Source organism: Tinamus guttatus, unplaced genomic scaffold (assembly GCF_059628265.1).
Source record: "Tinamus guttatus ecotype Peru unplaced genomic scaffold, ASM5962826v1 Tinamus_guttatus_pri_ptg000116l, whole genome shotgun sequence".
In the NCBI taxonomy this organism is placed as follows: Eukaryota; Metazoa; Chordata; class Aves; order Tinamiformes; family Tinamidae; genus Tinamus; species Tinamus guttatus.
Window position 1 is genome coordinate 1250787 of NW_028288650.1, and position 141668 is coordinate 1392454.

Sequence of the window (141668 nt, forward strand, 5' to 3'; positions counted from 1 at the left end):
ACAAGCAGTTCCCAACAACACACCTTTGCACAGGCTGCAGCGAGCGCCACACTGCTCACGTTTAGCAACATAAAAACCAGCAACCAACCACGTGGAGTGGGAGGCAGGGCGAGGAGGACAGGGGAAAAACCAAAATGAACACACACCCCTTAAGGTAGAACAGAAGGATTACTGGATTTTAAGGAAACAACTGAAAATCCACAAAGGAACAATGTAACTTTTTTCCTTTTTTTTTTCTGCAGCAAAAAATGTTTTAATATATGCAAGAAAGAAATAGGCTCGATGCAACCTGAAAACCTTTAAAGGGGACTTCACAGGCTGTGAAGACTGAAGTTTTCATTATGTGTTTCTTAGGATTTTTTTTCTTTTTTTTTAAACTTTTTAAAGTTTTGTAAGAAGGACACCACCAGTGTATTTCACAAAGACAGAAATGTATACACCCCAGCACAACAAAAAGAATAGATCTTCAAAAAGATTCACCCCCAATTATTTACATTTTTCTCTAATATAAATTTAGGACTCCAGTATGTAAATAAATATACATTACTATGTATACCTTTCTAGTGCTGCTTACCAACAAATCAGCTGAACTTGAATTTTTTTTTTTTTTTAAATTAAAGCAAGATTGCTTTTTATGACCCACGGAGGGAAGAAAGAAAGAAATCAATAGAAAATGTCCAATTCGCATCACTTTAGTCTACCTTTTCTTGGCAGCTTGTTGAAGGTGTTAATGTGGCTGGGAACATCAACACCTTGGCATGCATGAAAGTTAAGTCAGGAAGGCTAGAAATCACCTTGGCAGCCTCTTCACTAAGATGTTCTTCCTTTTTAGGCTTCCTGTTGAGAAGAGAAGAAAAAAGTGCATTAATCCCCTGGCTGGTATCCTTTGGATCACCGATGGGAGGAGGACGCTGCCAGTTTAGCTCCCACTGTCAGGCACTTTTGTGTTTGTTATTTGAAGCTGTTCCAACCTTATAGGACCTACCTGCCTACTGACAAAATGTTAGCACAGAAAATCAGCAAACTGCTCCTCAATATTGTTGCAACGAGGGAAAGGAGATTTCCTCAACAATGAGGAAAAGTGATTTCCCATGTTCCTACGCAGATCCCACCCCTCACTCCAGCCTCCCATTCTGGGACTACTCACTCAGAGAGCAAGACAACAGAAGGATTCATTTTAAAATACCCAAGTCCTTTACATTCTTTCCATATAGCATGAAACACCTTCAAAGGACATTAAGTGTCTAATATAATACCTTTAAAATAAAAGACAAGGTACTTCAATTGCATTTCTGACACAACTTACTTAGATTATATATGATACTGCTCTACACCTTCATCGATAAAATCTTCTTTTCCCTTAGGTTTCATCATCAGCAAAAAAAGGGCTCATGATTTGTGGTTATTTGCTCGGAAGTGCAGCATGGGTGGCCAAACACACCTGGAATCCCTGTTTGCTTTTCCTTTAGCATCCTTTATGGGAACTGCTGAACACAACGGCTGCAGACGGCTGCACGGCCTGTCCCTTGCACTGCACGACTAGGCCTAGACTTAAATAAAATGGAGTCTCACCAAAGACCCCCAAATAGCCACACTTTCCACACTCAGAGCTCATCTTGAAGACCACTGGAAAAACTGATTATTCCACCCGTTATCCCAGTTCCAAGGAGGCACCTGCTACTGTCTGCAATGACATTACAAACCTAGCTGAAGCAGCTCCCCATTTTGGGGGCAAAAAGCTGAGACAAAAGGCCATGACCAACTAAACTGCCTCGTTCTAAGACACTTTAGAAACCTCCTCTTTCTTGTCTCGGTCGCAGGCTTTAAAGGGAGCCCACGCCAGGGTAACCACCACCCCGGCCACGTCCGGCAGCACGAAGCTGGGTCAGATTCCACCAGGATTGCTCCCTTAGCTGGGCAGGAACTGGGGCAAAGCAAGGGGCCATGTGCTTGGCTTCAGCAGCAGCCTCAGAATTCCCTGGCTGGGGAGAAAGAAAGAAAGAAAAAGGGGGAAAAAAAAACCATACAGGGAAGATTCCAAGCTCCCTGGTCGTTGTGCTGACACTGAGCTATCCCTTTTTGCTTGCTGCTGCTGAAAGGTCTCTGGACGAGGCGGCCTGCCTTTCTCCACGAGGATGGCGGTATTTTCCTTTCGCCGCTGCAGGGGAATTTCATGAGCCACCGACTAGGCGGATGACCAAATTCTGGCGGATAAACAAAGCCGTGTGCTGGATTCACTGAAGGAAGCAGCAGAGCCAGCGTGTGCCTCCTTCCCCCCAGCTCCAGAGGCAGCGCTGTGTGCTCTCCAAGAGGACTGTCTCCCGACACGCCGTTGTCGCCGCCGCTGCGTGACCGCGACCTGGTGCCACCAAAGCAGCCACTCACCCCGAGCCTCTAAAAAACACAGACTCCTGGTGGCCAAGGACCTGCAGTCCGAGCCCACACAGGAGCAGGCCAAAGGAAAGGGCCGGCTGGGAGACGGCGTTAAAAGGAGTTCCTGCCATTGTCACCAGGCAGCAAGATGGGTTCTGCAGCTCCTCGCTATTTATAGGCCTCTTCCTCCCCGGCTCCGTGCGTCACTGCTCCACGCAGCAGAAATTCTTGAGCTGCGGCCGCGCTGCGGATACGACCGCTTGGGAACGAGCCCCAGAGCTGCGAGAGCAGGGCGAGAGGGGACGGGACCGGCCCAGGCCGCCGCCGCTCCGCACGGAGCCGCAGGATCCCGCGGAAGAAACCAGCGGGACACTGCACGTGTCCGTCCTGGAGAAGGGAACAGCCGGCACCCTTGGCAGCAAGTGCTGCCACGCTGACCCTGAAGAACTGCTCACTGGTCTGGCAAAGCGTTATCGTCACCCCGAGCTGTTTTTACTCTTGAGGTGCCCTCAAGCTGCCTAATGTGTGGGGAGATGAAGGCCATTTTGCTGGAAATGAGAGAAATAACCGTCTGAAATGCATTAATTCCAGTGCCCAATCTTGCTAAAGGTGTTCCCACAGCCTAGAGCATCTCTGGCTGAAGCCTGGTCCAGGAGAGCCCTTGCAGGGTGCCTCCTGCTCATGAACTCTTGTTTTCTACCTCCAGAGGTGACACAAGAGTGGAGTGCAAGCGGCAGCTGAGCCTCCCCTGTCTGGAAACAGGCCTTGAATTCCTGAAACATGCAGGGACCTGCTCCCGGCTCCAAACAGGCTCCTGCCTCCTCCACGTCCTGGCACTGCCTCCCGCAGAAGCCTCGGGCTCCGGGCAGCACTTCTGCCCCGTGATGTTTCCTCCCAGGCTGCTCCAGCATGGGAATATCTTTCCCCCAGCAGCTCTGCCAATCCCTCTAGCTGCTGGCACGGGTGTCCCTTTGGAAAGCACGCGTACACCGACCTGCACGACGGGAGCCAGGCTGACGGGCAGGGACGTTGCTGGGAGAACACCTAGCAAGAAATACAGACTGCCTCGACACCCATCTGCTCCTGTTTATATTCCAGCCTTTTCCTGGGGCACTCAAACTTTCAGGACTTGGGCGATCTCCTAAGTTTGCAAAGGGTACCAAAAAAAAGAGCCAGGCTCTAAAAGCTGTGAGCTGATTACAGATACGCACTCCAAGTTAAAATAAATAAATAACAGAACATACTAATTAAGGGTTAGTCTGCTCCAGCCCAGCCAACACTGCCCACAAGGAATATTTCCAGCTCAAAGCAGGTTTTCAGCAGTATCTTGGAAATGGATCAGCACTCTGCTTTTTCTTCACGGGGGAAGCAGATAAACTTTGATCTCGGCCAGTTCTGAAGAATTAGGCAAGGCTGCAGAGTCGAGTGAGCGCTAGGCTGGACCACTGAGCTGCACCATTCACTGCTGCCTCGAAGGTTTCACACCCAAGCTGGGAAATTTGGTGAGTTTTCTTGCCCTTCTCCCCCAGCCTTTGCCTTTCAGCTGCCACTTAACAGTCTGTGAGCAAAAGACAGAGCTGGTTCACACAGAGAGGGCTCTTCTCATGGCATCCTGCACCGGAACAGCATTTTCATTGGAAACGTCACCCTCAGGGATTCAATCCTGAGTTCAGATGAGTTGCACACAACCAAGGAATCGTCTGAAGGCAATTGCAGCAAAGCCACTAGCTACATGACGCCCTGATCCGTCATTAGGGATGTTAATAATCTGCACTTCCAGGCTGGCACGCCAGTGCCAGCTGAGGAGTTGGCTGTATCGAGTTACTTCTATTTTAAAAGCTCCAGTTCACTACAAAAGAATACATGCATAGTTCTGGTAAAGGTATTTGGCCCTACTGCTGAGTACGGTTTCTATCTAGAAAAACAGAAAAATGGACTTTTTTTTCTCTCTTCACTAAAACACCCATTCAGGAAAAGCGAACACTCTCTTGAGCAAAGCAGACTGCTCATTTGTAAATAAAACACAAGCTAAGACTTCTCAACGGCCAAGGAGGCAGGCACAAAGCTGTGAACTGACATGAAGGAAATCGGTATTTCTATTTTCTATGGCCTCCTGTGAATTTGTAGTTACTCTTTAATTAGACACAGATAGAATAAAAAAAAAAAATCAAGTGCAACTATGCTTTTTGATTAGCAAAAGTCAAACGTCCTCACTGGTGCCTTCTCGGAGAACGTAAGGCTTCAGCAATGCTCCGGATGGCAAAATCCCCGGGGAAAAGCCAAGAAACCAAGACTGCCTTGAGGTGTGGAGTTCCCTCTACTGGTTCTCAGGTGAAATTTCACAGCCTGGCATTTTATTTGGGACTAACTTGGAACATTCGCACTGCTGGAAGGCCGGCCATGGAACTGTCCCGGAGAAAGCCCATGTTTTAAAAGAGCTCCTGCAAATTCTAGTTTTAGCTCTTGAGAGAGCTGAGCAGCCCCGATCACGCGTGCTCTGCAGTTCTCTTCCACCATGCTATGCTGCACAGGAACGTATGCTTCGTTTAAAAGGATCGAATACATTTGGAAACATTCAGCTATCCATGAAGCAGAACCCAGGCCAACCAGACCAACTCCACATTTATTGCTTACGAAATGGCTCGAGTTCTACAGGAATCCTGCCAGGCACCTGGACTACATGGAAAGGGACAAGTGTTGCTTTTCAGAAGTCTCTGCCTGCCATTGGACTCGTGCAACCTCTCGTGCAACCTTTATATCTATAAATTAAGTTCAGGAAATCCAAAGGGTCTTGTGTCAAAGTCTTAGGAGCTTGAGCTGCATTCAGTTTAACTCAAACTTCTACTCTCAAAACCCCTTTTTCCCCCTCTTTTGCCCCTCTCCTCCCCTTTAGAAGGTCTCCAATTCAGCCCTTGCCTCTAGCTTTTAGGCTTGTGTCACACTGGTTTTTATTGTCACCCAAGGAACTGCTTCCCAGCTTATTTTACAGTTGGAGAATAGTTTGAAATCAGAACCAGAGAGCCTTGAACACCCTTCGCAACACGCAACTTGCATACACATATCAAACACAAACATTTTTCAAGAACTTGCAAGCCAAAAGGTGCACCCAGGTGTCCCCCATTTCTTAATGCTCTTTCTAGCATTCAAAGCAAAGCAAGCCCTGTACCTTGCGGATGTGCTCGCCTTCTCCACAGTGGACATGAGTCTCGCAAACGCGTCCGTCACTCGGCTGCTCGTGATGGCAGTTTCCAGTTTTGAGGTGGTCAATTCGTACAGCTCTGGATCCACACCTGGGAGTACAAGGGAACAGTCAGCAATGGCTGGGGACAGACACGCTCATCAGCAGCCACAGACCAACTCGCTACACACTGTTTTCTGTAAACATCTGAATCGTTTTTAAATTTCAAGATAGGTGGGAAGAGAACATGACGGGACAGGTCTGTGTTTGGAAAACAAAGTCCTCTCCCCACCCTTTTCACAGCAGCTTTTAGAGCTGCACCTCAAACAAAACACAGACACTGGGTTAAGACTCGGCCTAAGAGCAAATATTAAAACATTTGGTTACTCCTAAGTGTCAGCTGTGCAAAACTGATCGCTTGAATTAGTTTTGACCCAACTGTTTCTGTTCCAACAGCTGCATGTCAAGAGTGGCTGGCTCTTTAATGGAAAATTATACACTACCCTGGCATGCCTTTTAATGAGTTTAATATCTTGCTTTGTGTAAGATGTTCTCTTAACAGTTTCTCCAAGGTGAGAAACGATCTGTGTTTATAACACATACAGGTGGAAGGGCATTTAAGAAGTTACATAATATTTAAAATGCTACCAAAACGTTTGGTCTCTGCTCCCTTTTCATCTCTCAAATACTTAGAGCACCAGCTATCTGGATGTTTCAGCCTTTAGTTCTTGGTTTCTGGTGTCTTAGGTCAGATACTGAATTCTGACATTGTTTAATTTGCAAATGAATTTCAGATTTTAGCAGCAAAATTATGCCAAAAAATGCAGACAATGGAAACTTCACCAGAAAATCAGAGATATAGGTGAAATGCTGCCTGTTTAAGATCAAGCACTGTATTGCAGTAGGAAGCACATTAGCTCTACAATTTCTAGGTATTTTATCTATTTTTTTAGCATCTAGAAATTAGAAAGTTTAACACATATAACAGAGGAAAGCCACTCAAAACACATCTCGTTCCTCTGCAGCACTTTAAATGGGTGATGTTTCTCTAGCTGCAATTCCAGCTGCTTCATGGCATTAAGTGAAGTTCACGTATACTTCATCCACAATTTCAGATATTCTTCAAAAACACCTTCAAATCTTTGTACCCAAAGATTACAGACTCCTGTAAGACTCCTGCATCCTAAACAAGTTCAACACATCCACATGTGCCGAGACCAGTATATTATATTTTTAGCATTATCAGATGTTTACAGAACTTGGAAATAGGAAAGAAGCCCAGCTATTCCACAGAATATCCGCTTTCAAACAGGGAGAGGAAGACTGGAAGAAGTACACTTTGACTTGCAGAAAGAAGCCTGTGAAATCCCATTAAGGTACATATTGTAAAACTAATTGAAACAAGGAACCCTTTGACATGCAACTCTGCAACAAACCACAAAGTGCAACCTTACAAGTTACATCATTCCAATAGGCATATTTAAGATCCTGAATTCATTTTCACTGGAGTGTGATTTGTGTCACTGCTCAATTTACAGTTCTCTTAGAGATACCCTTAGCTCAGCTACATTTAACTCGGCTAAATTAGCAACACAAAAAATAAAACAAGATGCTAAGTCTGTGAGAACATCTGGGAACTGAGCCACTCCCTGCTAATGGCTTCGAATCCAATCGTTTACAAAGGTTATTTTGGCTCCTGATAAGATCAGACTGTGAAGAATACAGTAGAGATCCAGAACAAGTAAAACTAAGGTCTTCAGAAAAAGAACAAGCTTCTCCTACTGATAACGCATCTTCTTGAAGCCAAAAGATCTCAAAATTTGTCTTTCAATTACAGTAATTAAAAAGTTCACTTTGCTCTAATTAGAGTTGCATAATCTCCATTTTATTCAAATGATCAGAGAATAGCTAAGGAAAGCACTGCAAAACCTTAATGAGATATTTGAGGAAAGTTAGCCAAAAACCAACCCCACACCAAGCTCCTGAACACACACACAGACACACGAGCTGCAAGCCAAGGAACAAATGACTTTCCCAGAAACAAGTCAGAAAGGAAAAAAACCAAAAACTAGGAACATAAAAACAGGCACTATATGGCATACCAGAAAAGGTGGTTATACCTGTGTTTGGTGGCACAAAGAAAAAGAGCAATAAAAGGAAAACAGAGCATCTCTTAGCAATCGCTTTGAGTGTGAGCAGCAGCAGGACACAGGGAAGGGAGGAATTCCTGCCAGGGGGAGAACTTGCACACTTCCCAAAGGATGTTAGGATCCACCTGGAAGACTCCAGCATCCGCCTTCGCTACCCACCGCTTCCGCAGCAAGCTGCAATCTTGCAGCAGACAACGACACTTCTCAAGGGTGAAACAAGGGTACGTTTGGGATGCAATGCCATAAAGTTGCCTTTTGCCATCAAATTCAAAAATTAAGCTTTTTTTTTTTTTTCCCCTCTCTCCTTAAACTAGAATTGCAATAAATAAGATGGTTTCCTATCTTTTAGGAGAGATCTGCTTTCCCCCTTGAATTAAGATCACAACGAGGAGGAAGCTCCCGTGAGGTCCTGTCATTGCTTCCCAATGGTACTCGGGCATCGTTCTGAAAAGGTTCTTCTCTACTTAACCCAAGTACCAGGACTAATCCCGGAGACAGTCCCTGAAATTCCTGCAGAATTTATCCAGAGGGGAGGTTTTCACAAGCTCACACAGAATACGCAAAGCATGTCAAAACCATAGGATAAATGAATTCAATGACTTTCACATTTGACTGCAAGGAGAAAGGGGTATTTTCATCTCCTTTTCAAGAGTAAATTGCAGATAAAAGAGCTTTAGTTTTAAAATTAACATCCATAAACTTCTAATGCTGCACAAACATGCAACTATCCTTGTTTTCTATTATGAATGTTGTTAAAACACTTTTTTCACTGTATCACTAATGTGTGCAGTTCCCCAAAGAATTTGGGCTCCCCTCCTTGTAGCAGCAAATACCAGCTGGACTGTGATAATGTTCAGTCACAGCTTTACATTCACACACAACTCCCAAATAACACAAATGACAGAATTATTAAATAAAAGCAGTGACAATCTCCATTTTTGTCTTTTTCAGAATAGTCACCTCCACATTATCCAGTTATTCTCAAGTACTTAAAAACGTGAACTTCTGAAATTTCTCGTTTGAAACAAGTGTTTTAACATCGTATTTGCAAGAGCGTTGAGAGCCATTCATTCAACATGGGACAATACAGAGCTGACAGTACCTTTTAAATACTTGGCACTTGATACAAAACATCGGAAAACGGAACACAGATTAAAAGAAAAAGGCAGCAGAAAGACATTTTAGGAAACACAATGTAAAAATTCTCCTTGTTTATAGGAAAGTCAAGTGATGTGCTCATGCTTTTAGTAAGTTGTTAGAGTATTACAGTCGTGGTTTGAACACTCTGCTGACCTGGGATTGTGGTGGTGCTGCTAGAGCTACTGTCATCCACGGGCCCAAAGAAATCAAGGTTCAGAAGAGTGGAACCTCCACTAGCTTGAAATTCAGTGACCGTGTTGGTAGGCAGCCATATAGAAGGTAAGCCAAGGGAGGGGTTTATGTGTAAAGAGGGGTAAGACACACACTTGAACATGCAAGTTATCATTAGTACTCAGTACACAATTTAAAAATTGACATGAAAACAATGCTTACAGTATTAGTTTGTACCTTCTAAAATGTTAACAACTTAATCCAGTGCACATTTCCTCATTTACAATGCAGCAAGGAAATCAACACTAGTAACTTGAAAATAGAAATATTTATTTCGATCTAAAAATGAAAGAGAACCAGCAAGACCCAGAGAGAAAGATGTGACCAGTTAAAGGGAAACAATATATAGGTCAGTTGGTAATTATTATGGATTTTTTTCTCCCCTCCTTGAGATAGAAAGTCATTCTTTCACCAGGAAGACTTAGCAGGTCCCCAAATAGAGAAGAACCAAAAAGTTAATGTGTATCATTTATCAGCTTCGAGTGATTCATTACTGATATCTTAAAACAATGTAAACACATGGTAACAAATGCCACTATTACATCCAGTTCCTCACTGGCAGAGTATACTGTTCCCCTTTAGCACTAGAACAGAAATCAAATCAAGATACATTTTTAAAGAAGTTGTTTGTTAAAAAAGAAAGCATGATGATTTGACTGAAGTAATCAGACACCAGACAACAGCAAAAGGGTCCATCCAGGCTTTCCTTCAGCACCAGGATATTGCTGTCCAAACCGGGCCACCCTGCAGGTTCTGAGCATCCCTAAAGCAACACCAGGGAGGAGATTCCCTTTGCTTTTGCCTGCTTCCCACCCCTGGCACCCTATGAATTGTGCTGCCAGCAGCCTCCTCTTACTGGTGTCACTGCCCTTCCGCATCTCAAGGCTGGCAAACAAGTTTCCAAAACTTGTTTTCCTCCCTTTGCATAAGCTAATATTTCTGAGACTGGAGGTGGTGGTAAAACACACTTCTCCATTAAAATAGACATCGGTCAAGATCTTTTATGGGGTAACTATATACACTTACAGGTACAAATAAGCTTGTAGCTACCTCTGAGCTAATACATTAGCTATAACTGAGTTAAGCGAAAGTGGTAACAGATGAAGTTACATTTTGGAAATATAAAATATCTGTAAATCTGAAAACTTTCAGGTCAAGTAGTGTATCTTTTGCAAACAGTTTTTGGTTAAAATATTGTGCTTTGAAGTAGCCACTATACACGAGTTCATCATTCAAAGGGTGACTAAAGAGACAGTTCATGGGTGAAAAACACTTTAAGTAGTAAAATCGATCCATCTAAAATACATATTTAATCAGAAACTTATTATGATCTGCAGTTATATATAATGAAGTGTTAATATTGCAGCTGTGTGACTTTAGCATATGCTAGGAATCTAAAAATAATACTTAGTATTTTTAAGACCACATAATACTTCACACAGGGGCACAGTTAATCAGAAAGAAAGCCTGAATTTCCAAAGTTAGGAGTAAGAAATATTTTTTTTATATTTATATATATATATATATGTGTGTGCGTATATATTTAAAAAAATAATCAGCAGAGAGATGTTTGTCTGAACTTTGTAGCTTTCTTATCTCTAGCTCTGGTGCTAGAGGCTCTACGGAGAGACGTACCATCTAAAGGGTTAGTAAGGCCACTGCTACTCCAGTCAAACTGGACAGGTGGTAGAGATTCCTAGAGTTGAAAAGTCAGAAATCAGATTTTACAGTCAGTTCAAGTTACAACAATGCAAAGCAGTTCAAACAACAGATTCTTAGTAACAAAATACTAAAAAGAAAAAAAAAAAAAAAGACACAAGTGAATGAGCAAGCCCCAAGCCTTTAGGAGGGGAATATTTTTGTAATATGTGCTAAAGACTCAAAGTTGATTTGTTCTATTATATAACGTCACATTAAATTCCAAGCAGTGCATATTAGGTAATCTCTAACTTAAGAATTGCAAATTAACTAAATTAAATGAATTGGATAAAAAAGGCAACAAAAATATCAAGACAGTTGAAAGTTGAAAGCTAGTATTTCTTTCATAGACAATGAGGCATTTTATATACTAAATTGTGTATTTACAATTTAGAGGCCAATCCTAGAATGCTTTTAGTGAAATTTATCTACATATCCATACTCGAAGCTGATTATATGCAGAAGTAGTTGTTTACCACAAAAGAGCTCATAAGTCTTTTTCCTGATTTTAAGAGACAATTCTTACAGGCAAGGGCCAAATTATTACAAACTTGTCTAGAAAATCCTGCAAACCATCAGTAAAATGAATAAAATGGGCATGGAAACACAAACTCCTCGTGGGAGCCCATCCTTGCCTTTTCCCTTCCTCTGGTTCAGCCTTTTGCACACACACAGAAATGAAACAAGCAGCAGGGACCCCATTTTAAAGGAATATATGTTTAAGCACAGAGCAGCTTGCGAGTGCTGTCCTCCTGTATTCTCAGGCCACTGTCCAATTGAATAGTACCAAAAATGTGAAATAAAGACCTGCCTTCAGCTTCCCAAGTTTGATGAAACTAGCAGAACAGTCACACTTCTTACAGCAAAAACCCAACATTCCTGAGAAGCCATCGCTCTGGCTGCCGGGTCTCCAGAGGCCGAGACGTACGTCCTGCTTGCTCATATAGGAAGCCAGGCTATGGACTTCACTTTTAGAAGTTGCAGCTATCAAGCACTGAATAAAATACTCAGCCTCATGATCAAGGCTGCAGAAACCTGGGTTACCTGTTTGGGTTTGGCTTTTGCTAGGTGACAGATGTTTATAGAAAGGAAAATAAAGGCCTAGAGAAATCTTTCCTACTTAAAGAGCAGGAAATATTTCTGCTGCTGAGGAGTACAAGGACACCAGTACTCACTCCATGGGCTTAAGGAGTTGATGGGACATTTTTCATTTGTTTTGGTAATGAAACCATTGGCACTGAAGTGACTTGTGTAGAAAAATAACATTACTGGCATGGAAGCTATATTCAATCAACTAGTGATCAACTACGATCAGCAGGTTGTTTAGAGTTTGTCATACTCAAAATGTATTAAAATCAAGGAGGCTAGTCTGGTAATTTAATAGTTTTCTAGGTGAGCAAAAAGAGCTCAAGGTCAAACCAGCTTCCCATCTATCCTCGGGAATGGGGAACACAATGTTTTTGGCTCAGCAGATTTTTGAGTTAGGACTGATGAGAGCGACAGAGTTGCATGCAAAAGGTGGCAGTAATGACTGGCCAAGATCTTCCCTTTAATGACTGTTCATTCTCAAATTCACCAAGGAGAGGGGCAAAAGATGTGTTCAACTCCTCTTCAAATGGGGAAAATAAAAATAACTCCAAATCAGTAAATGTTTTTTCACCCCGTTGAGTGAGGCCGTTCTGTTGACTTCGAACACTACAAATTATAAAGAGAGGAGATGGCAAGAAATCGTGATCCAATCTATTGCAAGATGTTTGCAAACCCTGGTCTTTACTAAAGCAGATGAAATGAAAGGAAAAGGCAGAGGAAAAAAATGAAATAAAATAAAGGAAGCACTTTCTGCTTCTGGTGACCTAACAGAACTAATTATATGGGGATATTCAAACACAGCCTTGAAGCCTCACACAAGGGAAACATGCACTGGATATGGGCTCGCAACCTTTTATCTTTCAGAGGTTGGGATACTGCATTTATGACCACTATTTTAATAGTGCATTTTAAGGAAAAGGGATTGATCTAGTAGAATCAGAACAAATCTTTCACTGCTCCCTCCATTTTACACTATAGGACATGGCAGGGAAACAAGGAAGGCATTTTTAGCTGCCAGGGTACTACTCAGAACACTGAGGAAGTGAGAAAGAGGGAACTAAAATGCCTGCTCATTTTCCTGCATCATATTTCACTTTCTGACACAAGTGAGAAATGTTTTCACACAATTTTAGAACGCTATTATGTAAGAGCTCCTTTAATCCGAAAGACTAAAATGTTCATCTCCATGCCAATCATTACCCAGAAAAACTAAACTAAGAAAAAAAAAAAAGAAAAAAAAAAAGGAGTATTTCATTTCTTAAGGCTGGAGGAAGAAAAAAGAAAAAAATGGCTTGCAATCCAAATATATTCCATATATATGCCTGAGAAATGAGCACTTTGAGAGGCTTACACAGAAGCAATTCACATATTTCACTGCTTGGCAACATGAGAGGAGTTCTGAAATGTGTTTTTCTCGGGCCCCACCGTTGAGCTACCTTATCACGTTTGCCAGAAGAACTAGTTCTGCAATTCCTACCTGCAATTCTTTCCCTCTCCCTGCCGAGACAGCAACATATCTTCTTGGATCCTTCCCACATGTAAAACTGGAGGGCAATTCCATGATGGAGCCTTTGGCTGGTTGCCAATACTACCGCAGTTTGCATCTGCCATTGTTAGGAGTCCTGATGGCCCCTTATGTAATTAAAGTTGTTTTTAGAAATCCTCACCCCATGAGGTTTAATTAAGGTTCAGTCCCTAACAGCCAGAAAGTGTAAGGTATATATTCTACCATAACCTGATTCCTACATCAGGGGCTTACATGCATCTGGAAGGGGTGTAACAGGCACCTGCAGAAAAAATAAAGTTACTAGTATTTGTCTGCTGGGAAGGTCTGGGTCTCTGGAGACCTCCATCCTCTGTCAAACTTATTGGCAGAGAAGAGAGCCCCGAGTTGTTCTATATACTGGGACAGAGCTGACAGCAAGATCTATAAGGGAAAGACAGTCCTGAATAGGCAGGAGATGCCAGGACCGGAGGAGCAGAAAGCGATCTGGGTAACTGCTCACAACACAGCCACAGAGAGCAGGGTGTGTGCATTGAGGCTACCCTAACCAGAGACCAGCACCAAGTCAAGAGAAATCAATCATTAACTCCCAAGAGCAGCCTCTTTTTTTTTTTTTTTTGACGTGCATTAGACTGCATTTTAATCGCACTTCCTGGAAATTAGGCCACGAACTAGGCGGCCACGGCACGAGATAGAGGGAAACCAAGGAAAAGGGACCCGTCTCCAAGGGCTGGAGCCAAAAGGCCGCCTGTCTGGGTGGTCATTCCCTCTCATATCCCATCCATCCCGCAGGCCCTCGTACTCAGGAGCTGCAAGTCTTCTGGGCACCGTGCTCTTTGGCAAAGCAAACGGCAGTCGGGGCATTATTTTATATTCCGTTTACTGCCTTACCATTAGGAGCACAGAGAAACACAGAAATCCCCTCTCACACTCCTGTCAGGATAATAGAATGGATCAAAGCAGCCTGGAGACACCACCTTCAAGTACAGAACAGAACAAGTCTACAAAAGCCATCCTTGTACTAGCAGCTACTGGGATAGATCTGTCTAACTTAACTTTCTCAAGAGGAAAATCATTATTTCAGGAAAAAAAACCCAAATCTTGTGCTTGCAGCTTAAGTGGCCCAGATAAGAGATTTCTCCACAGCCAATTGATGCAATGAAATCCTTGGCAAGAAAAAAAAAATCCCCGCAAAAAAAAAAAAAAAAAAAAAAAAAAAATCAGAGTTTAGTGGAGAAATCACTACAGATGATGTTTTTCCCCCCTCTTTTGTATTTCTATTACTCAGTATTTTAAATCTCTGCATGTCACCTCCCTTTTCCCTGCGACCAGGAAACTGAGAAGTCATTCCTCATTCCTCAGCCGGGATCCACGTAAGGGCAGCTGTGCTTCTGGGCATTCTTACTGGCTAGTACTCAACACCTCTCTCTACCAAAACTTATTTTAGCATTTGTCTTTTTGGAAAAAAAAGGTAGGCAGGGGCAGCCAGCAGCACAGACTGGCAGCTTGGAAGCTTTCATATGGACAACCATTGAACTGAGATGGCTTTGTCAGACCAGGAAGTTAGGGGCATATCCAGGAAACCAATAGTAGAGGGGCTTCCCAAAAGGTAGTATAGCTTCCTAATAAATTTTAGGGGAAAAAAAAGAAGATGGAAGAACCTCAGGCAAGGGAAGGACAACTCTGAAGTTACACTTTAAACTGGTTTAGAAGCAAACCACTGGGCCACTGTTTTTTACAGCAACTTGCTTTGGAGCAGTAGGGATCATCAGGACTCTTAGCAAGCGCAGGTCTCCAGCGCTCCAGGCTCAGCACGGGCACTGCCCTTCAGTCACACCTGAGGAGCAGGTCCACGAGCAGGGATTCCACCCGACACAGCAAACGCCTCTCCTCTGTGCACAAGCCCATTCTGTACATGGCACCTGTACCTTTGCAATACAACGGAAGGGGCAAGTCATCCTGCTTTCTCTCGTTCTCTTTTTCCCTCTTTCTGTTTGGTTTTTACCTGGAACTGGTCAGGTGTACATGTGCTCATCTCCGGTGATACAGGAGGTGTCTGTCCTATCGAGGCTATTTTTTCTGCTGCAGAGAGGGGTTTCAAAGGTTCCTTGGTAGGCTCTAACATGCCCTAAAAAATAATCATACACACGTGCACACATACATATATAGCATATACACACACAGAGAACTGCAGACACCAGAGAAGAGACAGTACCAGGTAATACAATCCCCAAACAGGGGCTTGGGGGTAATCACTCCTTCCTGGGATATATTCAGTGAGTGGGGGGACAAGACATGGGAGTTGTGGGGGAAAAATAGAATCAAAGGTCTCTCCTGGTTCCTCAGGCTTTCATGAAGCCTTAGAAACACTTTAGTGCCAGTAGCAGAAACCCAAGCTCTTCTCTGGAGCTTGTTTTCAACCCTCGAGAATGTAACTTAAGCTGGAGGAAATGGTTACTTGATAAGGTGATATTTTCCCCTCCCAATTGTGTGCAGGCTGTTGCAGGAGTATCAAGTGGCCCATGAGGAAGGTAAAAGTACATTCACTCCATTGCTACAATTAGGTAATTCAGAAGCGGCAAGTCAAATCATCAGTTTGTAGAATGATACCAAGAACTGTAACCATTGCCATGGAAATAAAGGCATTAAAAAGCATCAGGGAGACTAATAAAGCTATGTTTTAAAATTTAAACAAACTGCTTAAAGCCAAACAGTGTTATCAAATATGTCAGAAATCTTCAGTATTCCTGCACAAAAGCAAGGTTGGAAAGAAGGTAGAGAGAAAAGTCTGCACTGACAACAATGCTCTGAACAGAGGATTTGTTACCAGCATATTCTAAAATAATTTCAGGAAATTAGCCACCAAGATGCACTCTTCTATGCCATGCTTTGGAGTGTGGCATTTAAGTAAATCAGTTCTTTTGGGCAGGAGAAACACATGAAGCAGCATAACAAGAGCAGCAGCACAGCACTCGGGGCAATGGAACAAACTGTCCATGCCACGTTTCTTGCATGCATTAATTGGCTATTACAGCAATATTTTCATTTGATTTGAGGGGCAGGCAGAAACCCTGCAAAACTTGTGTATGTTCACACAGGGACCTGGATATGGACACACAGCCATGTATATGTTGGTCCGTAATAGACCGATAGGCCAGTAACACCCTAAAACATTACCATGCTCCTCTTGATCTAGGGATAACTGGGATATAATCAACAGTCAATAAACAGTCAATCATGGAAAAAGCTGCAGAAAGCTTGGACACTGAGGAAACTCCCCACACTTCCCATGGAAACCTGCAAGTGTCTCACTGGGATTTCCTTCAAGCTTCCTTTGAAGCACCTGGTTTTAATGTGAGGCCTTCCCACAGCTGCTGACATGTCCTGATTCATTCTTAGAGTCTGTGGACATCTTTGACAACTATTCAATCTCCTAATTTAAAAACCTTTAATCAATTTTAGTTGACTTTTAAATTTATACCTTGCATTTAACAGTGAAAAGAAGTTGTGTCCATATACATTACTACTCTGATTCATTTTTCCTTTCAAAAAGGCCTCAAACTAAGACTGGGCTAGCTAGCCTGCTTTATTAAATGAGGGAGTCAATACTTTCTAAAACTGAAAATAAATTAATACCCATTACACAGTTTTCATTATTCTCTTCTAGCACTTCAGCTGTTTCCTGAGCTACAACTAAACTTATACAGACATATTTCAGCATATCTGGTGCTTAACGTCATTTAAGATGTTTCACTATATAATGTCATGGTAATTAAAACAGAAAAAACAAGAAAAGCTTACCAGGCCTGCTGCATACATGGGGACTATAACAGGCTGTTTCTTGTTGCCTGTAAAGAGCTAATTAAAAAAGAAGAAAAATAGGATTTCTTAAGAGGGTCTGCCATATTGTGTAAGAAACAACATTTTTTCAAAGTTTTGTGAAACTTGTGTAAGATTAGTATCAGAGAATAAAAATAATAGACTTAACACAATAGCATGGAAACTAATGCAACTTTCATATTAACATGGCTCGCAAAACATTAAATGATAAAACAGTCTGATAAAACCCATTTTCAGTGCAGCTATGCTTTTAAGAGACAAGCATTCACACGAAGACACACGGCCCCAGTTCTGCATTTAAAGCAGCTCAATTCTATAGCAAACAAGTTTTATTGACAGACTCACGATATTCCTTGTGTCGATTCCCAAGGAGCACAAGAGCTTTTTGTTGCTGTGGGAGCCACCCCACTGGTATCTCAGTCCATAGGCATCGTGGATATCCTGCAGTTCTCTCCACACATCCATCAGTTCCCTATACATTCCATCATAAATCAAATTATTAATAAGAACAACAACTTAGCAGCTTTGAACAAATATTGTAATCATTTTTACTATGAGTGACATACTACGCATTCCAATTAAACTTATGTCCAAATGTAGCACTCAGGGGAGCTAAAACTGCACAGCGTTCTCAGAACAATTATTTTGCAGATTTATAATTGGAAAAGGATGTCCAGAGCAGACATAATAAGGCCCAGTTAGACTTCATCATCACACAAATAGAAACTGCAATTTATAGCAAGAGTAAGCAAGAAGCCACATTCTAATTAACCAATTCATACAGACATCACACTAAAGCAGATGGGAAGCTGCTGACCATGTGAAATACTCGTACATGTTGCTCAGGATACCTGAAGGTCATCTTGAAATTCTGCTATGGAAGTTTTCAACAAAGATACCTTTTTAATTTATCTCAAGTTTGCTGCGTTCGGTGCTTCTTACCCGCTATTTGCTAACGTGTCCTCAGTTTTCATTGGCTTTTCACATGCTTCCAACAAATGATTCAAGGAACTTATTTCTTCTTCCACTTCAAGAACGTTTACGGAAGGAAAACAGACTTCAAATATTCGTTCCAGACGACTTAACAATGTTGTCTATATCAAAGGGAAAAAATATTTTTGTGTGAAAACATGTTAGCTGTTTTAAAGAAAATAGGGAGTCCAAAATAATAAAAAATAAAAGATGGGAAACAGTAGATAGCTCAGACAAAGTTTCTCTTACCACAAGGCATATAAATGTCAGAGCATCAAGAGATTCTTAATAAAAAACAAGTATAAGCTGAGAAACAGTAAGGATCTTTATCCCCTGCAAACTGAGCACTTGCATAAGAGTTCAGAACAATTCCTACCAGATTCCCTCTTTGTTATAGATTAGCAGGAAAGATGCTGTAATTTTGCTGGGGTTAAAAGCCAGCCTTGGGAATCTGTCCTAATGAAATAACAATGACAACAAAACTCCCCACCAACTTCGAGCACCGCCACAGTAGCTGCAACCTCATCTTGATGCCACCATTGCTTCAAAGTCCCCTGGGAGAAGGGAGGCTTTTGTCTGGCACCTCCTGAGAAAGGCAGGTTATCACTTAGATATTCGAGTCTTAGCTGACAGAAGAACAAGCGAAAGGAGGCACGAGCGAGCACAGGAAGGAATTAAGATGCTAGATATAATTTAGGAGAGATGGGAAAATCCCTATGGATGTGATTGGCTAGACAGGGCTCAGGAGATAAGTGAAGGCTCCCAAAAGACGGCAGAGCAACGAAAGAAGGCAGGAAAAGGAGCGACTGGAGGTGCATTGTTTTAAATGGAAGCGACTCCATACGGCGTGAGGCAGCCCAGGCCACGCGGAGCCGCTGCCGTCGGGTCCCAGCCGGCCTCGAGGAACAAAACGCTCCCGTGCGCCAGGCAGGGAACACGAGATTCCGCAGGAGCCGAACGGAAACGCCAGCACAACCACGGAATAACTCACCTATTTTCTGGTGCGAGACTCCTCAGCTGGCCTGCTCCGAAACGCAGCAGTTTTATGGGCTGCTTTTAACCGCCCGTTCGTGTCGGGACCCTGGCAGACGGGTGTATTTACACTGCAAGCTGCTACCCGCCTCTCTGAACTTAATTTAGCCAACACTGTCTTAATTTATCTTAGCGTGCAGGGAGGCTGAAGCCCTTATGGTCATCCTGACCTTTTTCCAAGAGGATGGCACTACGTCCGTGGCACAGGACCACAGCAATTCCGGTTTCTCTTCTTTTTCACATTAATATACTGGTAATCTGCTATGAGGCAGAGTAACTTCCTCCTCCCAGCTGAGCTCGTTGAGCCTCCCGGGACAAGCTCTGCTCCAAGTGTTATGTTCCACACAAACACAACTTACTCTTCACATAACTGGGATTATTGCACATGGCACCAGATGGGCTCACCCAGGACCGACCAGAGAACTGATCCATCCAGCACCACACACAGCCTAAAGCAGCTTTCATGAAAACCTCCATGCAAACCAAACGCAAACCTATAGCTATGCTGAAACAAGTACATACTTTCAGTTAAAGGTTTTAAAGATTACAGTATCACATAGTAATGATGGTATTAATATCTGCATACTCGTGTCCATCAGTCTTTGATACAGAATGCTTTTTAAAGGGATGAGAAACTTCCAGTGATTTTAACTCAATCCTGCACACCCTACCCCTTTTCCCTCCACTCAGCATTGCAAATCCTGCACTTCAAATCACCAGCAGCATCCTGAGAGTCTTTAAGACCCAAACAAACATTGAAATTACACAGTGAACGTTTTGGTATTGTACACTATTACATAAGGGAAAAGACAGGGCACAAGAACAACCTTATTTTTCCATTTTCCGTACTTTGTAAATAAAACTGGATTGATTACTCAAATACACATTTTCTTCAAATTAAGTCTTTGAAGTTTGAAATCATCATTAGAGCAATTCCAGAATCTTGAAAACAATTTGCTTAAGATGCACTTCATGATGAGAACCACATTCAACAAGCACAAAGTGTTGCTGCCTCTTGCGCATCCAAAATGCACAAGCAAAGGAAACAAAAACACAAATACAAAGATCTTGGCAAAGGAACTGCTGCTAAATAACCTCCCTTTCACCACGCATCCAGGGGGATGAAAATTGCTGCACACATCATTTCTGCAATACTTGCACGGAAGCTGCAGTGATAAGAATTACAAACAGGTGATTTTGGTTTCTTGCCATTTTTTCAAACAATTACAGGGACGAGGGCAGTGCCAACGGCACCGAGCAAGCGCACACGGTACCTGCTAAACTGCCCCAGGGCCCTGCTGGCCTGCGCAGAGCTCTCGGCTTTCACCTCTATCAAGTGTCTAATGCAGGGTATATTCCTTTCCTGCACACCCTGCTCCCTTGGAGCTGCTACAGCAAGTGCTTCTCACCTCTTCCCAAGGGATCTACTGCTCCTTATCCCTCCTTGGCCCAAGCAATAAAGACTTTTTGTTCACCTACCTCTCTAGCTCCATTTTGCATGCAAAGATACTTGCTTTTGCCTCAAATAAATCCAGAGCTCAACTTTGATGTATTGGAAATAAAAGAGCAGCAAACACTTTAGAGTGCTGTGTTTCGAATTTTCAGCTCAATGACACCCTCTGAAGTGAAAGTAATAAAAATGATCAAAAGTCAAGTTTAATTTTCCTAAGAAATTGCATTCAAAGCATTAGGACTGCTTCTTGGCTGAGGCTGATTCAACTTATCTCAGCATCTAGAAAATCCAACACAGACAGTGTTCCTAATTGCTGTTTACTAAACTGTGGCTCCGTGGAGTAAACAGAATTACTACTTGAAGAATAAAATGTGGAGCATCAAAAAAGTACATAAATAGATTACAATAGATCCTTTCAAGCTTCTAGCACTTACTGAGTGCAAAATAAGTACTGAAAAAGTGTCATTTACTGTTTTAGGAATTACAATTTTCTTAAAGGAAAAAAAAGTAGCAACTGACCAAGGGTTGCTTGTTACTAAGTGTTGCAAGACGAGGAATTGCAACAGAGAGAACTCAGCCAGCTCCACTTCCTCTGCAGCTAACTGGGGTATGTCCGTGTCCTGCTGCTGTGCTAGGAAGAAGGGCAGGGCCTGGTGCTATATCCGAGCAGTCTCAGCTGCTGGGAGCATTAGTAGAGGGAATAAAGAAATACTGAAGTTTAGTAAGCGCCTTGCAACCCAACCAAAGCACTCTACGACTTCGTAAGAAATCACCGAAGACCTTTCATTGGAATTTGGATTATCTTTTGTTCAAGCAGACTCGAGAAAATGACAAAACAATCTAGGAAGGTTCTGCTTTTATAAGCCAGGCCTTGCACAGGCACACAATATCTAATGATATGATTACAAAGAAGCACTGAAGAGAATTTTAAACTCCATTTTTTGTCCTGGATTTTGAAAGTGTAATATTAAATACATGTATGTATGTATATACACACATTTTTGTATGTGCACACATGCATATACACATATTTTTAAATGTGGATATACACACATCCAAAACAGACACATATCCTGAAGATGACTGGTAAAAATTTCGCCTGGTAAATAGGAATGGTTGTGCACTTAGCTGCTAGGGCAGAAAACTATGGGAATAGGGGAAAGAAGTTACCCTATATCTTACCCTGCTCCAAGCTCCAGTTTGGATACAATAGCAGCTACAAGGAATCTGTTTATTCTGCTTATTTTTACATTTTGGGAAACAGCAACTTCAGCTTCCAATCGCACCATTATTTTACCAAAAGGCAACATCAGATCACAAAGTTGAACGAAGTTATGGCCAAAAGAGCAAGAAAACCTCGATGCAAACCCCAAAACGTTTGGGATGGCTGATCCCTCCTTTCCTTCCATTCACAAGAGAACAAATAATGTCAAACTGAAGCACATGAAGCAAACATGGGCACAGTCTGCCCATTTTCCTGCAGGAAATAACAGTGTAAAAGATGCAAGTACAGCTTGCTATTTCATGCCAGCCCATCTCACTCACCAAATAAAACTCTCCCACAAGGCAAACAAGGATTATCCAAACATTGTTCATACACAAGAGCAGGAAGCAGAAAAAGCTGTACGGGCAGAACAGTACGGAGCGGACAGAGCCAAGAAAACCTTTACCTGGATCGAAGGCTCTTGGGAGTGTCTCCTGGTAGCTCCCTGGGAAGCTGCTGGAGCAGAACTGTCAGCCTCGTGGGCGACCCCACCATCTATCCCCACGGCTGCATCTGTCCTATGCGACTGCCACGTCTCCTTCCTGTGATGGGATTCCCCAGGCTGCTCATCCCCAAAGGCAGCCCAAGAGCAGCTGTCTTGTTGCTCATCTGCAAAAGCATTCCAGCCCGTGGGCTGGTTACAGCCTGCCCAGCTGAAGTCTGCAAAGTCGTCGGAGTCCTGAAGAGCAACGCTCTCCTCCTGAGGTTTTGGCACCGAATCGAAGTCTCCAAATTCACCATCATTACCATTTCCTATCTCAGCAGCATGCTGAAAGCCCAAGTGAGAAACTTCACTGGTAGCATCACATTCTGAAGTGCCAGCAGTCTGATTTAATTCAGCTTGATCCAACTTGGCTGGCTCCTGACAAACAGTACTTGTATCCCTAAAGTCACCAAAATCATCAGGAGGTTCACAGACATGCACAGGTTGTTCAGAAGTTCCTTCTAATGCTGGAGCATTTACTGATTCTTGAGCATTGATAAAAGTGTGAGATGCACCACGAACTGAGCCAAAATCACCAAAATCATCAGCTGCATCATGGGAAGCTGCAAGTTCAGTACCACTCCCACGATCTGTAGCATCTTCAGAATCCCCCAGATTTTCCCCCACAAGGTCATGGCTCTCAATGGTATCAACTTTCTCGTCCTCTGCTTCTGAAAAGCCACTGTGCCTAGAAAAACCTCTGCCATTCTCTAGGTCACACTGTCTTCTCCTTTCGTTGCTTTCCCCGTTTTCAGTAGTGCATATTGAACTTCCAGTTGCTTGAGGTGCACTGGAAATTGTGAATTCATCATCTTCCAGTGCTGCAGGACCCTGCTCACAGCTCATTTCTGAGGTGCCAGCCTCTTCAGTATAAACCTCTTTTTCATATTTGTAATTCCTATTAGACGTGAACCTCATCCTTTCTGTTCTTTCGGTTCCTCTGCTTATTACGCTGTTTTCCTGAATGCTTAAAGAGTCTCTGTCATTAACACTGCCTATTGCAGGCCCTGTTCCTTCCACGTTGATTGTTTTTTTGTTGGAGAATGAAGAAAAATCTGCAAAGTCTTCACCTGAGCTACGCATGGAGTTCAAATTCAGCTCAGTACTGCAGGTGCTAACAGTTTTTAGTCCCTTTGAGTCACCGACACGGTCTAGATCTTCTGTTCCCTGAGGATTTGCAGGGTCCAAGGCTGCAAATCCATTTGTTAGAATCTCTAGACATGGAAGTTCCTCGCCATTACAAGCATCTAGTTGCTCATCTTGGCTCTCAACTGCTGTATCAGTTCTAACAGCATCAGAAAAAAAGCCCTCCAAATTCCCAATGTTCTCTCTTTGTTCCCCTCTTTCCTTTACACCTTCTAAACTATTATCAAAAGCAGTACCTGAAGTTCTCAGCTTAGATTTCTCTTTGCTGGTACTAGTAGCTGACATATCAGAAAGTTCTTTAGGGAGACTCGGAAGCTCTGAGACACAGTCTTTATCTGTAACATTTTTCACAGAGGTGAAAGTCGCAATGCCAGCTACATTGTCAGAATAATCATGAAGGGGGATAAAATGATTTGTGGGTATAAACTCCTCCTTTGCATTGCTGTAGTCTGCTGCATCAAAATCAGCAAAAGCTACACCAGCAGGACTCACACCAGCAAACCCTCCAAATTCTCCAAATTCATCTTCATCATCATCATCAGCTCCGTTGTCTAGTGGTGGAGGGGATGAAGAGTACATTCGAATAATATCTGGTTCCATTGTTCACTTCAAAATCAACATACATCTGCAAAAGGAAAAAAGTATATTAGAATTTTAGAATTGTATCTTTGGTAAATAACGTCAAACTACTTTGCTATTTCACATTTTACTTCAGGAGTTACAAAGAATCTATTAGGAACAGTTCAGGTCTCTTGTTAACTACTACATAATCATATTCTCTGCCCATGCTGAAAGGCCAGAGGAGCACGAAACATGTCTTGACCTGATATAATGCAATCGCCTTGGTTTGTTGCAAGTTTTAAATTGGTAGTTCTCCCTTTGCTGTCATAAAATCCCCTCAGATTAGCCAGGTCCATCTTATCCCACAGCCACCTGTGTGCTCAGATGATGTGCGACAGAAAAGGAGTCACTTGATGACCTACACTTTCAAGTCAGGTACTTTAGCCACCTTCCAACAACAGCTCCAAGGGCTTCTGGAGAAGCTTCTTCAGCTCTGAAACAGGGAAGGAAGGGAGGGAGGAAGGAGGTGCTGTTGTCACTGCTAGCTATGAGCACTGTCCCCCTGTTGAAGTCGCTTTTTTCCAGTTTGCGGCTTCTCTGGGATCGCAGCATCCTCTGGATTTGCTGACTCCCTGCACAGCTGCCGTTAGCAGTTGCCACCGCTTGGGAAATGCTGTTAGGAGCATCATCCACAGAGCAAACATCTCCATGAACACTTATCCTCAAAAGCAGAATGCAGCGAGATTTGACATAAAATATTTAAGTACAAATCGCTAAATCACCAAAAAAAAATTTTGTGGCCTAGATAGAAGCAGAGATTAAGGACTCTATCTTAGCACTGCAAATTATTACAGTAACAGCCAAAGTAGGGGGGATTGAGAACGTTTTCCACAAAAAGTGGCCTTGATTTTTTTCAGTACATAATTTCAGTATATAATTTTTTTCAGTTCATATAATAAATGCAGCCACAACTACTGCTGTTTATATGTTCACAATTGCACGTATCACTTAACCAGCTTGCGCTCCCAACTCGCAGCCTTTTCTTAAAAAGGTAGCAACAGCACAGCTCTATTTCACTTGACATTTGCGTACAAAGATTAATTCTTTTCACCGTGTATTAACTACAGAAAAAAAAAAGAGGAAAACACTTAATGAATAGTAATTCAAATACTTGCTAGGTTTCACTAGAACATGGGAAATTCTTTGGCAATTCCAAAGCCTTTGGCAAACTGCTTTTCCTCCACACCTGAGCAGCCTGCAACAAAGAGCCCGAGAGCAAGGAGGGCGGCGCTGGAGTTCCCTGCAGGGACAACACACCAGGGCCCCGCAGCAGCTGCCAGATTTGGGGATTTTCAAGGCACTAAATCCCAAAGTAGCGTTTCTGCCTCGCAGTGTTTACATCCCGGCTTCCAAGCTCTGCTGTTGTCGAGCCTCGGCACTGGGATTAACCACCAAACACATGCAGACTATGGCTGTGCTTCGAGCATCTTTCTGCAGAGGAAGATCCATGCAGTACACGAGACACCTGGCAGGAGGAAGAGATGCATTGATGGGAGAGACTGAATGGGGGGGAAAAAAAAGGGAGAAAAATCACTTTTCTGCTTTCTGGACTGGTTCTGCAGAAGGGTTTCTTTATTTTTATCTTGGTATATTTGGCTATACCAAATCCTCCCTTGTGACTGAACGAGGGTTCATGAATTGCCCACTGAATCTCAGTAGACTATAGCATAATTTTAGTATTAAACCTCTTGGAAATGAGCAAGAGCAGCTACACCTACTTGGAAATCTCAGCTGACACAAGGCTTAATATCTTATCCCATGTGACAGCAGCTGAGGAGACTGCAAAAGCGAAAGAATAGTTATTGAAACAAAAACCCCACCAGCCTATTTCAAGGGTTGTGCTGATGGGATGCGAACCATCATCCCAAAAGAAAAGCAGGCTTCAACAGAAACTATGAAATGGCTGGAAAGAAAGAAGAAAACGAGTCCTGAAAGAAAATACAGCAGTTTCTTGGGAAGAATGCTGGACGGTTAGATAAGAAGCTCCTTGATCAAGCCCCAGTGCTATAATTCAAGCCACCACAACCTCAACAGTAATTTTCTATCATGCAATTATAAGATTTTAAATTTGAACAGCATATTTCAGCAGCACCAAATTGAACCAACATACTGCTTATATATTCTTTAACAGGTGGAGATGCACAGGCCACCTAAGACATATCTCCCAAGCCATTTTTAAGAAAGAAAAGATTAACACAGCAAGTGACAGTTCTACAGATTGATGATTCATTTTGGAAAGAAATAATAATAGGCAAATACACAGAAATTTGAGGCAGAAGCCCAAATGAAATCCTGTCTAAAAAAACAGTATGTGATTAAAATTCAGGAAATTAACTTCTTGTTTTTAAAACAAAATTTCTTAAGTTTGAGAATCTAGTCTTGAAATCTCAGCACGGCATGAGTAATAAGGACTAACTTTAAATAGCTCCAAATGGATACATACCAGATTTCTTTAGGAGTAGCCAGAGTAATCATCAAGTCACACAAGCAATTATAACCAAGAAATAATAATAAAAAAATCTAGATAGACATGTAATCAGCTTCCCTTCTCCCCAAAACCTTAATGCTGTTGATGAGGAGTCATGCAGAACCAAAAGACTAACTCACTGAATGCAGCTGCATTACTGAGCTCAGCAAACAAATAGCTCCAGATTGGATCGCTGCAGTGACAGGATTTCTAAAATCTTGACAAGGACTTTGCTCAGCTGCAGCTCTTGCTTAGCAAACAGCCACTAGCTCTGTCAGTGTAATGTGGCCTGCCTGATTATCATAACTTCACGGGTAATAATTAGAGAGCACAGGCTGCTGAGGGACCTCCTGGCTTAAGCATGATACAGGCCAAGATTACTCAACAAATTTAGTAAGTCTTGGCCTCAAAAATTTGCAGTCATCACAACTCTGATATAACAGCGAGGCCAGAAGTACTAACAAAAAAAGTTTAACTGCAGTTGAGCGACATATCCTAATAAATACTGCAAATCAAAGGTCTTGAAGAGGTTTTGCACTTTCCCATTGACAAGAAAAAACCATCTGTATTTGTTTCCCCAAAAGATGTGTACGGGTTTGGGGAAAAAACAAAATCATGTTACATCTATTGTAAAACGATTGCTTGTGGGAGCTTCCCGATTCAGCACCTTCCCGTGAACACGCTCCAGTATATCCATACTGGCTCCACACCCGACCTCACGAGAAGGAATGCACCACAAACCTGAACTCCTGGGCACGCTTCCACGTGTGCTCCGACCAGGAGCAAGGAGAGCACCTTTGCTGTTGACCATCTACTGTTTTGCTGCCTATGTCTCAGCAGAGGATAAATCCTATCGAGACTTCTTTTCTTGCCAGTTAAGATCAATAAGGGAGAGAAGAGAGCACGACAGTGAGGGCAAGCACAGAACTGGATTATTTGACAGGCAGGAGGGCTGAAGCAGACAGTCAAAACTCAAACTTGTACAAGAGCTTTCTCAGTACCTAATTTTTTCACTTGTGTAACCACCTGCCACAAAGGAGCAGAAACTTTCTTCAATTTTCATTTCAAGCACTGTGCAAACATCACCGGGATGACTTACACAGGAGCAGTACAGCAGCACAATATCCCACTCCAGATGTTGCCACAACAGGACCAACCGTGACCTATAGCAGCATCAAAGCTGTGACTGAATTCTCCAATCTGCATCTTGTATTAGTTGAATTATTTTAATTGTTGTTTAAAGAGCCCAAAGGGATGCAACACTAAAAGTTTAAGTTTCCTAAGTCTAAGTTTTCCACATGCATATGGTGGAAAAACAGAGGCCTTAGAAAACATCAACTTTGTTCACTAAATCCTCTTGTTAGTCCCTGCTTTGTCTCACAACTGTTATACTCTCCAAGATGCATATATGGCTTCATCTTTTATAACAATATTCTCAGTCACACTGTCAGCTACATAATTTTGTAAACCAGAACTTCAACTGAATGGGCCCAGACCCAAACTGTGCAGGATGCAGTTAAAACTGGTAAAAAATTGAAAACAAACGAACAACAAAACCCAGCTGAAAACACTAGTTAACTTATTGTTTACATGTGCTGTTATACTCGTATTTTGATATGCATTATGAAGGAATTTCATGAACAAATTTCAGTAATGCTGATGTAAGTTAGGCCACTATAAAGTTGTTTTGTAAACCTAATTCATCAACAGCATACATGTCAACGACAATTAAAAAGCATTGCTAAACTGGCTAGATTCTATTCTGCTATAGCAGCTCTTAGGGGGGAAAAAAAAAAGCTGTAAACTAAGTTCAGCAGCAGCTAAGCATGTAGCTCAAGTTAGCTTGGGACATAGACACTCAAAAGAAGACAGAAAACAGAACTTGGTAATGTTGGAAAAGAGGTAGGATATTACATCCTTGAATTGACCTCAAGTTCTGATAGCAAAAGGATTTGGCAACACACAATTTTAGGTCTGTTGTATCTATCAAGCCGCTATCCAGGATTCTAAAACACTTACCATGAAGCCAGGATAATTTATTACTTGCTTGCAGCACTTCCTGGTAGAGCAGCTGCTCTCCTTATACAAGGTTCCCATCCTTGCTCATCATGTTTTTGCAGAAGAGCAGCAATGGGCTGACAAAGATGAGGAGAACAATGCAATTCCAACTCACAAAAGCAGATATTAATAGTTCTCTGCCTGTGCATTTGCTACGGCAAAACTTGAAATAGCAGGTTTGATTCTTACATAAGACCTAAGAAATAGGGAGGCCACGGAAAAGCTATCTCTAAGGAAAGAAGCATCTGAGACATGAAAACTCAAAGGAAGAAACTCTCCACAGAGCAAAATATTTCCTTTAAGACAAATATCAGCCAAACTGTTGCTGTTAGAGCAGAACATTGGCCTGCAGTCAGAAAAGCTGCCTCCTTCTGTTATAACGCTGCCTTTTATTGACGTATTAACAACGGATAACGGATTTATGGTCTTTCTGCAGTGCATCTGGGAACTTATTTCTAGAAGGGCTGCTGGAAGTGAGGAATGTTTATGTTTTAAAACAGCATTCTTGCAATCAAAGCCCATTCTAGAAAGGCTGCCCAAAGTGCAGTTGATACGCTCCTAAGTTTATTAAGCTCACTTTTATTTCCAGAAGAAGTTACCTCTAAACATAACACAGCAAGAAAATGTTTGCTCCATAAAGCCTCACCAAAAATCAGTGCTTTCAATTTTGAATCTAATGCTATTATAGCCAGAATGTCCATTACCCGTAGCAGGAGTTGTAGAACACCTATTTGGACATATATGAATTGAGGAAAAAAATGTTCTTCAGCTCCAGGATGGCTAATGTATCTATCTATATATAAAATATCTCGTCATAAGCCTTAATTCTTACTGCCCAACACTTGGAATCCATCAGCACCACTACACGTTGTCATGGTTTCAGCAAACACAAAATACTCTAAGACACCTCCTTTTAGCAACTGCTGCACTGTAAAACGAACATTAAAGTAAAAACCTCAGAGACATCCCTCAGGATTCAGGCCCTTATCCCGGATACCCAAGTCTTTGCCAAGCTGCCAGGAAAAGGCAAGAATCCACAGACTAATGGTTAGGCTATATGTGAATCAAACCTCTGACAGTGCTTCCTCTCATCACCTCGTTTGTTAGATTACGTCAAGAAACAATTTTAAGTAAAATGTACATTCTCACTAGCTGCGCTGTTTCACTTTTCTCCATTTAGACTAAGCAAAGCAACCCAAGGCAGGCCTGAAAACAATCACAAGTCTAAACACAGTGTTAGCTCATGAAATTCTTCTAAACCAAGAATATTATCACTTCCCTAAAACAAGACCAGGTTATTTTATAAATTTAGTATGACCAAAAGCAGTGGATACTGCGACGCCGAATGAACCGACTCACTCCTTTCATAGCTGCAGATAAAGATGCTGCCAGTATCTAAAACTGCAAACAGACAGTGAGGAAAATGTTATGAGAGCTTTTCTTTAACTCGGGCAGGGTTGGGAAAGCTCATCAGCTTTAAGACTGGGCTTTAAGGAACATTGTATTTCTGTGTCTGACCCACACAACGGATGTGTGGATGTGTACACATCCATAAAACATGTAAAAGAACACAGATGTCATAAATAACGCAAAACTCAATGTCATTTCTTTAATTTTAAAAATATCTTTCAACTCAGTGAAAAAGTATATTTATGTGTCACCTTGAAAAATGACATTTGGGAATGCGTGCCAAATTAAGATGAAAAGATGCTGGATTAGAAAGCATGCGAACTAAATTACCTGAAGTCAACTGTTCCTATGGGTTTATTTACAGAGTAGTATGTTCCACGCTACACACAGACCTGTCAAAGCTTAATGTATCCTACAGTAAAAAGCAGATTACAATGGCCTGGAGGTATATTAATATTTTGAAAGGTTCTCACAGAAGTTGGCAGGATACAGTTACACAGACAGAGAAAGTCTGGATTTACCCTCTACAACTGCAAAACTCTGGCTTATTTTTAAGTGAAAAAACATAATATTCAACGGATAAAGCACAAGCAGGTGAGAAACACACACACACACACAGACTGATTTAAGTTAAACACACTTACCAAGAACAAACTTGCGTTATCCACCATTTATCCCATATTAAAAATGCAATGCACAAGGCACATCTACCATACCAGTAAGAAGACTTGTTTTCCATCCAAAGAAAGCCCACCAGAAATTAAGCTGTCCATTTTAAAGCAAGACACTGTTCTGCTATTTTTTTGCTCACAAGGGCAGCCCGCACAGTCTGCTTTCTGCACAAAGGGAAGCAAAACAAATAAAAATTCTAAAACTTATCGATGAATAGGATCTGAGCAAGACACTCCACCTAGAAGGGCTGCCCAGAAAAGCTGGGTGTTCCTGGTCCCTAGGAAAAGGTCACCCTGTCACCGATGGCACTGAAGGATTCACAGAGACGTGGTTTAACTCGACGGATAGTAGAGCAGTACTGAAAGGAACAAACACTTTATAGAAAAAAAGATAATGAATATTTGAAAGATTGTTATGCTGAGTGCACCGAGAAGCAGCAGGTCTAGGACTGCTCTCTTTAGCACAGCCTTCCCAAACGCTATTGCTACACGCTTGCCATGGCAGGGAGCTCCATGAATATTTCAAAAGGAAAGGGCAGAGTTGACTGAAGTCCATCTAGGCTGGCCTATTATTACCCCTGTGAAAGACCAGCCTTTTGAAAGTACTTCCAGTTTCAGAACACGAATTATTTCAAGAAATTAGGGTGTTAAAAGGCGGACATTAACTTGGTAAATTACTAAAGCAGTTGCTGATACAAACACAAGATCACATGCTTGCCTTAATAGAAAAATAATGTAAACATAAAATCACCTGATTCACTACAAAATTCTGAATTCTCCAGATTTTTGGAAATCTGTGAAGTGAAACCATGATTACCAAAAAATAAATAAATCACAGTCCAAACTGAGCCATTGAAGCCCAGAGCCTTTAACTTCCTACTTAGAAACAAATTACAGATGTCAAAAGCAGAGGTCATCCTATCATAAGACCTTAAAAGGACGCACAATGTATATTTTACGTAAGTATCACGTGGAATGGAAACACCCTATTCATGCTACATGGCGTTTCAATTTACACTTTCATACGCTCGCATTTATACTGCTTATTTTTACCTATGTGAAAGGGATGTTTACTAGGAAGGAGGAGAAAATAAAAAAGGAAGAAAGGCAAGCACAGTTACTTCACCTTCTCCTCGCACCCCCCTGTAGTGTTGTATTCCCCCAGCTACATCCCCAGTTCCAGGATTTGCTACGCTTAGACGCTACGACAAGTTACCTGTACATCAGGTGCACCTGCAGGCTTGTGCATCCGCTGGCAACACAGCCCACCGTAACATTTCCCAGCCTCAAGCAGGCTAATGGAGCAGCCTCCATACCCAGCAGAAAGCGCTCACGGGGAAGTTCAACCACTAAGGACAAGCCCTGCTAAAATAAAAACCCAGCAAATTCACTGCGCCGCAAAGTCCTCAGCTGGAGGAATCGGCTCTGAGGAAACGTCCTGCCGCAAAGCAGGCCCCAAGCAAGTAACTTCTTGCAGGCACCGCGGAGCAGCTCCCGTTAACGCTGCTTCCTCCCCTGGATCGGCCGGTTTAGGGAGAGAAGTTGGTCCCGCAGAGGCCTCTGCCGGCCCGGGGAGCCGGGAGGAAGGGGCAGCGGCTTCCAGGAGGGACGCGGGCGAGCCAAGGATTCACCTTCGGGCGAGGAAAAGGGCTTGGCGAAGAGGAGTTGTTTTGGCCCAGCAGCTGCCGCTCGTAATGGCGAGTGGCGAGCGCGCTGGGCAGTGCAGCAGCCTCGCGCCAGCACAGAAAAGCTTTGTGGTAAACATATATATACATATATATATATATATACTTAAGCGGGGAAGGAAACAGCCTTGGCCACGGTGCCGCCCCAGGGCTGCCGGGGGCCGCACACCGCGAGAGCGGCGCTGGCCGCCCCGAGCAGCGGGCAGGCCCCGGCGGCGGGGCCGCGGCCCCGGGCAGGCCGGGGCGGGCGCGGGCCGCCCCAGCGCGGCTCTTACCTGCGGGCAGCGCGAGGGGCGGCGGCGGGGCCCGGCCCGGCATGGCGGCGGCGAGAAGGGGCGGCGGGCGGTTATCTGAGGCCTTCCGCGGCAACCGCCATCGCGGGGGAACCCATGTCACGGCGGCAGGAACCGCGTCGCTGCGGCCCGGCCCCCTCCCGCCGCCGCCCACTCGGGCCTGCGCCTCCCGGCGGCCCCCGCGACACCGCCCCCGGAGCGGCGTCACTTCCAGCGGCCGCCGGGGCCGGGAGCGGAGCGGGGCCGCAAACGAGCGCGTGAAGGAGCCAGTGAAGCAGCGGCGAGGGCGCTACCGCCGCCCCGGCCGGGAGAGGCCGCCCGTGAGCCCCGCGGCGGCGCCGCGGCCATCTTGAGTGCTGGCAAGCGCCCTCCGCCGCCATCTTGCCTCCAGGGAGGCGGCGCGGCCGCCATGTTGAGTACGGGCAGCTGTTACCGCGGCGGGCGGGAGGGGGCAGCCCCGGTCTCTGAGGAGGTTAATTAAATTAAATTAAATTAATTTAAATCAGAGTGTGTGCCGCAGTTCCGCTTTTTATTCCTCTCTGTGAGATAAACTTCCAAACATCAGCGTTTGCAAATCACTTAATGCGAGTGGATTATCCGGGGCCTGTCTGTGTGAAGCTGAGGAAAAAAAAAAAAATATATATATATATATATATATGTATATGTTTTTTTTTTTCTTACACCTGTTTGCATTGTATAGGTAGATATTGCCACAATTCCAAGCGCATTAGGTATTGAAAAGCGCATAGCCTGGGTTTAAATAAAGTATGAAGGCTGCCAGCTTGTACAGCAGTTAAAACTATGCAAATTATATTAATAAAATAGTAATGGCAGTGTAATATCGAAGCTTTCTACCTACAGAGACTTGAGCAAATATTTAAACACACAGTAGGTCTGCTGAGGAAGGCTTAGAACAGAATTATGCACACACATTTTCACACTCCACATGTGAAATTTTAGATGGGTTTGGGGGTAAAAATGCAGTAACTATTCTGCTTTTTAATAAATAAGCCAAGCCTTTGACAAGGCTGTGGAAATTATGATTGTAGCCCAATGTTTCAATTACATTAGGGATCCCATTACAATAGCTGAAGGTAATCACGGGTGAGTGTTAATGAGGCTGTGGGACATGATGTTTTGCTGCCTGGTGGCTGTTTTCTATTTTCAGCATAATGTCAGAAATTCATCATAAAATTTGCACGGAACTGCCAGGGCAGAAAAAAACAATGGGGAAGCAGGTAGTTAATGGTCATTAGCTATAAGAGTTAATCACACTTGTAACGGCGTTGTTAAAAAATAGAATTAAAGGGGCTATTTCAACAGGTGTTTCTTTTTCCACAGCTGCTACAGGAATTATTCTGTGATTCTGTGAATGATGTGGCTGAATATACATGCTGCCACCTGCACAACTTGGGCAGTTATCTGAACTGCAGTGCCCAACACAAACGTGAAGTGGAAAAGAGCAGTATCACAAGCACGGCGAAGAGAGCCAGAAAGATCGACGTCGTCAGTGATTAGGCCCCAGGTAAAAGCAAATTTGTTGTGATTTGAGGAGGCAAGTCATGTCCTAGACCACAAAGAAAGGCAAATATATATATATATTATATATATATATATATATATATATATATATATATATAAATATCTCCAAATGATCTCTGCCAATCTGACCAGAGGGAAATTCTCTTCCCTTCTTTCTTGGCGGTGTTCAGGAACACGCAGGACCAGCAGCTTTACTCAGTATGTGGTCACGAGTCTGTAAAATTCATGTAACTTGAATGCCAGTTTGGGTAAGAAGTGCATGTTCCGCCTGAAAAATGATCTTCACTCTTTTAAACAACGTGAATGACAAGATATGTGAGGTTTTTAATCCTTCCTGCGTAAGCTTTGCTTATTGAAAGCAATTGCATCTGCTTAATAAGGCAGAATGACTCTTTATAATAGAATTAACCGTATTAAGTATTTGTTCTGTGAAACAGAACAGCCTTGTTTTCAAGGAGCTACTTCCAACACCTGCAGGATTCCTTTTCAGAATGACATGAATTCTGAACACTGTTACCTCAAGATTTCCAGAGCGTTATTCCGTAAACCTTCAAACAAATGTACGTTAATAGCTTTTTTGTTTTTAAAGTACTTTCAAGCGATTTATTTTCTTACAGAGCAGCAGGGTGAAGAAACGGTGCAATCTTAAGACATTTATGTCAATGTAAACTCCAATCTATATAGGATAGTAGAGGTTTTAAGTCATTTGGGGCTGGTAAATCGTAGATTCAGAGCTGACCCGAGTTAGCTGCAGCCCAGCAGCTTTATTAGTCACCAGTGCCAAATCTGAACCTGTCGGGAGAGGGCGCAGCCTTCCTAAAAGTGCCCAAATTGAAGTTTTTTTTTTTTTTAAAAAAAACAAAGGCATCTTGGTGTCTCAGGGTGATTTAGAAAGTCTCTGTCCCCAAATCCATACAGTCTGGTGGTTCACAGACTCCTGGTTTGGGGACTGAGGATGGCAGGGAGTAGTTCTTACCATCTACATCCATGTCTTTCATAAAATTCAGTCATTCATAATTCTCCAGAAACTGAAATGCTTACTGGAAAATGATTCCTATAAATAAAAATAAATATTTCTATAAATAAAAAAATTTCAAGCCTTTCCTGGCTTCCCTGCTCAGTGTGTGGGGAAGAAGCATGTTGTAATCAAAGACTAGACAAATGTTTAAACTTCAGGCAATTTGCTTCCTTCTCTGCTGAGTCTGGCAACACTGTTGATCAGAAACTGGGTATTCACTTTCCTGAGAAATTGTAGTGCTTGGTTGTCGGTGGATTTTTGCTTTTGCAGTTGATTTGGCCATTTGAAGGTCTGAAATAATCTGCTGGATGAATTTAAAATGTTCTTTGAACCTGTCAGATCATTTCATTTCACTAATGCCAAAGCCCCTCATTTGTGCTATTGTCAATATAATATAAACTAGTTTAAACTTCACGTGGAAACCAAATACAAAAAGTAAAAATGCAAATTGAAACAGGAAGTCAAACCAACATATTCTATCTTGACAGAATGTTTTGACTTTCCCCCTCCTAAAATGAAACTGAATTTACATCGTTATGAATTCTATGAAGTTTTTTTTTTTTTTAATTCAGTAAAGCTGTATTTTATCTCGGGCCGTTATGGCTGAAGTGGCCCCTTCTACAGCATTATCTAGCAGAAAGTGTGTGACTGAATTCACTAATGAACACGAAAAGCTTCATGTGAGAATCGCTTTTGGCTGTGGTTTTATAAGGTGAGTATTGTCAAAGCTGGCTGAATAAATCCTATGTACTTTCTTCTGGCTTCTCAACAGGCAACAACAACAACTCCTGAGCATCCGCAGCACTCGCATCTTCTGTATTGCTGCTGCTCTCTGTTCGTGTTGACCTCTGGGCGTGCAGAATGACCAAGCACTTGTTTCTCTCATTTTGGGAAGCCCACAAAAATGCCTTGACTTTTCACAGCCCTTTGGGAAGGCCCTGACTCCATCGGTTTTAGCTGCAAGGGCATAAAATGCTTCATTTGCAACATGCAAAGCTGCTGTTTGAGCTGCAATTTTTTTTTACCGCTTTATACAAATCTTCTTAGTTATTTTTACAAGAGTCATAGCTACAAAAGCTAGAAGATGTAACTGCATCAACGGCCCTATCTCTTGGGATTCTTAATGGCTCCTGAGTCACACAATTGTGCTTAAACAGTTCTGGATGTGTTAGCTGCAAAGAACCTCATTTAGTTGCACACACAGAGATGCACTGCAGCTGTTTTAGGTGGATCTTAGAAACCTCCTGCATCCAAAAGGCCTTCGGGTTGGTTGTTCAGGCTTATTTGTGCAAGGACAGGGTTGCTGGAAGTGAATACTGTTTTTATTTGTTTGTTTTGCCTCGTGAGGAGCTCCTGTCTGAGTCCCAGCTATGCCTGCAGCTGGGTTATAACACTCATTCCTGCTATAGGATGTCTACCCTGTGGATTAACAAGCTCATGAAGGCCAAAACAGTCCCGTTTTTCTGTGGTTTTACCCCATATCCTCGAAGGGGCAGAAGTTACCTCAATGAGGTAACACCATACATCAGGTTTCAACATACTTGTAACTCGTCAGCAGCACCTGCAAACTGTATTTTAGCACGGGTATGTCTGATGAGGAAGGCAAGGCTTGTGAAAAGAGGCAATAAAAATGATAAAAATAAAAAATGGCAAAAAATAATGAGCTCTCGGGGACGCTGGCGCTTCCTCAGGTGTGAGGGAGAAGCAGCAAAGTTTAGCACAAGTGCAGGCTGAAAACTGTGGCTTCAGCTGTAATTTAATGATGTTACTCAGCCAGGCAGCGAGAGAAAAGAGCTGACAAGTGTGGCAGCCACGAAGCTATGAGCAGTTTATTGAGAAATGGGTATCCGAATTGATGTATTGGCCACACTCACCGAATACCCTCGGGTCTGAGAGCGCTTCCTTCTCACAAAACCCCGTCCCCTGGGAGAACCTCCGCTGTCAGCAGGAAAGCAGGAAGGTTTCTAGCTCTCCCCGTGGCAGAGCAAGGCTCGCCAGCGTCGCTGTCTTCTTTTCCTTCAATAAAAGCTCTAAATGCAGAAAGCCAATAAGGAAATAATTCAAAATTACTCGTTTCAAGACACTCCCTTGCCTTGAAGAGGCCTGGCTTGTGAGTTTGGCACGCTTAAAATGAAAAGTGCTAAAATGTTTGAAGACCAGCGTTCCATTTTAATGTCACGGTTCCGAATTCATCTATTGCAGAGCTGATTTCCACAGCCATCCTCCTTGTGCTTCTCCTCCCTTTGTGGAGGCAGGAGGTACCAAACTCCTCTGGACTGGGTGCAAGTAGAAAACTCCGAGGCACAAAGTACTAGTGCTGTGTGATGAGTATTGTTATTGCAGGCTCATAATGGGCTGCTTGAGGTGATAAAACACATGCCCGTAATCTCTATTAATATCTATTTTAAGGCCTTTTCACGTCTTAAGACAGTTGAGCTTACTTTGGAGGCTTAGCAACATTTTTATTTGCCTTTGCGGTTGGTTTTCTTTGTGCATATATGAATGTTCTTACACTTAATAAGCCCTGCAATATTGAGGAACTGCAATAAGGACGTTTCATATCCGCATGTCGAGATGGTCAGGGAAATTCAGATGCCTCCCCAAACTGCCCAGACGAGCAGCTCAGTGCAACACAAGTCCTGAATGCAGGCAGGAAGATCTTGGCTGAAAATCTGTTATACACACACACTTATTTGGGGTAATATGGCTGGAAGTTGAAGCTATGTGGACACTGAGCTTCCAGTGACAGAGACAGGCAGAAACAACGTTATGGGGAAGCCCCAAATAATTAATAGTGAGATATTCATGGAGTTTTCAACAATATCCACTGCTGCCTTCATCAGGCACTTGTTTTTGTGAGCAGATGTTAATAAACAGAGATAATCATATTGATGATGATGATGATGCAACTGCTTTGGACAGGTTTTCCTAGTGAACCAACATTACGCCTAACAGTGATGCATAAGAATTAATAAATTGAGAATATTTTAATAAGAAGATCATGCCCTTTTCTCGCTAAATATCAAAGTGTCCATTGCAAGTGGAGGTGCGATTTAGTTTCAGATTTTAAAATATGAATGCCTGAAATATTTCTGGATTAATGCAAACTCCTGCACCAAAATGCAACTGCTGTTCAAAGAGAGTAGGTCCCTTCCCAGATCTTGGTCAAGATCCCAGGCTTTGCTCAGCACAGGTAAAAGTGAGAGGAACAGCAGGACGAGAGATCAACAGATCGAATCTAAACTAGATCACAGATCAAATCTAACGTATGAAACACAGCCCCAAAGAGCATCAGAAGTGCCAAGACCTGTCTCCCCAGTGGAAGCAGATTGTCAGGAGTTTCCAACGAGTAATTTTGTCTTCATTTTCCTGTGTTTACGGAATAGCCAGGCAATTTGCTCTCTGCTCAGGCAGTGGCGATTTAGTGCATTTAAATGAACAACTGATTGCTGTTTGCAATCTGTTTGCATGCAAATGGCATTGGTCCAATTGCCCAGTTGTGGAATGTTACATGAGCACAGCAGATGTAATTATATCCACATTGGCTGCAATCCATATTTTGTCCATATTTATCCATATTTTGCTGCGCAGGGTCCTGCTGTCCCCTTTGGCAGGAAATCCCCTGGGCAGAGAACATTTCCTCCGTAACTCACTGGTTTAGCCCTGTTTAGTTCCCAGCAAATTCTCTATGCAGAGCCCTGGGCCACAACCCTTCTAGGGCTGCAGCTACCACCAAAAATCAAACGCGCTTAAGAGACGCTGCAGCTCGCGCGGTGGTTCGCACTCCTCCGAGCAGCGCTAATTCCTCATGCAAAATCCCTTGGCAACAGCCTGGCTTTTCTGAGGCGTGCGGGCTCGCTCCCTTGAATGCCGTCGCGCGGGAGGGAATTCCTGGAGTTTTTCTTCCCATACTGGTGGTTGTGGAGCTCAATTTCTCTCAGTTGTCCCTTTGCAGATTCACTTCAGGGATGCGCAAAGTGCAAACCCGCTGCTGCAAACCAACCCGTCCTTCTCCCCTACTTTGTGGCTGCAAAAGTCTCTTTTAGTCTTTTTTTCTATATGAATGTCTTCATATGCAGGACGACTGCAGGTTACACTGAGATTTTTCCTCTCTGTGGTTCTAATGATCAAGAAATGCTGAAATTCCCCTACAAGCTAAGCCTCACGCTGTTGCTTACACCTCTCTGATTCTGACTGTTCATGCGCTGTTCGTAGCTAGGCCACTTCTCTGGAGAGTCCCTCTTTCTCGGTCTGAGTTGCAGACAGAGCTACAACTTTGCGCTACCCAAAAATAAAGAAATAAATGAAAACAGGGCCTGGCAGCCCTCGGCAGAGCGGCACAAAGAGGCCTTGTGCGCCCGGGGCCGCTTTCGCCCCGCTCAGATACTGCTTTGTGCAAGTTACTGTTGGGCCTGTAATTCAGTGTGCGAGTGGATCAGATAACTTTCTTCCCCCTTCACAATTACTACCTTTTTATTGCCCTGTTTGTCACCGTGCCGGTGGCATCGCGCCGCCGCAGGCCTCCCCCAGGGCCCCGAGCAGCGAGCGCCTGCGGTAGGTTTTTCTCTCCTGTTTGCCTGCAAGGAGCCATCCCAGCCTTTTAAGCTGATCTGTAGAGTTTCCCCATGCTTCTTCACGAGCAAGAAGTGTCGTTTCTGCAGCAAGGGGCTGTGCTGCTGCATCCTGAGCTGGGAAATGGCCCGTTCCTCTCCCGCACTGTGACCGCTACCAGGAGGCAGATGAGGAAGGCCCAGGCCCACGGTGGGCCCTAGGAACGCCCTGAAATAGTCCCCGTGTTCCCCTTCAGAGATACAATTTGCTTAAAGAAAATATAATGGTGAATGGGTGAGTTGCACGAAAAGCAAGGGATGATCTCTGCGGCTGTGCTCATTTGTGGAAAACGCGCAGGATTTGTGTGGACGTCTGTTTTCACACACAGTATTTGGGTGATCGTCTGTTTTATTGCAGCGTTTCTAGCTGATGTTGAATTTGACCGTTTTGCATGCCAGAAAGCAAACATTGCCCCCACATGCCCTTTTCCAGTGTGGGAAGATGCTCTTTGCGTTTCTCATTGCGCTCGTGTCACCTGCCTATGAAAAACACACAATCACTTTTACCACAGAAATAGATGCCAGAAAAGAGGGATCGCTCTGGGGATTAAAAGAGCTAATTGGCTTTATTGGCAAAATGCAGCAACGACACTGATACCTACCCAATGCACACAGGTTTCGGGCTCACTAGCATTAAAAACATTTTGACTGTCAAAAATTAAACTGTGTGCATCTGCATGTGTGATTTTACACTTTTCCTGCGAAGGACAGGGAAATGAATGTGACGCCTGCTTTTTGGGTGCTTAATACTGCTTTTCTGCATTAATATTTTCTCTGAGGCTTAAGTGCCTGCTGTTTTGAAGCTAGTGGGCTGCTCCCATGTAAAAGTCCTTTACAGGATATGCCAGAGCAGCCAACTGTGACTAAACCCAGAGGACTGGTCCAAGTCATTCCTCAACCTCTCCTTCGTTGACTTGTTTTATCTTTAAATTACCCCCTTAGAGCTCGCTCTCTGTTGAAATAGGACCACATTTGCCCAGATCTTTGCTCGTAGGAGGTTTAGGTTGATCCTCACCTCAGCAGAGATCAGTGGGTTTTCACCTCCTTTCTACTGGGGTTTATCAAAAGAGACTTTCATGATACGAAGAATATAAAACAGGCACAAATTGGAAAAGATTCAGGCTCTGAATCTCTAAGCTCTGAAGGCCTCGCTGTCCTGCACCCCACAGGCAGCAAATAGATAAATAAATAAATAAATAAACTATAAGCAGGGAGCCTTGTGTGTGATTTTTTCCGGTTTAACAAAATGCGTGAACATATCATAGTCACTCTATTTCATCCCCAAATCTTTACTCAATCTTTAGCCGGACCAAGCAGATACAGAGACTGAAGGGAGCGAGAACACACCAGGACCCCTGCATTTGGCTAAGGCTGCCTATAAAAATAATATTGTCTTTAAAATGAAAGGCCTGGGTCCTGTGTCTGCTGAGCAAGGGTTTTCGTGGCCGCGTTTTCCCCCTCTGCGCCGGCAGATTCACACAGTGGGATGCATCCAGACTGAGGCTAAGCAGTCAGCTGGAAGGCTGTTATCTCTGCACCGAGCCATGGGTCTGTTCCCGCTCTGTTTCCAGGAGAAACTTCCATTCCTCCCTGCTTTGTTGGAGGCTCCGGCGTCACGGGAGGGTGAACGTTTTCACATACATCAGAGCGTTGCTGCTCGCTGGGCCTGAGCCAAACACATTGTCTCCGTCTCATCCCCCAGAGGCCATCATTTAATAATTAATACCTATTATTTATACCTTTTCGTAAAGCGCTGCAAAACGCCTGGCCTGACTCATGGGTTTTGTGTCTCCAGTGAGCTTGCACCCATCCCTGGCGTTCGGCTATTTTGGAGGGATAGAATTTAAAGCCGTGCACGAAACTGAGGACCCAGAACAGCTCGGGGCAGATTTATCTGCTGCCGTAACATCCACAGAGATGGGATGGATCTGGGTTTGTTTACTGTGCATTTGAAAGAGGAGTCTGCCGGGGAAGGAAGGCTGAATATGGAAGAAGTCGGTATCACGAGATCTGTTTTTCAAAGAAACCCAGCAGCCACCGAGTCTGGTAGCTCATTTTCTGAGCAGGTGCTTCTTCCACATGCAAGAGTGAGAGTTCAAAAGGACAGGGAGAAAAATTAGCCTGTTCAGGCTGAGTATAATGACAAATTCCCTCTCCCAGAATACAGCTCTGCTTTATCTGGTTGTATCTGGAAGGGGAGGCAGGCCGTGCTTTCCTATTGCTCCCATCTCTGGCAACTCTGAAAGCCACTGAAGGTTCCCCTAACCCATAATTACTTTGGACCTGGCTCCTAGGAAACTCCGCAGTAAACAGCATTGGAAGTTATTAAAAATAAAGGAAGGCCGCACGTTTATAGAGCCCTTTCCACATCCCTTGGCTGCCGGAGCGTGTTGTGTTCCTCACTCCTACGTGCGCAAGGTGCTTGCGTCACCCATGGGGCGCTGCGGAGGAATGTGGTAGAGTTGCTGTCCCAAGCGTACGTTGCAAATGGCTTTTTTTGTTAGGTGAACGACGCCTCAACCTCCATGTTCAGCAGCAAAAGCCATTGCTGTTCCTTGCCCTCATAGGGTGGTCTTTTCCATGCTTAGAACAGGTGCTTCAGGAAAAGTCTTGCAGTTGTCTATCTTTGGCCTATCATGCCAGGTATTTATCTATCTCTTTAGTTATGAATCTATGTATTTATTTTGCCCCAACTACAGGACGTACATTGGTGTGAAGGATCTCCTGCACGTACATTTAGGCCTTTGTTAGAAGACACGAGCCCTTAAGGTCTCCTTATGGATGTTGGAGTTGGGTCCCCTGGAAGGCCATTCCGGGCATCAAAACTGGCTCTCATAAATCATCCTCTCTCTCCCCTCTGTCTATATAGGGAATCCACGGAGACCAGACTCGATTACCGTAGCTGAAATTAGGTGCTGCTCTCAGCGGTGTGAATAGCCCACAGATTCAGCTACTGCTCACCCACAAAGAGACTTCCCGTTTTCCCATTAAAGCAGGCGCTCAGCTGGCATAAGCAAAAACAAAAAAGCAGCCCTTGTGGAAAATGGTGTCTTCAGCAGCAATCTTTATTGCACCAAACAGCTCTTTGAAATCCTCACCCTGGGAAGCTGTTGACACATGTTCGAGTCACTCTCCCACCTTCTCCCCATAAACGCGTGTGTAATTGTGTTTGTGTACACTAGTTACATGTTGCCGTGGAAGTTCTGGCATGCTGATATATATCTGCACGCCAAACATCACCGCCAGTGGCTCCGTGGCCGTATATGGAAATTCACCTGCGAAGATATCCAGGATTTCCCTTCGGATCTATTCGACGGCTAGAGCGAGCGGCTCAGGAGGAGGCAAGCGGAGCTGCTACGTGCTCCAGACGGGTGGCAACGTCTGGCAGGGAAAACGGCGGCCTCCCATCCCAAAGCCGCTTTGCTTGGGCCTGGAAGCCACGAGGGGCATCTCGTCCCGCCGGCAAACAAGGCCGTAGGAGTCCCTGGCTGCTCTTATCCTGGGAAGCCGGGCGTAGGAAAGCCTGCAAGCAGCAGAAACCCTTTCAGAAAGGAAGATCACGCTTTGTGTGCAACGTTTTCACGCTCAGATTTCACGGCCCACCACTGCGCCCCTTGGAGTAGGCCTCTATCTTGCCGTTCCATCGGGCAGTGAAGCAACATCCCAGCACCTTCAATTTTCTTGGACTCTGGCGACTGCTAATTGCTATCGTGTGGATTGATGCCGCATGCTAATATGTTTTCAGAAAAGCTTCTTGTCTGCTGTTTGGTTATTAGGTTAAAAGCTCTGTGTACCTTGAAGCAGGTGATGATAAACATGATGAAAGAGGAGAAAAAGACAAACGATACCGAGGAGGTAGTTTAGAGTCTTCTCTTTACCTGTCTACCTATTACAACGTTAAAAGATATTTAATAAAATTGATAAGTGGTACACTAACTTTGGACAGAGAGGAACTTTCCTTGCAAAAGCTATTGGTGAAATTGGTGAGCAGTATAAGTGCACATGAATTTAACAGAATTACAGAAAAAAAGATCAGGCACTTAAAAGCTCCCAACAGCAATATGTCATGTTATAACATTAAATATAGAAAGTGCAAGTGTGCTGAATAAACTTCAAACCAATTCTACTCAAAGAGGATTAAAAGAAAACTCTAACCTGGGGCAAGTTATGCTCTAGCTCTTTGCCACAGCACCCCTTGTGCTGTCCTCCCAAACAAGCACAGCAAAGGGCCATACGGAGCTATCTGGGCTGTCGTTTGTGCCGTGTAGTGTTCCTACGATGGGCTGTGATCATCGGCGGGTTTATGTGGAATAAAACTGTGCTCTCCTGACCTGTGGCTGAATGCTAACGGGCGATACCTGGCTGGGAAGCGGACGGTATCCGCGTGGCCTCTCACGCAGACCCCGATGGCCTCTCACGCCAACCCCATGGCCTCTCACACCGACCCCGATGGCCTCTTATGCAGACCCCGATGGCCTCTCACGCCAACCCCAATGGCCTCTCACACCGACCCCGATGGCCTCTCACGCAGACCCCGATGGCCTCTCACGCCGACCCCGATGGCCTCTCACACCGACACCGATGGCCTCTCACGTGGACCCCAATGGCCTCTCACGTGGACCCTGATGGCCTCTCACGTGGACCCTGATGGCCTCTCACACCGACCCCGATGGCCTCTCACACCGACCCCGATGGCCTCTCACGTGGACCCTGATGGCCTCTCACGTGGACCCTGATGGCCTCTCACGTGGACCCTGATGGCCTTTCACGCCAACCCCAATGGCCTTTCACGCCGACCCCGATGGCCTCTCACGCTGACCCCGATGGCCTCTCACGCCAACCCCGATGGCCTCTCACGCCGACCCCGATGGCCTCCAACGCCAACCCCAATGGTTCCTGGATGCTTTGCGTGTTTGGTCTCACCCCAGGTTCTGCTCCATGGCTCTTGGGGAGAAGGTTTCGAGCCGGGGGGTGACGTGTGGCCCCTGAGCCCGACGCCGGGCTGCTGGCCCGATGGCTGCTGCTCCCAGACACCCTCCTCCGCTTTACGGGGCCTGTGAAGGCTTTACGCGACGCTGCCGCAATCTGCTCTGCACAGGCAGCCCTGCTTCGAGGCTGCTGAGGTTTAGCGGGTCTTGGGCCACATCTGGTGTGGACACACTGCTCTGCACAGCATTGTGTCTGCGTCCCGGAAAGGGGGATTCTGCTCGTCACCGGCTTCCCTGCCGCGCTGGAGCAAACCGCACGCGTTTCCGAGGACGCCCTGGGAGGGAGAAGCTCTGCGTCTGCGGGTCGTTGAATTTCCGCGCTGTTCAGTCCAGCCCTCTCCTGCTCCCCCATGTGAAAAGGCTCCTGGCACTGTCCAGGAATTCATCTGTTGCCATTTTAATACGCATGTGTACGATCATCCGATTGCTACGATTACACTGTGGGAATCTGTTTCTAATAATACCCTGATCTCTGCTGCCCTCCGACAGCAGCAGGAGACAGAGTGTCGCGTTCCTGGGCTGCCCATGGCACATGGGGTGAAGCTAATCAATACGGCTGCTGATACACAGAAACGTCACCAGCCTTTGGAATTGCTGCCAATTCCCCTTTCATCTCAAATCATCCTCTCGTAGCCTGCATTGCTGCAGCTGCAGCGGAGCAATCTGCTAAAATGATCCTGGGCTTCCCTTTCTGTGTGCTGATTAGAGCCCCAGTGCTGGGGAGCATCTTCTGAATAACGTAAAGAGGTTCAGTGGGAGGCTGAAAACAAAACAAAACAGAAAAAAACACAACATAGCACCAAATTCAAATTGTGACATTATTCTGAAAGGATTTTGTGTTGCAATAATCCCTCTGAGTCCAAATGAGCTACTCGCTGTGTATGGCATTGCTCAGCCTTATTAATGATGGATATTGTGGTCCAAAATAACATTTGCCTGGTCAGTGGAGGGGTGTTGAGGAGCCTGAGCTTCTGTGTCCTGGCCAGAAGTCACAGTGCTGTGACACTGGATGTATGCAGATAGGTATATTCCGTGTTATAGCCCTGGCTGCTGAGAAACTCTTGTTTGCTCTCTGTGCTTCACATTCCCTGGCCATACACGGACATTGGTTGTGCTAGAAATGTCAAGGAGTGTTTGAGAATTAACATGAATTTCAAAGTGTTTCAGTGCTTCCAAGCTTTTCAGTGAACGGTGCTAGATCAGTGGCCCCTCGGCCTGTGTCCATCAAGGACATCCAAACCCGGGGGACCAGGACCCACCAGTGCGTTCCTCTGGGATCCCCACCGACAGCTCTCGCTTGTGGGAAGGACCCGCCACCCTCCAGAGGTGGCAGTGAGGATGAGGAGGGTGGAGTGGTGAAGCTGCATGCTGCACCCATGCACGAATCCAGGGCTGCTCTCGCTTTGCCCCTCAGCTTCTGTTTTTTAGCATTAGAGCTCATTGTACCTTTCTTCCAAAGTGGGGATGTACAAGGAATCTTGCTGTCCTCTATGAAGCCTTTGTGTTTTTAAGCTCAGTGTTTCGTTTTCCCACGGAGTCTGCGACCGTCTGTTGCTTTGCCAAGAATGTATCATCCACTGAGCCATATTTTCTGACCCGGATCTCTCCCAGCAGTGAATATCTTTCCCATTAAGCAGCAAGTTTCTTAGAGAGCAGCCAAGAACGAGTCCTGTGTATGTCTTGGAGCAGGCAGCGCTCGAGCTGCTACCGCAGCTCGTCCTACATCACATTAGTGTCAGCGCTGGCTCTTCGCCCCGCGCGAGGGCCGTGGTGATGAAGCCACCGGGGTGGAGATGGACCTTTCAAAACCTAACGAGATGAGAAACGTGTAACTTTGGAGAATGCAGGGGCTGGGGGGAAGTTTCAGAGCCAGCTGCTGTTCTTAGGGGAGTTGTGCAAGTCGTCGTGTAAAAATCAGATCCAGGGCACTATTACAGAGTCGTATCCGTGGTATTTCTGTGGGGAAGCCTTGGGCGTTAGCTCGGAAGCGGTTTGTTGGAATGGGATGCAGCGCTGAGGTGCTGGAAGGACGTGCCTGCATCAGGAGCTCCGCACGGGCTGCGCCACCACGTCCCTTCGTCCCCAGAGCTCTCGCCTGTGTCCTACAGGTCGAGACAGGAGCGTTCCGAGCCAGAGGATTGCTGCAAGACGGCAATATTGGCTGTATATAATTGTCCTTTCAAAAATCCCCCCGGGCACCTGCCTGCTGTGGTTGTTTTGCTGTCCGGCAAGGGCCAGATACCGCCTGTGTGCAGGGTGCAGCCTTGTGCAAAGGCATTTCCAGCAAGCCCGTGCCTGAAAGCGCCCGATAGGTGTGGGCTGGCCGAGCAGGAGTGGCTTTTGGGGCTCGCGTTCCCCATATCTGGGTGAGCCGTTTGGGACACGCTGTTCTGTGCTGCTCTGCGTGGTGGGAACGCGCTCCCGAACGTGTAAAACCCACCCAAAGACAAGGCCCACCAAAGGCCCACCAAAGACAAGGAGAAATTCCCACCGGCTCTGAAGCTGGTTAGTGCCATACAAATCTCAGGATGTTGTGTGTATTTTCTCTCTGTCTTCCTTATTTTTGCTTTGCATCCAGGTTATCTAGCTTGGGTTCCCTAGGTGTCTTAACGTGCCCCCTTTCTCTTAGGATTGTGGAGAGTAAATAAAGGGGCAATTCCTTTATTCCCAGGCTGGCTGGGAGCAGGGATGGCCACAGATCCATGCTGAAGGCTTAAAGCTAGAACAAACTGTGTGGGCAGCACCTGACCATTACCATCTCGCTGGGAAAAAAACCAGAACTAACTACACTCAAACCTTGCTCATCTGCTATTTCAGATTCTGAGGTTTGCCGCAGAGACCCAACTCATTTCTGATAACCACAAACACATGTGGAACATTACTCTGCCCTACTTACTTTCTCTGATGCAAAAGAGATCAGGGGTCCGTGTCCAAAAACCCGATGTTTTGGCTCTAATTTCAGAGCAGTGCATGTTAACTCCCGTGGTGATGTCAACGGGAATCTTGCTTGAGGAAGAAAGTTATTCTTTCCTCAAATAAAGTTGTCTGACTGTTCTGCACAATGCATTTAAACCGAGCTTTGACTGTTCTGCATGATGCACTTAAACCAAGGGGTAGTTTTGCACAAGCTGCTATCAAAGCTGTGCATCTCAGTGCCAAATTTCACACCAGTCTCGTGAGCGAAAGAGCTGGCTCCATCTGAAAAACAGCCGGAAGATAAAAGAAACCAGAATTTTATAAAAAAAGAGGGTGTATAATTAGGATTAGCAATTCAGAAGGCACAACCACCTAGGGGGTCCTGGGGCCGCTGCAATCTCCTTCCCTCCCTTCAAACCAGATAAAACCACGATGCTGCTCACGTTAAAATCCGCAGCTTCCCTCTTGGGCTCCCTTCAGGAGAAGGGCAGGAGCGGGAAGGGCAGAGCAGAGCAACAGCCCTCGAGAAAGATGCTGTGCCCCAAGCAGGAGTGACATTCAACCGGTCTGGCAATACTCCGCCTGTTCCTTCTCGAGGAGAATATGGTATAAGTTAGTGCAAGTTCACAGAGACAGTGTGTGAATATTTAGTACAAAGTGTTCTCTCGAGGTGGGGCAGACATTTCTAGTTGTGACACAAAAAGAAGGCATTGCATAATGTTTTTAACAACTTGGCCGTGAAAAAGTGTTTCTGTGAAGTGTGTTTAGACAAAGACTATCTCACACAACACCGAAGCGCTGCAAGGCTCTTTCTGACTAGGCAATACCCTGGTTTTTCAAAAAAAATATCGGCTTTATCACAGCTAATTCTAAACATAACCAAGTAATTTGGGGACAGGGGTTTTTTTTTTGGTTGTTTTGACTTTTTCAGCTTTAGAATAAAGCTAGGGCTCTGCTAAGCAGAGGGATTCCACTCCACGTGGTTTTCACCTTCCTTCACTTCCAGATTCACTTGCTGAGTCAGAGGGAACAACGGAGATATTCAGCTAACAGATCCCAGCAAGAGATTCCCAGAGTTGGTCCATGCACTCCCTTGCTCCTGAAGAATCCTGAAGAACTGTATTCCAAATACAGATCTGAGAAAAATCCAAACAGCTCATGTAGAAGCACCTTTCCCTTGGATTTTTATTATTATTATTATTATTTTTAAATAATATACTTTGTACCAAAACACTGTCAGCACTCTTTATACAATGGAAAATGACGCCGCCATCGTGTATTAGGTAAAAGAATAAAAACAGAGCAAGACAGGAATATTTCATACCAAGATTCCATCTGTAGTGCAGAGTCCAATGTCAATCCTAAAGCCACACACCAAGTGAAAAGATCTGCAAAACAGCAGGCTCTGGCTTAATTTGAATAAAAGGAAGAAATAAGTCAGGGAACTTCCAATGTTAAGGCTGAAACTTTGATTTTAACTTCCCGATTCCCAGCTCATTCCCCCAGCAGCAGCCGCTGCCTTCGCACAGAGGTTGGTGCCTGTGAGCAGGAACCACCAGGCCTCTCTGCTCCGAGGACTCTGGTTGACCTCAGCAGCCTTTGGACTGGAGCCACGGTGGGAATTTCAGCTTGCAGTCTAAGGCTTCTTAACTGCAGGCCAAATTAGCACAAAATGAGGCTTTGCGACCGGCATCCTATCCTTAGCTTTGGATATTCCAGCTCCGGCTGCCTTAAACCACATCTTTATTGCAAGCTTAACAACACAGTTCTGTTTGTGAGACCCTTCTCTGCTCTTTTTTTTTTTGGTTTTTAAACACTGTGCTACAAAAATCGCCTTTGCATTCTGTGTCTGAGAAAGCCCCTATATTACATGTTTTCAAAATTGCCTAAATATACATTTATATCATAACTCCTCAGAAAGACCTGCTAGAGTCTACTGTGAGCAGCCAGGGGAAAATAGTGTAGTCCTAAAGAGTCAAGAAAAGTGGTTGTGTTCACTTCGAGTGTAGCACAATGACTGTGTTTATACAGCTATACCTAGTATTTAAAAAGCTACTTGAAAAGTTATTATTCATGTGCAGTAGCTGATTTTCAAGCGTTAATAACTTGGCTGTCTAGACAAGTTTTAATTGTCATATCAAAGGCCAAATATGTTCTTAAATAAGTGCAGAAAATCGCCCCATCTCCTCGGGAGAGAGGCTGGGTGCCGAACCAAGAGACTGCCAAATTTAATTTTTTTATAAAAGCACAGCTAAGCCTACAAATTTGCTATTTAAGTTTTAAAAACAGACTGACCTTAATTCAAACCTATCCTGCGCAGCAAAGTTAGGAAGCCCTGAAAAACAGTTTCTAGTGAATATGCAAAGAGTTCCCCTCAGCCCCCACCAACCAGCACTCCCACATTTCCCAGGGCCTAGAGGGCTTCATTAAAATGTAACTAAATGCTCAATAGGAAACACGATTTTTCCAGGATGATATGTTAAGTTTAAAAGAACCTAAGACATTTTGTACATTCAAAATGTTTACGCTTTGCTGTTCTTAACCATCAGTAATATTGTTCGTTTTTACTAATAATACATACACTGAGTATAAATAAATAAACTACAGATAAGCTTTAAAAATCGTATTAACAATACATTGTGCAAAACCTCGTAACGATCTACATTCTATGCAAATACCCTGACTAAAATATACAGGCCGTGTCCTGACACCCTCATGCAGTTTTTAACGCAGCCCTTGGGCCGGGTGGGAGCAACCAGCAAAATGCCCCTGCAAGCTGATTTATGCAAGAAGATCCGGCCCCCAGGGATGCGCAAAAACCCCACGGGCATCGGCGGGAATTGTGCTCGGCTAAGGACTAGACAGTTTGATTGTACCCCATTAAAGTGAGCGGGAATTTTGCCCCCGTTTCCTCGGAAGCGGGCTCCCTACAGCCCCGCGTAAGGAGCTCGGCGTGTGACCCCGTGTTGTGCTACGCTACTCCACTTCAGTGCAGAAACAGTATTTGCAAAGGAAAAACTTTGTTGTTTGTTGTCGTTGCTCTTCGGTAGCCGGTTTTAGCCCAGCATTCCAGAAATTGCCTTTCTGCGAGATTAACAAAAAGAAAAAAGACCGCGAGTCTTTCCGGATCCATTCTAATTTGATTATCCAGCACAGGTGAGCTATTTTGATCCAAGAAACATGGCTCGGTGTCTATTAACCAGCAATGTTCTTCCTTGGGACAAGCAGCAGCCCAGTTCAACGGCACGCGAGGAAAGGCAGCCTTCCCCCTGCGGCTGTGTCCGGAGGCAGCTGTCGCTCCTCCAGACCCACGGTGGCACCTGAGCCGCTTTGGATGCTACAGTCCCAACAGGGTCAGCCCAGTTTCGTAAGCTGGAGATCTCCGTTTATCTTTATCGTGTCAATTGCTGACAGTGTTTCAATACGGTGGTAAAAATCAAAGAGTTGATGTCCATCCACAAATATTCTAAAACGGGGGTGCTCGCAAAGTATCTCAACCTGTAAAAAATAAAATGATGAGCCATGTTCACACTGTAACTGGGGAAGTTTCATTTCACAGGACACGAAGAGCACCCGGTTACCGTTTCACTAACTGTCCTTGGTGTTGCTGCATGCTTTGCTACTTACAGACCATGTCACAGAGCGGGCAGCGGCCGACTGGCCCCCCACAGTCCCAGTTACACTAGATGGGTCTGCTCCTGCACGGGGGCATTGGCTCCATCTCACACTGCCATGGCCAGAGCGACCCTGGATCCCAGTCCCGCGGCTCCGCAGACGACAGCCCCGCTGCCAGCGGGGAGTTTGCCTCTTGCAGCAACGCCAGGAGCACACCTAAACTGCTAATTACAGGGGGAAGAAACCCTATCTCCAACCCATACTTTGCATGCTTTGCTTTGCTACAATTTGTTGCTGCAGAAGGGCAGCTCCCTGTGCAAGGCTCTCCAGACTTGGGTAATTTTCCCGAAGGAAGCAAAGACGAGGGCAGGAATAGGTTTGCATTTGTTCTCACACGCTGCTGCTGCACAACCGCGGAGGCAGCCAGGCCTCCCAGTTGGGCCAGACCCTGTCCTGGGGTGATGGAGACGCGGTGCAGGGCGCCCCGAACGCCCTCGGAGCACTGGCAGGAGGCACAGGCAGGGTCGGGGAGGGATGCAGCCCCTCTCTCCTCCCGGAGCCCTGCAGAAATGCTCTGGAAAGGCCACAAAGCCTGAACTGGACCATCTGCTCGGAGAGGGTGCGGGCATTCCCGACACTGCTCTGGCTCCAAAGTCCAGCTCTGCAGGAGCTGCCCCGCCAGGAGCAGGGAGCTGAGGCACAGAGCGTTCGGGAGCCCAGCTCGCTCGTGCCCTTGCAGATGTCTGGGTTTGGACGGGCCCAAAACAAAACCTGCAGGGAATCCGCGTGTAAATCCCGGGTCCCTTCTAGGGACCTTCTAGGTGGCCCCCCACACCACGGCTGAACCGGATCACAGCTCATGGGCAGCAGCGCCGGACTGTCCATCCGCCCACCCAGAGGGAGACCATCCGGGCGACGGAGCCCGCATCCCGCTTGTGCGGCCGGGGAAAAGACAGCAGAAAGCAAAACTCCCCCTCTACAGTATCTCCGCCAAGGATGTGTGGTGTTTCTGTCCTCTAATGTAAACTGTCAGCAGCGGGACGTCCACAAAACACGCTCTAGACGGTGTCTAGCTTGTCTGCGGGCCCCGGCGCCACCCACGCGAGCTCCGAGCGTAACCCTCTCCCAGAACCCCGAGCCCTTTCCGAGCGTTTCCCACGCGCGCCACGGGTGTTGCCAGGCACGGCAGGGGAGTTTGCAGGAGCAAGCGGAGCGCACGCGATTCGCAGCAAAACCGCTCGCAAACTCCCCTGCGAAAAAGCCCAGGCGTCTGGGTGAGCTTTTGGGGCTGGGGGAGATCATCTTGGGGGGGATTAGGACAGTTTGGTAGAGCACTGGCAGTGATTGGAGGGGCCACCGAGGTTTCCTAAGGGAGTGGAAGGAAGAGGAGGATTTTTCTGGGTCAGCCCTTTTCCCAGTGTAGCCAAACAGCTGAGAGAGAAGCAGCCCTCTGCAGCGGCAGACTTTGTTAGTCCTGATTAGCAAAGACATCTTCACGTAACCATAAACACTACGGATGGGAAACGGCTTCTAAGTCAACCAGTCCATCCCTCGCACCGCAGCACTTCCACGCGCACCGTTTTCAAGTGACTACCCCCTAGAGATTTAACCCCCCGGGCTCAGAAAAGGACACCACTATTGCCCAGTTATTTAATCTGCTCACACAGAGGGTCATCCCTAGAGACAAAAGGTGAACGAGATCCTCATTAGCTGCACTCAATTGCAAACAGCGCGTCCATTACAAAAAACCAAAACATGTGGCAGTCCAACCAAGCATTTACATTCTCGGGTAATAACTTAAAGCGCAGTAATAACATAGAGGCACTTGTTAATTTATAGCTATAAAACTAAACTCGGGAAGCGTGCTTCATCCCAGGCATTACCCTCTCCAGCTTGTCATAACACCCGGGCGATGTGTTTACAGCCCCGCGCGGAGCCGCGAGCGGCAGCAGGAGCTGCCCGGCCGCTCCGGCCGCGATCCCGCTACTCACCCTGAAGGGCTGGTCGGGGATGAAGGGGAAGTAGGGGATGGACGACTGCTCTTCGCCCCACTCTCCGGCCACGCAGGAGTTCCTCACGAACTGCCTCTCGGTGAACACGGCCTTCAGCTCGATGGCCACGTCGGCCGGGGGGTCCTCGGACTCGCCGCACGTCAGGCGGATGCCGAAGCTGCAACACCACCAAGGAGCGTGTGCGTGCGTGCGGGTGCACCTACCCGTCCACGTATACACATATATACACATATATACACACATATATACGGTCTACCGTGCGCCCAAGCCAAGCCCCTCACAGCAATGCCCCCTCTGCAGGCCAGAGGAGAGAGCCACATGCTACATGGACAGTGACAAAAATACACGTCCTGGGGAAGGAGGGATGGCCGTGGGGAAGGAGGGACGGTCCAGGGACGCAGGAATGGCTGTAGCGATGCAGGGATGGCCGTGGGGAAGGAGGGATGGGTTCGTTACCTCTCCGGGTTGAGGTCCACGATGCCCATCACCAGGATCTTCTTCCCGGGCCTCATGCCGCCTTTGATGTGCCCGCAGAAGGGGACGATCTGCAGGAGGACATGGGGGAGGCGGGGGGTCACCAGCCGCCGCGCTCGCCGGGTGGGTGCGTGGGTGGGGGGTTACAAAACGGGTCAGAAAGCAAGAAAACGCCAGCAGGGCGGCTCACCAGGCGCGGGAAGTACACGTCGCCCTGCAGCGGCGATCCCAGCGAGTTGTTTAGATGCCCGTCCTCGAGCTTCTGCAGGGAAACAGCAGGCGCTGGGGCCGGGGGCGGCGCGGCCCCGCGCCCCGTTCCAGCCGCCCCCGGCCCCGTTCCAACCCCCCGGCCCCGTTCCAACGCTCCCGGCCCCGTTCCAACGCCCCCGGCCCCGCTGCCCTCCCCGCGGCCCGGCGCTCACCGGCGCGTCCCGCTCGGCCACGGTCCCCGCCATCTTGTGCAGGCGGCGGCGAAGGCGGCGCGGGGACGGGGACGGGGACGGCGCCGGGGCCGGGCGGGCAGCGAGCCCCGGCGGAGCGGGGAGCCGAGCGGCGGCACCGGGGCAGAAGTAGGAAGGAGAGAGGAGGAGGGGGACGAGGAGGAGGAGGAGGAGGAGGAAGGGGAGGCGGCGGGGAGCGCCCAGAGCCCGGCCCCTGGCCTGGGGGGAGCCGCGCGGGGCGGCGGCGCCCTCCGCCGCGCCGGGGAACGGGAGCGGGATGGAGGAGGGATCGGGATGGAGGAGGGAGCGGGATGGAGGAGGGATCGGGATGGAGGAGGGAGCGGGATGGAGGAGGGGACGGGCGGGGGCCGGGGGCGAGCGGGGCCGGGGAAGGATCGGGAAGGGGATGGGCACCAGCAGGGATCAGGGAGGGGACGAGTATGAGAGCTGGGGCCGAGGAGGGATCGGGAAGAGGATGGGGACAAGGAAGGATCGGGAAGAGGGTGAGGGCGAGCTGAGATCGGGGTGGGGATGGGGGTGAGGAGGGATGGGTTCGAGGAAGGATCGGGAAAAGGATGGGGACGAGGAAGGATTGGGGTGGGGATGGGGGCAAGCAGGGCTGGGGTTGAGGAAGGATTGGGAAGAGGATGGGGACAAGCAGGGATGGGTGTGAGGAGGCCTGGCGTTGAGGGGAAATGAGGAAGAGGTTGGAGATGAACAGGGATCAGGAAGAGGATGGGGATGAGCAGGGATGAGGATGAGCAGGAATCAGGATGGGTGGGAATGGGGACAAGCAGGGATTGGGAAAGGGATGGGGACGAGCAGGAATCGGGATGGGGATGGGGACAAACAGCGATCAGGAAGGGGATGGGGACAAGCAGGGATGGGGATGGGGATGGGGACGAGCAGGAATCGGGATGGGGATGGGGACGAGCAGGAATCGGGATGGGGACAAACAGCGATCAGGAAGGGGATGGGGACAAGCAGGGATGGGGATGGGGACGAGCAGGTCAGGGAGGAGACAGGGACAAGCAGGCCAGGGTCCAGGCCAGCTGCGGGTCGCTCTGTGCAGCCCAGGCCATGGCCCTTCTTGGGTCTCCCTCAGGCCTCGGCCGCTGGAGGAAGGGCAAGGATTCCCTCCGAATCCCTCCCCATGGCATTCGTAACAGCTCGAGCTAATTGAGCCAGCTCATTACGGAAGGGTAGCATCTAATTGCCACCCAGCTCCTTCGTTGTGCAATGCAAAGCCGGGAGGAGCAGTGGCTCCCGCGTGCCCTCGCTGTGCAATCCGGCCATGCCTCTGACACCCGTTTGCAGGTAAAATTGCAGCGAGAATTGCCTCTGAGTAAAGCTGCCCGCCCTCGTCGCGGCCGCCTTGCCGCGCTCGGCATCCCTCGCCTTTCCCGCTGCGCGAGCGGCCTGTCCCGGTGCGCACGCGGCAGCGACCCCGTGCACCGTGTCCCTGCAGCGTGTCGGGTTTCGATAAACAGCTGCGTGTCCCCAGGGAAACGCTTCCCAACAGGACATGGTGCCGTTCCAGGCATCAAGAGCTGCTGAGGAAATGTAAAGATTGTGTCAGTGCTTGGGTGTTTGGCGACGTTTTGGTGGTGTGCGCTCAACTGGGAGCGTTTCACGGCAGTTTCCTGGAGTAATTCGAGGAGACCGAATCCATAAACAGGGCAGTAACGTGAAACCGTCGCACACTGAAAGGGCCAGCACTTGAGGCGAGCTCACGAGCTCACCATGAAGGGGATCTGGAGGCATCTCAGTGGGTTTGTTGGCTCCTAGGTGCACTCCCCTCTGCCCTCACCAATGCTGAAACCATATATATATATATATATATAATTCTGACCTAGGAGAGAACAGAAATGGCCCTAAGGTTTTTATTTCTGTTTAGTGGTACAGTGTTATGTGATGCCCAAGGAGCTCTTGCCACAACACGTCATCTTTTCCTCTGCTATAGAAAGAGCCACCTTACTTATTGAATAAAAGTAAATTTGCTGGACACAGAATCAGGCCAGTCAGTCCTCTGAGTCAAAGCAGGGGTTCTTGTGCGGAGACTGGTTATTATTATGTCTTTGTTTTCTTTCTCATTTCTGAATAATTAAAGAGAAGGACTTGGCCCTTTGGCTAGCTGCTTTGCCTTGCGTTCATCCTTCTTGGCTTGCTTTCCAGAATCTGGAATAAAGGCAACGTTTGTTCTGCTGGCCTCGGAGGAGCTGATTGGAACAACCTGCCGCTTGGCGGGGAAGGCATTGCCAGGCTGTTAAGGAACCGACTGCCCGTGCCGTCCTACTGCCATGTCACGTTCTCATCTCGCCCCGCGGTGGCCCGGGAGGACGCTGTGTGGCCTGGTGGCACCGCCAACAAGGTAGAGCCGGACGGGGGGGAGCCAGGGGCTGTCATGCCCATGGGCAGCTACTTGGCGTCTCCTCGGGAGCTTCCCCACGGTCGCCCTCTGCAAAGAGCCCGGACTGAGGAGAAGTCGCAGGGCACGAGCACCGTTTGGGAGCAGCTCATGAGCTGCCCAGCGCCGCCACCAAAGCTGTGCTGAGAACTGGCAAACCCAGAGCTTCATCTTCATCTGAGCGCCTTGTATCTCGCAGCCACTCCCTCGCATGACTTGGCGAGGCGCATCCCGCTGCCCTTCACCGAAAAGGAATGCCGCGCGGTCGCAATTTTGGTGTGGTGCAATTATCCTGCCTCTCTTGCCCCATTACCACTGGCATTGCTCTCCTCACGCCTGGGTGTATAGGCTGACATGTACAACCTCTCTGATTTTTTTTTATTTTGTTGTTTTGGGTTTTTTTTTTTTAATGACTGGGGAGCAGATAGATGGGAGGTGTTGCTGGTTTCGTGGAAGCCTCCTTTGGTTTCTGTGTGGCAAGGCGCTGAAGTCCTGCTCTTTGTAAGACTCTGAAAAAGCTGAGTAATAAGATACAGAAGAAAGTCTGGCAACGAGTTTGATTCACATGAGCAAGCAGTGGCTGGAGCCAAGCGCTCCGTGATGTTTTAATAGAAAAATAGTTTGGGGGATTTCCTGCCTTCCAGAGCTACTGCTGGGCCCTCGCAGGGCTCATAGGCAGTGGGCTCCTCACCTTGTCCTTTGCAGCTTTGCCACTGCAAATGGTCGGGCAGGGGTTTGGCGACCAAGGGCAACCTTGCATGAACTGGCCCTGTGCCCAGGGCACAGTTGGTGGTGGAAGCAGCGCTGGATGGACAGCAGGTGGGAGATGCTCTGGCTCTTGTCGTTGCTCCAGAGCATCCCGCCACTGGGTTCTCCTGGATTCACTCCCAGGAAATCCCAGCGGCCGGTGTCAGCACAGAGAGCTGATAGGATTGACCACTCCGGCACCCGGGGCTCCATTTGCCCTTTCATATTGGCTGTTTTCGCGGGCCATTTCATGGATTAAAAGTCAAAACTCGACATTATTTCCGTCTCCTCGCTGGCTGCCCAAAGGCTCTGGCATGAGCGTTGCCCTTGGGCGCTCACCGCATGAGTGAATAAACTCGTGTGCGGAGCTGCCGAGGGAGTCCCCGGGCGCACGCAGACCCGCTGCGTCTGCTCCGACACGCACGTGGATCACGGATGTTCATCCTGCACGTTGTTTGCTGGACTCTGCCCCGGGAGCCGGGGCACTCGCACAGCAACCCGCAGATAAGGCATTGGCGCTGGCTGGTAGCTGATCAGTTCAGGACCTTTTAGCACTTCCAATCCCTTTCCCAGAGAATCAATGCCCCAGCGCACGCTCTGATGAGAACTAAAGGCATCTGCAAGGGACAGGCTCTTTTTGTGTGTGTTTTGGAGGCTGTTTTTCCCCACTGAGTCTTATGTAGGACCTTGTTCCTGCCTCTTAGCACTTTTAATGTGAATCTCATGCTATTGACTTTTTCCTTTCGGTTTCAGTTCTAGAATCTTTGACATTTCACAAATATCTTGTGCTTGTTTTTGTTTTTGTTTTTGTTTTCAGGCATTTTTTTTTCCTAAAGAGGCAATTTCTAGCTTTTGGGCGGGGAAAGCAGTTTGTGCATATGGCTGTTTTGTAAGAACTGAAATTCCAGCAGCTGACTGCAAAGGGACTGTTACCATAAGTATCAGCATGTCAAAAAGTCTTTCTACATATGTTTTAAATTATTAGTGATTACTCCATCTGGAAGAGGCTTCCTGTTACTTTATATGATCTGAAGGACAGGGTGGGGGCTGTTTACTATTATTAGAAGCTTCAAAGAAAATATTCTCCATTTTTAAGTTGAAAGACCTGTCTTATTATTTCCATTTTTACAATGCTTTTCCGCTGACAATTCCTGTCTCTTTCCAATTCATTCCAGCAAATGAACCCTCGACCATGAGAGGATTGGGACTCTGTATTTTTACTACTAGCCCAGCAGTTAAAGCTCTGTGTGGAGCAGATCCTGCGCTCAGCTGCATGTGGGTAAGTCAGTGTCTCACTGAAAAAGCAGAGATATGGCTGGTCAGTGCAACCACTGTGTTTGTTTTGGTGCATTAGGAGCAGAGTCCAGTAAAATATAGTCAGCATCCGACTGAGTGCCACAAGGCAGCAGGTGCAGCTCTCACTGAGCACCCAAGGCTCTGGGGGCTGCTCTTCCTAGTCCAAAAAGGTCCTCAAAAGACCCAGGCTCGGACACATCTGCAGCGGCCGGAACCAAGGCCAGTCCTGGGAGGATGTGGGTGGATGTGAGCTCTGCTTTGGGCATAGCTGTGGGCCTTTGCGCTTCGGTTTCTCGTGCTGAATTCTCACTGAGGTGCTGTAACAGCCTGGATGCATCTTCCCGTTCGGATCACATGAGGAATCCTCCGTTAGAGACGCTTTGCTCTGACAGGCGTCCTGCTGTGCATTGCGGCGGCTGAGAGAAAGCTAAATAATTCATTTGGGAAGCAAGTTGTGTTGAGTGCACGGCTTAGTAAATGGAAGAGAACAGGACCATTGCAACAGTGACATGGGGTGGATTCCAGGTGTAACCCTGGACAGATGTGTGCTGACCTGTAGTTTCTAAGCATTGCATTTGGTCATTCATTGTTTCAAAATTTCTTTCTGTCCCATAATTATCTTCACAGAGGAAGGTCAATCCAAAGTGTTTTCTTGTTTTTGTTTTCCAGAGTTGCTTATTGATTTCCATTTTTAATAAAAGGCGAATAAACAGAAGATAGGCATGGCAATATACTCCCAAGCACTTAAAACAGAGAGAACACCTGTGTGTGCTGTAGCACGCTTCATCAGTGGACATCAAAGTGTCTTACAGAGGCCATAATCCTCATTTCAAAGATGAGGAAGCAGAGGTGGCAAGAGGGAACACAAGCGGCAAAGCGGGGCTGGAGTCTCCCAAGCCGGTGCTGCAGGCAGAGGATGAGGGAACACAGGAGACCAAACCCATCCTGGCCTAATCAGGACAACTCAGGTCCCAAGTGCAATGAAGGCCCAGTGGCACTGTAGAAAAAGCAGCAAATCATTCCACGAGCTATGGAGCCAGAGAAGCCTGATTTCCTGCAGTTTTGTGTCCGGAGAATGATCCGGGGGTTGTCTGGCACTGGCTTTTGATGGTGCAATCCCGGGGTGCCACTGTGGCCTTTCCCTCAGCGAGGGCACTCATGGGGTCTGGCTCCTCAGCTTTGGGCTCTGCTTTCACAAACATCTGGGGAGCTTGAGAATTTTTGAACATTTTTCCTGTGTGCCAGACGTGGCCAGAATGAGCCAGCTGATTCACAGGCTACACGTGCTTGCACCCACAGAGATATGTGTCTTGATGTCATAAGATTAGATACATATACAGGTGTGCATTTATCATAATTTATCCTACCCCATACAACTTTGAAATCAGTCAGCATTTTAATATTGTAAAATCTGTACTTTTAAACTCTTTTTTTTTCTTTATAGAGTCCTGAAAGCAGATAGAAGGTGGTAGAGTGGTAGCCAGTGTTGTTTAAGCTTACTGGAAAATGCTTTCCAAGAGGAGACACAAAATGCCTCAAAATTGGACTCTGTGTAACTACACTTTTTGAGCCCCCTGAGCTCACTGTGAAGTGAGATTCACTTAAGTTATTCCCCTGTTGAATGAATCCTACCCTTTGGCTACAGGCTGGTGTATGCCTGCAGCCGTACTGCCCTGGGACTTGCTTCTGGTGCATCTCCTAGCCCAGGGAGGGAGAGGGTGAGCGAGGATTTTCATGAGTAAACCCAAAGTCGTGATTTTCAACCCTTCTTGCTTTTGAACTCTGGAAATACTCCGAATTGCTGTCCAGCCTCCTAAATGGAAACCTACTGATAATAGGTACTTCCCGTGGCTTTAATGCCCCCTTTGAAAGTAGGCCATGGACCCCGCAGGTCTGCAGAGCAGAAGTTGGCAGCAGCTGCTCCAAAGAAAACGCACCGTATTTTGGGAGTGCTCCCAGGAGCTCAGCTGCATGTGTGCACAGAGTGCCTGGGCTGGCCCCTCGCAGCCCGTCCTTGCCCAGGACACGGCTGGACATGGTGTCCTTGGGAGGCCAGGCTGTCCCCGGGTTTGGCACAGGCTGTGCCACGCAGCTCCTAGTTATTTGTGATAACTGCTTTGGAGCAGATTGCAGCATAACCCTCTGTTTCTGCAGACGAGCGTTGCAAGCGACAGGTACCAGGGGCAAGTTGTGCTGGCTCTGCCATTCACCCTCTTCGACCTTCAGCTCTTTCTTCTTGATGCAGCCCAGGTTGCCCATCAATTAAAAAGACGCAGGATTGTGTTCTTAGCCCACAGGAGTGAGAGTTTTAATAATAAACTTTCCAAGATCAGCAAGTGAAATGCTCTATATAAATGCAGATTAATGCTACTGGAAGGCCTGCGGGTTCTTTACCTTCTGTGTCTTTCTGTGGTGTCTGCCAGCAGACCTGAATACATTTGCTCCTTAGATTAATAATCTCAGGTGTAATATCAACTGAACATGCTTTTTTTTTCTCTTTATGTTCTAAATATTATGACACGTTGTACTGTGCACCCTATGATAATCACTGTTTAGCATCTCTGTTATTAGTGCATCTCTCCATATTTTTGTTGTTACAGATCCCAGAAGCAGTATTTATGGGCACACCACAAAGACCTAGTAGTACTTCAGTTTCACAGATCGCAAATGGAGACCCATTTTTCAAGCAAATGCTCTGAGCCAGTGGTGTTGAAGCTGGGTCTTGTACCTCTCACATGCGTTCTCTCCAAACCCTGGAAAACCCTGTGTTTTCAAAAACACTGCAGACTATTAATTATAGGACCTCAGCACGGAGTTTGCAAGGGAAAGTAAATTTGCTAAACAAAATTGTTTCTCCACGTTGTGAGTGGAGTGTTTACTAGTGCTTTGGTATTGGGATCCCTGTGTGTCTGGCTACTCTTGCAGAGATGTTTTATCCGGAGGCGAAAGCCCTCGCTCCTACAAGGAGCTCCTACTCTCCTGGCTGCCTACTGAGTCCTTTAGATCTCCTTGTACATAAAGTAATACACATTTTCTCTTAATTCAGTGGTTTTTGCTGGTTACCACTATGTTCCTTGGACCAACAATACTTTATAGAGTTGAGTAATACTTTATATCTTGAGACTGTGGTTCGTAAAGACTCACTTGGAGAAAAAGCACAAATGGTGTCAGAGAAGGGACAGTTAAGGGACCTGCAGGTCCCTTTTCTCCACACCTTACCAGGAGAACAGCCGTGTCACTGGCCTTGACATCATTCTCATCCTTTCTGTTTCATGGACCTTACCTTCCTTTCTATCCCTAGTGTCAAGACAAGTGGAGGAGGATTCCCGTCGCTCCCAGTGCTGAGGATGCTTGGAAAGGAGAGGCCGGTTCAGTCACTGCTGGACTAAGGATGCCATTCCCTGTCCTTCGCCTTTGGTGAGTGTCCTGACCCCCTTGGTTGGCACTGCCAGTGCCAGGGATAAAGCAAAGAGCAAGCCTCTCGTCTCATCATCACCTTGCAGAGGGATTCAAAGGCTGCCTTAGGGAGGCAGAGAGGCCACATTCCTTCCCTATTAATGTTGGTCATGTTAGGTGTCAATTGCAATTACCTGCCCATCGCTGCAAATCCTATTGTTAGGTGCCTGCCTTTCCCTGTGGCTTATACCTGGGGTGCAGGTGAGTAGTTGGGTTTGGGAACTCCACATCTGGAGCCAGGCACCTCAAAGGAAGGTGTGGGAGCTGCTGGCAGCCTGTGGCCTGGACGCCAGCGGCGACTAGTTGTTATTGATGGAGCTGCCTTGGTTGCTTCTATACCACTGAACAAATAAAGCAGGTTTCCCAGCTGTTCCCTGCTCCAAGTGTCTTCCAGCTCCTGCCACTTTCTCCATGGCACTCCCTTTCCCTGTTCACTCCATCTTTCCTCTGTGGCTTCCTCCTGCAGCTTGAGCTCTGGCAGGAGGTCCCAAGAGTGTTAAGGTCCTCTTGGCTGAAGAGGCTTTTTCAAAGGCAATCTTGCTTTGAACTGTTTGAGTGGCTTGAGTGGTTGCAGCCACTTCTGCAGGCTTTTTCCAAAAAAGATATGTAACAAAAAAGGAAGCTTTTGCCCTGTGTTGTAGTGGCCAAGTTTAACAGCTAAATATTGAGGGTGCTTCTTACCAGCATGCCCTATTCCTAAAGAAGCCTCTGAAACTAGGTCTGCTGGAGGGCAAGGGCGTTTACTGGCCAAACCGATCCTTCTGTTTGCCTTTCAAAGCCAACGTTGCAATATTTCCCTCAGGAGCACGTTGGAGTCCTCCTAGGGCAGCTGGCCCAGAAATGGACATGGCCCCTGTTCCTTGTTCCAGCAGCTGGAAAAAATCGTTTGTAAAAAAATCATTCGCACCATCCAATGAGGTATTTCCAAAAGTGGAAACGAAGGGTGATGGGACACGCAAAAACCCATTATGAAAACAGTGCAGTGGTTAAATGGACAGACCCTGCAGATATTCTGTGTCAATATGAATAACGATGGTGCTGTGCTAAGCCTCTATTCTGTTAGAGCAGCTCAACTGCATTATTTATTCTCTTCAGTGTTGTGCCAGAGGAAGATGCATAGCTTTTTATTATTATTATCTTAATGTGTAAATCCACATCCTAATCTGGCAGGCTTTCTGCAGCACCAAAGTATCTACCTTTCTTCATGTGTCTAACAGGGGTATCTATGGTATCTATCTTCCTTGCCTATGGGATGGCTGCTTGGGAATTACTCTTTTTTTGTGTGGAGAAATGCTACTTGGGAAGGTAGTTGCTTAATGGCAGTTGTGTGTCCTGGTATCAGAGACACCTATGACTGCACTGGCATAAAAATGCTTGTGTACTTCTGGGAACTGCTAGAAGCTGTGCTAGCAAAAGCAGATTTTTCCTTTGCGTGTGGGGGAGGCTGGTACTGTAAATGAATATCAGTGTAGTTAAAACAAGCCTGGCACTGCTATTCATTTTCAGGCCCCCAGTTCAGACATATACAGACAGGGACCAGGACCTGTGCAGGGATCGCGTGTGTTGGTGTCCAGCTTATCTCATGACCTTCAGCTCTCCACCAACAGCTGGACCCTGGAGGCTCACTTTACAGAGAAAAAATCATAGGAAGCAAAGGGCCTGATGTATTTTCAACACCTATTTTAGAGAGGGATGAACTATGGCCTAGAAAAATCTATTTCTAGCTGCTGAGGCTAAAAGGAGCCCCGGGGAATGAGATCAATCACGTCCCATGTGCATGTCCACCGTGGCTTAGATGAATCTTCCCCTCCCGATCTGCTGGACTGAGGTCCTGGCTTCCCACCCACTGCTGCAATGTGGGGCATCAATCCCCGCTTAGCTTGTCTTAATTAAGACCAGCTCTATTGCGTGGTGGCTCCTGCCCTGAGGGTGTTTCCCTGTAAACAGATGCTTATTACAAAATACACCGGGAGAGCCCAAAAGCTCCATCCTGGAAGGTCTGGGGGTTCTTTCCGCTTTCAGACATTACTGCTGGCTGATGTGGGCTCCGCTTTCAGAAGATGTCTCCAAGGCCAAGGCAGCCTGGGAAACCTAGGAGGAAAAACCCGTGGAATCGGAGGGAAAGGACAACCCTTTAGCGTTCTGCAGTGGGGATTTGCTTCCCATCCATCCTCTGCCTCTGCACGGATACACCTAGGCAGGGAGCACGTAGAGCCCGCGGGGCAGCATCGGAGCAGCAGCCTCTCGGGCTGTGGTGTTTTTGTTGCAGTGCATTAGCCCATGTCTGTTATTGCACAGCCTTTTCCTTTCTCCCTTGTCTCTTTTGGCCTTATCAGAAAGCGTGAAATCTTTTCAAAGAATTTTAATCTTTTGCAACGTTTGAAGTGAGCCTGGAAAAACACTTCTTAGGGAAAAAAAATATTACGGTGTTAATAAACCCCTTCCTTAATGTGGTTCTTGGCTTGCTATTCTGGCTGACACGCTCTCTTGTAGATGCAGTATTGCAATAGCAGGAGTGCAGTAGCAAATGGTGATTATTGCTGGTAGGAAGAACCACACCACCATATCCTGATGTGCTCATTGCCTGTGCTGAGTGTGAGCTTCTGGTAGACACACTTGCTGTGTGGTTTTCTGCAAAACAGAGGCTTAAAGCTGATAGACATTTTCTACAACCACCCGAATTGCACCTCAAACTGCGGGATGATTAAGATCAGGTTTTACAGTCCATCAGTTGCCTTCTCAGGCAGAACTCCTCATTCAGCCAAAGATAACAGATTAGCATCAGGGAATTCATCAGCTATAAATCTAAGGTGTGAAGTAAAATAAACACATCACAAAATTTCTGCCCTGTTTCTTCCCACCGGATCTTAAGCCGATTCATGTATTTTGGATCCCTGACTGCATATGGGGAGCAAAATGTGATACGTTTTGGTCTTTTGGACACGGAAGAGATTGACGTGCTGGAACAGGGTGGGACAGACAAGGTGTGGGTGTCCTCGGCGAGGGATGAGCACCGGAGCTTTGGGGATCGCTGCCCAAGTTCAAAGCGTTCGCGCAGGAACTTGCCTCTAATTAGGTGCTTGAACCCAGACCCAAAGCAATTAAAATACCTGCACAAACACAAAATTCACTGTCCCCTAAGCATACATCCCTGTGCATTGTTGAGTCAGCCCACAAAATATAAGGTGGGTTGTGGCAGGAGGATTTTTAGTCCTCAGGTTTAAGCTACCTGAGATCATCGGGTCAGAACTGAAGTATTTTGTAGAGATTCAGCCACCAGTGTCAAGGTCTGGGGGAGTGCAGCTTCTGCAAATGTTCCCAATTAACATCTCTAATCTTATTATCTCTAGTCTTTTATCTTCACATTTTCTTAGGTGTTTGTTTGTTTTCTTTACATTTGTTTACATATACAGAACTGAAGGTTTTTCTGGAAATGCTGGTAGGGCTTTTAGCTGTAAGAATGATTCACTGAGAATAATTAATTCAAAGATCTCAGCATCTCTTTTCCTTGTAATCTGGTGGTGGATATTCTGTGATTTTCTTGGAAGTACTTTTCCCCTGAATGTGCATGGGTTCACACCCACACCGACTCGCACACATTTGCAAATGCAGACGCTTCCCTCTTCTTCCTTTGGGACTTCTAAATGTCTCCGTGTTTCTTGAGCAGGACCTATCTGACCTGCAGAATTAACACTTTCTGCTATGTGTCTCCTTTTGTGTATCCAGAAGCGAGACCAAGCTTCTGAGGTTTGCAGGAGCCATCCTGTGACTCCACAGGTCGAGAATTAAGCATTTTTTCATCCATACTATAAAGCTGCCCGAGCTTCCAGAGCAGTGTGGTCACATGCAAACTGCATCCGCGAAAGGTCTGTGTCCTGTGCCAGCTCCTGACGTGTGTCCAGGCTTGGTTTGGGAGATCAAACCACGATCAAACCAGGCTGGGCACTTTCCCAAGGAATTAAACAATATGATTTGCTCCCAGGGCCTGGATCTGTCCCCTGGCACTGTTTAATTTAGTAGCATCTGCACAAGTGTTGTTCCCAGTGCAGAGCTTATCACTTGCTCACATTTTAATATCTATTGGCAGCAAAAGCAGGGAGTTGTGCATGTCTCAGCCTTTCCGAGCCCTCAGGAGTGTTACTTACACACAAGAATTAAGCATGGACCTTGCAGTCTGTGAAACAAGCTCCTACGTAGTGTCTGGGTAAGATATCCCTACCTGGAAGTGAAGTCTCCCATGAAAGGGTGTAACTTGACCTTTTTGCCTCACAGCGTTCCCAGATTTCCTCTGGAATTTAGGCACATGAAGAGAAATCAGGGGGGCTAAATAAGTGTAGTACACACGGGTTTTTTTCTCCTGTTTGGAAAAAGGTCATTTATGGCAACACCAGAGTTTCCCTCGCCTTAGAATTTTGCACTGTTATTTCAGGAGCTAAAATCTACTACAGTGCTTTTTAATTATCATTCTTCCATGACCAGGAAAAGCAGTGGCTTTGCAGTGACGGTCCTGGCATTGCAATACTCTTTTGGATCCTGTGCATGGTAGCCGGCAGGCCAGCTGGGTTTAACGAAACCCAGCTCATGCAAGGAGCCTGCAGCAGGGCATGGAGCTGCTCCATAACTATGCTCCCTGTTTTTCTGCCTTGGATATGAAACAGTCACTGGAACAGGACAATTTTATAAATTCCAGGAGGGCCGACATTATTATAAATAACCATAATGACACTTGACTCTTTGAGGGCTTTTAGTCAAATACCTCCAAGCTCTCGCTCTTCATAAAGAGAGATAAATGTAATTATCACAGTTCTAAAGTGAGGAAGGCTTAATGAACTGCTCATGGATACACAGCAAAGCAGGAGCAGAACTGGGAAGAGAAACTGGCTTTCCTGACTCCCGGAGGGCTGCGCTGCCATTCAGAGAGACCTGGACAGGACGGAGAGATGGGCAGAGAGGAACCTCCTGAGGTCCAACAAGGACAAGTGCAGGGTCCTGTCCCTGGGGAGGAAGGCACCAGCACAGATTAGGGGATGACCTGCTGGAAAGCAGCTCCGCAGCGAGGGATTTGGGAGTCCTGGTTGACAACAGGTTCCCCATGAGGCAGCAACGTGCCCTCGCGGCCAAGAAGGCCCATGGGCTCCTGGCCTGCATGAGGAGGAACGTTGGCAGCAGGGCCAGGGAGGGGATCCTGCCCCTCTGCTCAGCCCTGGGGAGGCACCTGGAGCACTGGGGGCAGCTCTGGGCTCCCCAGGACAAGAGGGACGTGGAGCTGCTAGAGAGGGGCCAGCGCAGGGCCATGAAGATGGTGAAGGGACTGGAGCAGCCATCGTGTGAGGAAAGAGGGAGCGAGCGGGGCCTGGTCAGCCTGGAGAGGAGAAGACTAAGAAGGATCTTATCAGTGTGTACGAATATCTTAAGGAGGGTGTCAAGAGGATGGGGCCAGGCTATTTGCAGTGCTGGTCAGAGGTAGGACAGGAGGCAACGGGCACAAACTGAAACACATGAAGTTCCATGTGAATGAGGAAAAACTTCTTGAGCAGAGGAGAGGATCTTTTTTTTTGTAGCTGTTTTGCTGACTCCAGGCCGGGTGTAATCAACTCTGTTCCTTAAAGCCTGTCCAGGCTGGGTGCAGAACCACACCAAGCCGGTCGCTGCTCTGCACTACAGCCCTTATAAAAACTCTGGAAGTGCAGGTGCTAGTGGCATCTCCACAGGCTTCCTGGAGGCCTCTCCTGACCTTCCATTCTTTTGTGGAGCTGTGGCAGAGGGTGAGTCGAGCTCTTTGCTTCACAAGTGACATCACCTCCTTGCTTGGGGTCAAAATGTAACGCTGATTTTTCCCGTGTCTTGGCCCCCTCTCCCCAGAATACCATGAGCACGTGTCCGCGGCCACGAGCTGACACCGCTGGCCTGTCCCCAGGAACCGAACCGAGTGGAGTGTCTCTACATGAGGTTTTCCAGCATTTGCTGATAGCTCCTCACGTTGCAGCACCAGGAGGCTTTCAAAACAGGGAGGTATTTCTACTCCTGGCAGAAATACGATGCTTTCGCGCAGTCCCTGCCTTTGCCAAGGAGGGAAGTTGGCACTGCCAGGGCAAGGGCTGCCTGGGATGGCCTATGACTACGGGGATTTTGTTTGCAGCCATAAACAGAGCGCCCTGCTTGGCATTTGTTCGGATTACTGCAGAATGCAGTTGTCATTTTTGATTACACTTAAGCTTAAGGGCAAGTGAGGTTGGGGTGCGGGAACACACATGGATCTCCAGTGAAAAACTCCCAGGCTAAGCGCGGCTCTAGAGCCAGGGCCTTCAGCCCAGATGCTGCTTGGAGATACCCTCCCTGAGGCTGTTTTTTGCCTCAGGGCCGAACCTATAGAGAAATACAGAACCTATAGAGAAATGCAGCGCCCAGCTGGCCCTGAGGTGCCCTGAGGGCACCGTGCAAGGAGCTGCACCCGCAGCTCCCACCTCGCTCCCATCTCCTTCCCAGATGTGAGCAGCTGTGCAAGGAAGCCCTGGCGCAGTGCAGGTTTCCCTGGTGTCACTCGTGCCAGAAACTATTCTTGGACACCACCTACTGGCATCTGCTTTATTAACCATCCCCAGCAGCTCCCGGCTGGGCGGCAGGAGACCACCCTGACCACAGCTGGCCATTGCCACCTTGGTGCCGCGTTTTAAAGCGCCGAGGAAGAGCAGTGCGGTGTCTGACCGCTCTGCCTTTCAGCAGCAACACCAAACCCTGCACCGTGGTGCTTACTGTCCCTGAACATTGCAGTGTGGAAAAGGCCTTTGCCTTTGCGCGCCCGGCTCGGGCCCATGCCCAGCCTCGGTGCTGGAGGGGACGGGGATGCCACACGGGGCTGCAGAGATGTCAGCAGGAGGTAGATGTTGGCAGTGCTGTACACAGAGCTCTGCCCAAGCACACAGAGCACCACCAAGGAGGGACTGGCATCCCCATGGAGAGTTCTTGCAGCCCTGCATTTTAAGAAACACACACAAACAAAACCCACCTCCTGCAGCTCCTCAGGACGCTCAAACTGCCCGAGTGGCCTCACCTGGGCCCTTCGCACAGCAGGGCTGCCTCAGCTCAGCCCTGGGCTGCTTGCATAAATGCAGCCTTCGCCCCAGGCTGGGGTAATGCAGCTAGGAAAAGCTGCTGAGCTTTCCAGGGCCTTGTTTGCTTTAAATGGCCATCTCTGAGATATAAGAGTTTGGCAATGGGGGGATGTGGCAGGTGGAACTGTCTCCTGAAGGGGAGCTTGTCCGGGATGTGCGTGGAGGCCGGGAACCCATGGCATGATGACCTCTAATAGTAAGTGTTGCTTAAAGCCACTGTGTTCCTTTCCCCACATGTAACTTAAGCCTTTTTCCTTCAGACTCTGTAGCTTTCTGTTATATCTTGCATTGCAGCAGGCCCAGCGAGGTGAGATGGGTTCTTGGAAGATGCTTGTGTGGCTGGAGAGTGTTTCTGTGGCTCAGTAACTTTCCCAATTGGGCACGCTTTCCCTTTATAAAGAATAAATGGGAGGTGATTTATAGCCTCCATTGGTATAATGTGACCCTGATTACAGGATTACAAGCCTGTAATCATAACAAATGATGGCTCTAGGTGTTATTGCTTTCTTTGCCTCATTACTGCACTGGGTAGTTCTGAACTGCTCTTGCTGCAAAGGGTAAATGTGGTAGGCTGGAAAGAAAATGCTAGAACTCTTGTAGTGGTTCTGATCCACCTAAGGAAGCAAAGGTGTTTTGCATGTCAGGAGTGTGCTGCTTTATTCTGCAGAAAAAAACACTACTAATGGGTTTGCTCTTTTCTTAGCTGTAAAGATAGAAAGTCCCGATTTCCCCTTCTTGCCTTGCAGATAAGGTCTTGCAGAGAAAGCACCTGCAGTCCTTGCAAATGTTTCCATTCCTACGTCCAGCTCTGACTCATCATGACTCCCAGCCCCTTCTTGGTCGCTGTCCAAAGTGACCTTTATCTGCTGGTGTGTTTGCACAGGAGCTTTGCAGGGCCACGCAGTGCACTGCTGGATTACATAGCCTATAAATAACCCGTTCTGCACTAATAATCTTCCTATCTCTGTCCAAATGAAGAGAATACGTGGCAGCAGCAACCCCACACGGGGCAGTAGGCTATGACTCTCCTGTTTCAAAAGACTTGAAAAATAAGTCATACATCCTTAAGTTAGTGTGACAGGCCCAGCTTCTAACGCTGCCCATAGGCATTGGGGCTGAAAGGTCGATCGGGCACCTGCGTTACGTGTCGTGTATGACCTGCGTGCCAAGGCAGCAATGTGCCCTTGATGGCAAGGCCACCACAGCCCTCTGCTCATGGTGCTCTTGGCCAGAAGACGTTGGGAAGCTGTAATGAAACAGGAGGTCATCAGGCTATTGAGGGCTGGCAGCTCAGCCAATTCCCTAGGCACCGGGGTAAACTCGCATTAAGGTTTTGCAAATTTTGGGTGTAGACAAGCCTCAACAAAATAACCTGGCCTGGTCAAAACTGCCAGCACCATAATTATCACTAAAAATTAATTAGTAGGAAGGAAGAAGAGGAGGAAAGGCAGGCTTTGAAGGTTTAGTTGTGGAGGGGACGGGAGCTGGGCAGAAATCTTATAACTCTGAAGGGTATTTGGACTAGTGACCATAGATCCTGGTCCTCAGCAGAAAATATGGCAAGAGGCAGATGGGGTCGATGCCACCTTCCCAATGGGTGCAGTGCTGGAGTTATCTTCTGAAACTCTGGGTTCAGGCCTCATTGGTCTGCTACTAGGGCCCTCAAAAGAAGTGCTGATCTCTGCTGTCCGTTCTGGATGCCCCATCTTGAGGCTCTTTCTGGTGCTGCCCAAGGAAGGAACCAGTCAATCCAGAGACTGAGACTTTCTAAAGCATCTTTAGTGTGTTCCTCAAAGATGCATCCCAAATCCCTGGATGCCCTGGGAATAGATCCTCACCTATACCTGCATGAATAGGCAAGCTTTATACAGTGCCTGGTGGAGCTGGGACCCTGGGCAGGTCAAAAAGACTCCATGAGAAGATGCATTTCCCTTCCATGAGATGGAGAGCACCTTTCTCCATGCTTGGTCTCTAATTGAATGAGAAACAGCCTATTTTTTGAGCTTGGAAAAGCTGCAGACCACTGAATGAGGGTATGGAAAGATATGTGGGTGCACCATATGTCTTCACTGATTAAAATACACTTACTGTAAGCAAAAGCTACAACAGTGTTTGTATTTCTGGCTGCCCAGTGTTCCCTTTCCACATTTAGTCTTTCTTGGGTTGTGGTTTTCCTCGTGGCTGCTATTTTCTATTGCTTGTCTCTGGATTAGGATTTTTTGTCTTTCCTGAAAGTCTCATGATTTTCACAACGTTTAGCAGGAAATTGATGCTTTGTCATAACTCTGGGGGGAATAGCTGCTCGATTACTCTAATACTTGCATGTGCCTGGGTCAACCAGGAGCAAATGGTGTGTTCTTTCTTGCCTTGGTGGAATGTTGAGGTTGTCCCTTGTCCTCGTCCACAGGAAAGTGAACAGCTTCTGATTTCTGTTATCTGTTCCAGGACCTGATTAAGCCATGTGCAGTGAAGACATTTTGAGCAGAAACACTTGCTAGGACCAGAAATCCCTATGTGCAAACAGCAGATTGGGGCTTAAAGCAATGGCCCATGTTAATTGCTGCAGAGTATTGCAGTCAAGTGACCAAGAAGACAAAAACCAAAGCCAAACCTTAGAGATGAGTTAAGATGGTGACAAAAATTCCTGGAGCTGTGAGATAACCAGACAAGGCTATAACAAGGCTCTATAAACTTGCCCGAAACTCTGTGGGATTAAGGCAAGATAAGAAGGCACAAGACCCTCCATGGCACAAGTCTTCTGCTCTGGGGACATCCAAAAATCAGCTTGTAGCTACCAGCCAGGAGGAATCCAAGAGAGGGGAGGGCATGACAATCCTATCCTGGGATGTTTGGATGCACACAAGTGATCCTGGCTGGACCTTTTGGATGCACTTGGCTTGGTCCCTTTGAGGATGCTGCTGGGGGAGTGGGTGGGTAGAGTGAACTTATTGGAGACTCTTTAAAATAAATATATAAGCATCTTCCCCAGCCAGGAGGTCTTACATGGAGTTTTTTAAGACTAACTTCCTACAGTGGTGGAACTGAATGTTCCAGTTCTGCTAATGATTCATGTGGGAGGTGATACATTACCATGCAATAGTGTATATTTATATATATTTCATTAAAAAAAAAGATAATTAAATAGCAACCTGCTATGTTAAAGAACAGTAATGCCAGAATCAGGTACTTGCTCCTGCAAAGTGAAGTTGTTTACGTAAGCTTCATGCTGCCCTCTTGGAGGAAGGCTACTTCAAGTGAAGTGTTGGCCGTGTGCTCCTCATCTTCTGCACGTCCAGCCCAGGATGCCTGGTGCCTACGTGGTGCAGACACATGGACACTTACAGGTGACACCATTGAGTCTGAGTATAAATACCACAAAAATGCTGTAAGGAAAATCAGGCCACTGGGGTGGCATGTAAGACTTTCTGAAATAGGTGGTCTTGACTGTGAAATGGGTGATGTTGCCAGTGGTTAAGCAGTAAGTGAAAACATCTGGGGAAATGGCACTGAAAATGGCTGTGATTTGGCTTGGCAGAGGCAAGGGGAGGGATGCAGGGGCTTTTAAGTTACTTAAATGTTTACCACAATATGCTCAATCCAGGCTTCAAGCAAATGATTTGATGCTGATCTGATGATTTTTGGCATGGCAGCTGCCCTAAGCACTGCTGTGATAGATGCATAGTGGGCTGCTCTTGCTATCCTTGTTCCCTCAAACCTATGGAGACTGCTTGTTGCCAATGGGTGGATCTGTTCTGTAGCAACACAAAGCAGATGATTTTCCATCCTGAAATACCCAGGTGGATTGCCAGAGCCAATCCTCTTCGCTGCAGACCCATCCTACAGCATTCCCTCAAATCCCATCCCATCTAACAGCACGCACAGGCTGATCCCTGGCACTGAAGACACCCGCATTAACCCGCTGCAGGATTAGGGTCCTTGAGCAGTTGTTAAGCGATTAGTGCTCTTGGGTCTTGGCACTTGCTGGACTCATCCTGAGAATGTTTTCCTGTGAGGCTTTCCGCTGCCTTGATGCCTTTGGAAACCCTGGATTTAATGCAAGCAGTAGTGAAGATTAAACTGGAAGAGGCCAGAGCATGTTTTAGGCTCTTGCCATTGCTGCTAATGGGAAGGAAAGTGCTTGCCAGGCCAGTGCTGCTGAGCTGCTGCCTTCCTGGGTGTTTTCCTTGAGGGAAAATTCCCATTAAAGGGCTTTTCTGCCCTGCTTTATGGAGCTTAGCGCTAAGGAGAGTGTGTGCCCATGGAGGAGCTGGTCTTTTTCAAAAGATCCTCTTGTCAATGGGGCAGTAGCTTTATTGCAGATAATCAGTTCTGCCTGTTAAACCTTTATCACAGGCTAGACCCTTCATCAAAGTGTTTTGGTAATGCAAGGGAGTGTGTGTGTGTTTCTGCTTTTGGTGGGACAGCTGCCAGGATGGTTAAATAATTTTTAGCTGGAAACTGCTTTCCTCTATCATGGTCTAGGCCGCACTTATCCTTTCTTTAGAGCTGTGTGTCTTGGTAATACTGGACATGGAGTTGCTTCCAGTGTTTTCCCCCTGCGTTGCTGCTGCCCACTTGCTTTCACGATGGGCCTTTTGCCACATACAGGAGTGTTAGTGGGTGAGGAGCATGCAAGTGCTTCCCTACCTCTCCTCTGACCATCCGTTCTTCTCCAGAGCTTGCCTGGGGTTTCTATCAGCATGGAGCTCGCTGACCTCCACTCATCAGCAGCGCTTAGCAGGCATGTGTCAAGTCAAGGTGACCGTAGGAAATGGGGAATTTTGGCCTGGCCATTCACTGGATGAAAATGTAATATCTGATGTCATACCCAGGTGGCTTGAGCTATCTGAGCTAAAAAATGCAAGTACAAGTGGGCTCCTAAAGGCTGGCCCAGCTGGGGAATGGGTGCCTTGTAGCTGGTGTAGATGGGCCTCAGGCCCACAGTGGTCCTAGGCTCAAGAGCAGGTCTGGCTGGGCACCCTTTCCTTCCCCATGGGTGCTGCCAGGCAGACCCACATCCAGGCAGTTTTTTCCCCCTTCCCAAGACAGTCTCTGGAGGAGTCATTCCCAGCCTGGTGCTTTACGGTTTTAACCAAAAGCCTGTGTTTGTCCTGGGCATTTCTTTGTTCTCTGCTCTCATTTGGCCTTGGGAAGTGCCTAGGTCCCATGTGCTTTGCCCTGTAGTTGCTCAGTTCTGAGGCCCCTGCCTTGCGTTGCACAAAAGGCTGAGGACTTCAGTGCTGAAGAGCATTGGGACTTGGCTAAAACCCCTCACATTTGAGGGAAACAATGCAGAAATATAAAAGCCACGAGTGGTGCAGGCATGAGTGCATCGGAGGACTTGTGCTCCGCACCGTTTCGTGTAGCTTCTTCTGTGTTTGTGAATAAAACTGCTGCTGTTTCTGTCTGTGGTTCTGCCCAGAGTGCTCGATTCCCTCCACACATCTCCACGTGTGGAAGCGCATGGAAAGCAGGCGCTCACCGGGAATGTGCAGCGCTCCGCTGGTTCTAAAATGCCCGCGTTGAGTAATGGCATTTCTCTTGCATAAGTGTTTGGTTTCAGGAGGTTTTAGCCAATCAGTAGCTGCAGCCCACTGAAAAAAGGCATATCCAACTCCTGCGTGTATTGCTATTATTTTTAACAATGCATGATTCTTAATCTGCTGAAAGTTGTGTAAAATCTCTTTAGATAAGTTTGAGCGGCAGAGGCTCTGGTAGCTGCGCTCTGGCTGTGAGATGCTGCTGAAACCCCTGTGCTGGGAGGATCACTGTGAGTAACATTCCTAATTCTAAAGGATGTTTGTGGTGGAGAACTGCAGGCAGGGAAGTGTTCTGGGCACTTCTTGCCAGCAATAAATTGGGGTGAGATGGGAGGTGAAAGGCAGGGAGTAAAAATATTGACTGATTTGGAAATAACGCTTCCCTCCTGGGTTTCGGCAAGGGAGTATGTGTTCCTCTGATGCTGTGTGATCACGTCTCTTCCAAATATGCTAACAAAAAGGGATGCTGAATTCAACTACAGAACTGCCAGAAGAACACTGAAGGGCACAGGTTTGGCTGGACAGTGAGATCCAAGGACCATCTAGTCCCATATACTTCCCTGGAGTGGTCAAGAGCAGGTGTTAAAAGGGGAAAAAAAGTAAGAACAGGGCAAGCACATGGTGGGTAGTTCTACTGCTTTTTCCCAGCTTTCAGAAATCTGTGAAAGAGCCAAAAACTGAGCCAAGAACTGTATCTTTAATAGCCCTAGTATATCTTTCTGTTGAGAACTTACTACTTCCTCATATCTCTGCTGAGGACAGTAAATTGTTTAGGGATTTTACTGACTAATCTAATTAGGATTTGGCGTCTTGAATTAAACAAGCTCTTCCTCAAAGGATTTTCACAAAAACAAGTGTGTATTTTTCAGTTTAGATGGAACTGAAAAGGAGAGGCTTACATGAATTTAAAAGAGAAAATGGAATTTTCCCTCCCACTTCCTTAGGGTGTATCTGGACTCAGCTAAACCCATGAACAAAGCATAGAACTATATAGCAATCCCCTGAAGTGGGAACTGGAGTTTATTTGTTAAAGGCTGAGCAGCTGGGAACAATTTGGTTATTGAATTGAAGGGCAACTGCCCAAAGAAGAGCTCAGTTCTGTGGGGAAAAACTTCAAGATGCAGTTTTTGCCTGCAAAGTGAGTGCCTGTACCTCTACTTATATAGAGGCACAGATCTTTTCCCAGATATAACAAGTACTCAACTAATGGAGTTCCCCTAGGAGAGCTTGAACTGGTGGTTCCAAAACTTGAAAAATGGAGTGTGTGTGTGTATGTATATATTTAAACAATCTATAAAGTTCCTGAGTCCTGCTAAAACATTTAATCCTTGTATGCAGCCAGTCGGTGAGGAGGTAATACTGCTGTGGGAAGATTATTTTGCAGGAGCTACAGCCTTTGCAAGGTAAGTGTGAAAACTGTATTGAACTAAGAGGCCCTCAACTGCAAAGCTGGCTTAAACATTCCCATGTTTCCCTCCCAGAACAGTGTAAATGCAGCAGTGACATAAGTTAAACTCAAATCCTCCTTTTACACTTGCTTGCTACTTAGTTAGAACTTAAACATTGCAAGACCTCCCCAGGTGAATCTGAGCTATAATGACCTTGTCCCTGTGCAGCTAAGGGACAGCTGGTGTCCCATGGGCTGCCCATGGGCTCTGCTGAGCTCTCCTGGCTCCCTGCATCAGGGCTGTCCAGGACAGCCTTTCCCAGCACGGTGTTTGGTGCCTGTGTGGAGGTGCTGGAAGAATAAGTTGTCTGCCCTGTTTTTGGACAGTTCTCTGGGCTGCTGATACTGGCTGCTGTCAGAGGGTGCTGGCTCCATCAAAGGTCCACCTAGTGCAAGCAAGGTCCTTTTTGTACTTAAGTATGTATGCAATTCTGGTATGTGTGTTTTGCTTTTTGATTATTGCATCTTCAAGCTTTCTGCAATCAGAAAGGCAAAGGTTTTCCTCAAGCCCCAAAACACCCTCATTGAAAGCCAGCAACTAAAAGTGAGACTTCTTGTTCCAAAACTCTCAGGCATGGAATAATCCAAGCATAATTTGAGAGCTAAACTCTGATTTCTTTTAGAATAAAATGGACTCTAAGCACAAGAAGCTGAAGGTTTTGTGGTGTTCTTGTCTCTGGCTACGTTCATGGTCATGGTGATACTGAATGCTGGCAATGCCACCGGACTGTTCAAAGGTAACGCAGGCAGGTGGTCCTTGTTGGGAGAGGTGACTGTCATGTACTGTGTCACTTAATGATGTAGTGGTGCCTTGGACAGGAGAGAGCTGCCTGTCACCTGTCACTTCTCCAAGTGCATCTGCGTGAAGGCCAGAAGGAGCTGGCTAGGGCCTTCCTCCTGATGCTGCAAGGATGTGTCCAAGCCCTGTCCAGGACAAAGCAAATGTCTCTTGTGCCACCCTGGGACCTGCTCTCCTGGTTCTGCATCACAGGAACATGCCCAAGGTTCCCTGTAAAGGGCAGTGATTCCATAATCCTTTTTCAAGGCAAGCCCATTGCAGCACAGGGATTGCTTCAACAAGGGCATCCTCTCCCCTGCCTTACACCAGAGGTGAGGACTAAGCCTCGGGGAGGATTGCAGGGCGGGAAGGTCGGCGGTCTTTCCCCGTTCCTGGTGTGCAGTAACACCTTCACCGCAGGTCTGTTCCGGAGCACCCCGGGAAGCATCTGGGAGAAATACAGCACCGGCATCACCCCGGGTGGCTGCACTTTCCTCATTGGGAACGTCATCTACACGTGGCAGCTCGTGTGGCTGCTGTACGCTCTCAGGTATTCGGAGCACAGAGCAAGCGAGGGCTGGGGGGCTTTTCCCTTCTCTAGCTGCATCTGTGATCCCCTTTTCTGAGGCTTCTGCTCAGCATAAACCCCTGCAATTCCTCTTGACTCGACCTGCTGAAGCTCTGCTGCTGAAATGTCCTTTAGCTCCAGCATCCAGGGCTGGGAATGGTGTGAAGTGCTCGTGCTAACTCCTGGACAAGTGACAAAGCTCATGACCAGTTTTCTGAAGTTGACTTCCCCTGCTGTGCGTGGGCTGGCAGCTTATCCAGGAGCTGCTTTCTCCCTGCTGAGAACTGACAGTCCATAGGGCAAAACTCATGGATCCCAAGGCTGACCTGTGAGTTGATGCTCCATTCGGTGTTGGGATCTGCCCTGGGAAATGTCCTGTGTTGTGGAACGAGGCTTAGAGCCTTCCCTGGGGCTACAGGATTGGTAATGTTGCTGCCTCAAGCTGTGTTCTGCAATATCAGTAAGATTCCCTGACAACATCTCGGGGATAAACTTATATTGCAGTTTTTTGGTGAACCCTGGGGGCTGGATACTGCTGAATTCAGTCTCTTGTATTTGCTGTTTTCATGTGTCACAGGTGCTCTCCCTGAGATCACTGAAACCAGCCAATGCTGAAGGAAGAAATCATCTGATTTAAGCCGAAATACTTAACTTCAACATAGACTCCCCATTCTCAGGAAGAAAAGGAGGTCAAAAGGGTTTGTGTGTTGCTTGTTTTCCTTCTCCATCCCCACTTTTCCCTGGCAGGAATGAACTTGGATGCGTCTACCTTGAGCCAGACTTGCTGCCCGTACCTTTTTACATGGCCTGGATACTAAATAATGGCCTGAACGTGGGATGGCTGTTTCTGTGGGACCGTAAGTTATCTTTGTTGCAGTCCTCTGCTCCTAGCCCTGTTGCTGGGGCTGCCCCAGTACTTTGTTGCACCATTTTCCTTTACTATGTGAACACAGTTTGAAAATATGGCAAGCTTTGACAGACTTTTATAAAATGTGAGTGTTTTTATACAGTGGTCCCCACCTCATGGACAAGGAGATGGTTGTTGAAATCTAAGATATCCCCAGAACTGCTGCTCCTTGGCTTTTTTTTTCTATAGGTAGAACAGGAGCCGTGTTGCTCTTCATAAATATGAAGCTCCTTGCCTTGGGACTGTTTTCGTAAACATGGTCATGTGAAGGGCACATAATAGCACCCTGGTTGGTGTAGAAATCAGCTGCAGTCAGGGAAATAATTGCATGATTAGCAGCGGATGTCAAAATAAGGGCTACATGCAGTGATTAGCTTTATTAAAGGCCAAACACTGAAGCTGTGAGTTAAGGCATCGTGCCACGAGTGAGGCGATGCGCTGATGCTGTGTTCTTGGTGCTAGGTACCTGCTCGTGGTCCTGGCAGCCCTCGCTGTTGCTGCGTGTGCTGCTGCCTTGGTCTCGCACGCAGCCCTGCACTCTGTGGTTTGCCAAGGCTCCCAAAGCCGAGCTCCGGCTCATCCGGGTGCTCGTAGGTGGCCTCCGGGACGCTGTGCCCTTGGGGGAAGCTCAAAGGGCCGCGTTCGTGCAGTGCTGGAGGGTGGAAGGTCCAGTGGTGATTGGGTTCTGCCTAATTGCCAGGGATAGGAAAAGTCACTCTGCTCTAAGGAGTGGCTGTTCATGTTCAGCAAACTGCAGGACATAAATGAACACATGCACTGTTCCTGGTACCCTCCTGGGCTCGAGCTCTAACCTGCTGCCTGATCCTCCCTCTCCCCGTGCTGAAAACCCTGTGCTGCAGTTCATCCCCTGGCTGCTGTGTGTGTTTTGACCCCCTTTAGCTCCTTTGCTTGATGCTGCTCAGTGAGAAAGTGGGTCAGCTGAAAAAAGAGCATCCAAGGAGCTAGGAGGGCCCTTGATGGAAGGGGAAGCTGCAAAACTCTCCAAAGGAATTCCTCTGGATAAAGATTCCTGCCAGTTCTGCTGGAAGGGTCTCTGAATGGCTCTCCTGGCCCAAGGGGGTGTCCTCTGCCTTGTCCTGCGTAAGTATAACACGGATGCAGGGGATTTGGTGCAGCTGTGCCTGCATCCTTGTTCAGCAGTAGCTCCAGCCTCTGGGTGTTGCTTGCAGCAGGCTCCATGAGGGAAGCTCTTTCTGGGAGCTAGGGAGATGAGTGCTCCTCTTTCCTGTTTTTTGGCAGGTTGCAGTGACTGGGCTGGACATCCAGGCGGCTTCTGTACGTCTTGGACAAGCATGGGATGTGCTTGCTGAGGCTGGGGGCTTCATGCAGGTAGTTCTGAAGTTGCCACCGGGGTGGATCTGTAGTGTCTTGGACTCCAAGGCTTCAGCCCTTCCTCTTAGCAGCTCTGCTACTTTCCCTGCAGTTAGGTCTGGTTCAACTGTCCCAGGAGCTATGGATGCTCCCTGCCTTTTCCAAGGAAAGGGGAATTCCCTTATCACCTTTTCTGTGCTGCACAGCAGGTCCAGAATGGGCTGGTGTCCTATGCCATGTGGACCACCATAGCCACCCTGCTGAATTTTGCCGTTGTGTTGATCTACAAGTGGGACGTGTCCAACGAGACAGCAACCACTGCCTCTCTGTGCATCCTTGCTCTCGATCTAGTAATATGGTAAGTGGTTTTGTGGATTCCCACAGGTCTCAAAGAAAAGCCCTCGTGCTCCTTCATCTCCCAAGCACCCCAGACTGTCTGCAGCCCATTAAGTTAAGGGGCTCCGTCCCAGTATCGCTGCTGGTTGCGTGGTCCATAAGAGATGAACGCACAGCCTGGGCCAAGCGCTTCCTCTCTGTGGACACACAGGCTGTGGATAGGGAGCAAACCTGGGTGGCTTTCATGAACCTGTCCTAGGCTTGCAGGTGGGGACTTGTGCTGAGGTTGCTCAAATCCTTTCTGCAACCTCTTAGCTACACCAGAGGAGCTGCAGTTCAACTGGAGTCTCCAATAAACTGCTGAATTTATCCTCAGAAAATTGTTTTGTGAATATCTTCTCTTTGTCAAAGTAAGTTTGCTTTTCTACTGAAAGGTTCTTGTTTGTTTTTTTTCCTTGATTGATGCAACTCTCACTCAAAAGCAATTTCATAAATTAATGTTGCTTAACTACCCTGTAGAGCATTATATCAGGCAATGAGCAGCCACTTCCATGGATAAGCCCTTACTTGGAAGAAGCAGGAAGCTTTTTTTTGTTTTGAATTTACTACAGTTCTCTCCTTTCATAGCTTAACCCCCTTCCCCTGCTCTCCCCAGGAAAATGTAAATCAAACTTCCTATAGGTAATCTCTTAAACTCCTTATTTTAGCAAGCGAACAATTTTGTTTAGTCCCAACTGGCCTACAAGAGAAAACATTTGTGTTTCAATCTTTTCTTAAATTTCCTAAGGAAAAACTGTACAGGAAGTGCTTACTCTGGTCCCTTCTCCCCTCAGGTTTTATCTAGAAAATGTGTTTCTTGACATGTCTGTTATAACCTCACGGTCTACCCAGTGGTCATCATGGCACTGACTGGCAGCACGTGCAAGAACTTCTCACTTTCAGCCCCAACAACCAATGGCATTTTTATAGGTAAATCTGGTCTATTATCAGCTTTTACAAAAGAACCAGCAAGCACTTTTACACCTTTCCTGTGGCTTCTGAGCAGGGATAGACTTCCCTTTTCAGAAAGTGTCCTTTTCAGAAAAGCCTGAACTTGGGCTTTATTAGAAGCTATTGGTTTTTGCAAAGGCGCTTCCCTTTTGAAATTGAAATTTGATTGCAATGAGGTTGAAATCATTGCCCTGCTGTTCCTGGGCACGTGCTGTGTGAGCACAAAAATCTCCTGCTTGTGGTTGCCTTCCTCCTCAGAGCTTGGGCTGTCCTGAACCTAAGAGCAAATGGTGCCCCAAAGCACTTGCCACTATTGACCTGAGTTGTCTACCACAGCCAGGAGGCTGCTGAGGACTCCTGTCCCCAGGGTTGTGGCCACAGGGATGTGAAGGTCCGTGCAGCCTGATGGACGTGCTGATGCCATCAGTGCTTCTCCAGCACCTGCCCCAGCAAAGCTTCATTCTTGCTGGTTCAGCTGGTTTGGCTGGTAGGGCAAGAATGTGCTTTATCCACAACCAGTGTGTGTTTCCTTGTATAGCTTTAACTGTTCCTGGGTTGTTTCCTTAATGTAGTGCATCTTTATTTCTGGGTCCCCCGTTAGACCTGCCCTGACCTGGAAGCATTGGACGGGTTTTACTGGATAGCAGTAAAAATATGAACTCCTGCCTTGCCCCATAGCAGCTCCCTATGTACATCCCTGACGAGGGATAAGAGCTCCTGTATGCAGCTCTATCCACTTCCTAAGTGCTTCCAGTACCAGGAGCCAGCACATGGCAGGAGGCCCTGCTGAACCCCTGTGTTTCCTCCCTAGTTGTGCTCCTGGCAGTGACTTGCTCTATTTTTGCTGTCCGACTGGGCCTTGTCATATGGAGACACTGCAAGCGACAACCAGCTCCACTAGAAAACCCAAATCCATTGGGCACAGCAGCCTGAGACATCAGATGTGGTGACATTGTGGCAAGTGTGTTGGATAGACAAGAGCTGGGCAACCTGGAGACCTGCTTGTGTGGTGCCAACCCTGAGGTTTAACATCCCAGGGGATGCTGGTGGTGGGGTGGTTGAATCCCTTGATGCACTTACCACAGTCTGCAACGTATTTCAGCCTGTGCTAGCTCTCCTGACCCTAGAAAGGGAAGATGTGTTTGCTTTTCACCATGAGACAATACAATCTCTGAGTTTCTTTTCTTTTCCCCAACTCTTTTCAGTGAAGCTCATTGCTGCATCAGTGCCTGCACTTATGGGCCACAGCGGGTAACAGCAGGTCTGTGCAATTCCCAATCTACCCCCAAGCCAGCTGTGATCCAGCTCTGGATAGAATCCTAGCAATTGTGCAACAGGATGCAATTGATATCTAAATTATTTGTGGAGAGTCTCTGGGGCAAAGCAGTGCTTCTCACACCTCTCTCTGTTCTCTGAAGGACTTTTTGTCCCCTGAAGATAGGGATGAGATGCTTTCTATCCCTCCTGGCTTCAGACGGCATCCAGCAGCTAGGACATGAAGGGCAAGGCCCTTCCCTAGGCAGCTGGGAGACAGAGGAACCAGGTGCTGGTCAGGCCCCTTCCAGAAAGGAGGTGACTCCTCATATTTTGTGGGTCCTGGTCAACAAGGACGATCCAGGGAAGGACAAGGAGATAGTTAGTGTGGATGGTCCCCTAGGAGAGCAGGGGGGAAGGCTGACTGAGGAATGTGGTGGAAAAGTCCTGAATCCTTTGCAGACCTCAAGCCCCCGGCAGCTCCTCCAGCACAGCCTGGCCAAGCCAGTGCCTGTCCCTGTGTTTGCAGCCTAAAATATTGGCAGTCTCCCTCTTCTTGCTGGGGAAAATGGGAATGAAAAAAGTGGAGTGTGAACTCTCCCCTTCTAGTTCATGATGCACTATTTTTAAATAGCTCTCTCTCTCTCCAGGCAGAATTGCCTCATTTCTGTTTATTTTGGAAAATCCAAAATAGATGTTGTATTTCCCTTCCATAACAGATCCTTCTCTTGACAAAGCTGTTTTATGAAGCCAAAACCTGCCAACATTTTTAGGAGCACTGGGGGGAAAAAAAAAAACTGCCTGAGGGCCTTTGTTTCCATGACTGATTATAGGATTTGGGTGAATTTTAAGGGATTTAAAGTTTCTTGGAAAGCGGTGGGGATTTCAAATCCTAAGCCTCAAGTGTCCGTTCTGCTTGTGGAAATGCAGTTCTGTGTCCTGACAACTGCTTATGTGTCTCTAATGGCCTAGCCCAAGATGCTGCCACCCTGGATTGTGGGGACAGTGACAACCCAAGATACATGGTGTGCCCTGCAGTGCTCAGGGATGCACCATGGCAGTTCTGCTTGCTGAGACCTGTTGTGCTGAGTGGCCCAAGTGGCCTCTCCTCCCAGGGCTGGTGCTGGCAAAGCTAGACATGAAATGGTTCCTGGGACCATGCTGGCCAGGGGTGTCCTGCACTGGGGCTGGAATTGAGCATGGAATAGTGTTTGGTGTCTTCCTATGAAACACAGGGCCTGGAAAGTGCTTGAGAAATGTCCCCCAGTGCTGGATAGGCAGGGCCGTTCCTGGTTGCCCAAGGGGAGAACGTCCACGTGGACATCTTGGCCACAGGCAAGTCTCGTGTATCAGAGGAGAGGTTCTGGTGACCTTTTTGGTGTCTCTGTTCAGCTGTGGAATGGCGATGGACCTCAAGCTGTGTTGAGACCCTTCTCAGGGACCTTTCTCCCTACCTCCAGCTGGGTATTTTCTATGTCTACATTTCAATGAGTGAATCTGAGCTGGGAAGACTCAGCTGCCTCCTGCTTGGCTACCCCAAGAGCCAAGGAGCTCCTGGACGAGGGCAGGTTTCTCCTGGACACTGTGCCCCAGCCGAGTGCTCCTGGAGCCCAGTCTGCAGCCCTGGCACACGTTGCTCCCGCTCGTGATGCTCCTTGCCAGGCAGGTTGGGCACCAAGGCCAAGGAGAGCACGTGCATCTCCTGACAGGCTCCGCAAGGCAGAGCACCCAGGAGAAGGAGACGTCGTGTTGTAACCTCATTTGTTCTTAGCTTGATGTTACCCTCGCTACTAATTATATTATATTAAACCACCACTGAAGACAAAAAGGGACTGCCAGAGAGGAGAAATGTTACAATGTGATGCAAAGCATTAAAGCATAAAGCAGCTTTGCCTTTAATCTGAAATTCAGCACAGCAAGACCATTGCAGCACCCCAGCCAGAGGCCCTGGGCGTAGCAAGTGGGTTCAAGGGCAATGCAGCCTGGGGGTGAGATGCTGAGATGAGGTGCTCAGGTGGGTGAGTGGCACCATCAGGTTCCCAACAGTGATGCAAACAAGTCCCCCCAGTGCCTTGTCCCTTCCCAGGGCATTGCACTGGGGCAACACCGGCCTCGTGGCTCAAATGCGCTTCCAACACTGTTTTTTTGGTGTTTGGAGCAAATCCATTTCTTCCCTCTGTGCTGCCATGTTTTTATCTGTAAAACAGAGATGAACAGGAATAGCACCTTCTTGGAGGGCTGTAAAGATCTTCAGATAAAAGCATAAAATACATAGGCGATGATTAAAGGGCTCTGCAGCCTTTGCTATGCACAGAATCTAAACATGTTTAAGCCACCACCAGGCCATTCCTTCTGAAAACTGTTAGATGTTTTGCAGCTAAATATTTATTTTATCTGCACAGAGCCAGGACAGCCTTGTGTTGGGAGATTAGCTCAATGTGCTGGCAACAGCATCTCAGCAAAGAGTCACAGGCTGGGGCATGACTCATGCATGGGCTGAACATATGGGAAAAAATGCTGAAATAACCCGGGATCTTGACCCTATTCCTGGCAGAGCCAGAATCCCAGCAAGAGCAGGCATGAACCTCAGGACTCTAGAATGGGCTTCCCCACTGGAAACTTTGCCTCAAAGAAGGATCTTCTCCTGGGCATCAGATAAAATGCAGTATTGAAGCCCTGGGGAAAGACTAGGGCTTGCTTTGGATAGGACTGGCTGGGCTTGAGGACCACTGGAAGTGCTGGTGATGTTACCTAGTAATGTGGTCTGTCTCGTTCTAATAAAAGCGCAGCCTTAAAAGGCCAAGCAATCCTGGAAAGAAATCCAGACTCTGGGATTTATAGATTAAAATCTGTAAGTTTAAAACAAACTGCTGTGGTGGTGGTGTGGGGGGAAAGCCCTTTAATTAAACCATTTTAAAAGAGCAGGAATGATGAGGAAGCCTCCACTGCGTGACTGATAACAAGAGCAGCAGCAAAGCCAAGGTCTGCTTTTGATGCGCCCTGATACTTTCCACTCTCTAACCCGGGAGTGTGAGAAGAGGCCAGTGTGACGGGATCTTGATGGCATCTTCTTTGCAGAAAGCTGAAGCTCTTGCTTTGAGCAGTGACATTGGGTGCTGCTGGTTCTGCTTTGGCATTGCTGATGGCCAGGGCTGGTTAGAAGCTCGTGTGCGTAATGATTTCTATCCTCCACTTCTCCAGGCCTCTTATTGAGTTTCCTTCTGTCTGAGCTTGTTGTGTTGACTCCTGGGACACTCGGGCATGAAGTAACAAGGTGCTCATGCATCAGTTAAATGGGCGCACGTGCATAAATTCATCATGTGCTCACACATGCACGACGTGGGCAGCAGCTCCTGACTGCTTGTCAGGGGCAGGGACACTGCTGGGGTGTCAGACGGCTTCGCTTTCTCCAAGAAATGTCACCTAATCGGCTTTGGGATGCTGCGTTTGTGCGTCTCCTCGTGCTGCTGTGCCAGCAAGCAGTGTCCCTTTGATGTGAAGAACTGGGCTTGCCTTGCGCCAAGGTGACGCAGAACAAGGAGCACGTTCTCCTCGTATGTAATATCAGCCAGGAAAACACAGCCTACCCAGAACGGTTGGAAGTGGAGCTGTCCTCCTCACTCGACTGGTGTGGTTTATGAGGATGGGTGGAAAACCATGAAAAATACTGTTGAGCTTCCTCGAACAAGAACGTCTTGTTCAGTCAAATGCAAAGACAGTCCTCGAGGGCACTCCCAAAGAGCCATGGAGACTGGGGAACGGTAATAATGCCTGTGTCTCGCTGGGAAAATGGAAATAATTGATAATTATCACAGAATTACCACAAAACTCATGCATAATGATGTCTCTGTCAGGACTTTGGTGGCGCCTGATCCTTCTTCCTCTTCAACTCCCTTCTAGCGACACTAGTCTAGTGTTGACTTTTACTACAGGAAGCAAATGGCCATTAAAGGAGGGAGCCTTAAAAAAGGTGCCACCCAGGGGGTTCTCCAAGGGACATGGATGGCTGCTGGGTGGGAAAATGGAGATGTCCTTGTGTGCAGCCTCTGGGCAGAGATAAATACCCAACAGGAGGGCTCAAGTCACCAGGCTCTGTGCAAGGGCTACGAGGGCATCAGCCTCCTTCCCAGTGGAGGCCCTGCCATCAAACCAGCTCTCCTGTCTGGGAGATCTGACTGGCAAAATTGCCCACCCAGAGATGCTGAGATCCTGCTGAGCATCAAGTGCAGCCACATGCGATTGAATTTAAAATTAATGATTCTCATGTGTTTCACTTCAATGGGAGGAGGCAGAGAGCAAGCTGTGTCCAAGGGCTCCACTTCTGTTATGTGCAGCTCAAGCTCTGTTTGGAAGAATCTTACTTTTTTCTAAAATGTAAGTGAAAAAGTGCTTTCCTCCTATGCACCTGGCTGACCGCCGAGGCCGGGTTGCCCATGGCATGTGGAGTAGCAGTGCTCTGTGTTACCAGATGGTTACACCGAGTAACTCGAGCCAGCAATTAGCTGAAACCACAAATTAAGACCACAGCATGTGAGCCAGCATTTCTCAAAGAGAGAGGGGGTGGGAAATGGAGGCTTCTCGGGGCTCTTCAACCCAACCTGGGCTCCTCAGCCCACCCTGGGCCCTGCTTTGCCCGTTGTGGCCTTCGGCTGCACAGGAGTGTGGGTCACATCCGCCCGGTCCCCAAAATGAGGGGACCGGCTCATCCCGCTACCTCGTGGCCACTCTCAGCTAATTAGCAGCGTTGTGGCTGTGTCATTATCTTGAAAGACCCAAGCGTGCAGCCAGGACGCTCAGGAGGACGCTTGAGCCCAGCTAACGAACGGCTCCTCGGGTGGAGAAGAGCGGCCGTGCTCCAAGCAAGACACCTCTGGCCAGGACCGAGCTCTTTGGAGGTGACCGCAGCCGAGAGAAGGGCCAGGAGGGCAGTCGAAGGGTGCAGAGCCAAGAGGGAGGATGGTGACGATGGAGTCTGGGCTGGGACAAGGGGAGCTCCCAGCGGGAAAGCTCCGGACAATCGGGATACGGAGCTCGGATGAGTGACGGCCTCGCGGGCTTTCCCGTGGCACTGTCTTTGACAGGTAGTGCGGAGGAGCTGGTCAGGCAAAACGGGCTCCTACTTCTCGCCCCTCCCCAGTTCTGTCCTTTGGCATAAAACGGCCAGATACAGGGGTTGCTGAGTCTTTTGGAAAATGTAATAATTGGCTTAAAGTATTAAATAGCTTCCTCAACAGCCTCAGCAGGCTTCTGAGGGCTGTTTCCTTATTACTCATCTCCTCACACCCCTCTATAATCCCCTTGATCTTTAAACTTCTCTAGAAAGGCAATGAGCAAGTAAACATGGTGTCAAGGCAGACTGGACTGGCTGCCAACAATCTTCCTTCCAAGGGGCTGGAAGCTGTTCAGGGCGATGACTCCTACTTAGTGGGTGAAATTGTCTCTTTTTTTTTTTCTCCTCACTTTGTTTGCAAATTGCTGCTGCTCTGTGTTCTTGGAAAATGACTTTCAGGAGGCCTGGAGGACACCAGCGCTGGAGGGAAGTGAAGGAGAGACCCCGGTCAACCCCAGGGAAAACTGGGGACATTTTGTCTTAGAAGAAAGAAGCCCGATGGAAACAACCTACTGCCTGGGGCAGCACAGAGCTACTGAGAAAAATAATTTTGCTTTTTCTCCCTCCCCGCCTCCTCCAGATTAAACCGGCCCCATCTGAACCTGTGTCCTCTCGCACCCAGTTGCAGGCTTAGCCACGAGGTTTGGTTCCTCACCCTGCAACTGAGGCTGCTCTTCAGTGTGTGGGGCTAGGAGGCCCCAGGAAATGCCTGGTTAAGATGCCTTGAAAGCTGGGCCCTATTCTTTCATTCCACTAAAATTACACTAAGGTTATGATTGTGTCTGAGCATAGGATGGCTTTTGACCCTTGCAAAGCCAATCCGCTTGCTCAAGCTTTCCTTGGCAGGGTATGTAAAGCAGTAATAAGTCTCCTTAAAGCTCTTGACACCTTGTCAAAGGAGAAGTCTTGCTCTGCATGTGCTAAGAGTGTCCACAGTGGAGTGCAGGCAGCCTCCCCTGGGCTTTGATCACACGGATCTGGCTTCCAGGAAAAGCTTTTTTGAGATTTTTGCATTGTTGGGGTGTGTTTTCTGGCTTGGCCATACTTAAAATGGCAACAAATGCAAAAATCTTAACTCTGGGATCTGGAGCTTTAGGATGAACAGCTACCCTTGGCAAGGGCATTACAGGAGGTGGCAACCCGGGCAAGGAAATTCGTGGTGTATAGCTTGGAATCTCTTCCTGCCTGAAGTAGGAACATCTCTGTTGGTCTGATACTGGCTGAATGAGAGCACTAAGCGTCCTGAAACCTCTCCACTTCCACCCTGCGCACAAACACATGTACTATTCCCTAACAAAAGGCTGATAAACACACTTAGGGTGTTTATCTACTGGCTGACAAACTCCGTTTAAGAGATTAGTTTGCTAAGCTAAAGCAGGCGTCTTCCCTCTTGGTGCATCCGGAGGCTCTTTGGGCTTTCTGTGGATCACTTCCAGGAGGGTCCCGGACAGTGTCTGCTTCAGCCAGAAGCAGTACTCGCAAATCCAAGTAGTTAGTCCGTAAATCCTTGAACAGAGCTCTCTGCAGAGCTGGGATCTGTGTCCGATGCACCAAACATTGCATTTTATTTGATGCAAAAGGCACTGCAAAAGCCCATGGCTTCAGATGCAGAGGGAGTGCTGGCCTGTGGTGACACTTGAATTTTGAGGGGAGGAAGGGCTGTGTCCCACCACCCTGGACAGGCCATCCAGTGACCTGAGCGGGTCCTCCGCTCCTTGACCACATGACTGGAGCAAGAGCAAGTCTTGGGCCTTGCGCTGCTTTAACATCCAGGCAAGCTGGGGAGGACACACCAGCAACGTGGTCCTTGTGATCCCTGCTGCGACTGAAGGGACCGAAGCAGCCAGGGCACTTTTAGAAGCAAAGAAATGTGTGCCTGTAGTAAAGGGTCAAAGAATAGAGTGTCACCTTCTGTCTAAACTCTGGTCACAATCTGGTCAGAAACAGAGGTTCTCTTCTCTGTGGCCCTGCAGCTCACACGTGGGCTTCCCTGGAGGACAGCTAAACCCATAGCTGTATTTTAAAGCTCATCCTGCAAGACTATTGAGGGCAGGTTTGGGCATCTGCATCTGCCAGGACAAGATTCTTCTGTGAAGGGTGAATCCCTGTAAACCAGGATAACTGGTCCTTCCAGGCATGCTGCAAATGACCTTGTCTTTTGCCTTCTCCCCGCTTGACCTCCTCTTCCTCTGCGCTTCAGCATTTCCCGTTGCATTTTAACACACTGGGGCTTGAGCCGACGTCTCCAAACCCTCCTTTTGCCCCCAAACAATGTGGTGGCTTCTGCGGGAAACCTCCCTTTCAGAGTCCTCCTTCCTCCCACCTAAAACCGCAGCAGCCAGGGCTGAAAACACAAGGCAGAAGAAACCTGCTCTTGCTGGAAAGAGGCTTCAAGGCAGGGCGTAGAGCACCATCTAGTGAAGGCTGGCGAGAAAACAGAGTCGGCTGCAAAGAGCCGCTGCCCTGGGCTCCCCGCTGCCCCGCTCTTCTGGCAGCACCTGCATGGGCAGGATGCACAGTATGAGAGGGATGTGGAGCTGCTGGAGAGAGTCCAGCGCAGGGCTACAAGGATGATCAGGGGCCTGGAACATCTGCCCTCTGAGGAGAGGCTGAGGGAGCTGGGCCTGTTCAGCCTGGAGAAGAGAAGGCTGAGAGGGGATCTAATAAGTGTGTATAAGTACCTCAAGGGAGGCAGTGAGGAGGATGGTGCTGACCTCTTTTCACTGGTGGCCACCAAGAGAACTAGAGGTAATGGCCACAAACTGAAGCACCAAAAGTTCCACAGGAACTTAAGCAAAAATTTTTTAACAGTGAGGGTGCCAGAGCACTGGAACAGGCTGCCCAGAGAGGTTGTGGAGTCTCCTTCTCTGGAGACCTTCCAAACCCGCTTGGATGCAGTCCTGTGCCACGTGCTCTAGGTGACCCTGCGTGTGCAGGGGGGTTGGACTAGATGATCTCTAGAGGTCCCTTCCAACCTTGAGCATTCTATGATTCTATGATTTCCCTCCGCCTCTCCGGCTGCGTGGAGTCATGAAAGGGCCCCGGGCAAGTTTCGGGTGTCCAACTAATTTGTACATTTGAAGCTTGTATTTTGGGGAGGTTTTGCTCCACAAGACCTTCCAAACACCCCAGCTCTCCTTCCTGGTGCTGGGTCCCATCGGGGACAAGGGTCGTCTTCCCCTCGCCCATCCTGCTGGGTCACCCTGGGCTGGTCACCTCGCTTCCCTGCTACGTCTCTCCCATGGCCTTTTTGGAGGCACAACTTTGGCATGAGCGGGTGGAAGACAGGCCAGATCCCCTTCCCAAGGGCTGTGAGATGCTGTAATCTGTCACCTGCTGACACTCTAATTAAAAATTTGAGGATGAGTTAAGATGTTTCCTTATTTATTTATTTTAATGGAGGCGTTTGAAGTCTCTTGTTGCTTTGCGCAGTCTGTGCCATAATGACGTTATTACCAGCGGAACCGAAGCTTTGGGATTACTTTTTATGGCAAAATCGAGGGTTGTCGGACAGGTTTATTAGAAAGTGAGAACACCTGTGGCTGCCAGGGCAGGGATAGACGTCCGAGGACAAGGCGGTAACGGGAAATCCCGCCACCGCTCCCAGCCGCGGACGCGCCAGCCTGCGCTGGGCCGTGTGGCGGGAGCGGCGCCGCGTCACCGTGTGACAAACCCAGGTCGGCGCCCTGTGGCGCCGGGACACCCGCCGGCTCCCCAAAGGGACCCGCATCCCTCTAGAGGGAGCCCCGGCACCCTTGGCCAAGGCGGCCGCGTTTTCGGCCTCCGCGCGGCCTTGCCGGCTCCGGCTCGCTCCCTGTCTCTTCCCGAGGCTCTCTGGATATCACAGATATCCTGAAAGGACTTTCCGCCGCTCTTGCCCGACGAGGCTGCCATCCTCGCCACAGGCTGTGCCCTGCTCATGGGCCGGGGAGGAGGACGGTCGCGGGGCCTCTGCGCTGCCTCCTCCCGGGGCCGTGGCAACTGCGGGGCCGTTTGTGGCACTTTATTTTTTTCCTCGAGTCTCATTCTGCCTCTAACGAACTGCAATCCATTATGTGGTGTCACTGCTTCAGGGAGACCAGAGGCACTAAGTAAATCCCATTAAGGCTAAATTGCATTTTCTAAATGATTGCGCTTTTCCCTCCTGCCCTTCCCAGCCTTTCCAAGCACGCCATGCAGCCTCCTCTCCTGGAGGAGGCCCGTTTCTGGGACAAACCTCCTTCGGGGGAAAGACATCAGGGCAAATGCGCTGGCCGCAGGCACGCGGGAGTCAGGGATGTGGCTGAAGGTGGGTGCAAACCAGACACCTTGCGGGAGATGCTCCATCCAGCTCCATCCCAAACGCCCGTGGTGCAAGAGCCAGGCCTCTAGGCTACTTGTATGGACATCTATGAGCAAAACCCTGTGCTGGGCAAGTGCTGTGAGGTGCAGTCCTGCGCTGAGGTCAGGGGAAGCTCATGACGACTCCCACCGGCACTGATGTCCCCTCTATTCCTCTGCTGCTCTGCCCTGAAGCCGTCGTCTTTCCTTGCTGGGAATCTCCTGTAGCTTCAGTGAAGGGTTCACTCCATGATAGCAAACGCTTGTGGCAATAAATCCCACGGGAACAAACAGCATCAAGCCCTGCTGCGTTGCCTTCCGCAGCCCGGCTGGATGCGCTCGCCTTCCCTGCCTGCTCCTTTATTCATTTACAAGGCTCGTGGAGTCCCAGGGTGACATCTGATCTCCATCCTGTTGGACAGAAAGCTGACATTCTTCTCACGGTCTCTGTGCTCTTGCACGCTGGCTTGCTGCCAAGCACTCCGGATCTGTAACTCTTTCTTTTTTTAATTCGTTCTATTCCCTTCTCTCCCCACCATTCTAGGAAGCAAAAAGCCAGGACGATAAGACCCAGTCTCCGGGAGGTGGGCGATGCTGGGAGCCCGAGCATGGCAAACCCCACAGCGGTGCAGCCCACTCGAAGCACTTTTCCCAAGGCTTTGGAGATGGCAACATGCAGGAGGGAGGCTGGGCTGTGAACCTGAGCTATGCCCAGCGCCAGGGCTCCTACCCGGAGGTGCTGCCAGCATCTGGAGACCTTTCGGATCCTGGAAAGGGAAGAGCCGCTTCCCTATGGCCCTGCTCGCCCCAGCGGCGCTGGCATCGGCGCGTCTCCTTTCCCCTGTCCACTGCAAAGCGGGACGTGACCCCGTCTGCAGACCCAAACTGCAGGCTGGCAGGAGCCAGGAGAGCCCCACAGCCGGCCCAAGGCAGCGGGAACTGAAGCGCTTGCCCCAAAATAGCCCGTGGTGTCTTAGAAAAGCAAATAAACATGAGAACACCCTCCACTCCCGCGAGCTTTTGCATTCAGAACCACCGCGGCAACATTGTGTTTGGAGTAAACCTAATAATTTGCAGTGAGTTGTGGTACCATGTGGGCTTCCTTCTGCTTGGAGACAACCTCTAACCATGGCCAATCCGCAGCCACCGTCAAAATATCCATCTGTATCTGTTGCTGCATTCGGGCAAGTCCTGTGGCTACTCATTGCTTTGACAGAGCCTTTTCTTTGTGGATTTAGGACCACGACCCATACTTAGAGATGCCTCACAGTTCAATTCCCGTAAATATGTAGCCCAACAGAGCTCTTGGACATCAGCTCTTTGCAAACATCAGAGCAAGGATCACAGTGCAGGGTGCCACTTTTAGTGCAAAGACACCCAGAAAATGCCGCTTTCTCCATCTATGGGATGGACCCCCTCCTGCTGGAAGAAGGCTAATTCTGGCCAGGACCAAGCCGGGACTGCCATCTGCCACACTGCTCTATCGTTATGTCTTATCACTTCAAATACAATGCGGTTATTAAGCACTGCTGGCTGCTACTTGGGTGCCAGATGCATTTAGCCGGAGCCATCGCGCTCTGTTCGCTGCCCTGCCGTTTCCCACAGCGTCTCCGGAGCTCCGTGCAGGTGAGTCACCCTTAGGAGGCGGCACGGAGGATGCAGAAGCCATCAGGAATGACTAAGAACCGGGGGAATGAGCGCTCCGTCACCCCTCTTGCCCAGGGTACAGCCAAGCACATACCCAGGCAACACAGCATTCGTGGGGACTTATTTTGATCCGAGTCCGCTTTGTCCCTGTTTTATTTCCTCTGCAGAGCCCCTCGAGTGAAAAGCACTTGCTGTTTTATGCGGAGCAAAGCTGAAGGATGGGTAGACATCCAACCTGCCTTCCTGAATGCATTGATTTCTTTAGAGAAAAAACAACTGGGTATTAAGTTGCATCACGATCTGAAATGGCAATGGGAGTCAAGCACTAAGCTTACCCTTAATTTTTTATTAAGGGTGCGATGGCTCTTTGTGGCAGGGAATGACTTGTTTACCTCTTTAGGCTGGGTATCTCCTGCTTCTCCTCGTGAAGATGTCTATTTTAAGCCAAGCGCTGGTGGAAATGTATGCTATATTAGAAATTTTGCTCAATTTGAGGCAATCCTGCAAAATCTGTGTGTTGCACCCCATTGCTGGTTTGCATCTCCTTTCTCATCCTGCAACGCCTTGGGGTATCAAAGAGGGCTCCTTGGTGAGCAGCTATTTGGGTGGGAAGCAACGTTCTGTCACTAGCCACCCCCCAGCAAACAACCAGCAAGTTTTCCTGGTGATCTGTTAGAAACAGAAGGACAGCAGCAAATCGGAGGTTCTGGCACAGCTTTGAGTTGCTTGAGCGCTACCACTCAAGAAACAGCTGCCGGTTCTGCAAATATTGCTTTTTTTCCCCCCCGTTGCTACGTGTCCTTTCCTACCAGGTGCCGTGCTGCAAAAATAGACACCGTGACAATAGCTCGTGCTGTTGAGAAATGTCACTCGCGCCACCACGACGCGGCAGGAGGAGGCTGGTAGGACGCGGGGCAGCGGCTCGCGCGGGACCGTGGTGCCCGAATCGCCGCTCGTGTCTGGAGCCCTCCTCCTGCAACGCGCTGGGACAAGAGGAGTGAACGCAGCCAACGTAGGGCCGGGAAGGGGGCAAGGAAAGGGCTATTTTGGTGGCTAGTGAACCACCTGCATCCGGGGATAACCACCCGAGGCATCGCCTGCTGATGATCTTTAAATAAAACGTAGGGTTTTGGAGAAAAAAAAAATAATCGTTTGCTTCAGGGAATGTGGAAAACCTTTGATCTCGCCAGCCTTTTGGCTGGCGGCTTCAGGTTTCTGCAGCGCTCAGGCTTCATTTTGCTGGGTGTAGATCTTAACACAGTGATTCTTTATAAGCACGGCGGAGAAAAAAAGCTTGCCTGCTTCATCTGTAATAACGGCAGAGATTTGATTTGATATGTTTAATTACGGCGGATGGCACAACTGATTCCTCCGTCATTAATAAATGCATGAGGAGCAGATGAATATATGAGCTATTACGCTTGAAAAAAAGGCAGCAAGCCTGGAAAGGTGTCAAAACTGGGATGAAAAGGAGGGAGCGAGGGCTCTGCGGGTCCCCCCCGTGGCCCCTGTGGATGTGAGGGATGCGCGGCCGTGGGGCTGGCTGCGATTTATGGGTCACACCGGGGGACATTGGAGATGTTCAGAGCCAGGGGGAGTCCCTGCTTTGGGAAGCTGGTGCTCCTGGAGCAAAGCGGAGATGGAGCCTCCCGGGAGCGAGTCACGGAGGTGCCATGGGGACAGCTCCGGGGAGGAGAACCCGGAGGGCTCAGCATGGAAGGCAGGGGAAGGAAGAGGAGCTGGAGCTGGTGGGAGACACAGGGAGAAGCTCGTTCCCCCTCTGGAGACACCGGCTTGGAGGGAGAGCTGGGGCCGGAGCGCGCAGCGACGCCTGCAGCCCGCGGTGCGCGGAGGGCATCGCCGGATTAAGGCGTCCCCAAAGCTGGCAAGAGCTAATAGCACAGCTTTTAGTGAGAAACACACGGGGGTTTTAATGTTTTACTGCTTGGGGGGTTCTGCACAGGCTGGGGGAGACCCCGTTTATGGAGAGCCTGGTGGTTCCTTGCCGTGCCAGGTTGTACCTGGGTATCCTGGGTTTGCGGATTCTGGAGTGTGGAGGCTGCTGTTTCGCACTCCCTGCTGGTTTTGCTTTGTGGGTGGGTACCTAAAATAGATCAGTTTGGTCTAGAAACTCCAAATCTGCTTTCCAATGCGGGGCACACAGGAGCAGGGACACCCTCGGATTGAGGGGCAGGGCATTGGGGCTGGATGTGCACAGATATCAGACCTGGTCCTGCTGCTTCCCCCATCCGGGACCCGCAGACCAGACCAGACCCTTTGGGTTTGCGCTTGGGTTTCTCCTGCCGTTCGTGCCGTGCCCAGCACCGCGTGAGCAGCGTTTCACCCCCCTGAGCTGCAGACGAGCCCCAGACCGCAGCAGGAAGAGCCCCCGCTCCTCTTCCCTGGTGCTTTCCGTCCTGGACAATGCGGAGCCGGTGCCGACCCGGCGGTGCTCAGCTCATCCCCGGAGCAGGGCCTGGGGTGTCGCTGTGCACGCGCAGGAATGTGTCCAGCGGCCCCGCGTACCACGAGCCTTCTGTTCTGGCAGTTAAAACATGATTGTTTGTTACCTTCTTTGCCTTCTATTCCCCTTCCTTTCTGGACCCGTGATCAGTATCCGTAGCCCGTTCTAATAAATAATGTAGCCTCTGTCTAGGCCGTTGTTTGCAATCTGATCCTACGTGATGCTCTGCAAGGGCAGAGCAGCGCCTGCTCTGCTCTCTGTCCTGTGGTTTGAAGCTCTTTGCAACCTGCGTGATGTGCTGGGGAGGTCAGGGACATGCCTGCAGTGAGAACCCCTCTTTCCAGGTATTGATAAGGTATTGGGAATATAATTTGGCTGATGCAACAAACTGCAGAAGGTTGAATGTTTTGCCTCTGTGCATACGCCTGCCACCTCACCGTGCAGGGAAAGCACGTGGGGCTTAAGGAAATAAAAGCAAGGGGATTTAAGTGATATGTCCAAGGTTTACCAAGCGCTTAAGTGCATCCCTGAATCAGGGCTGAGGGAATTATGCCAAATTCTTCCTCCAGGTGAGAGAGCTGTTTGCTCAGTGCTCTCCTCCTCTATCTCACTGGACAAAAAGGAACCTTTAAAACATGTTATAGCCTCACTTCTTCCTGCAGAAAGATCACCTCTGGGTTAGTGCTATCTAGTCTGCGGGTAGCTGCAGAGATAAGAGCTCTGCTTGCAAACTTTGCTCCCCGATCCTTCTGAGAGGGCTTGGGCATCACGCGGCAGCTTCAGCTCATTCGTCAGCACCGGAGAGTCCAGGAAAAGAAATCAGAAAGGCAGGGAAAAATAAACACACTGTTGAACTCGGTCAAGTAAAGCTGCACACAAAGCTGGGTCATGGCCAGCAGCAATGCAAAGGAGGAGGAATCTGTAACTATCTAAGTGTGTTGTTTTTGCCATACTTTTTAAGCCAAGTGACTTGTATTGACATTTCCATAGCAAAACATTGTTTGCTTTTTGTTTTTTGTCTTGTGGTATTATTTTTACTTTTGAAAATGACCCCAGGGATAAATGAAAAAAGAAGGTGTATGTGCATGGGGATTGTTTTTCAGGGGTTAAATAACTTGGAAATGCAGTGAAATACCTGGTTTCAAGTTAAACCAAACATTCGGCGCTGACCCAAAATCAGAATTTGGGAGCCGCTTTCTGACCCCATGAATCCGAGTGGCTGCAATTTCAGCACCTGGTTCCCACCACCCTTAAAGCCTTTCATCCCCTTTCCTGCCATGCACCTCCCCTGTAAAGGAAGCCTGGAGAGCTCATTGAATCACACTCAGGGCAGCTCCAGGCATCGGATCCTACCGGGATATCACTATGGTTCGTGTGTCTTAAGCAAATTGTGTACAAATTGTGTGCGTAAACGCAGCTCTGCAGACGAGTGTTGCTCTCTGGTTGAATTTCCAACATCCTATCCCTAAGTGCCTGCACTTGGGCTTCATTTAAATGTGTCCCGTAGGGAAAGGTTTCCAGGTTTAGAATCTCATCAATTGTCCCTCCGCGGCCAAGTTTATTTAAGACTATTTAATTCTCCTCTTCCCAGCCAAGCGCCTTCCTCCTGCCCGCAGCTCGTTGCCCTCCGCTGAGCCAAGCACGGGAAGCGAAGGTGCTAGGAAAGAGGAAATGCCAATGAGAAAATAGAACCTGGTTTGGTTTAGCTGGGTGGGAAAGAAAAAAAAACAGTGAGAAATCTCAGCCCTGCAAGCTGCCAGCCTGATGCCCCGTGTGGCACAGCAGGCGAAGGGGCAGCAAGGAGGACTTGCATGTCTATATGTTCAAGAGCTATAACGTCCTCGGACGTGTGTTTTGCAGGGACGAGGCCATAAGAAAAACAGGCAATAAGTGCACAGTAAGCCTTTGGATTTTGTGATGCAAACCCTGATAATCTAGTCCCAGCAAGAGGCTGGCACGGGCTGTATATCCAGGCTGCGGTGGCCTTCCTGGTTCCGTGCTCCGTCCCGCAGGAACAAAGTGCAGAGTGTGCAGCAAGCGGGCGCTCAGGCTGTTAATATTAACCCCTGCGGGCTGGTCCGCAGCGGGAAGGGGGAAGTTTGTGAAGAATCCATATATTCAGGCTGTGATAACACTGAGCCCAGTAATCTGCTCCCCAGGGGCAGAGCGGTGGTGCTTGCAATAGATAAAAGCGCAGAGCGTGACGTTAATGTCCCCAAGCTGCTTTCCAGTGGCGAGGAGCGCAGTGTCACCGAGTGCACGTGTGCAGCAGCCCCGCTGGACGTGATCGCAGCACTGGGAATGCCTCTTTCCTTGGAATGCAACGCGGAACGCCGAGCAGGATGCAGGGAAGCAGCTCCCGGCCCACCTGGGACAGCCCCTCATTGCACTGAGCCTCCCTGGGCCCCTCGTCCTCCCACCTCAGCTCGGGCTCTTCTGCACAGCAGAGCTCACTCATTCGGCTGCGTTGTTTTTTTTTCTTTATTCAGTGTTGCCTGACCTAGTAAATATAAATAATCTGTGGTAGCAGGGATGAAATTACCAGTAATAAGCAGGTATTTGCACAAGAAAGAGACAAAGTAGGTGTTGCCTACCTGCGAGGTCACTTAGCTTTGAATGGGCCAGTTTAATAAAAGAGCACAAAGACCCATTTAGTTTCTTTACTTCTCTTGTAGCCCTGATTGCTATCCATTTCTATCCATTTTGGCTAACTGCCTGAAAATCAGCATGGCATTTGGGGCACTTTGCGCTGCTTTAGCGAAGGCTGGTTGCAAAGCAGGCCCAATCCTTCTCCAGGACCAGCTGCGGATCCTCCTGGATGGGGAAAACCAGTTCTGTGCGACCCCTGCCCAGCAAGGACGCGGCTGGGGAAGGACCAGCTGCCTGGCCATCGACGCTGTCAGGTCTCCAGGGCAGCCCCTGCAGCACAGCTGGACACGGGGCAACACCTGAGCTGCTGCAGATCGCACGGGCTATGTCCTTGTGATGGAAACAGGGGAGGCTGGTTGTGTCTTCCAGCAGGTGTCTTCTAGCAGGTGTCTTCTAGCATGGTGTTTTCTAGCCGTGTCTTCAAGTATGGTGTCTTCTAGCACGTGTCTTCTAGAATGGCCTCTTCTAGCATGGTGTCTCCAGGCCTGGTGTCTTCTAGCACAATCCTCTCTATCATGGAGTCTTCTAGTGGTGTCCTCTGTCCATCCTCTCCACCAGGCCGGCCTTGGCCACCACTGGAGCCTCCTTGTCCCGGCCTGCCTATCTCATGGCTGGAGCACAAGGGGAGGACCAATCCACACACTCAACCCATTGCCCTGGCGGGGCCACCACTCCAAGAGGTGCATGGGGTGGCTGGGATAAAACTGTGCGCCCGCAACCTGGACATGCTCGGGATGTGCAATAAGGTGTCCTGTGTATTAAGAGGTGGTAGGAGGGACTCCACGGAGGAATTTGAGGTGGGATCTTCAGTAGAACTGAGGGCTTAAAAGGTATTGAGAGACCTAGCTTGGGGCACCTTAAAAAAAAAGATATATATATATATATATATAAAAATATATATAAGTATACAAATATGTAAGTATGTAGATATATTTAAAATAGGTAAATATATTAAAATATATAAATATATAGGTATATAAATATATTAAAAATATATAAATGTATATGTATTTTATACATATTATATAGATATATATACACCTATATATGTAGTTAGGCAACTGCTCTGCTGTCCCAGGTGGGCAGGACAGGCTGCCTAGGAGCTTTTCTCCTTCCAAAGCCGCCCTCAGCGTCCGCGGGGCCGGATGCGGCCCGGAGGGCTCCGGAATTACCGAACGGGAGAGCAGGAGAGCGCGGCGGCAGGCAGCGACTTTAATGGCAATAAGCGCCGGGCTCTGCCCTTGGAAGTTTGCGGCGTTAAAACGCCTGTAAACATGTCAGGCTACATGGAGACTGTTTCTATAGCAGCGGAGCAACAGAGAAGGGCTTGCGCCCAAACATACCCCAAAGGAAACTAAAAATAGTGTGCCTCTTGTATCAAAATCTGTATACATATTTGGGCAAGCAGACAGAAACCAGGAGTTTGTTTCAGCCTTTTTTTTTTTCCTTCCCCCCTCCTCTCTTTTCCTCCTTCTCAGGGACCCGGAGGAGGAGATTTTCCGTGAGAAAGGGGCCGGATGCGGCACTGCCCGGGGCCTCGTGTGCTGCATCCCGAGGGGCAAAATCGCTCCCAGCCTCCTCTCCCTGGGGCAAATGGACCCCCCACCGAGGAAAAAAGTGATGGAGAGCCAGGCCCAACGTGTGCTGGATCCCTTGTTTCCCCGAGCACCTAGGAAAAATCCTGTTTTCCTGGCCGTTCCCAGAGCCGAGGTCCGTGGCGTCCCCGGGGAAGAGGCCGGGGCTTTTTGTTCTTAATTGTAAACACGTGTCTGCCTGTATTTTAAGCGAATTACGTGCCACAGCAGTTAATGAACGGCTCGTCCCTCCTAATAAATGTGCACAAGGGGATTTCGTGTGGATTTACTGTGGATTTATGTGGAGTTTGTGGAGCGGTGCGTTCGCGGAGGAGCCCTGCGAGGAGAGGGGCAGGCTTCGGGGACGCTCCTGGCCATCTCCCGATGATATGGAGGTGTTTTGCGTTCTCCGGCACGGCTTCCCTGCTGATGCAGGGCTGGATAGCTCTGCAGTTTGCTGGATTGGGGTTTTTTGGGGGCTTGGCTTTGGGAGCTGTACAAGGCTGAGCTGCCTACTTGGCAAGGCCAAAGCGGGGATTAATCAGTGTTTCCCAACGCCCCGGATCCTGCCCGGTGTTGTTCCCGTTGCTAGGAGGGGAAATTCCCATGGCTGGACGCATCTCCCGCCCTCCCATCCTGCAGCGGCAAGAGGGGGAAATTGAGAAGCCGACGGACTTGTAAGGGACTCGATGGCTCTGTTCCCCTTCCCCGGTTCTCAGAGTGGGGTTCCGTAAGAAAGCTGGGGTTTAGGTTAAATCAGTTAGTTTGAATGTAAAGCAAAGACTCTAAAATAGATAATTCAAAGAAAAATGTGAAAATACTACGTTGTTATCTTCAGTTTCCTTGTCTTGCATTGCCATGTTGGACACCACACTCTAAACCCCGTCTTGATTTCAGTTCTTTTTCATTATTAGAATGAGATTGGATTAAATGAAGAGCTTTACTACGAAGGAGTCTACGGTTGTAGCATCACCGCAGTATCCTGGGCGGAAGAGAAACAACAAGTGTGTTAATTTTAATGCAAACATATATACACATACATGCACATATGCAGTCATATATTCACATGCTCAGAAAGCCACTTGCAAATATACATGCACATACACACATATATACGTGCAAATATTATTATAGCTATATAAATTTGCATATATGTATATTTAAGTATTTGTTATATACAGATGTATCTACGCCTATGGACTACAGCGCGCGGACTACAACCCCCAGCATGCCCCGGGGCGCGCGGGGGCGGGGCGCCGCGATGACGTAGTCGCCGGCGCCCCGCCCTGGCGGGGGGGGCCGAGCGCGGCGCCGCCGCCGCGCCAGAGGGTTGGCGGTTGGCGCGGCCGTTGGAGCGGGGTAACCGTCGCAACCGTCGCAACCGTCGCGTGGCCCAGGTCCTGGGAGGAGGGGGCTCCTTCCTTCCCCGCTGCCCGTTCCTCCCTCGCTGCTTGCCTTCGCCGCCGCCTCGCGGAACCGCGACTACGGGGGTGCCCCTTCCGCCTGCTTCCTGCTTGCGGTGAGTATCGCGACTGTCGCGACAGCGCCGGCGGAGGCGGGGGAAAAGGCAGCGGGGCCGCCCGCCGCCGTGGGCCTCTCTTACCCCCGCCTGCACGGGCAGTTCGCGGTGTTTGCAGCGCTTTGTGTTCCGCGGCGTGGCCGTTTTTTTTTTTTTTTCCCTTTATTTCTCCATTTTTTTTTTTAAATTTTTCTCCATTTTCGATTTTTTCCCCTCCCGTTTCGCTTCGGGCCCGTGTTTCCCGGCGGCAGAGCGGAGCGATCCCCTGCGCCGGGCACCTCTTTGTCATGGAGCTCGCTCTCCTCAGCCCGTGCGGGGGGAAAAACCCAATAATCCCAGTATCAGTAAAGCAGCAGCTCGCTCCCTCGGCTCCGCCTGAGCGCCCGGGGCTTCTCCTCGCGCCCATCCGTGTTTTTGGGGGAGCGGAGGAGCGTCCCCTCAACTCCAGCCCCCCTTTAGCGCAGCCCCCGCGCCGCGCGGGAGGGAGCCGGCGGCCGAGGCAAAACAAAGGGCGGTTCTGTTCTGCTGGCGACACCCGCAAAAGCGGCGCGGGAGGACCATTTCTTTCCTGTTTTATTTTATTTCCTATTTTAATATTTTTTTTTCTCATCTGGCTGCTGTGCCAAGTTATTTCGTGTTGATCGATTCTGGCGGAAAGAGCAGATTTTTTTTTTTTTTTTTTGTGCGTGAGGGGGAAATCTGCGCCTTGTGGCATTTCTCCCGTGCCCCTTGGCTGCTTTGTGAACGGGCTATGGTGCGGTGCAACTTTGACCGCTTTTTGTTCTGTCCCCTGCTCTCTTTTCACCCTATTTCATATAGTTAAATAATGCGGTGTTTAGAAAGAACTAATAGCATAGGGAGATGCTGCTTATGTGCAAAAGCGCTGGAGAAGATTTTAAAAAGCAGGAAAGAGTAGTTGTCTTTCAATTGATTTTTATTTTGTCTCTTTAAGGGGGGGTAATAGGATATTTTAAAGCAACTGCTATTTTATTTTATTTTTTTAACGAAGGCTTGCTTTTTTTTTTTTGATTATTTTAATTACCCCCTCAAAAGCTGCAGTTATTTGACCTCTGCAAGATGCAGCTTCTAGAAAACATGCAAGAATAAAGTAGTTGAGCTGTAATGCTCTTGTTCCTGCCATTGTGTCTCAGAGCCCGCTCACTTCTTTGTTGGGTCCGCTGGCTTTAAAATGCCCTAGTTGGCAAGTAAAATTACAAAATGTTTCAGCTGGTCTAAGCCGTAGATTCTGCCTTTGAAAAATCATGGTTTTGGTTATTTTTTCCTATTTTTGAATCAGCATTAGAAGGGAGGAGAGCCAGGGCAGGAAGCTGCTTCCGGTTTCTGTTCAGCAGCTTTTATTATTTTACAAAGAAAAAGGTCGTTTACAAATGACCTGTTGATGATATGTCTGCAGTCACTTTTAATGCTTAAAAAAATACTACTAAGTAGGAGAGTGAGAGTTTTCCGGAATGGGCTGCCCAGGTTGTCGTTTCGCGGGTGCCTCATGTCTATGTGGCTTTGTAGTATTTTACACCATTTCAAGCTCCTTAATGCAGTGGCCAAGTCCAGAGGACTCTGCTGAGCGCTTCCCCACGTTGCTCCCTATGATTCCCACCTCCATAAAAGCCTGATTTATTGAAAATTGAAATTAGACCATTTCAGAGCTACATAGGGTAGATATAAAAATCAATAATTGCCGTTGAAGTTGTTACCTGCCATGTTGTCTCCATGGCCAGGCAGCTTTAAGAGTAGGTTCTAGTGATACTTAAGCATCTACTGGATACCTTAGTATGTTTAGATGTCTCCTAGGTCTAATTAATTGGGAGCACCTAAATTATGGTGAACATAGTTTTGTGATGTCCACCTAATGGGTGTTCCGATTCCCGCTAAACTGCAGCTACATACATGCCTTATGCAGCCAGCGCTCATTTCTGGAGTGAAAGTTGAGCAACTCCTAGTAGTTTAGTTCAAATGCAACTTCAGAGGTCAATGTTAATGTGAAGTCAGTCTGTTTGAAACCATTGTGTGTTTTGAGATTGGTATTGGTTTCCATTAAGAAGCCCAGAATGGAAAACAGGATTATTACACTTCAGGATTTATATCTAGCGACTGTATGTTTGTAGATGCAAAATAGAATATAATCTGCTTGCAGCCAGTGGTATTTAAAACTCTTGCATGTAGTGAGCTAGTCACATGTATATTCTTATTTTAAAATGCCTTCTTAGGCAACAACTTTGAACAGAGCAAAGCAGAGAACTGGCAGCGTTTGTAGATGCTAACCTTGGCCTTGATCTAAAAAAGGAAGAATGAGGGTGTTTCATTAAAAATCAAACTCGCTTTCAAATCCATCCATGTAAGCCAAGTTCCAGAGGTGATTTGGAACCTCTTGCAGGATGCCCGTGGCTGAAGTGCTTGTTGCTAGTTGGTCACTGTGCCTGGCTGCTCGGATCGCAAAAGCTCTGACTGTAGGTGGCATGAAGAAAGCCCAGCTCTCTTGCTTCCAGACGTTCATTCCTTAATCTTACGATTCACAAGTGTGCTGACAAGACTGTCAAAGGAAATGACAGCAAAGAGATGGTAGAGGAAATCGGTCAAGCACTGCTGAAGTCTACCGAGATAGTTCTGTGGAAAAAAAAGTAGCGTGTTTCCATCCCATCTAGTTTGTTTCCTTTCAGCCTGCCTGTTACAGGATGTGCCAGCAAATCTCATTCTCCTATTGCAGTTCCCTAGTTGTACTGAAATTCATATATTGCATCCCTACTTGCGCCCGGGTAGCCTCTCGGGACAGACAGCCTTGTGGTGAGGATGCTAAATTTGTCATTTGCTTCCTAATCTATGAGGTATTGATTGCCCCTGGGCAGTGCCAGGGCGTTCTGTGTTTCCCAGGAGGTGGAGGCAACTTGTGTATCTTATTTCTGTGCTTGCTGCTCGTTTTTATTATTATTTTTTATTTTTTCTCTTCAAATATCCTGTATTTATAGCGATTTGGCGGCAGGTATTACTTGAAGTAGGCAGAGGTGACTCACTGCCTCGCACAGGTGAATGCCTGGCTTATCAGCTAACTGCATGAGCACTTTGCCATGGGCCTCTGTGGCTCACCCTTAGCATGTGCCTTTGAGCAGCAGATGAGTCTAGCCGTTTAGAATGACTGCTTGGGATGATCTCGTAGTTATGAATGAATGTCAAGCGTTTCATTGAGTCCAGCGTGACAAGCTGCCTAGGCCTCTCCAAAGCTGATGTGATGTGCAGGGAGGTTTGTTGTCTCGCTGGTGCCCTGTGCTGAAGTTAGGTGCCCACCAGCACAGGTCTGGCTGCAGCAGTGTCTCCTGGCTGGCGTGCTCGGAAAACCCCTGTGAGGACGTGGGGTCAGGATGAACTGGTCAGCATTCCCCGGCCGCTTGATTCACACCGAGCAGAGGCGCCTGAGTGCAGGCGTTTGGTTAAAGATTGATGGAGCAGTCATTGCTATGTAGGAACATGAATCAGCTCATGAATAGATAATAAAAGTTAAGCTGCTGGCATTGCTTCAATGCTGTTCAATTCAGTCATAGTCACTTGACTGTCCCCATTGTATTTATATAAATGGTTAATTTTAGGCTCCTGTCCTGTGTTGTGTGTGAGAGCGGAGTGGATCTTACAGTGCAATTCTGGCCACCATTCCGGGAACTTGTGTCTGGAAGTCGATCTTAATCTTCTGACAGAAGGTAAATGGCATCTGTTAGAATATGAATAGTCAAAACCTTTGACTCTGTCCAAACAGTTATGTTTTTGTTGGGAAGAGGATGCCTTCAGCTGAGGCTGAGCTTGCAGTGTTTCTGTGCTCACAGCAGAGTATGTTGCAGAACCTTGATATCCATTGTGCTGGCGCAAAAACAAGATGTGATCTCCCTTGATGTTAGCTGTACAGTTATGTCAACCAGATGTTTCTTCTGTGCTGACTCTGTTTGCAGCAACTTAATTACATAAACATGTTGTCAGAAGGGGAAGAACTGTTTTTAGAGAAGGTTTTTAGTTTTACAGGGGTGGAGAGGTGCTGCTCTGACCCTGCTAGTTGAGGTGCCCATGAATGTATCGGTAGCCTGCCCAGCTGACAGGGTTAAGCAGGTTCGGGTTTTTGCTGAGGGTGAGTGAGCTTTCCCCAAGCCTCTTAGTTTACATATTCGGTGTTCAAGGAGGCAGAAGAACTTTTGTCGCTGAGTGCTGCATTTCCATTTGTGGTTTGATGATGTTGGGTGTAGTGGCTGAGGCTCTGCGTTGTAGACAAGTCCCTAATGTAGCATAGAGATGAGCAACAAGATCCAGTAAGAATCAATTGGAATTAGATAAAACATAATTGATCTGGAGTTTTTTAAATTTAGGATCCTTGATTATGGGAGTAGCCTAGTAGAGGGTGCTGTGTTTTGTGTATTGGCTGATTTTATTTTTAAAGAAAAATTGATATTTCAAAATTACTTTCTAGATGCTTGCAAGATATGGGACTGGAGCAAGTTGTTGAGTAAAGGTCTTTAGGTGAGAGTTTATTGGAGATAGAACTCAAATCTGCTTAACCAAAATTTCCTTTAAGTAGATCCCAATAAATGGATCACTGCTTCTACTGCCAATTGCTTCATCTGCTTGGATATGCTTAGCCATTTGTCTTTCCAAGTAGTAATATTTTTGTAATTATATAACATTTAAAAGTACTTTGCATGAGCTGGGATAGTTCTTATCTCCACAATCATGGGCAAGATTGGGGATAGTAATCAAAACTGAAGAGAATGACTTTTAATAAAAATACTTTTTATAAAAAATGGGCATTAAAGGAGGTTAAATCCCTTAACCTTGGTCAGCATCAAGGAGGATGTTTCTTAATTATTATCCTTAATTATTATCTCAGTAATATTAGTTATTATTGAACTGGTGTCTCTGGGTTAGATGGCGCTTGAGAAACTTCCATTCAGTTGGTTGCCTGAGAAGTGATCAACAACCCTGAGGTCCATTGGGACACTCTAGGGCACTAAACCTACTGTTGCCACTAGTTTAGGAGAATGCATTTGTAGGTCCCTTTCTTGTGTTAAGATCACACTTCTCCAACAGTTGTAAATCTCCCCCAGAATCTTTCACTTTGTCTGTCCTGAGTTGCCTCTGCTTTTGAAGGTCAGGAATAGTAAATAATAAAGTCTTTATTTTCTTGTAAACTTGAGTGTTTCATCTGTATTTTTGTTATTCTAAGAAATTTTGTTCATATTAAATTATGGAAGTGGTCTCTGAAGAACTCCTAAGAAATCTCAAGGCTCCTCTTCTCTTAAGTGTTAATATGTATACTGCATAGTTGTCTGATGCTACCTTGATATCCTTTCTGCTAATCATAGCCACTTACATTTCACTACACAATTTTTTACAAGAGTAAATATTAGTAGAGGGTTCTCGCGAAGTTCAACTGAGAAAATATTCATGTTTCTTTTGTCATATCATGCAGTTGAAGTATTTACTTATTGTGAGGTTAGAGCTGAAAATCTGAGATATGTTACACATGGAGGCTTTACTATCAAGTAATTTACTTCCTTTTAGAGAACTTGTTGCTCATTTGCCTTCTGTAATGCACCTCTTGGGATAAACTGCTAATTCTAAAAATATGTCAGTTCCGCTCTTTCCCCCCTTGTATTTTTTTTCTTTGTTTGGCTGTAGTTTGCCTTTTCCCTGAACTACTTAAAATACTCTGAGGAATGCTTAAAATGGAAGAAAATGCATGCATTTGAGTTGCTGTACTTGATCATTGCTGTATTGTAATGGCTAATGGAAGATTTGGTTTGTAAAGCGATGGAGAATACAAGGACCTCAACCCTTAGCATCTCAAGTAGGGTATGGTTTTTCTCTGAAATGTACCTCCTTTCTGGTGCTTTGTGTTGCCCTGGAGTTTTGAGAAGAGAATGTAACATGCTGCTAATGATGTCAAAACCTGACTTCTGATGGAAATGGGGAGATTTAATCACATAGAGGAAACTGTTTGCTGTTCTCACTATTTTCATGCTCATAATCAAGCTTATGGAATTCCCTTTGTTTTTAGCCAGAAAATGGTTTCAGCTTATTCTTGCACTGGAAATTGGTATTGTCTGTGAATGACTGAAGGGTTTGTTTATTTATTTATTGATTGATTTTTAGTTTTTCTGCTATGTAGTGCAGAGAATCAGAAGGCCACCAAGTAGGCCCTTTGGTCTTTCATTGCTCTTTTTCATTTCCCATGTGATAATTTAAGCAATTTTGGGGTGGTGGTGCTGACACTTCAGGTGAGGATGGCACTTCTGGTCCAATCTGCTGTCCCCAGATCCCTGAGATGGAGAGCAATTGTATAACGATGCGCTGCACGCTCTGCGTTGGCAGAGCCAGCTGCTATCGCAGTGCGTGTTAGTTGGCAGTTGATCCCTCCATCGTGCTTTGACTTTCATGGTCCAGTTGTCACCTTTTGATTCCTGTGGTAGGAGGAACCATCATACTAGGCCTTTGACCTTTTTAAATAAGGTAATTGCTGTGCGGCTGCTAGCCCACATCAATTGGGTCAGCACTGCATACCCACATGCAGTACCAATGAAAATACTGTTAGGGAGCACGGAGCAGGGATTGGTAAGTGTTGCTGTTAGGACCATGAGAATGCTGTAATAAAATGGGGGACAGGGGACATTCCTGGATATAGAGGGACAGTATTACAAGCAGTTTCCTTGCATTTTTGTTTGCCCATGTAGCTTTGGAGTGGAGCTCATGAAGTGTCTGAGCAGAAGCAGAGATAGCCTGTTCCAGAAGATGAAGGGTTTACTTTTAGTTTACAGCCAGGAGGGAACAGTTGAGGGGAGAAGTGAAGAGTTTATCTCATTGATGGGCATGTGTAGCCAGTATTGGTGTCTTTCAGGCTTTCTGAGTCCACAGGAGCAAGAATTAATAATGCCATTTGGGTTTTGGGCCTGTTTTCCTGTCTTATTTTACTGAGAGTGAGGAGCTCCCAGGTGCGTTGACACTTAATTTGCTAACTTTTGGAGGCTGCTGTAGAAATGCAAAATGGTATTACATATCCTTACTTACCAATACTTTAAAGTATGTAAACTAATGAAGCACCAAAAAATGTGAAACTGAGAGAATAAGTTGATAGTGCAGCCAGTGTGAATTCTATAAGCTTGAATTTTCCATTTCTCTCCTCTATTGCATCAGTTTTTTCAAAGTATTTCCTAAGATGACCAAGAGATTGGTCATGTCACAACTTTTCTGAGACACGAGCCTGATGATGAGGAAGCCAGCTGAGTGTTTTCGAATGTGGGGAGGTGTTACATCTGCTCGTAACCTTTGTCACAAGTGGAACAGATTAGAAGATGACAAATGTTGACTTGCTGCCAGTGGGCACATGCTCAATTCGGTATTTCCCAAGGCATGCCCATCAGGCTTGATACAAACATACCCTCGGAAAGATCACCTTGATTTGACTTTTGTTCCGATGCACAAGCAGAAATTGTCTGGCTTCTCGGCTCTTTAAAGAGTAAGTGCTATATTTCTAGCTCTTGGCAGACATTGTCCACAAGTACTTCGTGTTCCATTGGGCTTGTGCCAAATTTAATGTACTGTGTGTACTGAAAGCATCAAAACCAGACCCACTTTAATTTTAGATTTTACAGCTACCATTATTGATTTTTCTTAGAGCTGTTCCATCCAAACTATTATTTTAATTTCTTTTCCCTGTGGGTTTGCAGGAATGATCTTGACAGTCTTTATTTGTGTTGCTAGAGTCTGCTTATGTGAGAGTTGTGTATCAGACCTGCAGTGGCCAGGCTTTCAATTTACAGAAGATAATTCAGTGTGCTGATTTATCTGCGAACGCCTGTCTCATACTGCCGAGTATGCTGTGACTAAGGGGAGTTTTGCAGACCAAGTCCATCAAATACCTTTTGGGCAGCTTGAATCTCATAAATACCTGAGACAGGATCAGCTAATTGTATTTCTTACAGTGCTAAGAATTCAGCAGGCTTCTATTTTGCAGGGCTTGTACGCTGTGCAAACACAAGTCGGTCTGTAAGACCTTGACCTCTGAAGGGGAAAAGGCAAGGGAAGAAGTGGGGTGCAAGTAGAAGTCGTAGCAGATAGACAAAGAGAGGAAGGAAGTGACGGAGAGAGAGAATAGGGCACGGTTCAAGCGGCCGTTGAGCGTGCGCTGGGCTGTGCGTAGCAGAACAGGCAGCAGGTCGGCTGATCCCTGCCTCACAGCTGTATCTGCTGCCTTCGTATTTTGGCTGCTCGTCTTTTATTTTCACCCCTGCGGGGCCAAGTAGCTGTGCATGAGCATGACTCGAGGCCAGGTGGCTCACAGCCATAAAAACAGAGCAGGATTCCCTTCCATTGTGCTGTTGTGGAAGAGCGTGGTGCTCAAAGGAGCCTGTTTTCTTCCTCCTCCTTCACTTTTTGCTAGTCGGTCTGCCCCTTTTTTCATTAAATGCTAGGCTGTTCTGATTTCTGCTTTGCACTGTCACCTTCTGCTGGTGATGCCAGAGTCAAGTCGCTCAGCTCTTCGAAGAGGTGCCCAAATGGGGAGTAAAAGGGTTTCTTGATACAGAGAGACTTAAAAATTGCAGGAATTTCCCCCATCCCTATGAATATTGGTTATTGCAAGTTAAATATATAGGGATTTCTGGTTAGCCTTTGTTATGGGCTTACGCTGGGCACCGAGTGTTTTTTGCTTGGCCTGACCCTTATGCCTAAGAATTGAACACATCTTTACTTCCAAGTTCACTTGTCCAGTCTCGGGCATAGTTCAAATTTAATTTAAGAAAGATGGTTGGTCTTTGGAAGCATGATGTCTGCTTTAATATTCGTGGAGCATCCTAAAGATTCAGAAACTGTGTTCTTCTGTCTTTCTTTTGTCTGTTCATCCTAGTTTAATACCCATGTGCTGGCATCAGCTGTGGCCTCTTCCCATTTCTGCAGCTTATTTGCCACACAGTGCTAGGAGATGTCTTCTCACCATGCAGTCCAGTGACTAGTTTGCAAGAATATATATCCCAACAGAAAGTTTTATTACAGCGGCTTGCTAGCAAAGTATCTTGTATTGATGTTAGTAGACAAACTGTGCATTATTTTTGGTTCCCAAGAGTGTTTTGATAGTTTTTACCATGGTAAAAGCTGTGATAGTGTAATTACCCTATGGAAAAATTTAGAGGAGATGACTGAACCTGGTAAGATGGAATAAAGGGCTGTTTCAAGATTGCTTGTGAAACTGGGGCAGAATTTAAAGTTTCTTGCAGTGCCATGCTTGTTTTCATGCTGAATTTTCACACATCCTTCATATAAACTAAATATTGATTTTTAATACGGACACTAATCTAAAAGTTTCCTTTTGCTGATGAATGGACCTTTTGTTACCTAGTAGAGCATAATAAAATACTAAGGTTGAATAGAAGAGTGAATATAAAGAAAACAAAAATCAGCCCCGAAGTGAAGAATATAGATGACTAAGTGTCAGTTTGTCAATGAAATTGTAGAATAACACACTTTGGAAAGGACCTCAGGAGGTCATCTGGTCCAAGCCACTCCTCTCCCCCTTTTCCTTGCTACTTATAGGAGTTTCAAGTTAAATCTAACTGTTCCATCCCTTTTTGTGTGATCTTGAATAGCATCCACACCAAGGTGTCTGCTGACAGTACTTACCTGCAGTTGTCAATCTTGTGTAAACGTAAAACTTACGCTTGCCTCAGGTAATTACAGAGTAGAGTTTCCAGGTTTCAGCAGAACATGATGATGAAATGGCCTGACTGGTAACTCGATGAATCATTTCAGGCAACCAAGTACTCGATCTGCTCCGCACTAGGAACATTGATTGCACACAGGCATATGCTGTGTTGAAAGACATGCTATTAACTGAAAAATTGCTTTTCTCAGAGTGTGCTTATTTTCCTAGACTCTGAGCCAGCACTGATAAATCTCTGAGAAACACTGCTTAGAGTGGCTGTGGCCAACAGGTACCTTCCCCAGTGGACAAATCGCAATTGGTGGTGTTAGCCATGCTGGTGCTAATGTGGATGGGGCTTAACCATCTGGTCTCACTCTTGCTTTTTCTCACAGCGTTGAAAAATGTTGTCGTGTCTCCACTAGCAGCTAACTGATCTGAACCGTTGTTGACAGCACCGTCACCAGCAGGTCACTTGCTCGCTGCGAGCGCGGCTCTTGATTATGTATCGTAAATCCAAGTGGAAGTGCGGTTACAATCTTGCGGTTCTCGGACCTGGTGAGTTTACGTCTGCACAGTGCACAGAACAAACATTGCTGCTTGCATCTCATCTTCTCCTCATGAAAACGCTCGAAGAGAGGATCCAGTGACACTTGTGTATCTAAGGACACCAGATGTGGCCGGTAGATGCACTCCCAGCATCCATTAGAGCTGTCTGATGTGGTGGGCTTCTTTTAGAAGTAAACCTCTTATTTACCTCGTAAGATTTTGTTTGAAATCAGTTGCTAGAACTGTAAGCGTAAAGCAGTACAAATAATATTAGTAATATCTTGCTTTTAGTATATTTAACTGTGTTTATGCTCTGTAAATCTGTTTCTGTTATTTGGTTTTTGTTGTTTGTGTGTTTCAAGTTTTTCATTGGACAAACTCTCTGGCATTTTCTCCGACAATGATCCACAAATTTTATAAAACCATGTCCACAAACAGTTATGTTAGAGATGCCTGCTGCACTGTACCAAATTGTCATCTCTTAGGCACAGATGTAGGATTTCCACTGCAGGCTGCGTTTCCAGAGGCTGCAGAGCTGGTGTAATAGTGGACTGTTCCTGAGTGGGGTGCCTTGCACAGATTCCTGCTCCCCAGGTCAAATTTGTGCAGTCCTGCACCCTCTTTTGCTTCAAATCTGCTGACCAGAATTTTTCCATGGGCTGACTCCTTTTGCTGACCTGAGAGAAACTAATAGCAGGAGGTTTCCAAAAGACACAAAGAATTGAATCTTCAGTTTTGGCATGAGACTGACTACACTTGTTCTAGCCTAGTTGATAGACTTAAAACTCTTGCTTTGCTTTCAGTAGCTTTGTGTGAGGGTGCACTTAGGGCTTGTTCTTTGCCTCAGCCCCCTTGTTCATGGGCAGCAGCTGCTGCCTCCTCTCATAATCGCTCTTTTTGCACCAAAGTGAGGACATCAACTTTTCCGTGCTCAGACCAGTTTTATAGTGCTGGGGAAACAAAAAAGACCACCTCAAACACAGTGGATATGGTTAACAGTGAAAAGACTTGGACCTACAGCTTTGAAAGTGTTTTTATTTTTAAATCTTGGTGGATTGGCACCAATCAGTGTTTTTTCATGATCAAAGATACCGCTACTTCAATGGTTTCTATTTTTGTTTAAACTTCTAGAGTCTTAAAATTGCTTGTGAGTAGCCTGTATTGGTGATAAACAGCCTGAAGCGTTTTAAGTGCAGAAAACCCCACTTCATCTTATTTGGGATGGGCTGGCTGATTTGAATTCACTTTTCTCCCAGTGTCGGAGCAGCAGTGGATTCTGCTGTGCTTGCTTTCCTGTCACGTTTCCATCCTGGGTGAATTTTCCTTTCAAAATTACTTAGGTTTGGCACTAAGTTTCAAGGGGAATCTCAAGAGAAGATGCTACTCTAGATGGTCGAGAGCTTTAATTGTACTGCTGCTGGGAACTTTGTTTTATCTACTCAAAAGTCTCATCTTGCAGTGAACAAGTTACCGTCTAATGAGCTACAGTGAACCACAGAGATCATGTAGTGCTCAAGTATTTGCATGTAAGCCAAAACACTCACACCAGATTTTAGCATTAGCAAGAGAGTCGTGGGACCAAGGCGTTAGTGAAGCTGATGGCTTGAGAACTTCATCGCTTTAGAAAGCAGTGCACAAAAATACTATACCTGACACTGAGTGTTGTCTCTGGCTGCACTGTAATTATTTGGAATGTCTGGGGCTTATCCAAAATCAGGACAGTGATTTAAATTACACGCGCAGCCTGGGTCTGCTCTAGTGCAGTCCTGCTTAGGTAGGCCGATGGTGATCTTGCTTACGCTGGTTAATTTGGCTGCCTTCAGTGCAGCTGCATCCTTACTCCTGCGTGATTGAGCATGGGTTTGGTGAGGTGGTACCCTAGGTGAACAGGAGCTGAATTTGGCCTGCAGTTTCTTCCTAAACGTGCTTTTGCTGGATTCAGTTTTGGGAGTATATCTAGGAACAATGCCTGTTGCTGTTGAGAATTGTTCATCTGTTAAACAGATGAACCTCAGCTTTATTTTTTGCACAACATTGTTAAAGCTTAAAAAGGAAGAGAGAACTCACTTCTTTGCTACTTTACTGTGCCAGGAAATAATCCTTCCTCCTTGACCATTTCCTTAGCTGTTCCAGCCATCCTGTGATGTAGCACTTTTAATAATAGCTTTATATAGATTTTTCTTTCAACTAATAGTTTTGGCACTGTTTACAAAGCCTCTGAAGGAAGGAGATCTTGCTGCAGTTTTCCACTCTGGGCTAAGCTTACAGCTGCGAGTACCTTTTTAAAATTTAATTAAACATATTTGGAGCCTGCTGAGCTTGCAAATAACTATTCAAAAGGCTGAAGTTTTGTCGAAGGATGCTGTCTTGTGTTCATAGAAGCTGTTTCAGATTATGTCATGCCTTACTGGTGGGAGAGAGATGCTGTGTCACTTCCAGTTCATAGAAAAAAGTATTTCCTGGGATCTTTGATATCTCTTGGCTGCCACTTTAGTGGGAGTTTTTATTTTAATATTTTGACACCCTTTTGCTCTGATACCATTGCTTAATTTCTAGATTGTGGTTCTTTGTGTACAAAGGTAAAGATAAGTCTTGCTTTCTTTTATGTATACAGCCATAGCTTTATTCTTCTGGGGCCGGGTGTTTTAGCATTTGTTTTTCTTTTTATCCAGTTCGTAATTTTTATGCACATCTTATTTACATGCTGTAACTTTTGGGAAACCCAGACGATTTCAATCTGTTGATTTTAAAACTGTAAGTAATGTGAGGATGTTTGAGATGAAAAGTGATTGCTGTGATTGTCCTAAGCTTTTCATTTTGCTGAGCTGATGGAGGGTGAGGTGCAAAAGACAGGTCTAGAAAGAAACAGGAAACCCAAACTCCTTGACTTTTACCCTTTGCTGTTTGCCTTGATGCTGTCCTTACCACAAGGACCTGGAACATGCCAGCATGCACCCTTATCTCCACAGTTTGACTTCTGAAAATCCCCAACATGTAAGTATGGGCATGCATAGTTGTTAAAAAAAAAAAAAACTGTAAAAATAGCGTTCAGGAGCAAAACTGAGTAGAAAAGGGGAAGTTAGTCCCAGTTATTAGCATTTACGTCCATAGGCACTTTGCTGTGCATTTAAAGTGCAGCTGACTCTTCTAGTTGGACGAGTTTTGTGACTGAGGCTTTGTGAATTGCTGCATTTGTGCATTTTGGCTACAATATTTATATCTTACTCCTAAGTATTTAGAAAGAAATCTTTAAGGCTTTTATTGCTTCTCATTTTATTTCTACTATGGTATGAGTGTTCTTTAATTTGTTAGATTTGAATTATGTTAATATATAGGTGTATATCTGATGTTACTGATGTTATTAACCTATACTTTCACACCAAAAAGCTACTCAAGTCAGATTGGTTCTGAATAGGTTTTTTAGAAAAGATATTTTTTGTCTATACTTTTTTCTCCTATAAAAATGAAATGTTTCTTCTAAAAAGAAGAAAGCCCCAGTTAGTTCTGAAGTGGTCACTGAAGGAGAAACACACGTGTGAAGTAACTGCTTGATGGGATGTCGCCCTTAGGTTGATCCTGGAGTGTTCCAGCTGCTTCTGGACCCTTTTGGGCACAGCTAGAGCATGGCTATCTGTTCTTCTTTTCCTCTTTACTGCTGCTTTCTTTTTCTTTTCCCTTCCCAAGCTTATTTTCCCTGACCAAGAAGTTTTTGTCACCATTGTAGTGGGAACAAAACGAAAACCAGCAGCTCTAGTGGAAGCACAGCTTCTTAAATGGAAGCAGATGCTTTACAAATGTCCCAGGGTGACTGGGGAGAAAAACCCCTTTAATCTGTTGTCCTGCATTGTGCGAGAGCTGGAGGAGGTCCCTGTGCCAGATTGCCATTGCGTCTCCCCTACAACCTGCAAGCAATCCCCAAACTCTGTAACCTGAAAGCTACATCCAAAAAGCAAACTGGAGGCCAAATGCACCCTGTCCATCTGCAATATTTATATAGTTCAGAGCTTATTTTGGGGAAACGTAAAATTCATGCACTCCTGTCTGTGAAATGCTAAAAGTACAGAATGACTTCAGGATTTAAAGTCCATCAGTGGCTGTGAAGCCAAAGTGATTTCTTTCTTTTATGCTTAGTGAATATGTGTTATTTTTATAACTGGTGGTGAACTTGCCAGAGTCAGACTGAGTGCTGGAAGATTTTTATGACCTTCTAACTAAAAAACCCTTTTGCAGGTTTGCAGTGAGTAATACCCCCATGCCAGCTACTGCAAAGGCAGCCACTTGTCCTGTTAGTTGTTCCTGCTACTCTGCCTGACAAACTGTTAACCTCTTGCCCAGTATTTTTTAAACTCTTTCTGGTTTGAGTGCCGAGGCTGGTTACGTTGGCTTTACAGTAGGGGAGTTCTTCAGTATTATTTGCTGCATGTTTTGTATGGTTGACTACTTGAATGGGCTTGTTTGAATGTTTTCTTTCCTCTGAATTTGCATGGGTTTAGGAGCTTGAATGTGGTCAGACATCTCTGTTGAGTCTGGCTAGTAACTTGTTAACATGTGCTAACTTGCTGATGACTGTTCAGAGCCTCTGCTGCGTGAAGTTTCTCCTCTGCAAACGGATGATGTGGGAGATCCTTAAGCTGGAGAGTAAAGGCAAATAACAAAGCGAATGGAGCAGCTTTCCACAAACCTTTGTGAATACGTGCAAGTGAGGCACAAATGTGCTCAGTGTGAACAGCTGTTAGCAATTTTACATGTTCGTAAACAGTATCAGCCCTGAGAGGGGCAGCCTATCCCTAAAAACACCCAAAGATTATTTCACAAGAGCCAGATTTTTTTGCCATGAATCAATTTGCACTTAACAGCTGACTCAAACCAGAGCAAGTGAAATTGCTCCACCATATCAGATTACTGTTAACTTGGTTGCTATAAAAAAGTGGAACTCCACATTTCTGTAGTATCCTGCGATGAACTTGGCAACAATGATGCCCAACCAGTAATATTTTAGTAGCCTGCATGGATATCTGCAGCACACAGTGCAGAGTAGTGGCTTCAGTCAAGCTCTTCCTCAAGATTCAGGAAGGAAGAAGTCTGCATGGAATCAGCCTGTCAATGAGTTAGCAAAAGGTGCTGTAGATTATATGAAATTAATTCCAAAGTGGTGTTAAGTACTGCTTTATTTCAGATAATCTCAATTGTCTGTTACTTTAAAATCGTTTAGTCATGGTACTTGTGCCTTCATGGGCTAGACTTTCACGTTGCTTTCCTCAGCCACATACTCTCACAGGCAGCAAAAATAATTAGAAATGGTGGAGAGTGTGCCGTGGTCAGAGTAAAAAATGTATAAATATTTTAAAAATGGGTTTTATGTGAACCCCACACTGATGGTATATGCAAATACTGTCAGAGTTCTTATGGTTGTAACTGAAGACTATAATAACTCTCTAAAAAAACACAAAACAGTTGCCATATTCAGCTGCATAGTTTCTCTTGTTTGAAGTGAACATCCTTTGTCTGTGTGTGCTTAGCAAATTGTAGATTTGGAGACTTTCCAACTCCAAGGCGAACGTTAAACGTATAACAATTTGCTTAGCTCTTAATTAAAACTGGCCTGTGTGGTAGCACCAAAGTCCCTAGAGTCTCTGTAGAAGAAATAGAGCATCTTATCTCAGTCTCCTTGGTTGAGGTGATCTGACGTCGACTCTTTGTGGTGAGAGCAGCCACTATGATGCCAAATGTTACCCAGAGAAAAATTAGTTTTTACTGAGTTGGATTGGGCCACTCTTTCTGCTGCATTGCTGTGGCGGTGTTTGCTTGGCTTCCTGTTGTTTAATTACAAGTAATTTCAGGAAAATTCCTGAAAATGCCCTCGCCCCCGCCCCACACACATACAAAAAGGCTGTATTTGAAGTTTTGTAACTTAGCTACATTTTGAGTTGTGAAAAAGAGCCAAGACTTCACACATCTCCATTTGCACCTGCAAATAATAAATTGGATTCCTGTGTTGACCAAAGAATGGAATTTAGGGGTAGATTCCCTAGTGATTTTTTCTTTGCCCCTGTTTGAGAGCCAGCTTTTACAGTGTTAGGTGTTAGTGCCCACACAGAGACAAAGAGGTGTTTGCTGCATCTTCTCCAGTGCAACTGCCGGTTTATTTATACAGGCAACAAACCTCTTATCCAAATTAGATTAGAAGTGGAGGAAGTAAAGTATTGCCACTTTTAGATATGCCAAGTCATGCATTGTCCATGGGATTTTCAAGGAAAACAAAAGATGATATAATCAAATACTATGGGATTTTTCTCTCTGAACAATAACAGGATAGAAGCTGGTAAGTGAGCTAAGGAAGCTGGAGGATGAGGAGGCCTGTTTGGCCTTGGTTTGCTTTGAGTAGAAGGCTGTTAACACAGAGATTTAAGCATATCACAAGTTAGGTTGTGCTAATATAATCTTTCCCGTATTGATAAACGTGAAAGTACTAACTTTTCTTCCTTTAGAAGACAGCTTTCAGTTTATTGGAGATATTAAAATATCCAAAATATCCAATTTGGATACTTCCAAAATATTAAATTCTCAAGTTCCTATGTGGCAAGCTCATATGCAGGGCTTAGAAGAGCAGGATGGAGGCTCCCTAGCACACTTTTTATTGGAAATGCAGATTAACTACAGTTGAAATAGTGAATGTTAATAAGAGTGTGAGAACAGGGTGGTGAGGAATTTGGGATAAAACAGAGGGGAAGCTTTTTCCTGGAAAAGCTTGGCTTCCGTACTCCAGGATCTTTCTAGATGAAATGGTAATTGCTTTTTTTAAGGATGGCCATTTGTGATGTGGAAGCTTAGAATAAAAATGATCTGAATAGTTCTTAAACCTTGTTCCTCCTCAGACTTTATTTCCTAGAGAGACTGCAGGGCAAGGGGAATTGTCAGCGTGGCAGCGCTGAATTTCTCTAGCTAAATTTCTATAACTGAATAAACCTCTGACCTTTTTTCTAGTCTGTTTTTAGCTTCATTATGTAGCAAAGATCTGTGACACTGCTAGTGAGTGCCTTAACTTTCACAGGAGTTTTTGGTCAAACAGTCTCACTTCAAAGGAAAGGAAACTTGCGGCGATGCAGGTTCTGCTATTTAGGCACCTTGAAAGTTTTGCAAGCAGCAAAAAGTACCTCTTAGAAATGGATTTGAATCTCTTCGTTTAGGGAAAGACAGAACAGCTTGAAACGTAGTGAATTTGAGTTTGGTTGTCAAAGAAGTCAGAATTACAGCTAATAAATTCTTGGAGGAAGTGCTAGTGTACAGCCTGCGTTAATTGAACTTGCAGACACGGTATTTGGCTTGGAGAGTTTTACAAGACTCAGGGGAAAAAAAATCATTTACAGTAGCAATTCCCAGGTACCTGGGAAAGTCCAACTTTACCGTCTTGGGAAGCAGACGGATGCATTTGCGTGTTTCCAAACGTGTTTTCTTCAGGTGATGCCTCACCTCTCATCCTGTCAGATCTGGATACTAGAGGCCAGCACTTTTCTGTAACAACCTGAAAGACTCTCTTAAAAGCCCTTTGCTTCCAGAGGATCTTGTTGGGCTTGTCACTGTAGCTAGAGCTCTGACCTGGGAAGCTTCAGATGTCCAAGAGGCTCCACAGTCACCCATGGATCACTGTGGTCATTGGGTGGTGGGTGTTTTGGAGGTGACAAATCTATTTTGAAGGAGAACTCGCTGTGTCTGTGGAAATTAGGATCCAATTGAAAGTTCTCTCTTTCTCTGCCTTCCTGTAAGTTGGTCTCACCAGTGCTTTGCCAGTTCCAGAGGGGGTAGCGTGTGGAGGACATCATGGAGTTGAACATTTGACTTGTTGCACTGGCTTGAGGCACGGCAAATTGTTCTGCCCTGGGAGCTGTGCATGGAACAAGGGATCTTTGTTTGCTTGGCCCTTGAAAGAGTTCTCCTCATTAGGCACCCCATGGTCGTGCAAGGGATTAGGTCATTTCCTTCCCTCCTCCTCTTCCTGCAGATTACTTGATTAACTTTTCTATTGTATGCTCTAATTAGCATGGTCTTGGCTTCAGGCTGCTTTCTCCCGTTTATAATCTCCTTAAAACACGACAGTACGACTTAAACTATATAAGATGGGAACTCCTTACACAGCGATTACCTGTGACATAACGCAGTGAAGGGGGATTGGAGAAGCAACTTCCCTTGATCCCCCATCCACCCTCCGTTAGGTTCATGGGGATGCTGTGTTGGAATTAATGCTCTCAGGAGCGTGAGATGCTTGTCTGGCGTCGCTGGCTTGGAGCAGAGTTCCCCCACTGACTCAGTGGTAATAGGGTTATGGCAGTGTACAGGGCACGAGCAGGCTGGGGCTGAAAAGCCTACATGGATTTCTCTCAGGAACAGGTATATCCAATATTCAGTACGAGCTCTTGCCCTTAGGGCCACTACGGATTCCAGGTGCTGCAATTTCAACTGCTTATTCTGTGTAGGATTTTTATTCCATTCCATGCCTAGTTTATTAGATTATCAACAAAGAGTTGTTCAAAATTCCCCTTTTAGACTTCAGCATACCAAGCAGTTCAACACTAGATTGAGGTTTTGGCTCCTCAGACATCTCAGCAGTCTATATCCAAGGTCCCAGCATTAGCTTTTGTTCATATCTGCAAGGCTGTGCTTTAACTGATATGACTAGAAGCGTGTTCCTCCTCAAAGTTCATTTTGAATATCATGTGAAGTCATGAAATTCTATCAAAATGCACAGCATCTGCTTGTGAGTCAGATATAAAGGGCTGTATCGTCATGTTCTTTCTTTGACAGCCTCAAGGCAAGAGCCTCCCCTGCACTTAAGAATTGCTTCATGAAATTAGCAGTGATATCTTGGGCTACAGACGCCAGCACCCGAGTCTGGCGTGGTTGCCAGCACCTCTGCGTAAGGGACAGTCCGGCACCTGGCTGGTGACAGCGCACGTGAGGCTGCTGCTTGCGGCGCCCCACGCAGAGCGCTGCTCTTGCAGGTAGAGTCGAAATAATTGACTCCTTTGAGAGGAGAGGACAATGTTGAAACACGGGGAAGTGACTACAACGGGGCTGTGAATAAGCAAGCTGGAAAACAGAGTGTTCCAGCCCTCGGTAGGATGAGACGCTGAAACAGCCACTTAGCAGTGCAGCTGGGGCAAAAGGAGGCCAACCAAGCCCTACTCCAAGACGGTCAGTCCCAAAGAAGGGGTTTTGAGGAGTGCTCGTCTGATAGCAGAAGACTGAACTCCGCAGCGTCCCAGGTTGCTGAGGTGAGAGCAGGGGGGTGCTGAGATGGAGGTTGTCTGCAGGAAGGACAACAGGGGAAGGTCGAGGGACCTGCGGCAGCGCATTAGGGTAAACCAGTCTGCACCAAACCCGAGTAGCTCAGGGTGTTTGGACACTGCAGCTACCTCTGATTGCAACATAACGCTGTCCATGGGTGTATTACCTGAACAGTGGCACCTGAAACGCATCCACAAAATAAAAATAAAGGAGCTGTTAAAAGCAAACTAGTCCCGATTGTGCTTTTCAGAGCGAACATTCTTGGGGCAGCGCGGCTCAAGTGTTGCAACTGGTGTCACATGAATAATGCAGCCTCAGAGCCTTCCTGTCCGAGTAACTTTATCCCTGGAGTAACTTACACCAGTGTAGAGCATCTTTTGTGCCCGTGTGACCATACCTGTTCCGAGTGATACAAATGCAGACCTGATATTGAAAAGCAAACAAACAAACAAACAAAAACACTTAGCTTTGGCTGAAATGGAATAAAAGCTATAAACCCTGTGCAAGTCTAAGAAGAAAACTTACCGGTGGGGGAAGAATGGGATGAGAGCATTCTGCCATCCCCGTGAAAGGTGCATTTTAAGGTCTTAATAGTTATCAGTGGAAAAACTAGGTTTGTGTGCCAGTACAGTGAGGTAGTTGATTTTGGCAGGGAGGAGAGCAGAACTTTAATCTTCGTGTGGCTTAGCGAGCTCTGCGCTTTGGTGATGTAACCGATTCCAGCGGTTCCTGTCCTCTCAGTTGCGCGGGTGCAGCTGGCTTGCAGAAAAACCCCACGAGCAGTAGGTAGGAAATGATTTGGGCTGTTGGGGGCCATGTGAGGTCTGTGCTGCCTGTGTGTTTTTTCCCTTTGGTTCTGTTAGGATCTGTATTCCGTCCCTTCTGTCCAGAAGTGGAAGGCCAGAGAAGAGCAGAGTAAGGGAACATGTGTCTATTGATGCTTCCCAAAGCTCTTCACAATGTTCAGCAGCCTGGGGCTCAGTGACTTACAGAGCAAAAGTGGTATTTTCATGCTTAATAGTTTTTCATAGAAAATACGTGTTTTTGAGCCTGCGCTCATTTTTATTTTCCAGAACACCCTGTGGCAAGGAGTTCCGTAGTTCACTTTCAGTGCATGTGATGGGATCATTTCACAGCTCACGCAACTTGGAGGGGCTTAACACTGGGGTGTAGGTTGAGAAGGGGGGCATCCTTTTGCGTGTCTTAGTCCTGCTACAGATGTGATGCAAAAGGGGATGAAAAGGCCAAATTTCTGCTTGAAACCTGCTCGATCTGCTGAGAAGGGCCTGTGTGATCAGCTCTGCGAGGCGGCAACTCGCGCGATGCGGTAACTCGGTCGCTGGTTTATGGCTCACGCATTAAATGAGCCCCTCTTTGGCATAGTGAGCTCGGAATCGACCCTGGTACTTGCAGCCCTGGCTCCCTACACGTGTATCCCATAGGAACAAAGTGCTAGGGAACCGCGGCCATGGGAATGTGGTGCCCGAAAGCGGCTGCACGCAGGCAGCCTCTGCACGTGTTCCCCACGTGCCACCTTCTCCGATGTGAGTGGAAGCAGGGCTAGCGATGCCCAACGTTTCTGCTGGCTTAATTCTTACTGTATTAAGAAATTGCTTTTTGTGGGGGAGGTGAGGAAAGCTAGCTGGGCTAATAAGCGCTAATTAAAGTATAGCATGCCTGGGTACAGTTATGTAAGACGAGCTGCGAAGGAAATATTCACAGAGAAATGCTGTTCGAACCCAAAGAAGCACTGGGATTCGAGCAGTGCGTTTTCAACCCACCCTCTGCCTCCTTTTTCCCTTTCCGAGGCCCAGGTGGGTGAATCTACGGCACGGCGAGAGGGCCTCCGCCGGTGGCGCGTGGCGCGGCGCTGCTCCCCTCGCTCCGCAGCGCCGAGCCGGCCCCGCGGAGTCACCTCCTCACGAGCTCCAGGAAGAGCACCCGGAGCGGGCACGCGGGTAGTGCCTCGCATGCGTTTTAAAGCATTTCTTGTACACAGGGGAGGAGAAAGTCTCAAAAGCGCCAGGTGAGCCCAGTAAGTGCCTATGTGCCGTTGTTTTTTCTATTCACGTGTATTGCTTCAATCTCTTTTATAAGAGCCTCTCCCGTTGCGGTGTTTTTTGGCGGGGAGCTGATAGTTTCCGAGTGAGACGTGAGAACAGGCAGGATGGTTGCAGGCTGCGCTGCCCTGCGAGGGGAGGACGCTCAAAGTGTGGGTCCCACGGAAGGTTTTGGGTCTGTAACAAGCATGGTTTGCTGTGTGTTTCTAGTTGCAGGGTTACAAAATGCCTGTGCTCGGGCATGAGCTCCCCATCGATACGTGTGTGGAAGCTGGGCTCTTCTCGCCCACTTGCAACGACTGCGGGTTTGTCAGGCAATGTCCAATTTGTCTGAAGGCAGTAAAGACCATAATAATGGTAAAGGGCTCTGACTCCAAGGAAGTCAGAAATAAAAGCCGCCCTCGTTCCCCATTTAGAGTTTGAAGCAACAGTCAAGGTGCAAGTTAGACCAAAAACCTCTGCGGAAAGCTGCAAATTAAGCTTCCTAGGTAACTCATGTGAGGAGCTTTTGTAAGCCTGCTGATTCAGCAGGCAGAGCTCTTATTTGGCCCTGGTGTGGCCATGTGAGGTTGTGTTTGGTCACTGCTTGACCTGGAAGCTGCCCTGGTGCACAGGGCTGGCAAGGACCGTAAACTGCATGTGAGTGTAGCAGTTTGTAACTGGGGAAGAGTTTTTTCCCTTGGCTAATTAGGGTTATAGATAACATAGCAATGACAGCTTTAAAATAGCCACCTGGTGCTAAAAGACAAATGTTTTCAGCTTCCCACACACAGTCTGAATTGCATCATTTATAACCTGTAGGAGGATATCGTGGTTTCCTCAGGGGAGGATCAGCTGTTACTTTTCATAACGGAAAAAAAATGCCAGGTTTCTTTCAGGAGAATATTTTCAGAACTGATTTTTGTCAATCCATTAGAATGGATCGTTATCTGTTACGTAAGGGCTTCCCTTTAGCTCCCATGTGCTCGGCCACCTTCTCATCTCATCCCCGGCAGTTGAGAATAACAGTGCTGACGTTTGCGGGACCCTGAACTGAAGCTGGCCCAGCTACTTGGATGATTTTTCCATCTTCTGGGAAGGAGTGGGATTTTTGAGTACTCGGCAGGTACAGATTTCGCATCCGAGCCTATAAGAGGAGCCTTGTTCCAAAAGGTTGACCCTGGGCATTGCACAAAGATGTCTGTCTTCCCAGCACAGTTCCTGAGTTTCATAAAATCACAAGGACTCTACAGATTCATTTTATTATTTCTCTTTGGATGCTCTCGGGCACAGAAGCAGATATTTTTGCTTGTGTTGTTTTATGTCTGCTATCCTGTGTGGGCAATTTCAGAGTTTGGCCTTGTGTGTGTTGTAGGGTTTTTTCTGCTTTTTAAAGATATGAAAGCACTGAAAATAGTACCACTTGTTTGTATATAGTGTATAACTAAGCTTATTTAGATTTTAAAGTAAAGGTCAATGGTTACAAACTAAGGGAAGAATAATTCATACAAAAGCAAAAGGTTGGGCTGTTTTTCCAGCTCCCAGACCTCTTCAGTATCTTTTTAGGTGCTAAAAATCATTTCTACGCTGCAGGGGAAAATGAAAAATCCTTCCTTAGGTAGGTAAAATAGCACCCCTCATGCAAAGCAGCAGTGATTCTGAATACATCGTTACTACTTTCCCATACATCTATGGTAAAGAGTGCAAGCTATAGACAGAAGCTGCCTGATCTCCCAAGGGGAATGTAAAACCTGCAAAGCCTAAAGCTCCAGGGATGTCTCTGGAGGAACACGAGCTGTTTTTTTTAAATTGAAAACTGAGAAAAATGTGAGAATTATGGCTGGTAAATCAGTGTTATATGTTTATATGCGCTTTTTACTTCTCTGACTGCTTATTGCCTCTTCCTCCTTCTGGACTTGCAGCGATTCCATGTGGCAGTTTTGTCTCTCCATGTTGCCTTAGCTTTGATACTCCAGACCTTGAGATGAGGAGATCAAGATCCTCTTGGAGGAGGCAAGACAGCCATAGAAAAGCAAATACTGCTCTGAACTAGTGCACATGCAGGAGGAGAGCTGGGTTTCCCCTCTCGCAGTTGGAAGGTTGCCTAGTAAAAGTTGGTTGGATTACTAAGGAGCTGAAGCATTGGATGGAGCCTGGCAAAGTCGGTCCCTGTTGTGTTTGGTCAGGTAATCACAGTTCCTTGCAGATGTGCAAGGACCAGCCTAGGCTTTGGCCTCCCACAAGCTTTAGTTCATAACCTGCAGAATCTGCAGAGAAGGGTAACGTTTTGTTTCTTTAGCATTAATGGAGTTGTGTTTCATCTGTGTCTAACTGTCCAAAAGTGCGGATAAGGTGAGTATTTCACAGTTCCTTGTGCTTGCTGCTTTGAAATGTCTCAAACAACCTACAATGAGTTACACTCCTAGAATCATTTCCGTCAGGAGGCGGCCTTGGAGGTCTCCTGGCCTGACCCTGCGCCGAAGGGGCCAGGCAGGCCCTGATCTTCCTTAGATCAGGTTCTTCAGGGCCATGGCCAGGCAAGGTTTGCTTGTCTCAGGGACGGAGATCCCACAGCCTCTTGGAATTTTGCTTTCCTAGCAGCTAATCAGTTTTGTGTTGCGGTTTCTGTTGCCTCTTGCCCTGTCGTTCCATGTCTCTGACAAGAGTGGGGCTCCATTTCATCTGTACCCCTTGGAGTTACTACAGAATCACCGAGGGAAGGAGCCGGGTAGGAGAACTGCAAGGCTTATAAACACAGAACGGCAAACAGCAAATTGTGCTCCAAAAAAGAGAAGCTGCATTCCGCTTTTTCATAGAAAACAAAAATCCCAGGCCTTGCAATACACAGCTCTAGAATATACAGCAGATGATAATATAAAAATGGAAAAATGCACGTTTTTTGCATTTGAATCAGCATATTTTTATTTTAATTTACTCACTGACAGAGGACTTCTTTTTATACAGTGGAAGTGTTTTTTAATGCAGTATTTTAGAAAAGGGCTAGTCTGGCACTAGCTGCAGTTGCTAGCAGCCTATAATGCTGGCTCTGTGTTTAGAAAATGATGGTAATTTATTACAAAGAGACTTTTATTCTAGTATTTTTAGCGCACAGTAGTGTTTAATGAATCTCTGCTGGAACTCATTGAATTTAAAGTTCCCTTCCCCCCTGCACCATTTTAACCCTTAAGATACTGCTCCTCTAGTTGCATTTCTGAAAGCTGCATTTAGGCTGCTAAATAGCTAACTTATTAATGCCAGGAGGTGCTGTGCCCCAGTACAAATAAACTCCAAAGACTCTCCATAGAAACCACAAGAGCTCCATGGTAAATGCCGCCTGTTATCAGGAAAGATAGTTGAATGATTGAGAACAAAAGTTAGGCAGTGAGTGTTAGTCCTTTTTTATTGCAGGCTGTAACAACATGTGGTTTGCTAGCTCGTCCCAGGAAACAGTGCCCCCAAATCCAGAGATTGGGTGTGATGGCAGGGAGAGCAGTGATGTGTGTGGCTGTTCCTACTCGAAGGCAATAGGGAACGTGCTTTGCTTTCTGCTGTAGCAGTCTTGGCCTTTTGTGACTCAATGGACCATTTAGGAAGAAAAAAGACTTGTAAGAAATCCATATTGCCCTTCCTACATGAATTTAAAATGCCTTTTTTCAGTTTAGATGTCATCTGTTTCCATTCCCTTCCTTACACATGACAGTACTGTGCTAGTTACCTTCCATCATTTTTCTCTGGGCTCCAAAGGAACGAGGTTCTCTTTGTATTCCAGCTTCCTATTTTGCAATCGAAGGAGGCTGATTAGTGCCCCTCGCAGTGTGTGTTAACTGCAGGCAGTCCTGCTCCCTGAACAGCACCTCCAACCAATTCAGGAATGGTTTAGAAACTGTTCTCTGTTTGCAGGTTGCTTTGCTCTCCAGAGCAACGCAGGACTCTGCACAGACATGGGGTTTCAGGCTTTTCCTTCTCCAACCAAGAAGCAGAGCTCTTGAGGTGAAAATTGCGTCTGCTGCAGCAAGTTGTGTGATTTTGGAAGAATGTAGGACAAGGCTGGGATGCTGTAATTACCTTATTCCTCATCAGTGATGAAAAGAGCCTTGGAGGAGTTTTGGAACAGTCTGTGGTGTTCAGAGCCTACTTCAATGAAGCCCTAGTCCAGCTGTGGCCTGAGCTGCTGCTACAAAATTAATGGTCACGACAAAAAGTTAACTTGCACATATTTTGTTCAAGCAGTCAGTGGCCTAGTTCTCCCCTGGCCTTGCAGTGCCACGTTCAGTCCTTTAACTTACTTCAATAGCCTTTCTGAACTCCTTAAGGAGTTTTCAGTGGCTTTAAAAATAAGAGTACCATGTGGACAGGTTTTTCTATACCAACAGGAGAAGAGCCATTGTGTAACTGCAGTGTGTCTTTCCTGACATCTCAGGAGAATTCCCTTTTTAAATTCTTTTTTTTTTTTTTATCTGGCTTTAAATGAATCTAAGTCCTCTCTAGCTCAGGAGTAGAGATGTTATCCTGCGACCTGCTTAGACTTCTCTGCATGGAAGAACGTTTGGGTTCTATTCACTGGCATCAGGTTTCCGTTGGACTAGTTTTTGGGACAAACCAGAATGAGGTTTCCCTTTGGGTATAATACAGCAAGCAGATCGGGGGTGTGAGAAGTAGCATATCTGATGCATGGAATTTTGTAGGTGCGCTGAATTTAGGATGTGTCTGAGTTCAAGGTATAGGCGTTTCTCTTTGCAAAGGTAATGTGTGCAGCTCCAAGGCTGAGGCACACCAAGAAGAAATTGGAATGTTCAAGGTACGCTTTTGAGGGCAAAGCAGGGCTTGCTACTAATGATATCTCTGGTTTTCTTATTCTTGAGGCATCCTTGGGTGAAATAAGTGGGTTTTCATTTGTGCGGCTTCCAAAATAAAGTTGACTGCATTTCTCCAATTATGAAACAGCAACAAAAATGTGTTAGAGGTGCTGAGCCTTAGCAGTTTTTTCTGGAATTGATTTTTTTTTTTCTAGTTAACTGTTAGAACTACTGAAGTGTCACCTGAGTCTGCTGGCTCCTTTGGTTTCTGCTCAGCTGTGCTGGTCAAGAAGGTAGTAGCCACCTGTGGGGGTAATTTGTTAAAGGAGTGTCCCATAATTGTTTGCGTGTAATTACTCCTAATGAGACTTAGAAGCTGACTCTGTGATCAGGAGATTTATCTTTTTGGCTTTCAATGAAATTTATTCCCTGGATGAACAGAGGAGAGGTTATGACAAACCTTTCTCATACTAATGGCAAATACTAAGTCATTTTAAGGGTTTTGTCTTGCCACCTGCTCGCAGCGAGTATTCCCTTTCTGAACACCATAAGGTAGGGTGGGTGTTGCTTAAATCTTCTTCTTTCTTTGCCCTGCGATGCGGTTGGTGGCCCCGTGCCGTCCCGTTGCGGGGCTTCCCAGCAGCGGTTGGGTGCCAGGTCAATGGAGAGCCCGTGGCTGCGGTAGGCAGCACCTGGGAGGTGTTGCATGTCACATGCAGTAGCTGAGATCAGTGTGCAAGGAGAAATGGGTTAATCATTTTGGGAGCAGATGGAAACATCAGGGTGTTTTAAAAGACCGCATGTAAGCAACTTCATATAGATGCGATTTTTTTTTCTAGTTTTGCTAGTACACACTTGCAGGAACAATTGAAACAAAACAAGAAACGCTGAGTTGGTTGGGGAAATACCTTTATAGATGGTAGGAATATATCGTTGTGCTTGTAGACAGCAGAGATGTTGCTAAGGAAGTTTTCTTAACAACTCGGAGCGCGCTGCTGTGGTGTCACTGCCGGAATGCGGCCCCTGTAGTGTCTTTGCCAGCACGTGCCTGGCTTTGGGGGCTGCTCTTATGGGGCAAAGAAGCCAAGAAGGCCCCAGTTGGCGGGGGACAGCAAGGGGAGAGCAGTCTGCAAGCCCGAGCCGTGTCCCGGGGCTCCCTCTATCACCGGGCCCATCTCCCCTTTGATGTGTTCTGACTACTGCTGTGAGTAGGAGTTTCCCAACCCAAGTTTCATCTGATAAACTACCTTGAAATGTTTCACTTCAGAAGTTTAAAGGGAAAACTTGCTGAGCTGTGATAATAAGCTGGCTCTATATTAAGGGACTTGGGAGTTGCCACTTTTCTTGGAAAACCTTTGGCCCACCTGCAGGAGTAAGTACCTTGACCCATTTGAGTTAATTCACTGCTGCATATAAACTGACAGTCTAGGAATGCTTCAGAGCAAACTATACCCATTTATACTCTTCTGTGCTGTTGTTGCTATTCCTGAGCAACACAGGGGGACAATATTACCAGTATAAGGCATTTTGTGCACCTGCTAAATGCAGGATTCAGTTGAGCATCCCAGATGCTGAAGTCCTAGCTCCCCTGGGATGGGGAAGAGGCAAAATCGGGTCAGGAAAAGTGTCATTTGGCTCAACTTCTGAATGAATGTAAGCAAGGTAGGAGTGCTTATGTCACATACCAACACATCATCTTTTGTCATTAAAACGTGAGATGTGCATAGAGGAAAATCTATATGATATAATTTCTGCTAATATCTGAAGTCTAGGTGAGGTTGGAGAGGACAGTAAGATGCTTAAATGCACAGGCTACAAGAAATATCATGTGCACCAGTGTGTTTAATTGAACAGAAGGCAGCAGATGCTAATGGTCCGTTCTGAAAGTGATGAATCAAAACATTTAGTAGCTTTTGGAGCTGGTGTGAGAACTTACATGGAAGAAACATGGGATTGTTCCTCTTAAAGGAAAGGTTCAAACGGGCTAGTATCAGCTTAGCCTTTATTGAACAAGTGCTTGTTGGTAGTGTTCCTGTCTGGGAGGGCCAGAGATGACTGTGGGAAGGCTACCAAGGAGGAACTGATATAAGAGCTGGGAAGAATTCTAGTGTGAATGGTTCCTTAAACCAAAAAGACTACAAAAATTGGGCTTCAAGAGACCATTCTCACTTCCTTTTTCTGCATTTTCTCTGTCCTTATGTGAGCACATGAAAAAGACTAACTGAAATTATTATTTTTAAAAAATCAGAATTGTCACTGGAAATGTAGTTCAAAGTTCTTTTTGTCTGTGTTTACACCAACTTGTGTGATAGTTGCTCAGTTTCAAGTTGCTCAGTATCTGCAAATCCAGAACTTTGAAGGCTTTGAATCAGTTCCACAAAAAAATGTTCTGTCTCTTGGGCTAATGGCCTGGTCTTGTAGTGGGTTTTTATTCCTTTAAATCTGATCCCTCTCTGTCTTTCTCTCAGTAATGACACCAACATGCTGAATTAAGCTGCATACCATTTATAATAAACAATTAGCATGAATGAAAACAAGTATGGATGTTTCATCAAGATTATTTGAGGTTTTCTAGATGCACTTGTATGTTTTTGTGCTCGTGTTGTTCCGGTTAATGCACACTAAATTATCATGTTTTATACGTAGTGTTCTTAATGAGTTCAGGAAGAGTCAAAGCGTGAGAAAATAGCAAGTACAAAATGTAGCTATTGTATCAGGAAAGCTGAAAGATAGGTTGGAGATCTGCATAGCAGATAATCTGAGTCTTCTCTGTTACAATGTGTTTTGTCTTTGTTTTTACAGGAAATAATGAAAAAAGCGTGCCACAGCTCTTGATCAGAGACCTGAAATTTGAGAAGAAGTCATTAACTAAGCTCATGTTTTCTCCTGATCAAGAAAATCATCCATCAAAAGCACCAGTAAAATATGGTGAATTGATCGTATTGGGGTAAGTGACTTGAGAAGTGAAGGTTTAAGAGGGAGAGTGGCAGGGGCCGTCCCATTTTTGGTGGGGACGAGTGTTGTGCATGATGCCCTTGGTCAGAAAACTAGTCGGTGTCATGCAGACCTGTGACAAACTGAGCCTGGGCGAAGCGCTCTGAACTGTTCAGTGCATTTAGGCTTGTTTTCAGCTCCTGGGTTCTTCCAAGGTAGGTTTTTCATGGTGAAGGCAGCCAATTTTTGAGGGGCTGCCAAAGCGATTTCAGAAATCACTGATTGGCTAATGTGGTCATGCAGGAAGGGGATCTCTAGAAGCTGAAAATGAAAGGAGTTTTATGAAGACGTGGTAACTAATGCTAACACCAAAGTGCAAACAGAAATTCTGTAAAGCAGACTAGGTGGTGTGGTCTGGTTATGTTGGCATGCTCAGAATGAGGGTTTTCTGCTGGATTAAGTTAATATTCCAGGGGAAATTCTATGTACTTCTCTCAGGCTTTTCTATCAATCAAAATTCTCTGAAATAATAGCTCTTCAGCAGGCTTGGGGAGTGTTTGGAGTTGTTTGTTTATGGTGTGAATTAGTAACTACAAGTAAATATATTGGCTTAGTTGCTTCGTCCTCAGGACCTGAGTCTCTTCTGCGTGCTCAGAGTAGCCTTGAGATTCATCTGGGTACTGCCTATTCCCCAAGCTTTGAGTGTATGTAGTAATTCTCTGGGCACGTTCTAACATTGTTTACCAATTCTCAGATTAAAATGTAATCGGAAATCTAATTTTTCAATAGCCTTCTAAATAAGGAAGCTTTGTGCTTGGAACAGAACTTCTTGCAGCTTGTGAGAAGCTGCAGACTTGCAGTGAAGTCCATTTGAAAATAGATTTCATTTTTTTTATATCCTTTCCGTAGGTACAATGGGTCTCTCCCAAATGGAGATAGAGGAAGAAGAAAAAGTAGATTTGCTTTATTTAAAAGACCCAAGGCAAACGGGGTGAAGCCTAGCACTGTGCACATTGCCTGTACCCCTCAAGCAGCAAAGGTAAGCTTGACTTGTCTAGTTAAGTCTAGTCTCTAGTGCAGTTTAAAGAATTCAGTGAAATGAGCACTATTATGCGAAGGTGAAATGATGTGCAAAGTAGCAAGCCTTCTAGCTGTGAAAAGAAAGGTTCATACACCTGTATGAGCTTGGTGTATATGTACATCTCCCATTTTTTTTTCTGTATATAAGTATATATCCCTTTTTTATATGTATCAACATATATCCCAGATTTTTATGCTTATCAGGGTTAGAGGAAATCATCTGGCGAAACAAGTCTGGTACCCAGTCCTTGCTGTGTCCAGAAAGAAAGGATGTTTGTTTCTAACCCATGAATGTTCAGGCCATAGGCTAGTCATGTAAAACACTTTCAATTTAATTCTTCTTCCAATCTCACTGCAAATAAAGTATTTGCGACTTCCTGTTTTGACTCGTTCATGTGCAACTGGTCCCTGCACCAAAGCTCTACATGAACCGAAATGGATGGAGGCTCTCCAGAGAGCTCCTTTTCCAGAAGATAATTCCTGCTGTGTTGTGGTGTTCCAGGGCATGGAAATGGAGTGTTGCTACCAAAATACCCTTGCAAAAACTGTGGGAATTTGAGAGTGCTTAGGGGTTATTTAGAGCTCTTTAGTATGATTGAGATCAGGTCCTTGAACAAATAACCATGCTGCTAAGTCTTTGACTCTCTGAATACCTTGACATTTAGGAATATTGATTCTTAAGAATTAAAGAATGGCATAAAATACTCTGAAATTAAAAGACTGTAGCTAACTGAAGTGACTGAGAATTACATTTTTTAGGAGTTCTGTGAAAATAAATTATTTTTGCTAATTCTTTAGGCCTCCAAGTGACAAGTGCTATTTAGAAGCATTTTACAATAGAAGTTTTACTTGATTACTAGCAAGTAGTTTCCTGTGTGGATTTCCCATTTGAAGTACAGCCCAAATCTCCAAAATTAAAATCCAGCCTAATAAACTAAACTGTAATTTAATCTAGCCTAATAAACTGTAATTTATTATTTTTTTTCTCGTACTCTGAGTTTGTTTTTTCTGCTTCCCTGACAATGCTTGTTATGTTTTGTCCACATAGCTTATTAACCATGGCTGTTTTTTGGTAACAATTCAGATCCCTTCTCTAGAAGGGAGTATATTAAAATCTTTGTCCTCGCTTTACTATTGCAGGCGCTGAGGCCAACAAGGCCACAAAGGTGGTTGCGTTCAGTTTCAGTTGTTCTGTTCATGTTTTGAGTCGAGGCAAACACTGCTTTAATGCTAAGCATGACTAATACCTGTCTTGGTTACGTGTGTTTTGTTGCAGTGTGTGGTAAAGAGACCAGTTTGGTCTGTTGCTGAATCAATCCTGCAGCTTTCCTTAATGGGCAGGACTGGTTTGGGTGAAGTTTTAAGTGCAGGTGTGTCGCTAGCAAGCATCTGACTTAATGCATTAATTGAACATAGCAAGAGCCTGGTTATGTTGTCTGCTTTGCTGCTCTGTTCAACACATTGTTGTTAATGTGTCCAGTAATATCTGGTGTTTCTCCACAGGCAATAAGTAACAAGGACCAACACAGCATCTCTTACACTCTCTCTCGGGCCCAGACAGTAGTAGTTGAATATACACATGACAGCAACACAGATATGTTCCAGGTATGGCAAGTAAACAGTATTATATAAATGTATTGTCCATGCTAATTTGTTGACATCCTCTCAACAGGCTTTTTTTCTTGAGACTTCAAGATTTGCCACTTGAAGATTTGCAGAAATTGACACTTTCTGCACTTTGCTATTTAGAGACATTTAATTCTGTTAATTCCCAAGGCCATTACATGAATTCAACTCTGTATCAATGCATCTCCTTTAGGCTTCTCTGGTTAGAGGTGAAAGTTGTTTTTGTGACTAATGCACACAATTATGGTTCTGCCTTTGATTGCTACGGTGCAAGTCACTTAACCTGTCTCTATTCCCCTCTTGCAAAATGAGGAATAAATTGCACAGTACACTTAAATGCTGGCATCCGAGTTACAAGTGCTTATGAAGGCATTTGGAATCAGTGAGTAGGAGGTGGGGTAGAAATGCAAAGTAGTTTTAGAAAATAGCTTTTATCACAACTAATATGAAAAATAGGCACTGAATCTTTAAAATGTCTGAAGTGCTGGGAAATGTTGAAAGAGGAGGCCCCATTCTGATGTGCTGTTGATTCAGAAGAACCTTGCAGTTCCTGTGCTTATGACAAGGAACCGCAAACACGTTTGCAGCTGTGCTGTACACTCATATCTTGTAATTGTTTCCTGTTTTTTCTCAAAAGGAAGGGTTTTATTTTGGAGGTTTTTAAGCAAGTTGTTCATTCTCATACCTGGACTGATCTAGCATTGATTTTGTTATTGTTGTTGCTCATTTATGAGAAGAGATTTTGCTGTCACAGCATTTATTCGTGACGACGTTGCAGGATCTAAGGTAGGAGGGTGTTAGTGTGTGGTCGAGGGAGCTGCTCTGCTTCTTACCTACCTACAGCAGAGCGAAAGGGCTGCAGCAAACTAACCACAGCATGAGCTGCTGTTTGTGCCGGGGATGTTGTTTCTGCAGGCGTGCTGCGGCCTGCGCGCGGCTCCCGGCTTGCCGGTAGCAACCCGTGGGTATTGATGATAATCCTGCCGAAGAAATCAGAGCAAAATACCTTCTGCCAGCAGAGTTTCAGCCTCCCTGAAAGCTCTCCAGCCTTTATCAAAAAGCATTTGGAGTTAGGATCTCCTGTATGAGTGCGCTTTAAACCTGGCTGAGGATAAAATTCCTGTTACGCTTGGATATGATTCCATGCAATTCTGTTAAAATTGGTAGAGCTGTATGGGACTGCAAAGCTCACGTAAACTCTCTGCCACAGGCATCCAATACCTGGTCTTTTCTGGCAGATTAGCAACTTTCCAGCCCCACTGGAGGCAGGGAGTCAGTGGCCGCGATGTGGACAGTTGTCTGCATCTGTGTATCCATCTAGTCTGCATTGTTCAGCATATTCTGCACTTACAAAGTCACTGAACACCACATTTCTTCCATCTAACTGCTGTTTTTTAGCTGTTTTGGCACTGCTACAGCCACTGCAGCTGACCTGAGTCAAACCTTTCTGACTTTCAATGAAAATCCTTCTGAATTTGGCTTATTTATCTCTTTTTCTCCTTCCTTTGATTGTACTTAAGCTTCACAGTAACTTTGGTCAAATGGAGGTGGAATAACTCATCAATTCAAAATAAGCTTCAAAGCCCCAAATTTAGAGGGGAGGATGCTTTGAAGTGTTATGTCTTTTTTTTTTTTAATCTTGGTCACTTAAATATTTTGTCTTTGAGTGTTTCCACACCAAAAGTGAAATTTCTAACACTGTGGCTTTACTCCTTGCCAGATTGGTCGGTCAACGGAGAGTCCTATAGACTTTGTGGTGACAGATACAGTTCCTGGAAGTCAGAGCAATTCAGATACGCAGTCTGTGCAGAGCACTATATCAAGGTTTGCTTGCAGAATCATATGTGAGCGGAACCCTCCTTTTACAGCAAGAATATATGCTGCAGGATTTGACTCCTCCAAAAACATCTTTCTTGGGGTAAGAGAACATTTTCTTCTCCCAGGCTGATGCAGGTTCAGTCTTCAACGGTTTTGTAATTCAACTTCAGACAAATTGAAATTTTCATGGATGTCATTTCTCTCAGGAGAAAGCTGCAAAGTGGAAGACATCAGATGGGCAGATGGATGGGCTGACCACAAATGGAGTTCTCGTTATGCATCCCCGCAATGGCTTTACTGAAGACTCCAAGCCGGGGGTGTGGAGAGAGATATCTGTGTGCGGGAACGTGTTCAGCCTCCGTGAAACCAGATCAGCTCAGCAGAGGGGGAAAATGGTAAGAGCACGCACAACATCTTACGCAGCACCTTTAGAGTGGATCCAACCTTAAGCAGGTAGCTTGGGTCTGGACACAAGGGCTTCGTTCTGCACACAGGCTGCCTCCACAGTTGGTTGCGCTGCCTCTGTGTGGGTCTCTTCATACATGCTGCTCAACCTGAATAACTGGCAGAATTTGGCTCTAAACTTGTACTTAACTGTGAATCTGGACTGTTCTCCTACAGTGAGTGTCTAGTCCAGTGTGTTCTTCTGCAGGCTGGGAAGCACAGCATGGTTCTGTGCTTGAAGATTATTTGCCTGGCACTGCCTCTTAAGCTTATGCTTTTTTATCTTTCCCATTACTGTATAATAATTAAGAATCTATAGTAAAGAATAGTTACACTTTTATGGCCACATCTCTATACCTGGTATCCGTTTCCACCTTGTGTTCTGAGTTTTCCCCTTACTTTTAAAGCAAGGCCTATATTCCCAGGAAAGGTGATTGAGCTTGTATGATTTGGGATCTCTTATTGAAAAAATAGAGTGCAAGCATTTAAATAAGCGGTGCATTTGCTTAGGAATGCTGGTGGCTGCTCTTTTTCTTTCTGGAGGAGGCTTAGTTGTGCATGTGTAGAGACATGTGTGAAGAAACAGTTAAAATATGATGAAGGCTAAAGGCTGACTCTGTGCCAACCCTTGGGAAGGAGTTAAAAGGAGAAAAGGAAATAAGGGGTACACAGGAGCTTCTTGTGGCCTTGATCTTATGTGCGCATTGAAATACTTTCTTTTTAAGAGAACAGGACTAAAAAATGGAGGGCGTTGCTGAGACTGGGTTTTATATGGGTAGGTTGTACAGGACTCCCAGCAGCACAGTAGGTGCTTCCTACTTTTGGTGCAGACCTTGCAGGCAGGTGCGTGTTATTCAGGTGGCTGCTGGGTGACCTCTCACTCTTTGCCTCCCTCGCGTCCTTCAAAAGGTGGAGAACGAAACGAACCAGCTCCAGGATGGCTCTTTAATTGACCTCTGTGGAGCGACGTTGCTGTGGCGCACAGCGGAAGGCCTTGCCCGCACGCCCACCGTCAAGCACCTGGAGGCTCTAAGGCAAGAAATAAACGCAGCAAGACCCCAGTGCCCCGTAGGATTTAACACCTTGGCGTTTCCCAGCATGAAGAGGAAAGATGTTGTAGACGAAAAGCAACCCTGGGTCTACCTGAATTGTGGCCACGTCCACGGCTATCACAACTGGGGAAACAAAGAGGAGAGAGATGGCAAGGATCGCGAGTGTCCCATGTGCCGCTCCGTTGGTCCCTACGTGCCTCTGTGGCTTGGCTGTGAAGCGGGATTTTATGTGGATGCGGGACCTCCGACTCACGCGTTCAGCCCCTGCGGACATGTGTGCTCAGAAAAGACAACTGCCTACTGGTCCCAAATTCCTCTTCCTCACGGTACTCACACATTTCATGCAGCCTGTCCCTTCTGCGCACATCAGCTGGCTGGTGAGCAAGGTTACATCAGACTCATTTTCCAAGGACCTCTTGACTAACACTTGTGTCAGCAAGGACTACAGTAACCCGATAAGCTAAGCGATCCTGATTTTTAAACTGTCTTTCGTATTCTCTGGGCTTTGCTGGTTTGCATTAAGATGAAGAATTCGGGGGGTTTTGTTACAACAGCTAAATCCCTCCCTATCGAGAATTACCTGGAAACAAGAGTTTGGTGGGGGGGAAGGGAAGGCCCTCTTGCTTCTATAGGTGATGACTATTTCTGAAGAGGCGAAGGAAGCGTTGTGTGAAATTCAATGCCTTCGGTTTAATGGTTTTGAATTATGTGCCCATGACGTTTGAAAGTTGTTTCATTCTTTTTATATATGGAGGGTAAATAGTTCAAAGAACCTTAGTTTACAGCTTGGATGCAAACATTGTAAAATATAACATGTATATTAACTCTTTTCTATTTATCTTTATTATTGAAAATATGTAGAACATTTAGAGTAGCATGGTCATAGTGTGTTGCATCCAACAACTGGATGTGTAGAGTAGTTCTGGATGGAGATGGATATGAGACAGAAACGGTAGAAAAATCTTTTTTTAATCTAAAATACTGAGTTCTTAGACTAGCTAAAATGCTTTTTAAACAAAGCTAATGCAAGTTATGATGGCATAAAGATGTGCTTTAACCATGTGAAAGGTAGCTAAGGAGGACTTCTTAAAATGTCTTTTGGTAGGACCGTACTTGAGATCTGGTTATGAGAAAATATTTACCAGACTCCTTGAATATGCAACTTAGTCTAGATTAAGGATTTTTCCTCCCTTCATGCTAACACGTGTCTTTATTTAACATTAGTAACGTTTCCGAGGGGGTTTTCCACCTTACACATTGGCGAGCCTGGAAGAGAAGCTCCTTAGTTCCCCGCGGTGCGCGGGGAGAGGAGGCGCTTGCATGGGGAGCAGGAGCTGCCCGAGAAGCAGCCCCAAAGGGGACCTGTCCCCGTGTTCCGCGTGCCCCCCGGCAGCCCGTCGGCCGTGGCCTCGGGCCGGGCGTCCGGCGCCCGCCGCCCAGACCAGCGCGCTGCGTCCAGCTCTGCTGCTACTTGCTCCATGGCAAATGCACAACCTGGTGGTCTTAGCATCGAGCTGAACATACTTTAGACAGCCTCATACTGTTCTTTTGTTGTTTGTTTTATTTTTCCCCCAGTTATGTACTGTATAATTGGCGGTAGCAAATTTCTGTACTTAGAGCATAGCTTTAATTTTTCTTTTCAAAGCTGTTTTAAACTTTTCCTGGTTTAGAGACCTGTGTTGCTTAGATGTCATGAATTATTTACTTTGTCAATTGTTTCTCCATTTAAAAAAAATTATATATATTGTTTGGTTCACTCAGGAAATGCATGTGTCAGGAAACCTGTATTATAAGTTCAGTTAGCTGTCACGTACAAGTAACTGCTGTTACTCCCTTTTCATAGAAATATAACTGATTTTGACATTTTCCAGATTATATGCATTAAGTAATGAAACTTATGCAGCAAGAAACCCCTGTATTGTAGTTGTTCTAATCATTTTATTCCGACTATATTATACTGTAGTTTAATTTTTATTTGCAAATTAATTTATTCAAACGATGTGAGTAAACACTTTTCAAAAATAGCAATTCTGGGATTGTCTGTTGCTTTGTGGCCGGGGTTCCCAGGAGGTGGGAAGCCTGGCTGGAGAGGGCTGCCTGTTGCAGTGTTTTCGTGACCGCGTGGGGCTGGCGGATCCCATCGGAACGGAGCGGAGAGCCTGGAAATCCCGGAGCCGGAGGCAGGACAGCAGCTGCTCGTCGGCCGAGAAACGCTGCCGTCGAACATGCAAATGAAGAGCTGGGGCTTTGCCTGCGGTTTCCTCCCGAGCTCCCCGGGCTTCAGCTCTGCAGTAAACAGGGTCTCGTACTCCACGCGGCCAACGTCGAACAAGAAGTAAAAGGTTCCCTTTGACTCGAGCAGCCGGTAACGCGCCAAGGCCCTTGGCTCCGAGCGCAAACGGGAGCTGGCGAAAGCGGGTTTGTTAGCGCGGGACGGAGCCCAGCGGCCCTTCGCACGACTCCGGTTCCGCTTGTGTCCACCCTCAATCAGTCTCTTGTACCTGCAGTAACTGCATGCAAAGCAGACGGGTGGCCTTAACCTGCTTACGAAGGCTCGCTCAAAAGGGAAGATCAGTGACGGTGCAAGGGGCAAAGGGCCTGTGACTGCTGCCTGGGAGATCACTGCAGCTGCAGGGAACTGTGTGTGGGAGTGAGGCGGAAGGAGGCCGCTCCCTAGCCTTAAAATTCTGGGAAGATTGGTGGAAATGCTCCCTCCTTTAACCAGGCTCCACAGAGACAACTGAAAATCTCCAGGCAGCTTTTTGAAATCAGCTTGTGCACTTGTGTGATGCTCTTACGCATGTTATTTAATGAGCTAATTTGCTTTTCCGCTGTAGGAGATGGCATGGAGGTTCAGGCGGCAGCAGAAGCCCTCGAGTGGCCGGAGCAGGAGCTTGGCGTGACGCCTCGCAGCAGGTCGGCAGCGTTTTCCAGGGAGGGTGTCGGGCGCCTTCCCGTGCAGGCTGAGGTAGCTCAGTGCTGGGTGCTGCGGCTCCCGGGTGGGTGAATCTTGCCCTCCTCCTGTGGCCGGGGTGAGTCTTTGCGAGACGTGCTAGACCTGCGGGTTTGATGGCACGGTCCTTGTGAGCTAACCCGGGTCCTGGGCTCGAGGGCGCTCCACAGATCCCATCGTGGCCCTGCTCTTGCTTATTTGGTCTGTGTTCTGAAGAGACACTTCCCAGCTCCAGTTCTGGAAATGTGTGGAGAGTCTGGGGCACGTAAAGCTCCCGTGGGCCTGGTCACCTTCCCACGCACTGTCTCCCGGGCTGGCTAGGGCTATTTGCTGCCGCGTGAGAGCAGATTCCCATTGCCATCCCTATCCAACTGGGCTGCGCTGAGCAGTGCAGGGAGGAGGCACTGGGGCAGGAACCACGGGGCTGCCCCGGGTAGCGCCGGCTGCTCATCCGGCCCCGGCCCCTTCCCAAAAGGAACCGTGGAAAGCGGTTCCCTGGCTCCTGCCTCCGTCCCTGGGTGCTTTGCAGAACATGGGTGCCGCTGTGGGACGGCCTTGGGCGCGGAGGCGGCTGCGGCACCTGCCGCCGCGCTCGGGGGCGGGTGAGTAAGCGGAGGCAAGGCGCCAGCTCCGGCAGCGCCGAGCTCCCGGCCCCCGCGCCAGCCCTCGCCGGGGCCTCCGCTCCCCGCAGCGCGTGCAGGGGAGGCAGCGCACGTGGAAGGGAGAGCTCAAAACCCACGGCCAGCGCGAGAGAGCGAAGTGAGACCTGGAGCCCGAGGGCTGGCAGCGCGGGCGGCGCTGCGCGTGGGGAGGGTTCAAACGCGCATCGCGCTCGCGCCAGCCTGGCCGTGGGTGTCCAGCAGTGACGCGGGGGTGCACCTGGGAGGAACAAGCACAGAGCAGCGCACGCGATGCTGCCCAGGGCTCGTGCAGCCTCCAGCTTAGCGCCTCTTTATTCTGGGGTTTTTCTTGCTTTAATGCATCTGCATGCGAGCTCTCGGTGCTGGAAATCCTGGCCGCGAGGAGCCCCACGGCTCGGCCATGCACCGAGAGATGCCTTTTGCTTGTTTAGTGCTTGCCAGCCAGCAGCTTTGCTTTATACCCAATTAAATCATTAATCTGCTTTGCTTTCCCTCCTCTGCCATGTCTACGTGGTATATAATAACCAGCTCTGGACTGAGCTGCTGCCCTTCAGAAGTACAACAGCAACAGGGTATTTCAGAGTTGTAACTTGAATTCACACCAGCATCATCGATTTTGTGTCATTCTGGCAGCCAGGTCTCATACAAGGCCCCTCTTCAAAGCACTTGCACGGGACTTTCTCCTGAGGAGCCCCGTGTCCTGCACCAGCCCGCACGGTGTGGAAGGACAGATGGGAAATGCTAGTTCACAGGCTTGGGCACAGTTAAATCACGTGGGGAAGGGCTTTCCCCTGGATATTCTTCACCACCAGCACCCAAGATCATCTCGGCTGCAGCTCTGCTCACTGTCTTTCCCATGTATTTGTCTCAGCTTGGGCCAAAACAAAATCGAGCCCCTTTCGCCCTTCTCGGCAATTTTGTCATTTGCCAGTTTCTCAGGGATGATGA

The 141668-nt window shown here is 46.8% G+C and overlaps 3 protein-coding genes and 1 pseudogene across 6 annotated transcripts; 2 read left to right on the top strand and 2 right to left on the bottom strand.

The window, feature by feature from the left end:
- Positions 1-289: 289 nt before the first annotated feature.
- On the bottom strand, positions 290-32883 carry AFTPH (aftiphilin). Of its 2 annotated transcripts, XM_088521264.1 has the most exons (10): positions 32742-32883; positions 22325-24179; positions 18146-18297; positions 17549-17675; positions 17165-17221; positions 15369-15491; positions 10708-10768; positions 8995-9078; positions 5540-5663; positions 290-837 (listed from the first exon to the last, which is right to left on the bottom strand). In XM_088521264.1, exons 2-10 carry the CDS (start codon positions 24152-24154, stop codon positions 693-695), a joined length of 2703 nt encoding a protein of 900 aa, XP_088377390.1. In that variant the 5' UTR covers positions 24155-24179; positions 32742-32883; the 3' UTR covers positions 290-692. The 2 variants fall into 2 exon arrangements, with proteins under 2 accessions (XP_088377390.1, XP_088377391.1); XM_088521265.1 differs by lacking the exon at positions 8995-9078.
- Positions 32884-50936: 18053 nt separating this feature from the next.
- LGALSL (galectin like) lies at positions 50937-54477 on the bottom strand. Its single transcript, XM_088521243.1, has 5 exons — positions 54357-54477; positions 54125-54196; positions 53917-54005; positions 53440-53617; positions 50937-51331 (listed from the first exon to the last, which is right to left on the bottom strand). The coding sequence occupies exons 1-5, from the start codon at positions 54387-54389 to the stop codon at positions 51188-51190; spliced, it is 516 nt and encodes a 171-aa protein (XP_088377369.1). The 5' UTR covers positions 54390-54477; the 3' UTR covers positions 50937-51187.
- Positions 54478-77008: 22531 nt separating this feature from the next.
- LOC148595328 (uncharacterized) lies at positions 77009-82223 on the top strand (annotated as a pseudogene). Its single transcript, XR_015913188.1, has 7 exons — positions 77009-77116; positions 77578-77707; positions 78473-78586; positions 79095-79222; positions 80174-80322; positions 81134-81269; positions 82102-82223. The product of XR_015913188.1 is annotated as an uncharacterized LOC148595328 (transcript).
- Positions 82224-101809: 19586 nt separating this feature from the next.
- PELI1 (pellino E3 ubiquitin protein ligase 1) lies at positions 101810-138359 on the top strand. 2 transcript variants are annotated; one of them, XM_088521272.1, is made up of 7 exons: positions 101810-101827; positions 130975-131119; positions 132016-132145; positions 133690-133791; positions 135533-135730; positions 135837-136025; positions 136984-138359. In XM_088521272.1, exons 2-7 carry the CDS (start codon positions 131049-131051, stop codon positions 137548-137550), a joined length of 1257 nt encoding a protein of 418 aa, XP_088377398.1. In that variant the 5' UTR covers positions 101810-101827; positions 130975-131048; the 3' UTR covers positions 137551-138359. The 2 variants fall into 2 exon arrangements, with proteins under 2 accessions (XP_088377398.1, XP_010214198.1); XM_010215896.2 differs by lacking the exon at positions 101810-101827 and adding an exon at positions 111916-112064.
- The last annotated feature ends 3309 nt before the right edge of the window (positions 138360-141668 follow it).

Bases quoted from the DNA above. Each gene is read 5' to 3' on its own strand.
- PELI1 (XM_010215896.2), top strand. From the start codon at position 112,010: ATGTATCGTAAATCCAAGTGGAAGTGCGGTTACAATCTTGCGGTTCTC. The intron at 112,065-130,974 runs GTGAGTTTACGT...TTGTTTTTACAG, and splicing joins TCTTGCGGTTCTCGGACCTG to GAAATAATGAAAAAAGCGTG. The intron at 135,731-135,836 runs GTAAGAGAACAT...CATTTCTCTCAG, and splicing joins CCAAAAACATCTTTCTTGGG to GAGAAAGCTGCAAAGTGGAA.
- LGALSL (XM_088521243.1), bottom strand. From the start codon at position 54,389: ATGGCGGGGACCGTGGCCGAGCGGGACGCGCCG. The intron at 53,618-53,916 runs GTAACGAACCCA...GTGGTGTTGCAG, and splicing joins GTGGACCTCAACCCGGAGAG to CTTCGGCATCCGCCTGACGT. The intron at 51,332-53,439 runs GTGAGTAGCGGG...TATTTTTTACAG, and splicing joins TCCCCGACCAGCCCTTCAGG to GTTGAGATACTTTGCGAGCA.
- AFTPH (XM_088521264.1), bottom strand. From the start codon at position 24,154: ATGGAACCAGATATTATTCGAATGTACTCTTCATCCCCTCCACCACTA. The intron at 15,492-17,164 runs GTAAGCTTTTCT...ATTATTTTTTAG, and splicing joins CCATGTATGCAGCAGGCCTG to GGCATGTTAGAGCCTACCAA. The intron at 9,079-10,707 runs GTACGTCTCTCC...CTGAATTTCAAG, and splicing joins CCTTACTAACCCTTTAGATG to CTAGTGGAGGTTCCACTCTT.